The 144,179-nt window shown below is 34.6% G+C and overlaps 10 protein-coding genes across 26 annotated transcripts in view; 6 read left to right on the top strand and 4 right to left on the bottom strand.

Annotated features, from left to right (window-relative positions):
* Window positions 1-4,946, top strand: part of LOC110649606 (non-specific phospholipase C4) — a 5,269-nt gene extending 323 nt beyond the window's left edge. Inside the window, exons 1-4 of the mRNA XM_058144371.1 lie at window positions 1-384; window positions 3,247-3,656; window positions 4,155-4,325; window positions 4,408-4,946. The exon at window positions 1-384 is cut by the window's left edge and continues 323 nt beyond it. Of these exons, the coding sequence (XP_058000354.1) occupies window positions 59-384; window positions 3,247-3,656; window positions 4,155-4,325; window positions 4,408-4,742 (1,242 nt within the window). The 5' untranslated portion in view covers window positions 1-58 and the 3' untranslated portion in view covers window positions 4,743-4,946. The remainder of the gene's footprint in view (window positions 385-3,246; window positions 3,657-4,154; window positions 4,326-4,407) is intronic.
* A 238-nt stretch (window positions 4,947-5,184) lies between these two features.
* LOC110649607 (putative acyl-activating enzyme 19) lies at window positions 5,185-21,201 on the top strand. Of its 11 annotated transcripts, XM_058144366.1 has the most exons (21): window positions 5,186-5,574; window positions 6,220-6,720; window positions 7,279-7,475; window positions 8,124-8,330; window positions 8,777-9,499; window positions 9,649-10,316; window positions 10,982-11,057; window positions 11,141-11,227; window positions 12,393-12,436; window positions 13,557-13,665; window positions 14,813-14,872; window positions 16,599-16,640; window positions 16,772-16,856; window positions 16,945-17,009; window positions 17,276-17,335; window positions 17,669-17,713; window positions 18,692-18,801; window positions 20,053-20,135; window positions 20,233-20,575; window positions 20,651-20,774; window positions 20,861-21,201. In XM_058144366.1, exons 1-19 carry the CDS (start codon window positions 5,226-5,228, stop codon window positions 20,316-20,318), a joined length of 3,597 nt encoding a protein of 1,198 aa, XP_058000349.1. In that variant the 5' UTR covers window positions 5,186-5,225; the 3' UTR covers window positions 20,319-20,575; window positions 20,651-20,774; window positions 20,861-21,201. The 11 variants fall into 11 exon arrangements, with proteins under 11 accessions (XP_058000351.1, XP_058000350.1, XP_058000352.1 ...); XM_058144368.1 differs by lacking the exons at window positions 20,651-20,774; window positions 20,861-21,201 and adding an exon at window positions 19,783-19,937 and having other exon boundaries at window positions 5,185-5,574; window positions 20,233-20,251; XM_058144361.1 differs by having other exon boundaries at window positions 20,053-20,575; window positions 20,664-20,774.
* A 16,956-nt stretch (window positions 21,202-38,157) lies between these two features.
* Window positions 38,158-38,757, top strand: LOC110649608 (uncharacterized). The gene has a single exon (XM_058143392.1). The coding sequence runs from the start codon at window positions 38,158-38,160 to the stop codon at window positions 38,755-38,757; it is 600 nt and encodes a 199-aa protein (XP_057999375.1).
* Window positions 38,758-54,768: 16,011 nt separating this feature from the next.
* LOC110651561 (protein BOLA4, chloroplastic/mitochondrial) lies at window positions 54,769-58,370 on the bottom strand. The gene is made up of 3 exons (XM_058144359.1): window positions 57,972-58,370; window positions 57,804-57,871; window positions 54,769-55,127 (listed from the first exon to the last, which is right to left on the bottom strand). The coding sequence occupies exons 1-3, from the start codon at window positions 58,317-58,319 to the stop codon at window positions 54,974-54,976; spliced, it is 570 nt and encodes a 189-aa protein (XP_058000342.1). The 5' UTR covers window positions 58,320-58,370; the 3' UTR covers window positions 54,769-54,973.
* A 1,643-nt stretch (window positions 58,371-60,013) lies between these two features.
* LOC110651562 (benzyl alcohol O-benzoyltransferase) lies at window positions 60,014-62,803 on the bottom strand. The gene is made up of 2 exons (XM_021806929.2): window positions 62,260-62,803; window positions 60,014-61,016 (listed from the first exon to the last, which is right to left on the bottom strand). The coding sequence occupies exons 1-2, from the start codon at window positions 62,707-62,709 to the stop codon at window positions 60,084-60,086; spliced, it is 1,383 nt and encodes a 460-aa protein (XP_021662621.2). The 5' UTR covers window positions 62,710-62,803; the 3' UTR covers window positions 60,014-60,083.
* Window positions 62,804-83,238: 20,435 nt separating this feature from the next.
* Window positions 83,239-86,786, bottom strand: LOC110651563 (benzyl alcohol O-benzoyltransferase). Its single transcript, XM_021806930.2, has 2 exons — window positions 86,249-86,786; window positions 83,239-84,273 (listed from the first exon to the last, which is right to left on the bottom strand). The coding sequence occupies exons 1-2, from the start codon at window positions 86,684-86,686 to the stop codon at window positions 83,383-83,385; spliced, it is 1,329 nt and encodes a 442-aa protein (XP_021662622.2). The 5' UTR covers window positions 86,687-86,786; the 3' UTR covers window positions 83,239-83,382.
* Window positions 86,787-90,464: 3,678 nt separating this feature from the next.
* On the top strand, window positions 90,465-91,148 carry LOC131178435 (uncharacterized). The gene has a single exon (XM_058143391.1). The coding sequence runs from the start codon at window positions 90,465-90,467 to the stop codon at window positions 91,146-91,148; it is 684 nt and encodes a 227-aa protein (XP_057999374.1).
* Window positions 91,149-100,844: 9,696 nt separating this feature from the next.
* LOC110647446 (dual specificity protein kinase YAK1 homolog) lies at window positions 100,845-114,139 on the top strand. 4 transcript variants are annotated; one of them, XR_009147703.1, is made up of 19 exons: window positions 100,863-101,622; window positions 104,725-104,924; window positions 106,039-106,192; window positions 106,269-106,378; window positions 106,526-106,595; window positions 106,696-106,778; window positions 106,871-106,949; window positions 107,046-107,086; window positions 107,681-107,803; window positions 108,252-108,402; window positions 108,586-108,700; window positions 108,808-108,890; window positions 109,009-109,083; window positions 109,760-109,834; window positions 110,027-110,835; window positions 112,331-112,483; window positions 112,946-113,244; window positions 113,405-113,636; window positions 113,813-114,139. XR_009147703.1 is itself a non-coding variant. In XM_058144355.1 (18 exons), exons 1-18 carry the CDS (start codon window positions 101,476-101,478, stop codon window positions 113,479-113,481), a joined length of 2,844 nt encoding a protein of 947 aa, XP_058000338.1. In that variant the 5' UTR covers window positions 100,845-101,475; the 3' UTR covers window positions 113,482-114,031. The 4 variants fall into 4 exon arrangements, 3 of the variants coding, with proteins under 3 accessions (XP_058000338.1, XP_058000339.1, XP_058000340.1); XM_058144355.1 differs by having other exon boundaries at window positions 100,845-101,622; window positions 113,405-114,031; XM_058144356.1 differs by lacking the exon at window positions 113,405-113,636 and having other exon boundaries at window positions 100,861-101,622.
* Window positions 114,140-114,664: 525 nt separating this feature from the next.
* Window positions 114,665-119,685, top strand: LOC110647448 (RNA polymerase sigma factor sigA). Of its 2 annotated transcripts, none has more exons than XM_058144358.1 (10): window positions 114,665-114,782; window positions 115,947-116,798; window positions 117,114-117,312; window positions 117,435-117,527; window positions 117,982-118,110; window positions 118,247-118,300; window positions 118,387-118,464; window positions 118,600-118,662; window positions 118,752-118,864; window positions 119,313-119,685. In XM_058144358.1, exons 2-10 carry the CDS (start codon window positions 116,107-116,109, stop codon window positions 119,419-119,421), a joined length of 1,530 nt encoding a protein of 509 aa, XP_058000341.1. In that variant the 5' UTR covers window positions 114,665-114,782; window positions 115,947-116,106; the 3' UTR covers window positions 119,422-119,685. The 2 variants fall into 2 exon arrangements, with proteins under 2 accessions (XP_058000341.1, XP_021656961.2); XM_021801269.2 differs by lacking the exon at window positions 114,665-114,782 and adding an exon at window positions 114,802-115,017.
* Window positions 119,686-120,158: 473 nt separating this feature from the next.
* On the bottom strand, window positions 120,159-127,302 carry LOC110647445 (septin and tuftelin-interacting protein 1 homolog 1). 3 transcript variants are annotated; one of them, XM_058144353.1, is made up of 2 exons: window positions 124,210-127,302; window positions 120,159-120,409 (listed from the first exon to the last, which is right to left on the bottom strand). In XM_058144353.1, the coding sequence occupies exon 1, from the start codon at window positions 126,923-126,925 to the stop codon at window positions 124,325-124,327; it is 2,601 nt and encodes an 866-aa protein (XP_058000336.1). In that variant the 5' UTR covers window positions 126,926-127,302; the 3' UTR covers window positions 120,159-120,409; window positions 124,210-124,324. The 3 variants fall into 3 exon arrangements, with proteins under 3 accessions (XP_058000336.1, XP_058000335.1, XP_058000337.1); XM_058144352.1 differs by lacking the exon at window positions 120,159-120,409 and adding an exon at window positions 120,947-121,384; XM_058144354.1 differs by lacking the exon at window positions 120,159-120,409 and adding an exon at window positions 122,351-123,810.
* Between the last annotated feature and the right edge of the window lie 16,877 nt (window positions 127,303-144,179).

Genomic DNA, 144,179 nt, shown 5'->3' with positions numbered 1-144,179 from the left:
GGTTTTTGGCGTTGAATGGACAGAAGCCGCACTTAGCGAGAACGCTCTGACACCGAAAATGAATGGCTTTGCTCAGAATGCAGAGCGCATCCAGACGGGCATGGGGGAGACAGTAATGAACGGGTTTAAACCGGAGGCCGTGCCGGTTTATAAGGAGCTGGCGATGAATTTCGCGATATGTGATAGGTGGTTTGCTTCAGTTCCGGCGTCGACGCAGCCGAATAGGCTGTATGTGCATTCAGCGACATCCCATGGTGCAACGAGTAATGACACAAAGTTGCTGGTAGAAGGGTACGCGCAGAAGACCATATTTGAGTCGATGGATGAAGCTGGTTTTACCTTTGGGATTTATTATCAATACCCTCCGCCTACTCTTTTCTACAGGTATCACTTTCATTTTCACTCCCTCCAAATGACCTCGGCCTTTTTTTTTTTTCTAAGATCTTTTTAATTATTTTTCCAATCACATATGAAAATAGCAATAATGGTTAGATTGAATATTTGTCCACTTTTTAAATATATTTTAATTAATTTTATGCATATTTTAATATAATTAATGTAATTAAAATAATAAAATTTATTTAATCTTTTTTTAATATACTCTTTATTTATATTATTTTATTAAAAATTAAATAAATCATATTAATAAATTATTTTTAAAATTAATCAATTTTAATTTTTCAATGCATATTAATTATTGTGGCTATTAGTTTGAGTGGTAATCACATTTAATTATTCAAGACACAAAAGGGATCCACGTGTAAAGTCACATGCTCATATTTTCATGTATTTTATAGAGTAAAATTATAAAATTAAATAAATAAAATAAAAAGGGCTTTGATCTTCCATAAATCTCAATCTCATCCATTCCTAATCATAGCATTTTTCACCTTAATTAAACATCCACATGCATCAACCCCTTTCAACTTTCTGTGTTAATTAACTGAATAGTAGTTTACATGATTTGCGAACCCCACATGGATCTATGATTGGATATCATACATACATCTCTTGTTTGCATAGGATACTTTCATTCTTGAGAAATGGTATTTTGATAAATTTACAGATTTGAATTTTCGTTTTAAATAATTAAATCTTTTAAAACGGTGAAAATTTAAACTCACTCTTTATTTATATATTATATTATAGTAATATAAATATTTGATTATTTCAATGATTAGTTTTTCTAATCCGCTGGCTAATTTGTTTAATTATAATATATATTTTGATTAACTCATGGATTTACTGAGCAAGGAAAAATTAATGAATCAAAACAATTTAAAAAAAAATCAATTATAAAGACAAAATAATAATGAAAAAAAATTCTAAATAAGCCCTTATATTTCCAATAGAGATTTAAATAAAATTAAAATTAAATTTTAAATTAAATAAACTCTTATATTTTTTAATAAAATAAAAAAGTTTATGCTTAATAAAATATTAATTTTTAATAATAAAATATCATTTTTTTTTCTTAATTTATTAGACGTGAACTTATTCAATTCTAATTAAAAAATATAAAAATTTATTTAACTCAAAATTTAATTTTATAATTATTTAATTCTTAACTGAAAATACAGAGGCTAATCTGATCAATTTTCAAATAATAATATCTGTCCTTATAAGAAGGTCATTGCATGTGGTAAGTCATATAAAATAATAATGCAGTTGTTGACCAGATGGTGTCCTTCCCAATCAACTGCTGCAGTTGAACTGGGGCCTATAAATGACAGGCACTCTGAGGCATTATTATATACAACTTGTTATTTTCCTTTTTTTTTTTTTTTTAAATAATTTTCTTAGATCTAGTTGAAAACTAACTCCATTTTTAAATCCACTTTTAATATTGTCTTATTGTGTATAGTTGACATACCATTCATCAAAATAATAAAAATCTACAATAGTATTATGTTTTTCTTTTCTTTTATTTTTTATTAAAAAAAAAATCTTGTAAGATGCACTTGATTTTAATGTGCATTTAGAATGTGTTTGATATTATTATTGAAATTATTGTTAAAATAAATATATTTTTTAAATATATTAATTAAAAATTAAAAATAATTAAAAATTAAATTTATTAAATTTTAACTATAAAAATATTAAAATAATATTTTATTCCAAAATATTTTTTTTTCCTTAAAAAATTCTTAAAGTTCGTTCCGTTGAACTTTCAGTTATATATATATATATATATTAGTTTTCTTTTTTTGGTTTTTAAAACACATCAATCAAAATGAAAAATTAGGAAAAGTGGCTTTCTGTTTCAGTTTTGTCCATCAAACCATTCCTCAATTATTATCGAATAATTTTCTTTTGAATAATTTTTATTAAATTTCTCCAAATGCGTTCATATTACTTAATAATTATTGTAATATTTTTTTTTAAATTCACTAATTTCACTAATGATTTTTAATGGAACTCTTTTATATATTAAATTTTTTCTCATTATTCTTTATTTTTAATAATATTTTTAAAAATATATAATAAAATGAATAATTTATTATAACTAGAAATATTTTTAAATAAAAAATTTATTTATTTATTTTCAATGTGTAAAAAATATTAGCTTTTATTTATTTTCTAATTGCACAAGAAATTTAAAAAGAAATTCTTAGAAAAACCTTTTTTAGAAAATATAAAATAAAAAACTATAGGCAGTTTTTAGTATTTTAAAAAATAAAAAACAAAAAATATACGATAATACTAAACACACCCTAAAATAATTAAAAAAAAAAACATTTTTTATCCTCAAATCACAATGCCAACAGGCTTTTAATGTATTTATTTATTTTGATAGAGTTGGCTCAATTTTGAACCATTTAAATTTAAAAAAAAATAATAATATTAAATTTTAGTTCACCAGTTTTTTTCAAGACTATATGTTGAATTCGACTATTAATTGAAGTCTTTTGTTAAATAGAAAAATCTTTTGTTAAATAGAAAAGTATTTGATAAAAAATGATTGACTAATTATATTTAATTTTTAATTAATCTAATAAATTAGATAAAATTAAATTGAAAATCTCTTATACTTGATGATTAAATCATGTAAAAAGCATATAATTTTTTTAACCTTAAACACGATTATATATATAGTACTATTAGAACCTGAATTAACATATTTAATAAAATACATAGTTTTAATAATATTAAAATTTATGCAGTATGTCACAGTTCTTAATTAACTTTAATTAAGTAGCTTTTCTCACTTAACGGAATAAATAATCTGAACCTCCTTGTTTGCAGGAACCTTAGAAAGTTGAAGTACTTAAAGCATTTCCACCAGTTTGATCTGCACTTTAAGGAGCACTGTGAGGAAGGGAAGCTACCAAACTATGTGGTGGTTGAACAAAGGTTTTTCGACCTTTTAAGCATACCGGCAAACGATGACCACCCATCACATGATGTCTCCGAAGGCCAAAAATTTGTGAAAGAAGTCTATGAAGCACTGAGAGCTAGCCCCCAGTGGAACGAAATGCTCTTCATAATCATATATGATGAACATGGTGGTTTCTATGATCATGTTCCAACTCCTGTAACTGGTGTCCCTAGTCCTGATGATATTGTTGGTCCCGCCCCTTATTTCTTCAAGTTTGATCGACTTGGCGTCAGGATTCCAGCTCTTTTAATCTCTCCCTGGATTGAGCCTGGAACAGGTGCATTTCTATTATACTTTCACTTTGTTAATTTTATGGATAGTAATACAACCATAGTTAGCTTAGGTTGTTTAGCTGAAGCCAATTCCAAGTGTCAGGTTCACTGATAGGTATAATCGAGTTGAATTGAGTCAACACACTGGCAATCTCAAGCTTGACTCAATTTTAGAACTCGATATTCAAAACTCTATTTGACTTGGTCGACCTTGATTTCTTCGAGCTAAAACTCGTTTTAAATATTCGAACTCGATTAAAATCGAGTTGATTTAGAGTATTTTTCGAGCCTAGCTCGAGTAATTTATAGGTTGCTTCCTCATTTACACCCCTGTAATTTACCTGGAGATTGTCAGCAGTGCAGAAGTATTGTCTCCGGCGCGCTGTGGGACGTCCAGGTCCTAAAATTAATGGTTATAACAGCACACAGAGCAAGTTTTATGAGAGTAATGTCCTGATTTTGAAGTAATTTGAGATAGGTTTTGTGATTAAATTGAATTGCAGTACTGCACGGACCTTCAGGACCAGAACCTACATCACAATATGAGCATTCCTCAATCGCAGCAACAGTTAAAAAGCTATTCAACTTAAAAGAGTTTCTGACCAAGAGAGATGCTTGGGCTGGCACTTTTGAGGGTGTTTTGACTCGAAGTAGCCCAAGAACAGATTGTCCAGGTAACATTTCTCTCACAACTTTTACAATAAGACGGCTTGTATTTTATCTAATCCTGTATGCATATATATATATATTCTGCAGTTACATTGACAGAACCTGTGAAACTGCGAGAAGCTGATGCAAAAGAAGAGGCAAAACTTAGTGAATTCCAAGAAGAACTAGTGCAAATGGCAGCAGCATTGAATGGAGATCATAAAAAGGACATTTATCCTCAGAAACTTGTGGAGGGCATGACAGTTCTACAAGCTGTAAAGTATGTTGAGGATGGCTTCAAGAAATTCTGTGAAGAATGTGAGAAAGCCAGGGAAAGTGGAGCAGATGAATCAGAGATCATTGTTTTAGCCAAGTCATCTACAAGCACAACACCCAAATCTTTCATTCACAAGTTGTTTTCTTGCTTGGTCTGTGATAATTGACACTTCAAATTCTTTTATTGAATATTTTCCAACATCTGTCCAGTCATTTGAGAACTCATGTTCAGTTTGCATTAGTTCATGAAGTTTGTTTGTTCATATTTGTAATTGTTTTGTGTTGATATTGGGAATAGTGATTAATTCCATCCGCAATGTATTGTCAATAACGCGTTAATTTTGTATTTGTGAATCTACATTTGTTGTCTCCCTCAAAGGCAAATTAATTAATGTTAGTACAATCTATATAGATTTGTGCACTGTGAAATCTTCCTCTTTGAGTTGGGGCCAAAAATTACTTAAATATGTGAGTCTCGAATTAAATCATTAATATATATATTTTTAAACGCACAGCTAAACCCAGCCTTAATCATCACGCAAAGCAGGGCCTAGCCCAAAAACCAAAGGCCACAATAACTGAATAACTTCACTATATATAATTTTTTTTTCTAAAAAAAAAAACAGAGCCCAGAGGAAGAGCAAAGGGAAATGAGTTCTGGCAGTAGCGGCAGTGTGGAGCAGCTGAATCAGCAGGAACAACATTGCTGCATATCTCACGAGTTTCTCAGAGCAGCAACCAGAAACCCTACAAAAATCGCGGCGATACACGCCGCACCATCAGTTGATGGTCAGCGCCAGATTGCCGGAGAATTGATCAACCCTGGAAGCTCAGTCTCCTCCGTCTCCTCTTCTTCTTTTAGTTCGCTGGTGTATGAAGGAGACAAATGTTTCACTTATGGTGACTTGTTGAAGTCCGTTGATTTCCTTAGCTCTCGCCTCCGCGTTGTTCTCGATGGTGCTGATGCATCCCGCCTTTACAAAACACAATCCTCATCAGGTTTTTTATTATTATTTTATTTTTCTGAAGTATTATAATGTGATCAACCAATCAATCAATAATGGGAAGATGTTCTATTATGGACAAATGAGGGATTAATTTTCAGTTAAATGAGAAATTGATTCAGTTGTGAATTATTGCGTTATAATCTTGAAACCAAATTGGTGTCTGATATTTCAACGTCGGAATTTTGGTGTCAATTATAGCTGTTCTCTGTGTTTGGCTTTGTTTGTACTTTTTAAAATGTTCTATGAACTGAACAGATATGCTACATTAGCATTTTGAATAATATTGTATGTCAATATCAGCATTTATCATTTTTGTTAGTATTTGATTTTTTTTTCCCCAATTTTCAGATAACTGTTCACTACACGTGTATGTTAAAGGGTTATTGGATGTGTTAATATGCCATATGTTTGACAGAAAGAATGATTAAGGACATAAACCCAAAACACAATTGGAAGCTGAGGCCAAACTTGATACTTTTGCTAAATTTTTGTATTCTTTTTGGAAAATTGAGCCCAATATTAATGCTGCTTGGAAAAAGTAAATATACTTAAAATAATGCATCCTTTTCTACAACCATCATCTGGTTCCTGTTTCAAGAGTTGCTTTTATTGGTATTGCTATTTCTTAAATGTGCAGGTAAGGGTAATTACGGCGGGCAGAGCACATGTGATGTATCCAAGTCCTCCACATCATTTATAACAAGAGTGGAGCAAGTGGATGAGTGTAAGAATGTGTATAGGCCAAAAATATTGGGAATATATATGCCACCTTCTGTGGAGTACATAATCTCTGTTTTTTCAGTTCTGAGGTGTGGAGAGGCTTTCTTGCCTCTTGATCCTTCATGGCCAAAAGATAGAATATTATCTATTGTTTCTTCTTCAGATTGTGATCTTATTATTACTTCTGAATCATCATGTGATAAAGGCATTTTTAATGAGCTTAATAACTTGAATTGGCTTGTCAAATGTAGTAGTTGTCCTGTCTTATGTTTTTCCGTGGAAGAAGCCCTTGAAGAGTGTGTTGGTCCACTACAGATAACTTGGCCTTGTGAAAAAAGGGAAAAAAGGTTGTTCTGTTATTTACTGTATACGTCTGGATCAACTGGAAAGCCTAAGGGCGTGTGTGGCACAGAACAAGGTAAGCATTTAGTTTAGCTTGCATTTTTCCATGTCTAACACCACAATTTGTTGTGTACATTTTGGTTGCTACTGTGCACTGTTTTATGCCATGAACAAGAATAAGCTGAAAGTTTTTTCATGCAATGTTGAAATTTATTTTTTGTTATTTTATGACGTAACTTTGTGTTTTGAGGACTCTTCATTGTAATAATCTGTTCAAAATGATTTGAGAGAAATAAGCAAGGAATGAATAAATATTCAAAGGTATTCCTGCTGTTGAATATGATGGACAACTTCTGTTTCTCTCTTAATCTACTGGCTCCATCCTTTCTTGGCTCGTTTCCTCTTTCTGTTGCACACAAAAAGGCTTTGTTTGGTAACCTTTCCAAAGTTGATTTTCTCTTCTTCTTCTTTTTGTTGTTTTCTTTAACCAAATGCAGCCTATATTTATATATGTCTGGTATCATAAAATGAACAAACTGACAACACGATGCAATTCTTGAATTTGATCAATTCTCAATTTTCTTTGCATGTGCAACATGATTTGTTAATGTAATCTTCTTGTTTTTCTTTTCAGGGCTATTAAATCGCTTTCTGTGGATGCAAGAGTTGTATCCACTGCATGAACAGGAAGTCTTATTGTTCAAAACTTCAATAAGTTTTATTGATCACCTGCAAGAATTTCTTGGTGCTATGCTTGGTGCATGTACACTGGTTATACCTCCTTTCACTCAGCTGAAAAAAGATCCATTTTCTGTTGTCAATTTTCTACAGGTACATGTGCTTATGGCAGTTTTCATCTCTGTATAGCATGCTTGTCCTTCATGCATGTTTAAGCATGAGTATAAATTGCAGTTAGCCTTGCTCTATTCAGATTAAATTGCAACCCGTTAAATTTTGTTCTTATTGGTAGTGTTGGTCTTTTAGAGCTCATTGCTGATTGAGTCTTGTAAATTGTAGGTAGCTTTTCAAGAATTAACTGAACAAATAGTGTTCTTGATTGGCATCTATAGACAATGATTAAGTGATTATGCCAAATAGTGGCTTGCATGCATCTTTACAATTTATATTAAGTTCATTGTTCAAGGAATTTGCTGTCACTGGTTGTAGCTTCTTTCCGGATACTTGCATTTGAAGGTTGAAATATTTTATTATGTAAGAGTTTCAAATTATAAAGTTTATTCAAGCATTTTGTTGTGGTTATGATCAGAACGTGGATCTTACATTGGTTCGTATGATTAGAGTTTCTACTTTGAATATTTTGCAGATGTTGAACGTTCGTTTTAAATGTGTCTATGACTTCTATTGTTTTCATTCTTGGCAATGATAAATGATTTATCTTTTAGTATTGATACTGATAATTCTGGCATGCTGTTAGTGATGTTTCTATTTAGTAATAAGTGTTTTAAACTGTTCCTGTAGGCGTACTGTATAAATAGGCTTATCGCTGTTCCTTCACTGATGCGAGCAATCCTTCCTGCTTTGCAAAGTCATCAATATAAAATGCAGATCCAGGATTCGTTGAAGTTGCTAGTGCTAAGTGGTGAAGTATTTCCTTTATCCTTGTGGGATGTGCTTTCCAATTTACTACCTGGGACCTCCATTTTGAATTTATATGGGAGTACAGAGGTTAGACATTTGGAATCTCTCCTTATTCTTTTTTTTTTTTTGGGGCTGATGGAAATTGTAAAAATTCATATTCTTGCTTCACCCTTATTCTCATATATGTAGTCGTCTCATTTTAAAATATCAATGTTCTTCACTATTATTGCATCAACCATGGATGAAGTTTTTCTATGGTACTTAGAGTAGTACAGTTCACAAATACTTCATTGTGTTAGCTTATTTGTTTAATTTCTTATTATTTAATCTTCATTCCCATCTTCTCTATAATTTCTTTGTGCCTTTGATGAAAGGTTGTCGATCATCTTTTTATATGGTTTTGTGTATAGTGAAGTACTTGCTGAGAGCCTGATACAATATCACTTGCTTTCATCCTTTAATTTGCATTTCTCTTCTTTCTTTATTAAGAAGATCTCCTTCCATCTAAAACATGCTTCAACTTTTGAATCAAGGTATCTGGTGATTGTACATATTTTGATTGCAAGAGGTTGCCTCAGATTTTGGAGACAGAGGCACTAACAAGTGTTCCGATTGGTGTGCCTATTTCTAACTGTGATGTAGTACTGGTTGGTGAAACTGATCCAGCCAATCAGGGAGAGGTATGTGTTGGTGGTCTCTGTGTTTGTACCGGTTACTTTTCTGATTCTGCTATGTTGTCTTTTGACTCTGTAAAAGTGCATAAAACCCTCATTTGCAACTGTTTGGTGGATGACTGTGGGAGTCAAGTTTATTACAGAACTGGTGATTTTGCACAACGGCTTCAATGTGGTGACTTGGTATTCTTGGGGCGAACTGATCGCAGTATAAAAGTTCATGGGCAACGTATAGCCTTAGAAGAGATTGAAATTACACTCAGGGAACATCCTGATGTTGTTGATGCTGCTGTGATTTCTTCTGAAGGTCCAGGGGGGCTTTTGCTCCTTGAGGCTTTTTTGTTGTTAAAAGATGAGGAGAAATCTGGTGATTCAGTACGATCTTCAATTAGAAGTTGGATGGTTGGAAAAGTTCCTTTAGTTATGATTCCTAACCGCTTTGTATTTACAGAATCATTGCCTATCTCTTCCAGTGGAAAAGTTGATTATGCCTTGTTGGCAACTTCAGCATTTTTCAATGTGAATGTTAAAGATAAGATTTGCAACACTGAGATCAGTGACCACCTGCATATCATAAAAAAGGTTTGCCTGCAAAAATTTTTACCCTTCTCACATCTCTATACTTCCTTCAAATGGGCACTATTTCATTTGAACTAAGAATCCTTGCTATTCTTATTATCTAAAGATTTGCTTCATTGAGAAAGTGAAAAAATATGACCTTTTTTTTACAGGCATTTTGTGATGCTTTAATGGTGGAAGATGTTTCTGATGATGATGATTTCTTTATGTTGGGTGGTAGTTCCATTACTGCAGCACAGGTTTCTTATAATCTAGGAATTGATATGAGATTACTTTATAACTTTCCTACTCCGTCTAAGCTTCGCAATGCTCTGCTACATAAGAGGGCATCTTACAAAGATGTCAGAACTGAAATTAGTTGGAAATCGAATCTGAAAGCACATAGCTGGAATATGTCTTATTCTGTTAATTCCTCTGTTCCTAATACTGGCCTTAAAAAACAGAAGAACTTTCATCAAAATAATGATCACATTGTTGCAGTATCCAAGCCCTTTAAGGTTAATTTGGACAATCACATTTCTTCAAAACGTGTTAGTCTCAGAGGCGGATATCCTTGGTCTTCTGTGATACCAATCTCATGTTCATTCAGCCGATGCAACAAGGTTATGTATGAAGAGGAGTGCAGTTTGAGAAATACCCATCAATTAACTTGGTCTGCAGAAGTTCCGAGAAACAGAAAAGGTTCTTCAATGCAGGACTTGTGGAAGGTTCAGATGGAGTCTTGTGTAGACGCATCACCACTAATTGTATTTAAAGACCAAGATGTCTATTTGTTTATTGGATCTCATTCGCATAAGTTTACTTGTGTTAACGCCAAAAGGTATAGTTCATGAAGAAGGTGTTTTGATAGGGATTATCAACAATTTTCATTATTGTCACATCTGATTATCACTTTCAGCGCCATGTTTAGAGATCAGGTTGTAATGCTTGAATAAGTAATGACATAAGAGAGCAGCAGGAAGAATTAGGGGTTTTATTAGCTGGCTTAGAATCAGTTGTAGGTAGGATATTTGAGGGTAAGGGAAAAAAAGGAAAGAACGAAGGGTTCTGGGTTCTTCCAGATGCCTGGTGCAATCCCACTCTTACCCATGAACACTACGTGGGAAATTGAACATGCTTTTGATGTAGGTCATTTGGTTTGGGATTTTAAAAATAAAGGTTTTATAGAATCAAATTTATTTTTGGATATTTGCACTGGTTTTCTGTGCAGGACTGGAGTGAAATGCTAAATCTTAGAGGGGTTTTCCTTTTTCTGTTTCAGTTCCAATTTATCATTTTATTCCTTTTTGTCTGAATACAAAAATGTTTCCTATATTAACTATCTTTTGTTTTACGTTTTTCCTAACAATAATTACAAACTTTATGTTATTTATACGCTATAAACACCCAATATCATTTTTTTCACATTTATGATGCATGAAAAATTTAGTGCTAGTGTGAATTGTTCATCTTTTAACTGTATTACTGGAACATAATTTGCTGTAGCGGTGCTATCCAGTGGGAGGTCAAACTAGAGGGACGAGTTGAATGTTCAGCAGCAATTGTTGCTGACTTTTCTCAGGTTATTATTTCACATAATTCACCATGTTATTCCATTTTTTATTGTGCATTGTAAGAGCTTTAATCTTTTATATACATTATCAGGTTGTAGTCGGATGCTACAAAGGGAAAATATATTTTCTTGATTTTTTCAATGGCAATATTTGTTGGACTTTCCAAACATGTGCTGAGGTATGATGGTAAAATGGCCATCTTTCTGCATTTTTCCTTTTCAAGATGCAGCAAGCATCAATCCTGTATCATCTTATTTTACCAAGTGTTAGTTTGTTGGCTTTATGTTCTCTTTGCTGTGCCTGATGTATGTAGAACCAATTTAAGAATATTAATTGAATGAAATTTCATTTTTATTATCAAATCAATAACTACCAAAGCCGAGGAGTCCCATAAGAAAATTTATCTGAGCGTCATGAAATCAGCTCCCAATGCTTATATTGGTGTAAAATGCCTGAAATAACTATTTTCTAATTTTCTTTGTAATATAAGTAGTCCTAAACTCTCTAAGTGTCAGTCCCACTCCCATATCAGTTTGTGTTGGGCTTTTTGAAAATATTACAATACCAGAACCTTTAGATATGGTTATTGTCATTTTTAAGAAAGAAGATATAATAGGGAAATGCTGGTCTTGGAATCTTTTTAGCTTTTCCTTTCTCATGCTCCAATTCCAATGACATTTGTAGAAACATTTTACAGCTTCTTCATAACTTGAATTTTATTAAAATGTATATATCGAGTGTCAGAAATTCTTACCTGAATGATAATGTTTCTTTTTTTTTAACCTAAATTTTCTTCTTTTCTTTGCACACACACATATGAATGCACATTGCCATATCTGGTTTCACGCATTTGTGAACCATGTAAGTTTCCCATGCCCACACTGACACACTCTTAGAGATGTTCTCATATCATTTTATTCTAGGGCTTTAATGTTATGTTAGTTGATAATAGTCATCTGTTCTGTCACAATCTTGTAGCAAACAGATTGGTGTCAAAACGTGCAATAAAGTTGTTGCATCTTTGTTTACTGTTGTGTTGAGCTGGAAATACTGGCAGTAGAATCAGGGTCTATCGTCCATGACTGACCTCTTTGGTTAGAAGTAGCACATGGCCTGCATGCATCGAGGCCACATTGCTGAATATCATGTCATCATGTGGCAATGAGTGAAAATTGGTTTCATTCACTTCTTTAATACAAATAAAAAATTTGGAAGAAAAAGGAAGATTTCATCTGGTTCATTCATCTGTTTCCAGTTGTGCTTTTTTAATTTATGCTCAGCGCATATTTTAGAACATAATCTCTGATTCCTGTTGATTTTTTTTTATTCAATATTCAATGAAGGTGAAGTGCCAACCAGTTGTGGATATACACAGAAAATTAATCTGGTAATAAATTTTCTACTGTGTCATGCTTGCATCAGCTCTGCTTATTGTTGTTTCTTTCTGTTGCTTTAGTTGAAGATAGAAACTGAATTTTCTTTTTCTGTAGTGGTGGAACAAGTGGACTCGGTATGGTTTAGGGTTGATCAAATTTGGAATAAACTCAACTCAACTAAACCTTTATCCAAAAAATTTGGGGTCGGCTATGTGGATTCGCTTTCTCTACTTTAAACGATTTTGGGTTAAATTCTCAGAAATGTGTAATGCTTCTAGGTCATGTTGTACTACTCTCCTCCAAGTCAATTTAGGTCTTACCCTTTTTTTTCTTTCTATCCTCTAACCTAATGTGCTCTACTTGTCTAACTGGAGCCTCCGTATGTCTACGCTTCACATGACCAAATCACTTCAATCTCCTTTCTCTCAACTTATCTTCAATTGGCACCACTCCTACCTTTTCTCTTATACTTTTGTTATGGACTTCATCTAGTCTAGTATGGCCACTCATCCACCTTAATATTCTCTTATCTTAGACCCATACGACTCTTTCAGTACCCAACACTCACTACTATATAACATAGCCGGTCGTATGGCTGTACGGTAAAATTTCCTTTCAACTTATTGGGAATTTTACGGTCACATAAAACTCCTGTGGCAAGTCTCCACTTCAACCATCCTGCTTTACCTAAAAAAGAATTTAAAAAATAAGGTATAATATCCTTAAATTGATCAAGAAAATAAAATAAAATGCTGAAAAATCTTCTACTTCCATTTAGTGTTGTTCTCTTCTTGAAGTTGCATAAACTCATAAACTAGCTGAATTAGCTCCTTTTTTTTTTTTTATTTATTGCTTTGCATATTGAACAAGGTCGGAAATATCTTTGGTAGAGCCTTTTTGATTAAAAGCCTTTGAGCTCCTAATCTTTTATGTGCAACTATCGGGTATGGAATATGGTTAACAGAAATAGTGTGAACTATAATACTGCTATGTATATATTGTTGGGCTTTGTCAGCTTACATCGTTGCAATATATTTGTTGTCCTATTAAAAGACTTCTCATGGAAAATGTTCTGCAAAACATATGTTTCGTTTTTATCAAGTAATTGATCTTCAGACAAAATGTTTACAGGTGTGGCTCTCATGACCAGTATCTATACGCACTTGACTACAGAAATTGTTGCTGTATCTATAAACTCTCATGTGGTGGAAGTGTATTTGGGTCACCTGCAATTGATGAGGTGAATATTTGCATTCATTTTTTAAAAGGAGCTTCCATTTTGATTTTTTTTTGTGGAACAGTATATATGATTCATCTGCATTTGATGTGATTTTGGTTGATTTTAACTTTGTATTGTTCTTATTTCACAATGATTTGGCTTATATTCTCGTATTTTGTTTAATCTGTCAAATTTTAATTATACTGTCATTTCTTATGTTTCTTGTTGCTTGACATTCTTACTTGTTCATATGTTATGCACGCATATCGCAGAATATATATTACGTATATCTTTAATTTTCTTTTTTGTTGGTTTTTCACCTTGTGTGATGTTTTATATTTCTGCACGTATCTCTTATTATTTATAATTTTTATTATTTGGATTCAATAGTATCAAAAAGAGAGAGCCAATTGAATTCATCATGTTGGATGTAGGAATTGTCTCTATCCCATATATTTCTTTTGTTCTTTTGGGGAAGAGCCTGAGCATGGAACCCATGATGGACCTGTAATTATCTGCAGGTGTACTAATTGAGCTAATCCCTGTTGATTAGGAGAGAGCAGATTTTGGTTTAAACTGAAAAACCGAACCGAATCAAGTCAATTCGGTTCAATCAGTTCGGTTTTAAAATTCAATCGGTTCGGTTCGATTTATAAATTTTGATAATTTCGGTTAATTGGTTCGGTTCGGTTATTTCATAAAAAATTTAAAAAAAAAACGAACTGAACCGAACCAAAATTACTAATATATATATATATATATATAAGATTTTTGAGTTTTGATTTCTAAGTTTTTTTTTATGTTTTTGTTATTGAGATTTAATGTTGAAAATATGAAATTTTACAAAATTTGGTTTGATTGGTTTAAAATCGAACTGAACTGATATTTATCGGTTTTGGTTCGGTTCGGTTTTCTCTTAATAATCAGTTTGGTTTGATTTTTAAAATTTTTGATTTTCGATTTTCAATTTTATTAGTTCGGTTCGGTTCGGAACCGAACCGACTATTTGCACACCCCTACTATTGATTGATTCAATCCATTTGTTAGAATTAGATTATGTTGTGTTGTCATTATGAGTATTATTAGAATATTGTAAAACCATCGTGTAGGAATTACTGAATTATCTTTACTTTATCACCTGATTTGAAATTTAATTATTTTTCATTAGATGCATGAAACACTTTATGTGGCTTCTACCAGTGGTCGTGTGACAGCCGTATCAATAAAGGTATGACACAATGCAAGTTGCAATTTTATCCTTCTCTTTTCTTTCTCTCTCCTATATGTGGGTAAGATTTCACCAAGATTGCTGCAACTATATCCAGTTGTCTTTATCTTTGAGCTGATGCCTAAACCTAAACAGCCAGATTGCTTTGTTTGTCAATTTCCTATAGTAAAGCACGTGTTTCTAGAACAAGTGCTTCAGGTTTGGGTTATTTTAATTTAGATTTGCTTATAAACGGGATTGTAATTGTGGCTTTTGACTATAGTTGAATGCAGAAACTTGAAAGGTTCTGGAAGCCACGTCAATCATTATGTTTAATTTTGGTATGACAGGGAGACCTATTGAAAAGGCATTATTTAAAAATCTTTACCAGAAAGGAAAAAGAAAGGGAAAAAAACGCTACAAAACTTGGGCTTTAGGCTAAAATCTTGCAAATCAAAGAAAATATAGTGCAGGCAGAAGAAATATTTGCAAATCACTATTTTAATGTGTTCTTTACTGCTGCCATTGCTAACCATCATTGTGTCTAGCATTCCATCACTACCACTTGTTACAACAATGCATTTGCTGTTTGTTGGGCTAAAGTTGAGTGGAGTTGAGATCATTATGTTGCTTGAAGACTTAGTACAGTTGACAATAACCTGAGTTGGGCTCTTTTATAAAAGGTCAATCATATCTTGAAGACATCATTATAATTGAGCTCAAGCATAATACCAAGCTTGAGTTGTTGAATGTAACTTGACTTGAAGTACCTTATTAACTTTTGTATGAATTTTACTTGTTTATCAATAGCATTATGTATTTTTCTTTTTGAAATTAGCAACACATAGTTTATATTTACTTATTTCCTGTATATCTTTTAAATTTATCCTATCTTTATTAAGTTTATTGAACCTATCGCCAGGCTTATTAACTTTAAGTTGCTCTCATATTAATCTTTTCATTTTTTAACCCAGAAGCTGAAGTTGAGCTCATTTGCAGCCCTGTTGTCTGACAATAATTTGGGGAAAGTACAAAAAATTGCCCTGAGGTTTGGCGCTTTAGGACTTAAGGGCTAGTGGTTTAATTTTTGATAAAATGGTACATTGAGCTTTACTATGTTAGCACTTTAAGGATGTTGGAATATATGGCTTGTGAGAACAAGTCCCACTCGGCAGTATACAGGAAAATTAAAGGGCATATAAGTGTTAGCAAACCAAATCAAAATCACCAAGGCCATTTTGGTGATGGAGAGCCTAGTTTCAAGCCTAGTTTAGCATGGAGGCCTGCTTGTTTATTAGTCCGCACTTCTTGACCCTGTGATTTCAATAAAAGGACAAAAGTTCAAAATTTGTTAGTCATGCTGATGTGGCAGTCTGCAATAAATAAAAAATATTTTATTATTTTTAAATTTTAATTTTTTTTTGGGGCCTAAGATATTTTTAAAAAAAAAATTATTTTATTAGAATTGCACCTCCACGTCAGCATAACTAACAACATTATAACATTGTCCTTAAAGTTCTAACTGGGTAAAGCTTAGGCCTCAAGGTACCATGTTGTCGAAAACTGAACCACAGACAGACAGACCCCTAATTGTTAAAAGTGCGAAACCCACTTTTTTATACTTTTTCCTAATAGTTAGTAAACAAAAGTTTATAATGATAAATTACTGGGTTAGTTTAAGTTAAAATTTGGAGCACTGAGGATGAGCCTCAATGCAACACTAAGGTTGCTCCATTTTGACTTGAAGGTCATTGGTTCAAACCAAGGAATCCTCCTTATACTTGCAAGGGTAAGGCAACATACCTCTGATTCTCCCCAGAGCCAATAGTGTGGGTGGCTTCATGCTATTGTGCAGTGGGGCACCTTTTTTACCTTACACTAAAATGTGGTTTGTTCATTTGTCTTTGTTGTCAATTGCAGGCTTTACCATTTTATACCTTATGGCAGCATGAGCTACAGGTGCCTGTATTTGGGTCACTTTCAGTTGATTCTTCACATGGAAATGGTGCGCATGCAGATCATTTAACTACTTTTCTAGCAGGTGGATTAATCTTGTCACAACCCATCATTTTGTCCTTTCCCTTTTGGTGCAGTTATTTGTTGTTTAGTGGATGGGAACATTGTTGCATTGGATTTGCGTGGATCTATCATTTGGCAGGTATGAATTTATCCTATTCCATTATATCCAAGTTTACTTTTTAGCACCCTTCTCTAATCTTTTGGGGCAGTCACTTGTGAATGAGTGAAGTGCTTGTAATGTGATAAACCATACTTGCTGGCTGCTGCAATTGCCTTTTCCTGGAAAAACTAGTACAGTAGGATCTATTTTCACATGTCCTTTTCCTTCTCCGTAACTCTATAATGTTAGTGGTATTTCTGGCAAAACTTTTGATCTATTTTTCTACAATTCAATTTCTCCTTCAGCGTAAAACTGGTGGTCCTGTATTTGCTGGAGCCTGCACATCTTGTGTGCTTCCTTCTCAGGTAAATTTTTTCTGACATAATCCTTCTTGAATTGCCTATATAGGATAATGCCTTTCCACGTCTAGATATTTTAAGTGTTGACTATGATATTGACATAGCTTGCAGATCTCAGAATATAACAGTTCAACAGAATTATTCAACAGAATGATCACATAATTCTTATGGTTGTCCCCAATGCACAATGACGTTAGCATGATCTTATTTTTTCAGCCTGTTTTCTATAGCCTGTAATATTAATTTTGTGACCGACTTCGCTTCCCTTCAGTTGTGAATTTGAAACAAGCATCGGCTGTAAAATAAAATGCAGTTACCTGTTCTTTTATTTTGGCACAGGTGCTGGTATGTTCAAGAAATGGAAGTGTGTATTCATTCGAAATGGTAAGTTTCAGTGTAAACTTCGTAGCAGTATGCATGCCAGGTTTTATGCTTTTGTTGCTGGTATTTTTCAAATTAATATAGATGCTAGTCCTTTTCTTCAATGAATTTGATGCCCGTGTTTAGAATGAAGCTCATAGTGGAATCCTGGGCCACAGGGAACGGTTTGTTCTCTGTTGACTAACAATTTCCTGAAGTCATCGCACTTAATTATTATTATTTTTTATTTCTTTACATTGGTATGCTGAAATCTCCTGAATCAAGTCATCTTCATGGTGTGTTTTTTCCATGGAATTGATGGGTTTCTAGCTATATGACTTAGGACCATGGCATTTTTATAATAGAATACATGGATCAACTTGGGCATGTAAGTTGATGCGTATCAACACACAACTCAGAGCTAAGCAAATCCGGGTCCTTACTGGAATCAGAAAGATAAAAGAGAAGTACAGTTTCGAGGAGCAAAAAATAAAAGAAAAAATTGGGTGTCTTGTCCTTTCTTTATTGTTTAGGGCCTTGCCTTAACTCCATATTTCTGTATTGTTTGCTTTAAATGGCATGTGGGTAACTGGTAATAGCGGTTCTTCCCTGCTTGTGGGTGTTGAATTTCCTATTAATTGGTCTTATATCTTATCAGAAGAGGAACTTACATCTTACCAGAAGAGGAAACTATCTCTTAAAAAGAGTAGCTTCATGATCAATTATAAAATGGAATTGAAATATTTCAATTTGTTTATGGTATTTGTGTTGAATAATCATGTGATCACTGAAGTTCTCATTTTCTCAATCTTTTCCTTGTATCCTTGTTAATTTTTTATATATTCATGAAATTAATTGTATGATCTGACATCATTAATTCTGCATATATTCAAAGGAATTATTTCCATTTGGAAAATGGAATACTGTATAGAAACTTCCAGAATGTTTTTACCTATTTGCTCTACTTTCATTGCCCTTTCTTGATTCTGAGGTGTGTGTCAGGAAAAGGGAGATCTACTCTGGGAGTATAATGTTGGAGATCCCATAACTGCATCTGCTTATGTTGATGAGCACTTACAGCTGGTGTCTGACTCCTTCCTTGTGTCAGACAGGTAAAGAAATCACAGTAACACTCTGTTTGGATGGGGTGATGGGAAGGTTAGGGGAGGTTCATTAAAGTAAAGGTGATGTAGAACAAGAAGAATACAAGAATCAAGAGAAACAAATTCTCAACTTTATTAATTCTCAATTGTTAATCATATCATGATAAAAATCTACTAAATATGTAGAGAACCTAGGCCTATATATAGAATTTTTGTAATCCTACTAACATTAGGATTAAGTACCCTAAATCCTATACTAATTAGGAATCACAAATCACTTAATGTCCTAAATCAAATAAAATTCTACTTCCTAAATAATAATAATAGTAATAATAGAATTCTTAAATAATAGAAATAATATTAGTATTTCCTTAATAATATAAATATAATCTTCCTAATTTTACAACAAAATATTAAATAAAAAAAATCTGTAAATCTGGTCTTCTTATACTCCTTCAAAAAGCAGGGGAGGGAAAGGGAAGTAAAATATTAAAGTTATCAACATTTCCTTAGTTACAAAATAATATATAAATCGCTCTTGCTAAATTTTTGCTAACATAATGCATTCCTTTAGTTTAATACAATATTATATCAAAACTATCTTAACCTACAATAAGAAAAATTAAATAAACTTTGACTTATTTTCCATTGAAAAAAAATCATTTAATAATAATTATTGTCAAATTTTTACATAATTGAAAAAACCTTTCAATTTTTATGATTTTATTTAATACATAGTGTTCAAACAAGTAAAATAATAAAGAATATTAATTTTTATGTAGTGTAAATAAAAAATAATGAAACACAAGTAATCAAGGAAAAGGGAAAAAAAAAGAAAAGAAATTCTATTCAAGATTTGAAAAGAACTGAGGAGGCCGCAGGTGCCGTGAAGAGGGAAAGAAAAAAAGAAAACACACTGAAGGTAAGACAGAAGCTGCCACTGATGGGCTTATATGACAAGGGTGAAATTGGGCTTCTGTTTTTCCTTAGGGATAAGAAAAAAAGTCAACTTTCGAGACAAATGCTCAACTCCCTTCCCCTTGCTTACACTACAATTTGGGGTGCAAGAAAAATGGGAGTTTGAGGGGGAAGGCCCCTTCCATACCCTTCCTAATAAAAAGCCACTGCCAAACATGATGAGCTAGGTACTTTATCTTCCCTTCCCCTGTCCCCCTCCTTACCCCCAATCCAAACAAAGTGTAAATTGTAAGAAATTCTGAGTATACATTATCTAATGTATCTGTCCATGACATCTTCCAGGTTGGTTTGTGTATGTACGAGTTCTGGAAGCATTCATTTGCTTCTTATCAACAGGGATGTTGCAGGAAAGGCTAATCAACCAAGTAAAAATGCAGTTCATGAACTTGCAAGGTTTGAGCTCCCAGGAGACATATTCTCTTCACCAGTGATGATTGGAGGCAGGATTTTTGTTGGTTGCAGGGATGATTATGTGCACTGTATTGCCCTTGAAAATCAAAGTTCAGTGGAAGAATGAAAGTTCTGGTTCCCATTATGCATTCTTATAAAACTAAAAGCATGAACAGCTGTATCCACTTAAATCTTTTGGAGATCAGTCGTTACATATGGTTTTGAAGCCAGCACATTTGATGTGTTTCCCTCTGGACTGCATGGCTGCTTAATATGATGTCATAATCGGCTAGCGATCCCCTTGGTGTGTCTTCTCATGTCAGCCATGACATCAGTCAATTGAATTTCAGTTGTGCCTCGTTTGCATTAAAGCGTACATAGGTGGCTCTGTCAAAAATCATAAGCTGATAGAGAGGTATAATTTTATTAGTGTTCCATATGATATTTTGATGTGAGAAATGGGGTTCAGGCTTCTGGATTTCTTATGTAGTTCAATTGAAAAGCTTGCTTGAGGACAGGAATGAAAGCAACCTCTAAATTCTCAAGAAATTCAGAGAAGGGCATCCAATTGGTTCGCTGGGCAAATCTTCCAAGTATAGAAACACATGCAACAAGTAATTAATTTTAGTCTTTTCTGTAATTCATTGTTGATATAAACAGGAAAACTTATATGACATTTAGCAGTGTTGAATTTTGGCAGTCATCAGATCTTACCTGAGAACTATTTTCCTGGAAGTCAAATAATGCTGGAAATGTCTTGGCTGCAAGTGAATTTAGTAGAGATTTGAAAGGAATACAATTCAAGTGACGACTCAACTCAAACCAACCCAACTAATCCATGGTGCAAGCAGCAAAAAAGATCGATTCTGCCGTTGGTTACAAGGTTTGTGGAGCTTTCGGTTTCAACCTGGGTTTATCTTGTATATTACCTCTGTTTTTCATTTTTGTTGTAGATGTATAATATTACTAGGACTATTTATTGTATATATAATAGATTATCAGTAATATATACAAAAATAAAAAAAAGGTTTTCTTGATCTATTCTAAACTGAGCGATCCGTCTGAGTTTTAAAAAAATTGAATTTTAGGTTTCGTTTCTGTTTTTTAATTTTGATCGAGATCAAATCTTGACCTTGGGTATAGGTTTTCTAAGTTGCTTAGAGTGATAGTCTGATGATCATATCTGGCAGGTTAAATATCTAGTTACTATTAGAAAAAAAATTTTAAAAAAAAAATCTCACTTCGACATAATAATTGCCTCTCTCTCTCTCTCTCTCTCTCTCTCTCTCTCTCTATATATATATATATATATATATATATATATATATATACATATTCATTTTTATTTGTCAATTATTTAAACATGAAATCTTGTAAAAATTGTTCAATACTTTGGGGTTAGAGATTATAAGTATAAAGAAGCCTGAATTAAGAAAACCATTATAAAAAAATTTAAGGGCTGCCATTTGGCCGTTGCTTATTGCTTATCAAATCTTTTTTTTTTAATCATTTGTTTAATTTAATTAATTAATTTTAATTTATCATTTTTGTTTTGTCAAAAATTTAATGTTGAGTTATTTAAGGTGGTAATTTAAGCCTTATTATGGTTCTTAGGGCAGTTCTTGACATAGTGACCTCGATTGCCACAGATGTAGTACCTGTCAGACTTCTTTGTACCCGTTCTTTTCTTTCGAAAGTATCTGACTGGTCTTCTATCTTTCTTTTGCTTGAAAGAGAGTTGAAACCCAGAGAAATGCTTCTTGTAATGTCCTTTCTTCTTTGTCTTGCATTCACAATTCTTTTCTTTGCATTCAATGGCAATGTGAGACTTTTGACAGATATTCTTCAGGGTCTTGCTATTGTCAACATATCTTTGAATAATTTCTGCTGCTCACACATTTTATCTAGGCAAGCCAAGGTCATCTGATGGATTTCTACTTCATTGGTGAGTAGGGGAGAAACTTTCAACATCTGGTATTTCTTTTAACTATTATTCCTTTGTTTTTTGCCATCTTCTCTTATATTGGTATATCGGCTGGAAACTAGTAACTGCTTGATTCATTCCTAGAAGGTAGAGCGATCTCTAGCCACAACGCCACGTACCAAACATGGCTTGTCAAACACCAAACCCTGTTGCTGAAACTCATCTTCAAACCCCTTCTCCTTCTGAAATTGTTAATCTCACTTCTTCTCTTTCTTTCTCTTCACCACTTCGAAGAACACTATCTTCTAGAATTGATATTCTCGTGGAAATATCTACTCTACCTGAAGATGCTCAGGTTGGAGAATCTCTCTTATCTCTTCTCAGTCCCTAAAACATCTACAGACGATCTGGATCTCTCACCAGATCTATCAGATCTCTCATTTCTTCCAAAAGGTCCTTATCAAAGGAATATGTTTAGGCCTCCAGAATGGATCAATACTCTCTTCAGAGTTCATCTGCTGAACAGTATGTGACCTTAGAAATCCCTCCTCAACTCATTCCTACATGGAGACAAGAAGGTTTTTCTCACCTCCACTTTGGAGCTGTTAGACTTATCCTCAGTCTACATGGAAGACGAGGGCTTCCAGTGACAGCAAGAGTATCACTCCTGGATACGAGATTCTTGCAATATGAACATGCAGTGATAGGAACCTGCCTTACTACTTTGCATGTTGGAAGTATGGTACTGACATTCTTCCCGAACTACAATCTCTCACTCAGAGACCCTCATCTCAGCACCGCTTTAAAGGTCCAAATCCAACTCAATGGTGCAGCACAGGTCACATCCTCCATGATGGCTACGTTACATCATCAGATTATCTATAGGCTGCAAGATCATGCAGTAGATTTATCTCAGCCATCCGTATTAAATGATGCTCTGTTTGTATTAGCAGACACTGAGACCACCCCAACAATTGTTCAGATCCCTAGGTAACTGCCTAGAAATGAGCTTGAGCAGCTCATTCCAAAGGATTGGTTAACCAATTATGAAAGGCTCCATTCAAGCTCTCAACCAATCCAGATCACAAAATCCTCTTTCAGGAGAAATCCTGATGGTACGGTACAGACCACTTTTCAGCCACCACGGCATTCTACGGGATCCTTGCTTGTATTCCAGACCATGATGGTCCAGCCATTAGAAAAGGAGCAAGAAGACTATCACATTGGAGCAGTAACACCTGACAACCATTACATCTATCCTCAGAAGATAGATGGTCACTGTCCCTGGGATCTCCCAGGATCTGGAGCGTGCAATGAAGATTGTGACTGCTGTGATAACTACTGAGAAAATGAATATGACCATCCTTTGTCTAATAAAAACTGGAGAAAGCTCACCAAATAAACAAGGAGAGCCTCTTGCAAGCCTCAACAAGTTCTTAGAAGAGACTACTCAGATAATAGCCCATGGATTGGTATCCATGAAGAAACCAAGCAGAAGAAGCTCTTCCCATCTATGAGCTTGCCCTTGAGATCATCAGAAAAGAAAGAAAGAAACAGCCCCCTCTTAAACCGGTTTCTTCCCCTCTTGCACTTCCTTTGGTGCAGCCTTGCATGATGTTCTCACCCACTTCTTATGAAGCAGATTTTCCCCCATTAACACAACAGACAGACCAGCAGACCAAAATTTCAACCAGACCTTTCGTTCACTCAACTAAGGTTGATAGTGAAGGTCAGATGACTCCGATCACTCAAGCTGAAGAAGTTCTGAATTGGCAGACAAAGAATGCAGCTGTCTAGAATAGGATATTACAACGAATTGACTCTAAGATTGATCAGGTCCTCACCAGGACTCAGCATATTGATCAGAAGGTCGATTCTTTCACTGCATTTGCCCAGAACATGTATAAAGACTTGCAAGGAAGAATTGCCCAGCTTGACAAGGATTTAAGATCCTCAATCCAGCAAAGGAGGTTCGGCGTGGAGTTTAACCAAAAGGAACAGGAAATCAGAAGGTTAAAGAAACAGTTAGCCCAAGTTGAAGCAGACCTGCGTAAGCCAACAGAGGCTCCTGTTACTTACAGCCCATTTTCCACTCAAATGGCCCATAATCCTTTCCTTCCTATTCCTGAGCCTGCATATTCTCTTTTTGGTCCTTTTAACTACTCATATGAACCACCTCCAACCACATACCACCCATCTCCTTTGTTCAAACCTAATCCTACACCTACCAGATATGAGCCAAAGAGTCCATCCTCTTTAGAAGAATCCCATCCTCCGAAAAGGAAGATTGATAAGGGAAAGGACAAAATGTACCCTGATCCTCCTCCTCAGCATATGATGTCTATACCCTCTGAACCAGAAGATGACTCTTCTGATAACTCGTCTGATGATAGTGAGGACGGACGAATGGATATTACGACATTGCTCATGGCTGATCCGCAACCAACTGCCTCTCAAACAGGCCCTTCCCCAACTACAGATTCCACCAGTGGCACTACAGGCCCTCCCACTGGGCCTCCTCAAGCCCAAGACCCACATGTAGAAATGCCAGAAGATGATCCAATCCTGGATTTTAATCTCCCAGGAGCCCCACACCAATCCAGGCCCAGCTCAGGCCCATGGTTTACATTGGACGACATTCCCCCTTCAAAATGGAGAAATCGTCTTGCAGAATTTAAAGCTTGGCTCGATGTTCAGATGCTTCGAGAGGATGCTGATTCTCATACTATTCTCAGAGAATTTATCTCTCGAACTTTACAAGATTGGTTTGTCTCCATCAGAGAATATAATAAAGTCCAGTTTTACCACTTGAATATTATACAGGCTGTCAATGTTATTTTTGCTGAGTTCCTTGGCGATGCATCTTTATATAGTAAACAGCTAAGGCAGGAGTTCTTTGACATGAGATGTTGCTCTTTAAAGAGAACAGATATCGAAATGCATTACCAGCGCATGGCTCAATGCTATTATTTATTAAATGGATACAATGATGTCAACCTCAGGCATACATACATTGCTTCTCTCCCAGAAGTAATACAGCCTGAACTCCACAGAAGTATTGCTGCTACCAGAAGAGCAATGAATGCCATCACCATTGGAGAAATCCATCAGATGACCTTGGCTTGCCTAGATAAAATGTGTGAGCAGCAGAAATTGTTCAAAGATATCATTGACAATAGCAAGGCCCTGAAGAATGTCTGTCAAAAGTCCCACCTTGCCATTAAATGCAAAGAAAAGAATTGTGAATGCAAGACAAAGAAGAAAGGACATTACAAGAAGCATTTCTCTGGGTTCCAACCCCCTTTCAAGTAAAAGAAAGAAAGAAGACCAGTCAGATACTTTCGAAAGAAAAGAACGGGTACAAAAAAGTCTGACAAGTGCTACATCTGTGGCAATCGAGGTCACTATGCCAAGAACTGCCCTAAGAACCCTAATAAGGCAGTGAAACTTCTACAACATATACAACAGGCTTCTCACATCTCCCTGGAGCATGATGATGTTGAATTTCTGTTCTCTGAACAAGATGAACCAGATGAAGATACAGTCTTTGCCCTCGGAGCAGATACTGGCCCAGACCAAGACTACTCTTTCTCTTCAGAAGAATCAGGATCAGATACTGAAGCCCATTACCCGTCTTACCTGGCCCAACATATCCAATCCTCCCAATCAACTTACGGCCCTGACACTATTCCCATTCCTTTAGTTCCGCTTCATATTCTTCTCAGCAAGTATGAACGGCCCATTAGTGTCATTGGTTTCCTAGATACCGGGGCTCATAAAAGTATGATGAACCTAGCCATCTTACCTTCAAAATACTGGGTCCCTCATGAAGAATACTTCAAAGCAGCAGATGGGAATATTTTTAAAACAAGCCTCATCACCAAGCATCCCATTGGAATTCAATTCTTCCCCACTTGTATTCTTTGGACCAGGGTTATTGGGTCAGATCTTCCTGACAAGGATCTGCTAATAGGTTTTGACCTATAACAATAAGCGAAGCACTTGAAGATCCTCCCCACAAGATTAAAATATAAGAGGAATTTTCAACCATTCACCTCTGTCCCAAGGCTATATTCTTTGGCTGATGCTGCAGCAGAGTTTCAAGAACACAAGGAGCTCCTTTTAAGATCCTGTGCTGATTCCCATGCACATTTTTACCATCACCATCCCCTATGGAAAAACTTAGATTTCTTTGTCAATCTCCCATTCAAACTCAATGAAGATATTAACCCGACAAAGGCATCACACCCGGGGATGAATCCTACAGACTTGGCTCTAGCCCAAGAATAGTGCAAACAGCTTCTCCAATAAGGCCTCATAGAACTCACTTCCTCTCAATGGGCCTGCCAGGCCTTTTATATTGAAAAAAGATCTGAGCGATTAAGAGGAAAAAAAAGACTTGTCATTGATTACATGCCTCTCAATCATTTCCTTCAAGATGACAAGTTCCCTCTACCAAAGCCTGAAGCCTTGTTCACCCAACTCCATGAGGCTCATATTTTCTCCAAGTTTGATCTCAAAGTTGGATTTTGGCAATTGGGTATTAACCCCTCTGATAGGCCCAAAACAGCTTTCTGCATTCCCACGGCCCAATACCAATGGACAGTCATCCCATTCGGCCTTAAGACGGCCCCATCAGTCTTTCAAAAGGCCATGACAAGGATATTCGAGCCCATACTTCACAGTGCTCTTATTTACATAGACGATATCCTTCTCTTCTCCAAAGATGTAACAGCTCATAGGACACTTCTCTCTACATTTCAACAACAGGTGGACTCCTATGGGATCATGCTATCAGAAAAGAAGAGCTCACTGGCTCAAACTGACATCGACTTCCTTGGAATGAAGTTTAAGGATGGAAAATACCAACCGGGACCTCATATTGCAGAAGAATTACTGAAGTTCCCTGATAAGCAGTAAAGCAGATACAGCAGTTCCTTGGTATAATTAATTACATCAGGAAGTTTATTCCGCATGTTGCCACCCACACTTGCCAGCTGTCCAAAATGCTTAGGAAGAATGCTCCGCTTTGGGGAGAAGAACAGACATGTGCAGTCAAAGCATTAAAAGAAGTGGCTCTGAATCCGCCACCTCTGAAGATTCCCAGCATTGGACATCGAATCCTTCAGACTGATGCTAGTGACACCCACTGGGGTGCAGTCCTCATCGAAGAAATACAAGGAGAAAAGCATATCTGCGGACATGCTAGTGGAGAATTTCCAGAGCCTCAGAAACATTATCATTCGGTCTATAAAGAAATACTAGCTGTCAAAAATGGGATAAAAAGATTCGAATTTCATCTCATTGGCCACCATTTCACTGTGGTCATGGACAGCTCATCTTTCCTAAAGGTTCTAGACTTCAAAAACAAGTCCCTTCCTGAACCACAATTACTGAGGCTTAAGGACTGGTTCGCTAAGTATAAATTCACAGTCTAGCATATCAAAGGGAAACACAACTTGGTTCCTGACCTTCTATCCAGGCCCAATAATCTCCATCTCATCCAGTCTTTCTCCACACTCCCTTTAATCCTTATGGCATCGTCATCATTTTCTCCACATACTCCTTCCCCAATGCACAACTTTTTGGTACCTACTCCAGACAGTTTTCCCCCAGGATGCTCACTCAACCAACCCATCACAAAAATAGCTCAGTTTGCAAGGGACCATCTGTTCCACTATCTAAGTGCCAGGAACACTCTGAGAGGATTGCTCCCATCCTCGTCTATCTTTATCCCCGATAACCCTTTCCTCACATGTTTCAGTATCCACCTTGACAGAGAACTCATCCTGGAAGAACTATGGCTCCTCTGGTGCATGGTTACCCTCTATTCCAGAGGGATAGAGTTTCAGCTCATGGCCCTATACCAGTATGTTATGTGTAATACCAACAGGACTCTCCTGTCTAGATTCCTGTAATGGTTCAAGTCCATTTCAGTATGGCGCTACAGTCTGAAGCGCATCATAGACACACATGGAATTAAAGACAGGCTTATCAGGGCTCAGCCCAATATCAGGACCATGTTCATAATGCACAGGCCTTTCTCTAGAAGGCCCGATGGACTCCTTTGGACCCAAAATACTGAATACGAATGGAGAACTTATGAGGGATCAATCACTAAAAAAGACGCCATGGGACCCTAAGAAAACAACTAGCTGAATATCTTTGTGAAATCAACAGCTATTATTGTCTGGTGCCTCCCCATGTGAATTATACATCACTTGGTCCCATCCGGTCTCTCACTGACTAGCCCATTGACTGGACCCATCCCATGTGGTAAGATTCTCAGGATCCATTGGACACAGAGTCACGGGATACCATTCAAAATGCTGACCCACCGTTTCCTGTACACCGACAATGGCCAAAGGACTTTTTTAGCATTGACTCTGACGACTCCGACTTTAACACCCTCAACCTGTCCACCACTCCATGAGAAAAGTTAAAGTTTGTCAGTCAATAATGTAATAACGTGTCCTTCTTTATTTTGCTTTTACTTTATCTACTTTAAGAGTGTCGGTAGCCAGTTTCTAACCAGTTGCCTGTAATGCTAAGAGCCTCCAAGTCTATATAAGGAATTGCTCTCTTCAGTTGTAAGCAGACTCAATTTCCCCTTCAATAAAATTCTCTGAAGTTTTCTTCTATGGCTTTCTAAATCTTTTCTCTTTCTCGCCGAAACCCTTTGAACGTGTATAATACCTTTATAATCAGAGATACGTATGCTCTACACTTGCCTCTCTAAGAGGATCCTGTGTATCAGAAATATCTTTGTTTTGATAATAAGGTGCGACGGTCCCGTTATCATATACATAATGTACAAAAGGGCACAGCCAGATAGTACCTATGGAGAGAGAATGGGCATAGCATGAGTACATTATGTATATGGTAAGGGCTTCTTGCTCCTTTTCTAATGGCTGGACCATCATGGTCTGGAATACAGGCGGATCCCGTAGAATGCCGTGGTGGCTGAAAAGTGGTCTGTACCGTTAAAAGGACCAAAAGGAGAATATGCAGGTTCAGGAATAGGAAGGAAAGCATTATGGGCCATTTGAGTGAAAAATGGGCTGTAAGTAACAGGAGCCTTTGTTGGCTTACGCAGGTCTGCTTCAACTTGGGCTAACTGTTTCTTTAACCTTCTGATTTCTTGTTCCTTTTCGTTAAACTCTACGCCGAACGTCCTTTGCTGGATTGAGGATCTTAAATCCTTGTCAAGCTGGGCAATTCTTCCTTGCACGTCTTTATACATGTTCTTGGCAAATGCAGTGAAAGAATCGACCTTCTGATCAATATGCTGAGTCCTGGTGAGGACCTGATCAATCTTAGAGTCAATTCGTTGTAATGTCCTGTTCTGGACAGCTGCATTCTTTGTCTGCCAATTCAGAACTTCTTCAGCTTGAGTGATTGGAGTCATCTGACCTTCACTGTAACACCCTAGGCAAATCCCACATCGGCAAAACACGGGAGAAATGCTGGGTTTATAAGTTGGCGGTTCGTAACTCCTAGTGACGCATTTTAAAACCGTGAGGGCTTTGGCCCAGAGCGAACAATATCACTAGTGGGCCGGGCCGTTACATTTGTGGTATCAGAGCCGCTCCGCGTGCAACCTTGAACGATGGTGGGGCAAACCTCAGCGAGGACGCTGAGTCCCATAAGGGGGGTGGATTGTAACACCCTAGGCAAATCCCACATCGGCAAAACACGGGAGAGATGCTGAGTTTATAAGTTGGTGGTTCGTAACCCCTATTAACGCATTTTAAAACCGTGAGGGCTTCGGCCCAGAGCGGACAATAACACTAGTGGGCGGGGCCATTGCATTTGTGGTATCAAAGCTGCTCCGCGTGCAACCTTGAGCGATGGTGGGGCAAACCTCAGCGAGGACGCTGAGTCCTATAAGGGGGGTGAATTGTAACACCCTAGGCAAATCCTACATCGGCAAAACACGGGAGAGATGCTGGGTTTATAAGTTGGCGGTTCGTAACTCCGCCGTTACATTTGTGGTATCAGAGCCGCTCCACGTGCAACCTTGAACGATGGTGGGGCAAACCTCAGCGAGGACGCTGAGTCCCATAAGGGGGGTGGATTGTAACACCCTAGGCAAATCCCACATCGGTAAAATACGGGAGAGATGCTGAGTTTATAAGTTAGTGGTTCGTAATCCCTATTAACGCGTTTTAAAACCGTGAGGGCTTCGGCCCAGAGCGGACAATATCACTAGTGGGCCGGGCCATTACATTCACTATCAACCTTAGTTGAGTGAACGAAAGGTCTGGTTGAAATTTTGATACTAAGATAAGGCGGGAGCCCTTACCATATACATAATGTACTCATGCTATGCCCATTCCCTCTCCATAGGTACTCTCTGGCTGTGCCCTTTTGTACATTATATATATGATAACGGGACCGTCGCACCTTATAATCAAAATAAAGATATTTCTGATACACAGGATCCTCTTAGAGAGGCAAGTGTAGAGTATACGTATCTCTGATTATAAAGGTATTATACACGTTCAAAGGGTTTCGGCGAGAAAGAGAAAAGATTTAGAAAGCCATAGAAGAAAACTTCTGAGAATTTTATTAAGGGGAAATTGAGTCTACTTACAACTGAAGAGAGCAACTCCTTATATAGACTTGGAGGCTCTTAGCATTACAGGCAACCGGTTAGAAACTGGCTACCAACACTCTTAAAGTAGATAAAGTAAAAGCAAAATAAAGAAGGACGCGTTATTACATTATTGACTGACAAACTTTAACTTTTCTCATGGAGTGGTGGACAGGTTGAGGGTGTCAAAGTCGGAGTCGTCAGAGTCGATGCCAAAAAAGTCCTTTGGCCATTGTCGGTGTACAGGAGACGATGGGTCAGCATTTTGAATGGCATCCCGTGACTCTGTGTCCATTGGATCCTGAGAATCTTGCCACATGGGATGGGTCCAGTCAATGGGCTCGTCAGTGAGAGACCGGATGGGACCAAGTGATGTACAATTCACATGGGGAGGCACCAGACAATAATAGCTGCTGATTTCACAAAGATATTCAACTAGTTATTTTCTTAGGGGTCCCATGACGTCTTTTTCAGTGATTGATCCCTCATAAGTTCTCCATTCGTATTCAGTATTTTGGGTCCAAAGGAGTCCGTCGGGCCTTCTAGAGAAAGGCCTGTGTATTACGAACATGGTCCTGATATTGGGCTGAGCCCTGATGGGCCTGTCTTCAATTCCATGTGTGTCTATGATGCGTTTCAGACTGTAGCGATATGCTGAAATGGGCTTGAACCATTCCAGGAATCTGGACAGGAGAGTCCTGTTGGTATTACACATAACATACTGGTATAGGGCCATGAGCGGGAACTCTATCCCTGTGGAATAGAGGGTAACCATGTACCAGAGGAGCCATAGTTCTTTCAGGATGAGTTCTCTGTCAGGGTGGATACTGAAACAAGTGAGGAAAGGGTTATCAGGGATAAAGATAGACGAGGATGGGAGCAACCCTCTCAGAGTGTTCTTGGCACTTAGATAGTGGAACAGATGGTCCCTTGCGAATTGAGCTACTTTTGTGATGGGTTGGTTGAGTGAGCATCCTGGGGGAAAACTGTCTGGACTAGGTACCAAAAAGTTGTGCATTGGGGAAGGAGTATGTGGAGAAGATGATGATGATGCCATAAGGATTAAAGGGAGTGTGGAGAAAGACTGGATGAGATGGAGATTATTGGGCCTGGATAGAAGGTCAGGAACCAAGTTGTGTTTCCCTTTGATATGCTGGACTGTGAATTTATACTTAGCGAACCAGTCCTTAAGCCTCAGTAATTGTGGTTCAGGAAGAGACTTGTTTTTGAAGTCTAGAACCTTTGGGAAGGATGAGCTGCCCATGACCACAGTGAAATGGTGGCCAATGAGATGAAATTCGAATCTTTTTATCCCATTTTTGACAGGTAATATTTCTTTATAGATCGAATGATAATGTTTCTGAGGCTCTGGAAATTCTCTACTAGCATGTCCGCAGATATGCTTTTCTCCTTGTATTTCTTCGATGAGGACTGCACCCCAGTGGGTGTCACTAGCATCAGTCTGAAGGATTAGATGTCCAATGCTGGGAATCTTCAGAGGTGGCGGATGTAGAGCCACTTCTTTTAATGCTTTGACTGCACATGTCTGTTCTTCTCCCCAAAGCAGAGCATTCTTCCTAAGCATTTTGGACAGCTGGCAAGTGTGGGTGGCCACATGCAGAATAAACTTCCTGATGTAATTGATTATACCAAGGAACTGCTGTATCTGCTTTACTGTCAAGTTCTTATCAGGGAACTTCAGTGATTCTTCTGCAATATGAGGTCCCGGTTGGTATTTTTCATCCTTAAACTTCATTCCAAGGAAGTCGATGTCAGTTTGGGCTAGTGAGCTCTTCTTTTCTGATAGCATGATCCCATAGGAATCCACCAGTTGTTGAAATGTAGAGAGAAGTGTCCTATGAGCTGTTGCATCTTTGGAGAAGAGAAGGATATCGTCTACATAAATAAGAGCATTGTGAAGTATGGGCTCGGATATCCTTGTCATGGCCTTTTGAAAGACTGATGGGGCCGTCTTAAGGCCGAATGGGAGGACTGTCCATTGGTATTGGGCCGTGGGAATGCAGAAAGCGGTTTTGGGCCTATCAGAGGGGTTAATACCCAATTGCCAAAATCCAGCTTTGAGATCAAACTTGGAGAAAATATGGGCCTCATGGAGTTGGGTGAACAAGGCTTCAGGCTTTGGTAGAGGGAACTTGTCATCTTGAAGGAAATGATTGAGAGGCTTGTAATCAATGACAAGTCTTTTCTTTCCTCTTAATTGCTCAGATCTTTTTTCAACATAAAAGGCTTGACAGTCCCACTGAGAGGAAGTGGGTTCTATGAGGCCTTGTTGGAGAAGCTGTTTGCACTCTTCTTGGGCTAGAGCCAAGTCTGCAGGATTCATCCCCGGGTGTGATGCATTTATCGGGTTAATATCTTCATTGAGTTTGAATGGGAGATTGACAAAGAAATCTGAGTTTTTGCATAGGGGATGGTGATAGTAAAAATGTGCATGGGAATCAGCACAGGATCTTAAGAGGAGCTCCTTGTGTTCTTGAAATTCTGCTGCAGCATCAGCCAAAGAATATAGCCTTCGGACAGAGGTGAATGGTTGAAAATTCTTCTTATATTTTAATCCTGTGGGGAGGATCTTCAAGTTCTTGCTTGTTAGTACAGGTCAAAACCTATTAGTAGATCCGTGTCAGGAAGATCTGACCCGATGACCCTGGTCCAAAGAATACAAGTGAGGAAGAATTGAATTCCAATGGGATGCTTGGTGATGAGGCTTGTTTTGAGAATATTCTCATCTGCTGCTTTGAAGTATTCTTCATGAGGGACCCAGTATTCTAAAGGTAAGATGGCTGGATTCATCATACTTTTGTGAGCCCCAGTATCTAGGAAACCAATGACACTAATGGGCCATTCATACTTGCTGGGAAGAATATGAAGCGGAACTAAAGGAATGGGAATAGTGTCTGGGCCGTAAGTTGATTGGAAGGATTGGATATGCTGGGCCAGGTAAGATGGGTAATGGGCTTCAGTATCTGATCCTGATTCTTCTGAAGAGAAAGAGTAGTCTTGGTCTGGGCCAGTATCTGCTCCGAGGGCAAAGACTGTATCTTCATCTGGTTCATCTTGTTCAGAGAAACAGGGATTCAACATCATCATGCTCCAGGGAGATGTGAGAAGCCTGTTGTATATGTTGTAAAAGTTTCACTGCCTTATTAGGGTTCTTAGGACAGTGCTTGGCATAGTGACCTCGATTGCCATAGATGTAGCACCTGTCAGACTTCTTTGTACCCGTTCTTTTCTTTCGAAAGTATCTGACTGGTCTTCTTTCTTTCTTTTGCTTGAAAGGGGGTTGGAACCCAGAGAAATGCTTCTTGTAATGTCTTTTCTTCTTTGTCTTGCATTCACAATTCTTTTCTTTGCATTTAATGGCAAGGTGGGACTTTTGACAGACATTCTTCAGGGCCTTGCTATTGTCAATGATATCTTTGAACAATTTCTGCTGCTCACATATTTTATCTAGGCAAGCCAAGGTCATCTGATGGATTTCTCCAATGGTGATGGCATTCATTGCTCTTCTGGTAGCAGCAATACTTCTGTGGAGTTCATGCTGTATTACTTCTGGGAGAGAAGCAATGTATGTATACCTGAGGTTGACATCATTGTATCCATTTAATAAATAATAGCGTTGAGCCATGCGCTGGTAATGCCTTTCGATATCTGTTCTCTTTAAAGAGCAACATCTCATGTCAAAGAACTCTTGCCTTAGCTGTTTGCTATATAAAGATGCATCGCCAAGGAACTCAGCAAAAATAGCATTGACAGCCTGTTTAATATTCAAGTGGCAAAACTGGGCTTTATTATATTCTCCGATGGAGGCAAACCAATCTTGTAAAGTTTCAGTAGTTCGAGAGATAAATTCTCTAAGAATAGTATGAGAATCAGCATTCTCTCGAAGCATCTGAACATCGAGCCAAGCTTTAAATTCTGCAAGACGATTTCCCCATTTTGAAGGGGGAATGTCGTCCAATGTAAATCATGGGCCTGAGTTGGGCCTGGATTGGTGTGGGGCTCCTGGGAGATTAAAATCCAGGATTGGATCATCTTCTGGCATTTCCACATGTGGGTCTTGGGCTTGAAGAGGGCCTGTAGTGCCACTGGTGGAATCTGTAATTGGGGAAGGGCCTGTTTGAGAGGCAGTTGGTTGCGGATCAGCCATGAGCAATGTCGTAATATCCATTCGTCCGTCTTCACTATCATCAGAAGAGTCATCTTTTGGTTCAGAGGGTACAGACATCATATGCTGAGGAGGAGGATCAGGGTACATTTTGTCATTTCCCTTATCAATCTTCCTTTTCGGAGGATGGGATTCTTCTGAAGAGGATGGACTCTTTGGCTCATATCTGGTAGGTGTAGGATTAGGTCTGAACAAAGGAGATGGGTGGTATGTGGTTGGCGGTGGTTCATATGAGTAGTTAAAAGGACCAAAAGGAGAATATGCCAATTCAAGAATAGGAAGGAAAGGATTATGGGTCATTTGAGTGGAAAATGGGCTGTAAGTAACAGGAGCCTCTGTAGGCTTATGCAGGTCTGCTTCAACTTGGGCTAACTGTTTCTTTAACCTTCTGATTTTCTGTTCCTTTTGGTTAAACTCCACGCTGAACCTCCTTTGCTGGATTGAGGATCTTAAATCCTTGTCAAGCTGGGCAATTCTTCCTTGCAAGTCTTTATACATGTTCTGGGCAAATGCAGTGAAAGAATCAACCTTCTGATCAATATGCTGAGTCCTGGTGAGGACCTGATCAATCTTAGAGTCAATTCATTGTAATGTCCTGTTCTGGACAGCTGCATTCTTTGTCTGCCAATTCAGAACTTCTTCAGCTTGAGTGATCGGAGTCATCTGACCTTCACTATCAACCTTAGTTGAGTGAACAAAAGGTCTGGTTGAAATTTTGGTCTGCTGGTCTGTCTGTTGTGTTAATGGGGGAAATCTGCTTCATAAGAAGTGGGTGAGAACATCATGCAAGGCTGCACCAAAGGAAGTGCAGAAGGGGAAGAAACCGGTTTAAGAGGGGGCTGTTTCTTTCCTTCTTTTCTGATGATCTCAAGGGCAAGCTCATAGATGGAAAGAGGTTTCTTCTGCTTGGTTTCCTCATGGATACCAATCCATGGGCTATTATCTTAGTATCAGAGCCTGATTATCTTTGTATTATACATACTTCATTGGTGAGTAGGGGAGAAACTTTCAACCTCTGGTATTTCTTTTAACTATTATTCCTCTGTTTTCTGCCATCTTCTCTTATCTTGGTATATCGGCTGGAAACTAGTAACTGCTTGATTCCTTCCTAGAAGGTAGAGCGATCTCTAGCCACAACGCCACGTACCAAACATGGCTTGTCAAACACCCAACCCTGTTGCGGAAACTCATCTTCAAACCCCTTCTCCTTCTGAAATTGTTAATCTCATTTCTTCTCTTTCTTTCTCTTCACCCCTTCGAAGAACACTATCTTATATAATTGATAATCTCGTGGAAATATCTACTCTACCTGAAGATGCTCAAGTTGGAGAATCTCTCTTACCTCTTCTCAGTCCCTACAACATCTACAGACGATCTGGATCTCTCACCAGATCTATCAGATCTCTCATTTCTTCCAGAATGTCCTTATCAAAGGAATATGTTCAGGCCTCCAGAATGGATCAATGCTCTCTTCAGAGTTCATCTGCTGAACAGTATGTGACCTTAGAAATCCCTCCTCAACTCATTCCTAGATGGAGACAAGAAGGTTTTTCTCACCTCCACTTTGGAGCTGTTAGACTTATCCTCAGTCTACATGGAAGACGAGGACTTCCAGTGAGAGCAAGAGTATCACTCATGGATACGAGATTCTTACAATATGAACATGCAGTGATAGGAACCTGCCTTACTACTTTGCATGCTGAAAGTGTGGTACTGACGTTCTTCCCGAACTACAATCTCTCACTCAGAGACCCTCATCTCAGCATCGCTTTAAAAGTCCAAATCCAACTCACTGGTGCAGCACAGGTCACATCCTCCATGATGGCTATGTTACATCATCAGATTATCTACAGGCTGCAAGATCATGCAGTAGATTTATCTCAGCCATCCGTATCAAATGATGCTCTGCTTGTGTTAGCAGACACAGAGACCAGTCCAACAATTGTTCAGATCCCTAGGCAACTGCCTAGAAATGAGCTTGAGCAGCTCATTTCAAAGGATTGGTTAACCAATTATGAAAGGCTCCATTCAACCTCTCAACCAATCCAGATCACAGAATCCTCTTTCAGGAGAAATCCTGATGGTACGGTACAGACCACTTTTCAGCCACTACGGCATTCTACGGGATCCTTGCCTGTATTCCAGACCATGATGGTCCAACCATTAGAAAAGGAGCAAGAAGACTATCCCATTGGAGCAGTAACACCTGACAACCATTACATCTATCCTCAGAAGATAGATGGATAAGTCTAACAGCTCCAAAGTAGAGGTGAGTACACTTCGGTTTGTTTTTAGTTTATAATTTTTATTGCGTGTTATTGTTAGCATTTCATAATATATGCTGATTTCTATGTTCACATAGATTAAAAAATTATAACTTTTTAATTATTGAATTAAATTAAACTAATTAAAAGAATATAATCAGCATAAATAAAATAATAACTGCACTCATTATTTAATTAAAAATTAAATAACTCATCCCATGGAATGTCTCCAAAGGGACAAATTGGTAAGTAAACAACAAACTTTGTTTAAAAAGGAAATTAGCCTGTGATTTGAGATCAATAAAAAAGAAAAGTAGGCCCACTTTTCCGACCGAGGGAACTTTCATTAAAGAACAAGTGAAAGAATCTACGAGAACGATATAAATGGATGGCTAGATGAATATAAAAATGATTTTGTCAAAGAAGCGGTTCACATTTAGTGGTTCATCAAATCATTTAATAAAATTCTATTCATTACGATTAATAAATTTTAGTTTAATAATATTAAAATCATTTTTAAAATTATAAAGTTCAAATCTAATAAAAAAAATTTATTAATTAAATTTTAGTTTAACGATGATATTAGAATTATATTTAAAATTGTGAAATCTTAGTGTGCGTCTAACTAATAAATTAAAAAAAAAAAACTATAATTTTAACAAGTAATTTTTGTAACAAAAATCATTCTTCTGTTAATAAATCACATTTAACCCATAAAAATGTAACGAAAAAACTGCTTTCGCTTGTATACAGTATTTTTATTTTTGTGCTGAAGCATCTGTTTATTGATTTTGTAGATGCCTCACGTAGACATAAAACTTGTTTTAACTGTTATGCCAAAAACACTACATACTAACAAACACCTTTTCTTGCAGTAACTAACCCCTCCGTTTTCAATGCTTTTTATTGTTCCTGTTTTACCTTCTTCCTTTGATGGGCTGCATGATCAGAATTCCCATCCCGCTCCGCCGCCCACCACCTCCATCCAAGAAACTAAGGAGGCCAGCACCACTACAACACCGCCCCCATGCATCAACCTTCACCTTCTCCTTCTCCACTGGAGGAAAGGAAAGGAGATCCTAGAATTTATTTTCTTTCTGCCTTCTTCTTTTCTTGTATTGTCTCTGGTGGAGTTTTTCTTGGTCTTTACATTTTCCTTCCACCAGATGAAACCCAACCCTGGTATCCCATTTCAGGGTTTATTCTTGTGGCCATTCCATGGATATTTTGGTTCTTGACCTATATATACAGATGTATCAGACCAATACATACCCATTCTGAACCCTGCAAATCCTTCCCAAGATCCACATCTACAGTTGCAGCAACAAACCCTTCATCTAATAAATCTCATTTAAATTTCCTGATGCCTTCCCCTAATGACGTTGAACATTCTGTTAATGAGCATTCTAATGGCGTTGGACGCCATGTACGTTTTGGACGTGTTATTGTAATTAGTGAATATGATGATTATAATCATGAGAATAATAGCAATAATGATGACCATGATATACATGATGGTTCAGAAGCCGAGCACACAAGTAGCACCTCACCATCTCAGGAAGAAGAGAAGATGGTTGATTCTAGGGAAAGTGAAATACTATTAACTTGCTCTGCTGGCTTATCTTGATACAAAATATGTGAAGGTGATGATGGTATATATGAAGTTGATATTCAATTTTCAGTTTCTCATACAGTGCGTTTGCTTAGGCCATTAATTGTAATTGGATGAAGTGAAGGACACATTGAGAGAAAGAAACGGCCCATAATCAGAAGGGGCGGCCTAGAAAGTCATGTTCTCTTGGACCAGCAAGTAGGGAAAAAGATTTGGGTTAGCAAAATAGTGGCACAGATTTTCTTGGATGTAGGTTGTCATGTGATTTCATGACAATAGAAAAGGGAAAATGAGAAACATGTGTAATTTGCATGCCTTTATTTGTCCGTCTTGTTTGCAAAATATTCGCATGAATTACTTGTCTGTGATCATGATTGATATTTCCACCTAACGCATGCCTGAATCACTCTTCAATAAACCTGGAAATGAAAGAGACCCAAATTACCATTCACCAGAAGCATCAAACGAGAAAACAAAAACACAATCAATCAGAAAACCAAACACTCAAATTCAAATGTGACCTAACACTAAAATTAAAAAACAGAAAAACGAAAGAATGGAAGGGGTTACACTCACCAAGGATGGAGACCAAAGCAAGGAATCGGTATCACAGAAGGATAATGCTTACCCATCTCTCAGTCTTTCTGCCAGGATTCTAAAAGGATAAAAATTTTCAAATGATCATTATGGGAGAGGGACCAGAGAAGATGGGTAATGAGTACTTTAGACACCATATTTTGGCCGACCTTCAAAGGCAAGGGTCTTTTAAAATCGAAACTTTATTATTCGTTCTCGACCGATGTCCCAATCATAGGTAGCTTTTCCGAACTTACCGATCGCTCGTCCTTGGAACAAATCGATCTCTCGCTTAAGTTAGATTGTTTTCCGATCTTTTGATTTTTATCAGATGAGTTCGAGTCAATATGAGGTTTCCGGACCATCCAACCTTGCCAGCTGTTGTTCTCTAATTTCTCTATGTACAAATATCGCAGAACTTCACTTGACTAATGTTGTAATCGGGCTTCTCGCTTGAATGCCTCAGATATTCCTCAAAATGAAGTTAAGGTATTTATCCGGTCTAATAATGGTTCCGACCTTAAAAGTTCTAGCCTGTGTTAAATCTTTGCAATTCTAAAGTTACGTTCGGTATTTGGTCATGCCTCCGTCCGATCTCATGTTCACGTGTAATATTTTTCCGATCTCTTATCTTTTGATTAATAGTCGCTCTCAGGTTTAATGTTCAACTACATTCAATCAATTAAGTACTTAGACAATTTGGTTTGGATGCTTTCCGATCTCATCAAGAAATTGAACATTAAAAAAAAAAAAAACTTCAATTCATTTCAAAATAAAAATGTACAAGTCAATTAGCGAGGGGGGTCTTCTCCGCCCTAGGCCTAGATACATCTCTCTCTCTCTCCTCACCTTTGGGCTCCTCATCACTGTCCTCTTCGATCTCTGGGATGAGCTTATCCATCCAGGAGAAGTCCTCCTCAGGATAACGCTTCTTTAGCTCGGCCAGGAGGTCGTTATGGGCGTTCACATATGCTCCGACCTCTTTTGTAGTGCTCTCCTCTTCCTTTGCTTGGAGCTCCTCCTCCTTCGCCCGAAGTTCCTCAGAAAAATGAGCAAGATCGGCAGATCAATTAGCCCTAGAGACTTCAAGTTCCTGCTCCACTTCGGTTACCCTCTCTTCGCAATATTTCACCCAATCTTCCAGTTTGGCGATGTAATCATTGGCAAAGGAGAGCTGAGCCTTTGCAGCTGAGGCATCCTAGACTGCCTTAAGAATCTCCTTCCTTAAGGCATGGGCTTTTTCTCTGATCACATGTTGATTTGCAATAGCCTCCAAGCCCAAACTCATTGTTTGAGTTAAAATATCGTCGATACTCTCCTCTACCAATCTGTTCCGATCTTCTTGGAAGTAGATGGAGGTGCCCATGACCTTGGCTAGGCCAGGGTTCCCTCGGGTGGACCGGATCCTTTCCAGCGATTAGATGAGGAGTTGAGCTCCTTGGGAGAGCGTTCTAACAATAGGGCCAGAGGACTCCCCTTCTACATTAGAAGAGATCGGAGGAGGAGGACATTCGATCTGCTGAGGAGGAGGGACAGCGACCTCTACTTCTGAGACTGGCTGCTCCTGAGGTCGAGGAGGGGAGCTCGGCACTTCTACCAATTCTTGGTGAGGTGTCTGAGTAGCGGTGGAGGTGGCCTCCTTCATCGCTCGTACCTTTCGGGAGACCTCCCTCTTTCACTTGCGGCTCTCTTTAGAAGCGTCACCACCCGCCATGCCTGCACAAAGAAGAAGTCAGTGAGTTCGCTAAGAGTGAAAGACTAGAGATCGGGAATATACCAGTAGGATCGAGGTCAGAAAGCTGAAGCTCGTAATCTTTAACGGAGATCAGCCGCATCATCCACCATTTCAGTTCGGCCATCACCGCATCTAAGCACGAATATTTATGGGTGGCCGCCTGAGTTTTTAATTCCTTCACCATGGCGTCTTCGTCTTTATTTAAAGCAAGCTTCTTAGGGAGTTAGGGGACCAAATAGTTCCAATTACGTGGGATCCCTCAAAACCATCTCGATCCTTGCTGGCAGGTTTTCCTTTCTCAAAGACGTTCCTCGCTTTGGTCTGGTAGCCAAACCGGGAACCGAAATAATGGTTGTGCTTGCTCCGATTGGTCTAATCGTGTCGCCTTCTTCCGAGGTTCATGAAATATGAACAGAGAGAGGACTAGCAGCTCTCTGACCGTCGGTACAGCTCATTTTTAGAAAATAAAAGGGAAATTAACTGAGAAAAGATCAAAACCCTTACCAGAGTGTGAATCGGTGTCTGGAAACTTTAAAAAGCGAGAGGCAGTGCTGAAATTGCTAGGGGAAGCTTTGAAAATGACATAAGGAAACAAATGAGTCACCTCTCCCCTATTTATATCCGTCTGAATATTAAATGCTCACGAAGTCTCAAGCGACGCATCGATTAGCGAAACCGGGCCGCCTCCTTGACATATCGTAAGAAGGTTCCAGAAATATAATAAAAAATCAAATAAATGAGATCGATCAATTAAGGTCACTGAATATCGACGAATGACGATTCGTCTAGGGATCAGATCGAGTACACTTATCAAAGATCGGAAAAATAATCAATGCAAGTTAGAGAGGAAAGATCAAGAATGAGAGAGATCGAGAAATAAGAGGGGACCCAATGCAAGAGATAGAGATTGGAATAATGATCCCAAAAGGGGATGGTCATAATGGGAAGATCGGAAGAAACAGGAGACGACCTATAGAGATCGGAGAACGCAAAGGGGTTAAATAACTTTCAATTAACTCTCTTCATCGTCAGATCCGAGTTAGTTAAAGCATTTGCAGGCATGATCAGATCCTCACCATGAATCTCATTTGCAAGGATGCCCTCCTAGCTGCCAGACGCCAAAGCAATTAAAGCAGCCCTGTACATCTCGATCTCCACCATTGATTATAATTGTAAGGATGGATATGGAGCCCTTAGATCAAAAGCAGATGACAGATTCGGCACCTTTTATTCCTAGCCTTTGGATCTATTTCGTAAGGCAGGACCCTGGACCGTTGGATTAAAAAGAGAAAGGATGGATATTCTAAACGGAATCCCTACCCTCCATTTTGATTCTCTTTAATTCTCATACATCAGATTATGTCCTTTTGAATCTGAGCCCTCTGTCTCCCCCTGGTGAGATCCTGACCCTTCACACGTTCCCTATAAATACCTGCATGCAGCACTGTAGAAGGAACGGAAGGAAAAAAAAAAAAAAAAAAAAAAAAAGGAGGTGGTGATTATCGTAGAAAGACTCTGGATTTTGATTCAGTCTTGCCATTTTGAGCTTTTGAAGTATTGAGAAACTTTAGAAACCAGTTTTCTGAAGTATTTCACTAAAAGGGGCTCTAAATCTTGAGATTTTCATTTTCAGTGCCAGTGCACTACTCTCTGAAACCATTTTCATTCTGCTTCATTACCACCACCCTAGTATCAGTGCATTACCCTCCGAGCTCAATTTCGTTCTGACCCATTCTCATTATCTTGGGTAAGCTGAAGTCCTTCAGCCGTCAGTTTTCACCTCTCTAAGATTTGTGGATACCGGAGTCAGCTCGCTTGTCTCCTTAACTTTCTATAGGTAAGCGCCTAAGCTGTTATTTTGTTGAATATCCTTGGCTTGTTTCATCCAATTTTCTTTTAAAAGTTTCTTTTATATCCAGTCACATTAAGTTTCAGAATAGATTATCTAGGCCTGAAGTTATTTCTTATGCCTTCTTTTTCTATTTATTCGTAAACTCCAGTTATCATCTCTTAGTTTTCACTCCTTTCAAAAATAGATGTTCGAGTCATCGGCGACTCGTAAATACTCTAAAAAAATATATATATAGGCAGGGGTACTTTAACATGAGAGTTTTGGTCTGAATAAATGAAAAATGATAAAGGAAGATAGGTGTAGCAAAGGTCAGATAGGTTGGAAACAAGAATAGGTCAAATAAACAAGTTATGAGATCGGGCCTCAAAATGATCCCAGGCGATAAGACAATAGATCGGGGATTAAAAGAAGTTTGGATCCCGGGCGAGCAACTAAAAAGAGATTGGATATCGCAAACCAAAGAGTTCCAATAAAACGATCATGCGGGAGATCGGCAAGAAGTTTGATCTTGAATCCACTATCTAGGCATAAGGTCCCATCAGTTAGGAAAAGCTTTACACGGGTTTTCTTGCGCCTTCAGTACTTCATTCCCATATAAAAGGGGTCAAGAAGGACCCTTTACCAGAATCCTTAGTTCAAAGTTCTTGCAAAACGCCATTCTAATAAATATATTAAGAGTTCGAGGGAGAGTTCTTACCCGAACTTAGTCTAATTTTTAACATAAACACATTAAGAGTTCGGGGGAGAATTCTTACCCAAGCTCAGTCTAATCTTTAACGGGATTTTAACGTAACACATTAAAAGTTCGGGGGAGAGTTCTTATCCGAACTCAGTCTAATTTTTAATGCAACACATTAAGAGATCGGGAGAGAGTTTTTACCCGAACTTAGTCTAATCTTTAACGGGATACATTAAGAGATCGGGGGAGAGTTCTTACCCGAGTTCTCAACTTAAACCCTTAACACTAAGAGATCGAGGGAGAGTTTTTATCCAAGTTCTCAACTTAAACCCTTAACACTAAGAGATCGGGGGAGAGTTCTTACCTGAGTTCTCAACTTAAGTTCCTGATACACTAAGAGATCGGGAGAGAGTTCTTAACCGAATTCTCGACCAAAATCTTAATAAATATGTGGAGATCGATGGAGAGTTTTTACCCAAAATCCTCTGCTTAAATGTTAACAGAATTCACTAAGAGGTCGGGGGAGAGTTCTTACCCAAATTCTCAGTCAAAATCTTAATAAAATATGTAGAAATTAGGAGAGTCCTTACCCGAAATCTTCTGCTTAAATTTTGATAAAATACATTAAGAGATCGGGAAAGAGTTCTTACCCGAATTCTCTTAGCTTAAATCCGAACTAAAAAAAATCACAACTTCAATAGTCAAATAACCCCCAACAAAAATCCATTATATAGCACCTTTTCATTGAAGGATCAGCTCATGTACCCGTGTTCTTGGGCAACCTTAAATAGTGAAATATCAAATATTCCTTTTATCCGCATAAAGGATTAACATCATTAGTCTAACCCCCAAATTATCAATTTATAAAGAGCATAACTTTAATTCTGCTTACCCTCGTTGAGGGACGAGGTGGGGTGCCTAACACCTTTCCCACCCGTATACAGACCCCGAACCTAGAATCTATGTTTTTAAAGTAGTTTTTAATCTTTACAAATGGTTTTCTTTAATTTCCCTCAAAATTAAAGTGGTGACTCTTCACATTTCCCACTTCGGTGAGTATTCGTTCTGCGACCGCAAAAACCCTTGCGACAAGTACCTCGCAGATTCCATTAACAGCGAAACAAACTATGCCAGTATCAATGGCAATGACGATGAGTTGCGGAACCTCGTTGAGGTTTCTGGGATCTTGGAGGTGACAGTATGCACCATCGTTCTTGACTGAGCTCTGGACTGCATGGCTTTGAGCGCTAATTTGTTTTGTTGAGGGGTGAGCATTATTCGGTTCAAACTGAATAAATCGAACTGAATCACCTTAATTCGATAATTTATTCAATTTTTAAGATAATTAGGTTCGGTTTGGTTTTATATTATAAAAATTTCGATTATTGTAGTTCAGTTTTGTTTTAAAGAGAAAAAAAATCGATTAAACCAAACATAACTGAATAGTTTTATTGATTTTTAAATTGATTTATTTTTATGGGGAATTTATAAATTGTATGTAATTATATATATATAAATTGTTTAATTTTATTAATTAATGGTTATTAGGCTCAAACCAAGGTCAAAATCAGACCAAATAACTTAAAAATCAAGTCTAAATTAAAAAATCAATTAAAAATCAAAATTGATTGGTTTAAATCGAATCAAAATAGAGCGGTTCAATTCGATTTGATTTTTTATCCATTTTAATTTAATTTAATTTCTAAAATATATAATTTAATTTTCATAATTTGATTCGATTCAATTCGATTTAAACCAGCCGATGACCAAATAACTTTCTCATTCTTATGGGGGTGAGGGAGCCCATTTGTGATTGGGCTTTGGTCATGGCCCTACAATGAATTTCATTTTTTTTTTTTGGAGAAGACGTAGGTAGGATAGAATAGCAACTGCACAAACCTTTTAACAAAATAATGACAATTTGTATAATATATAAATATTATATACATGTATTCTCCATAAACAATATCAAATTTCAAAAGGATTAGCGACACAGACAATATGAAATCTCGAAAAATCAGCCTTCATAAACATTCAGTATCACACCCCCCAAAAACACAGATTTCAACCCTACAAATAATCTTAAATTTGTTTAAATTTTACTTTGGCATAAAGATTTAAATTAAAAATAAAATAATCATAAAAAACACTAACTAAAATTATAAGAAAAGTATGATTTTAAATTTGCTTAAAATTACTTTGTTTTGTCCGGGCTTATATTATATATGGTTCTCTCTCTAATGTGTGTGTATATATATATATATATATAAAAAATGTGTGCTATGTCACATTGGAACTCTAAATTTTTTGCACTTCTCCATAATAGGTAAACCTGAGATCAATTGAAAAGAAAATTCTATGCAAGTAATTAGGCAAAGTTAAGGGTAATTTATAAATTTTCTTTGCATCTGTGTGATTAGTTTAAGTTAGGAATTTAGATAAATTAGATAAATAAATAAAAAAAAAAAAAACTCACGATGTTAGCTTATATCATTCAATCAGAAAATCCTCAAACTCTCATGTTAAATGCTAACTTAATTTTTTTTTTATGTAAAATAAAGAGAGTCGAACTTGAATCATTTAAATTATATATATATATATATATATATTTATTTATTTATTTATTTATATATATATGAAACTGCCTCTTGGCTTGACTATGATCAATGTTGAGAATGCTAACTTAAGTTTGGCTTAAAGTAATTCATTGCAAAATTAAATATCATAAATACTAATCTTTCTGCACTTGCCAGCCTACTTGTTTATAGTCATTCTATAAAAATTCCTGAGTCTTGAATTTCAATCCTATATTTACTGGAAATATTTAATTTAATTTAGTTTTACTTTTTTATCTAAATTAATTTAAAAGGTTTAATTTAAGTTCAATTTAATTTAAAAATTAAATTTTTTAAGTTAAATTTTTTTAATTTAAAAAAAAATCAAAAATTTAATTTCTTAAGTTTAAGTTCAATTTCTTGATTTAACTCAAAAATAAAAAATTAACTTTCTTAATATTTTTAATTTTTAAACTAAATTAAATTAAAATTAAAATTCTTAAACTTATTTAAATAAAAATTAAAAATTACTTAATTAAATATCTCAATAAGTACAGTACAGGGTTGAAATTGAACGTTAAGCTGAAATTCCTTTCCCCTCTTGTTTAATTTGTGGGTTGTCCATTTAGTGTCATTTTGTTCAATGATCCTTTATAACAATTGGCATTTTAATAGTTTTAGTTAATGTTGGATGAGGCTTATTCTTACCTCTTTTAAGTTAAAATAATATGTAGGAGGTGAAACCATATTAAGACCTTTGAAGTCTATTATTTATAATCTTTCTATTATTCTCAATCAATCAAATCTTTACTTTTTTTTTTGTTAACATCTTTATTTTTGGTAAAGGAAAAGCTACATTATGCAAACTTTTGAAAAATTTGAATGTTATATGATCATGCGCAAAAAGATTTTTTTTTTATGAATAATTAAATCTTTTTTATGGATATACAATGAAAACTGGAACAATTATTGATAATGCGCTATACAGTTTCTCACTTTTAAATAAAATTAAAATTATTTACATTTTAAATAAAATAATAAAATTTTAAAATTACATATTAAAATATAAATATGCATGTTGTCACATATTAATTTAAGATACTATGTTTGAGTTATATATAAGATTTAAACAAACTTCTTCATTTTAAACTAACTTTTAGAATGGAGTTTGACTCGATTTATTTATCAGAGCTTATTCTATTTCAATATTAGATCATCTGTGAAGGAGTATGTTATTCTATATTGATTTGAAACGAGGTGTTTGAGTTATATATAAGATTTGAGAATATGAGTATCAATAAAAATTAATATAATTATCAAAAGACTAATTTATATTTCTATATTTATTTAATTAATTTACTTTTTATATATTTTATTTTAATTTATTTCCACAGTATCCCCTTTCCCAATCTTTTTAATATTAAAAAAATTATTCTTAATTACTAGTCACATGTTATGTGTAATGATCAAATTTTGGAATTTTAAGAAGAGAGAGAGAAGGGAGAAGGAGAGAAGCAAGAACAAAAAATTAAATAATTATAGTAATAATAATTTCTAAAATAATCAAAGTACCTAAAAAGTAAAAATGCTTAGTATTAATTTAAATTCTCACTTAATTGAAATCATAATCATACAAAAAAAATTTAAATAAAACTATATATGAAAATCAATTAATTCTATTTATATATGAAATATATAAAGTTAAAATCATAACTTTCCTCTGGTTGAAAATATATGCCATTGTTACATAATAAAAAAATTAATTAAAAATTTGCATATCAAAAATAAATTCGAATAGGGTTTCTGATTTTTTTTTTGATATTTTTAAAATATTAAAAAAATGAAATCAAAATTTAATAAATAATTAAATATAATAAAACTGAAATTCGATTTAACCAAATTAATAAAAAATATATATTTTATATATTACTTAATATTATTTTATAAATTATTAATAAAATAAAATTATAATTATAATTAATAATATTAATAAATTACAAATAGTATATTTTCAATAAAATTATAATTAATATTTATTAATTAAAAATTCAGTTAATTCTATTGGTCAAACTGATAAAAATTAAAATTTTTTAGAATTGTGAATAAAAATTAATCAATAATCGAATTACTCTTTATAAAAATAATAAAATTTATTAATTTAATATAATTCCTAATCATAATTAAATAATTCACACAAAAATAATATCAAATTATGTCTTATTAGCAACTCTGAAGTCCCTATTAATTCAACTCAAAGCCTTCTTTTTCTTCATCCAATATTTTGGTTTGGCTCTAAATTTTTCTTACTTAAATTTAATTCATTATGAGCTAAAGATATATGATTGAATTCATTTATTAAATACATATATCTCATATATCTATATTTTAGATGTATAATAAGCTGGGTCTAAACTAAAATTTCTTTTGCTCTACTACCCACAATTCGTACTAAAATTAATCAAACCCAAATAATTCTCCATGATTATTTGACTTTGCATACATTCACCACCTCAATATATATCACAAGAAAACCAAAATTTTCATTATTTTTTCTTGTCTGCCATGGCTACCAAGCACAACATTGTGACCATTTTTTTCTTGTTTCTCTTCCTAATAATTGTCCTCTCCTCCACAAGCAATGGAGCAATATATAGAGTTCATAGCTTAAGGCTCCATCAAGACAACATGCATGTTTATCCACCTACTCCTTTTGGTCTCCTCCCCAGAGGCTCTCCCTTTCCACCTTCAGGGCCATCAAAGAGACACAATGAGCACAAAGAAAATGATGAAGGTCCGGCGGAGGATGGTGATGATGTCTATCCATGACTCCAGGAGCTTGCAATACCTTAATTACAGAATGATTTTCATCGTGTATTAGCTTGGTTGGCTAGTGAGTTTTCTTTCTGTATTGAATATTATAATCATGCAATGATGATAATATTAGTGTGTCTCTGGAAAAGGAGAGGAAACTTAATTAGGTTTTGTGATTGTAGAATTCAAGCTTTTTTTCTTTCTTGATTTTTCATTATTAATTAGCTGTATTTTTATTCTCTATCTTATTCAACAAAAGGATATTATTTCATTGCCTTTCTCTTTGCTTATTCCATGACAATTATAGACAGCTAGCGATAACCATATATATCATGACAATGAAGATGTGAGATGTGCATATCCAAACCAGCAATAATGCCAAAATTCTTGCACAATCAAGAAGAATATGAAGCAGAAGATTGCGATGATTATTATGAATTGAAAGCTGACATCATACATTCTTTATAATCCAACAAACTGCTCTAATACTATTGAGTTAAAACTCAATGATTTGTATATACTTAACATTTCTATGTCGATACATATGCTGGTCTATGCCGAATAAGGTGAAATATTAATTAATATAATAAATCTTCTGTTATTCAATTTATATTGGGTGAAAGTTCTTCCACATTCTTTTTATGTACTTGTTCATTCATGTTTACATATATATTATGTAAATTTGCCAAAGGAAAGATGCATGGGATGAAAGGAAAAGCTAGATAGGTTCCCCTTGTGGAAATTTGTCCAATATGTATATAAATAATATTATTGGTTAGTTCAGAAGGCAAATGGTGAATGCATATGCAATGCCAAAGGTTAAATTAAGAAAGACAACTTTTGTAAAAGGAAGTTTCAAGGAAGTGAGGAGAGCACTAAAAGCTAAGTTACGTTTTGAACAAGCGATAGATTTAATATATATATATATATATATATATATGGTATGCTTTCCAGCTGGGATACTGTTGCGGCAGAATTGGTTGTCATTTTGTGGATCTTCAACATCAACTTCTACAAAAAGATCGACTCTTAGTTCACTTTGCCCAACTAATAACATTATGTTTCTAGTAACTTGATAGAGTTCTAGGGAGACAAGGCAAATATCACCTTCATTCTTCAATCATTATCTTTCTTTCTTCTTGTTGTCTTCTTCTTTTTATTATTATAATATTATCAATTTTCTTCATATATAATCCTATCATTGAACCCTTTTCATTGTTTTGGAGTTTTAATTGGTAGAGTTGGTTTGTTAATTTCTTCATATTTATATTCTTTGAAGACGCGAGTGCTACTTGTGTTGTTGTGTAGGATTGGAAATGTAAAACTATAAAACCATAAATCTTCCATATAATTAAATAGAGGGATTATTAAAAGTCAATTTGCTCCCTTATTTGAGACAATTAAATCTAAAATTATAAAGTTGAGATAAAATAGGTCAATTTAGCCTAAATTTTTATTACATATTTAACTTGCATTTCACATAATTAATTAAAAATTGATCATTACTAAAATTTTATAAAATATAAAATATTAAATATTAAATTATATCATTAAAATAAAATAATAAATAATCCACATAGCGATATTTTAATATATTAACAAATAGATTTTTATTCCAATTGGGGAGATTTATTGTCTTAAAAAAATAAATGATAAATAAATTAATTAAAAAAAAAGGCGCTAGGGTATTCATTCATTGAATTCCAAGAAATTAAAGACCCTTGGACATGGTGATACTATATTTTGAGAATGTAAGGACTGAGAATGGGAGATGAATTAAGCTTATGAATTTGAAAATATCCTACTTAAATTGATAGATGCAGTTACTGCTAAATTTGATTTTCCAGTGCTAAATCTTTCTTCATCTTCTTACAATTTGGATGAACTTAGTATCTGTTTATTTTATGAAAATAATTTTTATATAAAAATATTTTTAATAAAAATTATATTTTTATAATTTTTATTTTTAAGATCACGTTTGATAGAGCATAATTTACTGTAATATAATTAAAATTGTAATATAATATAATTGTCATTTTATTCTTATGTTGTTACAAAATAAAAATATAAGTGATCTAATGTAATGATAATTTTGATTTTAATATTTAAATTATTTATAGTATTAATAATAAGTAGTAGATGAATGATAGTGGTGGTTAAGCGATGGTGATAGTGGCAATAGCAGTGGTCAAGTGATGATAGTAGCAATGTGAGTGGTGGTGGAGGTAATGGCCAGGTAATGTTGGAGGTGACAGTAAACTGAGTGGTAATAGCGATGGTCAAGTGATGGTGGTAGTGATAATAGTAACGGTGGTAACAGAATAGTTATGGTGGTGGCGGTGGCGATGGCTACGACAGCAATGGCGACGACAGCAACGGCAGTGATAATGGTTATAAGATGAGGGTAGTGGTGGTAGTGATAATAGTAATAGTAACAATTATAATTGGATAGTGGTGATGGTAGTGTTGACAATAATGATAATGGTTATAAGATGAGGGTAGTGGTGGTAGTGATAATAGTAATAGTAACAATTATAATTGGACAGTGGTGATGGTAGTATTGACAATAAATGAAAAATAATTAAAATAAGTAATTATAATTATATCCATTTTTATATGTAATGATTATTATCTTACTTTAAGTATAATTAATTATATTACATAATTATCATTTCATTATATCAATTTGTTAGTGTTATTAATAAACATAATAAAATATACAATATAATCACAATTATATCATAACTTTAATTATATCATGCCAAATATAACCTAAATATAATATTAAATTAATAATATATATTTATATCATTTACATATAAATTTTTTTATATTTTAATAAAGTTATTATAATTCAGAAAATAACTTTCCTCTTTGAAAAGATAAAATTATTTTCTTTAAAAGTGAGTTAACTTTTTTCTTTCAACAAGAACATATTTCCTTTAAATATTAGAAACTGTAAAAAAATATTTTACAGAGAAATATTGTTCTTAAAACAAACGAGCCTTAGTTGTTTATACTTAGCATTTTGTCATTTTGTGATCTGCAACATCAACTTCAACAAAGATTGACTCTTCACTTCACCTGCCTAATAATATTGTGTTTCTAGTAACTTGATAAGAGTTTTAAGGAGACAAGGCAAATATCCCTTCATTCTTCAATCATTATCTTTCTTTCTTCTTGTTGGCTTCTTCTTTTTATTATTAATTATCAATTTTCCTCATATGTAATGCTGATTTTGGAGTTTTAATTGGTAGAGTTGGTTTGTTAATTTCTTCATATGTATATTCTTTGAAGACAAAAGTTCTACTTTTATGAGTGTCTACTGCCTACCCTACGCTATAGGTGTTTTTGTGTAGGATTGGGAATGTAAAACTATAAAACCATAAATCTTCCATGTAAATAAAGGTCATTAAGTCAACCTGCTTCCTCAATTTGAGAGGATGATTACTATACGTAGTTATTTAATTTTATAAATATTTTTATAAAAATTATTAAATTTTATTTTTTTATAAAATTTATTAAATTTTAATTTAATTTCATAAAAGTTATTGTGATTGAAAATTAAAAATTTTAAAATTAATCTATTAACTTATCAATTATTTTATAAATAAAATTATTTAATCGGTAATTATTGGTAGAGAGAAATTAGATAAAAAAAGAGTCTGACAGCGAGGAGAGTAACTGAATGTGTTTTATTCATCTTTTTTTTTTTAATTAATAAAATAAAATAATTATATTTAAAAATTAATTGGCAGATCAGTAGGTTAATATAGAAATTTTTAATTTTTAATTACAGTGACTTTTTATCAAATTAAATTAAAATTTAATAAATTTTATAAAAAAATTAAAATTCAATAACTTTAACTAGTCTTCCTCTCTTGTTCCCCTCCCTCTTCTCTTTCTACTTTCCCTTCCAAAAAAATTATACAACAATGGAAAAAAATAAATTCAGTTTAAAATTAAAGTAAATAAATAAATCACTAACTAATTCACTTTTTATTTCCCTCAATCTCACTCTAAAATCGAAAATAAAAATAAATTATTTTAAAAAATATTAATAATTTAAAAAAAACATTTTTGAAAAAATTCTTTGAGAAATATTCTTTTCAAAAAATTTAATATATATATATATATATATATAAAGACTTCTTTATTATTTTTATAAATTTTTAATAATTAAATAGTAATTTAAACTTTACGCCCTAATTGTGTATAACTGTCAATTTTGAAAACAAATAAATTTTTATTCCCATTAAATAGGAGAGATTTCATGGTTAGCCTTAACTAGATATAAAATTTAAGAAGGTAAAACGCTCTCAATAAAGATCTTCACTCGATTTTATTTAAGAGATACATAATTTTTTTACCATTTATATTAATCCAGTTTGTTAAGTATTTTTACATTTTAATAAAATTATCAAAATATAAAAATAATTTAAAAAATAATTTAATTTTTTTAATTAAAATAATATTTTATATAAATCTATTTTTTAATATTTCAAAATATAAAAACATATTTTTCACAAAACAAATGAAATGTTAATTATATATATTCAACATTTTGTCATTTTGTGGATCTTCAACATTAACTGTTACAAAGATCGACTCCTTCACTTTGCCCAACTGATAATATTATGTTTCTGGTAACCTGATGGAGTTTTAGGGAGACAAGGCAAATATCCCTTTCATTCTTCAATGCATTATCTTTCTTTCTTTCTTTCTCTTTGTTGCCTTCTTCTTATTATTATAATAATATTATCAAATTTTCCTCGTGTATAATCATACCATTGAACCTTTTTCATGATTTTAGAGTTCTAATTGGTAGAGTTGGTCTGTTAATTTCTTCAAATTTATGTTCTTTGAAGACACAAGTGCTACTTTTGTGAGTGTCTACTGCCTACCCTACACCGAAAGTGTTGTTGTGTAGGATTAGAAATGTAAGACTATAAAATCATAAATCTTCCTTGAATTATTAGAAGTCAATTTATTCCTCAATTTAAGATAATTAAATTTAAAAATTATAAAATTTAGCTTATTAAACTAAATATTTGATAAAATAGGTCAATTTAGCCTAAATATTTAGTTTCATGTAAAACACGCGCTCCAAAAGTATTAAAAAAATATATTTAGTATTTTATAATTTCTCTCAAAATTTGTCAAAAACTATAAATTGATCCCTCTTTTTTCTTTCTCTGCTTTTTCTCTCTCATCCCTTCCCTCTCTCTTTCTACTTTCCCTTCCAAAAAATCACAGCAATGGAAAAACATGAAATTCTGTTGAAAATGAAAATAAAAATACCATTAATTCATTTTTATTTCTCTTAATTTCACTCTAAAATTGAAAATAAAAATAAAATAATTTTAAATATTAACAATACCAAAAGATATATTTAAAAAAAAAAACACTTTATAAAATATTATTTTCAAAAAATAATATTTATATGTAAACATTTATTATTTTTATAGATTTGTAAGGAGTAAATAATAATTTAACTGAAGATAATAATGCAATTTACATTTAATAATTTAGTTCCCTCGCATATTTTTTAGCCGCTTCTATGGATTTGGGCTAAATTAGCATATTTTGCTCTGTATTGAGTTTAATTGGCTAAATTTTACGGCTAAATTGCCTATACCTATCAATTTCGGAAACAAATTGAGTTTTATCCCAAATAAGGGAGATTTAATATTAAGAAGAGTAATTACTACCTTTATAACTCGATTTTAAAGGCTACCTTTTCGGTGACCACACAGACACAAGACTTCACTGTCTTCAAATGGTAAAGTTTACAAGAATATGAAAATTTAAACAGCAGTTCAAAAAATAAAATTCTTTTAAAGTAGTAGCAGCTAGTGATTGACAATGTATTATTTCTGTACTTTGGGTCTTAGCATTGATTGTTTTCCACCAAGAGCAATCCTTGAGGAAAATGGAATACAAATCTGTTTCTTCCTGTCATGCTGTAAGAAAACTCAACAGAAAATATTTTTCTATAAATTGACATTTCGGTAAATGTTCAATCACTTCTGCGCTGCTGCTTCAGCAGGGGTCTTGGTAGTCATTTGATCAACTGCGTGCACTGTGCTCTGAAGCTCCTCCCATATGGCTTTGTAAACCATTCTCTGCCTATTCACGCTTGATTGACCTTCAAAGGCTGAAGAGATGACATCAATACTGCAGACACATGATAAATGAGGTCAATTTTGGAAATGAAGGTCTTTTTTACTTTTTAAATTTTTGGGTAGAACTTTGAAGGACCCTTCAAGCCAAACCCACTTGAAAAATGCATATGTATTATACCATGAACATGCAACATGATAGTGTCGCGTACATTCCAAACAAAATTATGATTTATATATCAACTTAGAAATGTCAGCGCACTATGAATCATGTAAAGAAAGGGGACTGTCATACAACCAGAAAGTGTAAAAGGACTTTTCATATCCAGCCTAAACACTGCAGACAAGAACTGAAGTTAAAAAAAAAAAAGCTAAATGTTTGACTCAGAAGAATTGTAGCATAAGGCTTTTGCTTTTCCATCGTATGAAGCACTTAAAGTAAAATCTGCAGCATGTTATGTCCTTTAATTGAAGACAAAAGATGCACCTAATATACTCAACTCAACTAAGCCTTTATCCCAAATATTTGGGGTCAGACTATATGGATTCTTTTTCTCCACTCTAAACAATTTTGGGTTAAATCCTCGAAAATGTGTAATGCTTCTAGGTCATGTTGTACTATTCTCCTCCAAGTCAATTTAGGTCTACCCCTTCTTTTCTTTCTATCATCTACCCTAATGTACTCTACTTGTCTAACTGGAGCCTCCGTATATCTACGCTTCACATGACCAAACCACCCCAATTTCACTTCTCTCAACTTATCCTCAATTCGCACCACTCCTATCTTTTCTCTAATACTCTCATTACGGACTTTATCTAGTCTAGTATAGCCACTCATCCACCTTAACATTCTCATATTCGCAACTCTTATCTTAGACACATACGACTCCTTCAGTGCCCAACACTCACTACCATATAACATGGCCGGTCGTATGGCTGTATGGTAAAATTTTCCTTTCAACTTATTGGGAATCTTGCGATCACATAAAACTCTCGTGGCACGTCTCCACTTCAATCATCCGGCTTTAATCCTATGACTAACATCCTCCTCACATCCTCCATCTACTTGAAGGACTGAGCTGAGGTATTTAAAGTGATTACTTTGGGACAGTATCACTCCATCCAAACTAACTCCTTCCCTATCACCAATTCGGCTTTCACTGAACTTGCAATACATGTATTCTGTCTTCGTTCTACTTAACTTAAAACCCTTTGACTCTAGAGTACTTCTCCAAAACTCTAACTTTCTATTAACTCCTTCTTGCGTCTCATCTATTAGAACTATATCATCCGCAAATATCATGCACCAAGAGATACTCTCTTGTATATGTTTCGTTAATTCATCTAAAACTAATATAAAAAGGTAAGAGCTTACAGCTGAACCTTGGTGTAATCCAATTGAGATAAGAAAATCTCTCGTATCTCCTCTCACTGTACACACAATAGTAATTGCTCTTTAATACATGTCTTTCGATACTTATATGTACCAAAGTAATCTACTATGTATGCTAATCTCTGGATATCTAACTTTGTCAAGTGCCTGTCATACCTTTGTCAGTGATGGCCATCTCCAAGTTATTCCAACTAAAACCATTTTCGTAAATTTCACATCAGATTGTGAAAGCATAAGCAAACAAATAAACAGTAAGCACACATCACTATTTTCCCCTAATTTTCTTTATATCTTTGGCTCAAGTTCAACAGAGATATGGGATTGCAGGAAATTGCAATCCTTACCTCATGCTAGACCATTACTCTTTTTTTACCAGCTTATACCTGAAAAACTGGGAAATATCACCATTTAACTACTATGCACACTGATCTCATCAAAGAAATTTTCCATTAGCTCATATGCAGGAAAAGATTACCAATTACCACAAATTGTCTACTGCTTATGTAATCTCAGAAGTTGTACTTTAATATGGTTAGTTGGCAATAGACCCTACAGGTTGAAATATAATTATAGTTAATTAGTAACTACTTCACCAATATGAGTTGTGTATAAATAACAAGAATATCCAATAACAGACAAGCAGTCTAGCATTGAAAAACACTACTGTGTAGCAATTTCATTCCTTCTAATTTCTTCAAGGTTCAATAAAGCTTCACAGATACAATAATCAACCATTAACATTCTATTCTACATACAATAATTAACCATTAGCATTCTATTCTACATACAATAATTAACCATTAACATTCTATTCTACATTCTCCATGTCCTCTCTCTCTCTCTCTCTCTCTCTCTCACCCTCTATATCTACACAGACAACACAATTATTGACAGTGTGAGTTCTAGATCCTCATAGAACTTAAGAGTAGCCAAATTCATCAATGACAGCATTGTAAACTGAATTTTATGAATTAATGCACATAAGTCAAATGTGGGAGCATCTGAATGCATTAGCCCAGTAAAAAAAGAAGCCATGCCAGAATCTCAGCCCCAAAATTGTTATTGGCAATGTACAGCACTGAAACACTAATAACATTGTGCATCCCATAGGCAAAAGCAATCAGCATAAAATGTATATAAGATAGAATCAAATGAAACTCCACTGCTGTGTGCATAAATTAAACAGATGAATGTCCTCAACAAGGTTATTCAGTAGGAAAATGATCAAGTCATCATTTGAATAAATGTGGCAATAAATTAAGTCTAGACAGATTATTGAATTTCTGCTACACTAAAAAAAAAGGTTTTACAAAATGATAGTGAAAATTCTAAGCTTACCTGACATGCCTACCATCCCCATATGCATCTTTCACAATGACTGATTCTGCATTTAGTTCCTCCTTAATCTGTTGCAAAAAAACTCAAATTTAGTTAAAATTAAGACCAAGTTTCCCTCCAATAATAAAGAAGGAAGAAAAATCCCTATTCCAAAGATTTTGAAGTTACCTTTTTCTCCATGGACTGCATAAGAGGAGAGTCAATAGACCCGGCATCATTGACATTGGTGGCTCTAACAGTGAATCTACGGTTACCCACGAGACCAAACCCTAATTTTGATAACTTATAGCCATCGCTCTCGACTTGGAGCTTCGTTTTTCTGTCATGGGTGCAAGCCCAAAACAAGAAGTTCGCTTCGTTTTTGTTTGGGAAGATTGCGTTATGTGAAATGAAGAGTTGTGTCGGGGGTTGGAGAAGAGACGACGAAGGGAGAGCCTGGCGATGGAGAAGGGAGTGGTGGGTATGGGGGCGCGTGGAGGACAGAAGGTACGGTCGCCACATTAGAGTCTTTGCCATTTGCACTTCTTTCTCGGGAGAAAATGGGGATTTTGGTGTGCGAGCTGAGGAGATGAAAGCTGCTCACCAGGCCTTCAATTGGGTTTGGATCAAATTGTAACTTTTTGGGCTTACGAGCTTTGCAGATTTTTTATTTGTTTAATTACTTTCGATCTCTAGGTTTCCATTATCGCTAATTAATTTTTAAATTTTAATAAATATATAAGTTTTTATTTAGTTTAAATAATTTCAATTTAATTGAATTTGATATTTTATATATTTAGTTTTAAAAACTTTTAACTTTTAATTTTAAAAATTTTAATTATATAAAATTAATTATAATTATAATTAAATTTTCATCAAAATAAAATTTATAAATCGCCAACTAAAAAAAATAATTGATAAAACTCAAAGAACACTAATCTCATTGGCAATTTCAAATGAATTTTATAAAATTAAAATAATAATTTTTACCGTTTTTATTGCAAATTTACCCTTATCTCTCATAACACTATTTTTAATTTCTACCTAGTAACCAAGCATATTGAATTCCAATCAAGAGAGAAGGGAAAGACAAGCTTAACGAAATTAGGGTTTGAAAACTAGAGAGAGAGGGGGGTTGTTTTCAGATTGGGAAGGAGATAAAAGAGAAAATGTAGCTGGAAAGGAAATAGAGAGAGAGGGATTATCTCTCCGCTCTTGATATCAAGATTTACTTCCAGTTTAAGTTAGAAAAGGCATACAAAATGTTGCTTGCACAAATTCCTCGTTAATCCATTTTTACTTACCAATTAAATTTTAAATTAATCCAATTTTTATTTAAGGAGGAACATCCTCTTGGATTGTTGACTAAGAGAACGAATAACCGCATTACACTATTAAAAAATATAAATTCGTCAAGGATAATTTTAAATTTGAATAATTTTTATTTAATTTTTTATATATAAAAGTTTATATGCATCATTATTTTTTCTCGTTTAATAATTTATTTTTTATATAATATTTTTATTTAAATTAAATAAAATAATATCTTAAATTTTCTGATTCCACCCCACACTTGCTTAATGATATTGTTCGCAAGTTAAAACAGATCAAAGAATTGGATTCTTCGATTGAATGCTTCTAAAAGGAAAAATCCGATTTCGAAATACTGACAGAGACAGTCCTGTGCAATTTGCTGAAGTTTCAGCAATGCTGACTTCGGAAAGACCAATTTTCTTAATACGCGCAGAAAATGTTCAACTCTCTTTCTATCGTTCCGCAGAAGGGCTCTCAATCCAATACACTTCATATTGCAGAGAGGGCTGCACCAACATTCAGTTTTTACAAAGGAAAAACTGTTGTGGTCCACACTCGTGGACAAAAGCATCTGATCAACAAAAGAAAAAAAGGAAGCTCATAATTGAAGTAAATTATTGAGAATATCTAGTGCATTGAAAAATATTATATCGTACATTAAAAAAAATAATTACATAATAAAAATAAAAAGGTAAAATTTATTATTTTATTAATGTATATGATGCAGCTAATAATTTGCCCATAATTGACTGATGCTATACCTACCAGACTCAGGGAAGAGCCATTGACCCCGACAACACATGGTACATGCCCTCGGCTCATTATTTTGATTTTGGTTGTTGGAGCCAAAAATCAGCATATATTTGCAATAAAAAAAAAAAAAGGAAAATTCCTAAACATACTAACTTGATAGCTGATTTCATAAAACACAATTCACCATAATTAATATACTACTTTTCCACAAAACAAAGTTACAAAATAACAGAATTACAAGGCAGATACTATAAATTTGGATTTTTTGGCATCATTAATTGGCTGCTCCTCTAACATACCCTTTAGCTCCTTTACAAATCTTTCCATTGCCTGTGCTGGCAAGCAAATTGGCAACACAATCCCATTTTCTCCTTTCTTGTTTCTGAACGGTATATAAAAGCTTGCCACTCCAGGGATGGCCCCTACCCCACCTTTCGCTGGCCCACCATATGCAGCCTTACCCCATCCAAAATCCACCTCTCCAAATCCTGCACGCGTCACATCCGACACTAGGTAACTCCTCACCACTGTAAAATGAGGCCTACCTTTAATCACCATCAGATCCGCCACGGATCGCATGTACTCTTCCGTCACACTATCTTTAACCTCTTTTACCAATTCTAATGCGAAGCCTAGCGGTTTCTCAATTAGTTCTTTTGCTCTTGCCACCGCCACCGGAAACACAAATCCGTTGCCGTAATATCCAGTCGGTAACGGAGGATTGAATTTGTTGCGTCCATTGACAATACAAATAATACGCATCTCTTCAGTGGGATCTGGTTGAAGTGCAATGGTACGGCACTTCCACAGACATGCCGTCAATAATTCAAAGTTAGAGCATTGGCGGAGGTGCTTCGGCACAAATCTTCGGAGAGCAGCGACTTCATTGGGTCCAAAGAAGAATGATTGGTGAGCCATGTCATCGAGCGGGATTATTGTGCCTTTGGTGTCGGCAACCTCATCGTATTCACGATGGGTGCGTGTCACACGTGGTGGATCCCGAGCGTTAAGGAAATGCCTTTCCCATACCGGAAGAACAGACGGCGCTTGTGCGCCACGTGCCATCTCTCCTACGGTGGACATGAATTGGACTAGGCCAGGAGCATCGCTCATGGTGTGGTTGAGACGGAGAGCAAATATAAAACCACCGCATTTTAGGCGCGTCACCTGCCAATTCAATTTTGATTTAGTTAAGAAAAAAAAAAAAGAAATTACACGTAACAGTAAAACTGATTAAGTAACAAAACAAGGACAGATTTCAATTGACCATTCGTGAGTCACGTTGGATGGCCCACCACATGCTGGTCATTGTTTTTTTTTTTTTTTTGTTTTTTTGTCAAAGTCTTCATAGAAAAAGACCATTAGGATCAGATACAGCGTACCCAATGGTCATAATGAAATGAAATAAATTAATAAAAAAAATTCAAGTTTAGAAAAATATTATTAATTTAGAAATATTTTTATATAATTTTAAAAGAAATTATTTTTTATGATACCTTTAAAAATATATAATTATTGTGATGGGAGATATTCAGACAGCAGTGGTGGTGTCTGTTTGGTATGGATAGCGTCTGTTTGGTATGGATAGCGTCCCACTCATGAATTAGGGCACACCACCTCTTTAATCATCACAAATTTAGCACGCATAGAGACATACAGCAATCATCCAATTATTGAACTTAATCGACAAGGAGAAAATTATTGAATGTAAATTCTTAGTCACCTAACTAAAAATTAATTTACTTGCATTTTTTAAATAATATTAAAATAATTATTTAATTTTAATTTAAAAAATTATAGTATAATTTTAATTATAAAAGTTATTATAAATTTTTTATTATAAAGGATATAAATGAAAAATAATTTTAAATTAATTTTAAATTTTTATTAAATTTTAGAAAGCTGAAAACTAAATATGCTAAAAATTTCTCTGCTTTTTTTTTATCCTTAAAATCAAGAAATTAATTATATTTTTTATTTTATGTTTTGTAGAAATAATTTTCTACACTCTTTCTTACTTTTGCTTCATCAGTAAAATATATTATGAGTTTAACATGGCGATTGATGTCACCATAAAAATTTTTTTAAAAAATAAATTTAATGAGTGATGAGTTTCTGATATTTTTAAAACTTTATACCGAAACTTTGAAAATAATGATTTACGGTTTCTTTGTTGTTGACAATTATAAAAACGTTTCAAACGTCGTTAAAAAAAAAAAAAATCCATAACGCTTTGACCAGAATATGTTGCGTTTTTTTAAAAAAGAAAATCCTGAATTCACCCAAATTTTTCAGTTTTCCAAACGAAATGCTAGAACAATTTAAATACGCTTTCTAAGAAAACGTTTCAAAAACTATCCTTGTTTCCCACGACTGGACATTAAGCTTAGCTAGTGAGGAAGAAGTATACCTGAATAAGCAGCAAAGGGCAGTTAAGCACCCCACTGGAGCCAGGGACATCAAAAAGAAGCTCTTCCAAGCAAGGGAATGGAGGTTGAAGTGCATCACCGAATTGCTCAAGAGCAACATCAGCTTCAGCCTCAATAAACAACACACCTTCACCGGTACATTCCACTATAAGCTTGCGTTTAGGCCCTTCCCTGAGCCTACCAGCAAATGGATAGTAAAACACTAGTGTTCTAGCGAGTGCCTCTCTTATCACCATAACAGGATCTCTCCCTTGCATGGAGGGATCATACCGATAAAACTGTATCACCGGAATGTGAAATCGAAGACCCTCTTGGTCATCAATGTCCGATAATGGTTTGAACTCATGAGGGGTAGGCTTAGCAGGGGCGATTAGTTCAGGTTCACGCCTATGAACCTTAAACTCTAGGGAGGTGGGTGGTGTTGGTGCCATGGTTCAGAAACCAGTAACTAATAGTGAGGCTTAGAAAGGTTAAAGACAAGGGAAAGTTCGGTTGTTTCGTGTGAAGGATTCTTGTAAAGGGTATCCATTTATAGTGGGAACTTGGACCTACTCTTCCTAATCTATGAGAAATTAATGGCAAATAATTCTAGTCAATTTTGTTTTTTTAAGGACCACGTTGCGTTTGTTGTGAACTTACATGCTAATTTCAAGCAAACATGAAAAAATATCTCCTTGATTCCTAGTCCAAAAACAAACTAATAAAATATTAATATTTGGGGAGATTAATAAGATATATTGAGTCATGGTTGGTTATAAATAATTTTAAATGAAAAGATAATTTCTGTATAAAGAGAGAAAAAAATATTAAATTCATGTTTTGTTAGTAAAATTAATTTCAAGTGGAATTTGAAGTTTAGATTTTATAAGTTTGAAGACAATTCTAACTAAAATTCATTAATTTAAATACATTTTAATGATTAATTTATCATTTTAACTATGCTCCTAACCGAAATAACAGTTGTGAAATTTTCTTGTTTATATTTAATATATTATAAAAATTAGATATAAAAATTTAATATATAAAATATATAATATATTTATATTTTAAATTATAATAAATTAAATTTTGGCATGAATTTCTTAACAATTGTGGCGTACAATTTCAATCATTTCAATGCTTTTTCGGCTGCTCCAGGTCCGTGATCCACGTCAATGAATATTGACTCGACTTGGGGCTTGGGATGTATGCTTCAGCTCGACCGTAGCTCCATTACTTTGGCTGCACCTTTTTTTTTTAAATGTTTAATTTAACTTAAAATCAAGAAATTTAATTTTTTTAATTTTTAGGTTTAAATAAAAAAAAATAAAAATTTTTGTCATCAAATTAAAAAATTAAATTTCTTGATTTTTTTTATTTAAATTAAAAAATTAAGGTTATAAATTTTAATTTTTTGATAAATTAAATATAAATTAAAAATTTTATATTAATTTAGATAAAAAATTAAAAATAATTAAATTAAATTTCTCTAATAAATATAATAGTTAAATTAACTAACCCGTGCTTGTATTAATCTAGAAAAATAAAATATAATTTTATATTATATATAATTTATTATTATTAATGTATTTTAATATTAGATATATTCCTCCCTCCCCATTATGTAATAAAAAAATTAATTATAAATATAATTAATTATATTAAAATTATATAACATTTTTAAAAAAATATGTTTTTTTTTCTTTTCACGTAATGCTACTCTTTTTAGCTTCCTAATTGAGTTAGATCTACTATAATATTAAGAAAAGAAAAAATAATTTATTTTTTCTTTAAAAAAATCACATTAAAATGTATTTTTATTAAAAAAAATTATTTTATAAAGAATTTTTTTTTGGTTTTATCTTTCTAATTTAATTATTATGATCTAAAAAAACTTGTTAATTAAAGCTTTCATGTCGGTTATTATTAAAAAAAAAAACTTTACATAACTTTAATTTAATGGAAATATATAAAAAAAGAAAATAATACAATTAATTATTTAATGTAAAATTGAATTCAATTAAATTAATATTTAATTAAATAAATCTTATTTTAATTTAAATTTAATTATTAAAACTAATACAACTATTTAAATTTGGATATCATTAATAACAGAAGCATGAATTATAACTTTTCAAAATATCTCAATATTTTCTAGTTTATCGGCTTCTAAAATCACGTAGTATTCTCTCTATCTTATTTCATTACGAGAATTAAGAAAATAATAATTAGATTACATTATTTTTATAAAAAAAAAATAATAATAATCAATTAAGATACATTTATAGTGTTATTGGAATGTATAAAGATATTTAAAAGTGATAAATACATCAAAAATAATAATAAACAATAATAAAATTGAAAAAAATATTTTTTAAAAAAATTATTTATTACAATAATCAGAGAAACAGAACATCATGAGAGACGAGAGGAGGGGTCTTAATGAAATGCCAATTTGGTGTAAAAACTTCATTGCAATTAATGTATGACAACACCAAGAAACTGAAATTACGTACTCTCAATGGTAACTTATTTAAATAAAAGAAATTAATGGCAAAGTTATAACTGCCACTCAAAACATGCGATGGCTTAAATGGCTAAAGTGAATAGCTCATTAACTGCATCTTGATCTTCTTTCCTTCTTTCGAATTGATCTTCTTTCTTTTAATTCCAAAAAGCGATTTCCACTGAATTTCTTTTAACAACCCCACAAATATATTGAAAAAAAAAAAAAGAGATATTGTATTTTCCAAGAAGCAGCCAGTTGATTGCTATAGTACTTTGAATCCTTGAACCAGGGTTGTTTGATGGGTATGTATGTGGATTTTATATATATTTGTGGGACTCACAAATTGTGTATGCACCCTTTCACTAGCAATAGAATATTCAAATATTAGAAAATATTCCACCTTTTTTGTTTCCTGGCTTTTTCTTTGTTTCAAACTTTCCATGATGTGAACTTGACTGCAATTTCCACCAAGAAAACTGCCCACCTTAGTGTGTGTTTCCTCACTTCAACTACCATTGAATAGTTAATGACTACTACATCCATTTAATTTCTTCAAATGTTCTTATCAAGTCATTAAAAAAAAATCACCAATGGGGCCTTATTATAATCTTGTTGGTAGGTATTGACTGATGTGTTTCCATTTGTAAGTTGACTAATTCATATATTATCAAATTACTCTATTATTAGATTTAATTATTAAAAAAACTTAGCCCCATAATAATTATATTTAAACTCTATTTGTTTTTTGAAAAATAATTTATGTATAAAATATATTTTTTTATAAATTTATTTTTTAGTATAAGAATTTTTATGTTGTAATAAAATTTTTAAAATTCAGAAAATAACTTACTTTTTTAAAAGATCATAATTTATTTTTTTTTAACATTATTTAATTTTATTTTTCAAATGCTAAAAAATGTAAAAAGTCTTTTTTATAAAATATACGAAACTTTAAGATGTATTTTTTAAAAAATTTATATTTAAAATCGTATAAGAAAACACACATAAAGGTAGAAGCAAGTTTCGAGTAAACATCTCGTGCAGCTCGTTAGAAGTTGCTGGCGACGACCGAAGACCCGCAAGGGTGACGCTCGCTGCTGGGTCAATCCTTTCTTTTATTTTCCCCACATTGCCCGCAACTTTTGTTAATGCTCCAAATTAAATAATGTTGGAAAGGAAGTGGACCACAATATAATCGATTGCATCTCGTTTTTCGACTGTTTCATTTACTGGCCAGGATGGTTTCCCATCAAATCAAACCGAATCCAGATAAATTGAAATCGAACCATTAGGCCAAAATCAAATTAAATCAAATAATTTGATTTGGTTGAGAATTTAATAACTTTCAAAATAAACTAAGCAAAAAATTCAATCAATTTTGATATTAGATGTTATCACAATTTAAATTTAAATCAACATTAAATTAATTAATTTAATGTAAAAATTCAAATAAAAATCAAAATTAAAAAATTTTTCAATCCAATTTTAATTCTCCTTGTCTATCAAATCGAAACCACATCAAACCGTGGCTGGCCTATTTTTGGCATTCAGGTTTGCACCTTTATGGGGCCTTTCAAATCATAATTTTTCTTGCAAGGAATTGTGGCTAACATTCAATGCTTTTAATCAAATATTTTTTATTTAAGAAACTATGAAGTGTATTCGGGTGTGTATGTATTATTTATTATAATTATATTAAATTTATTTTTTATATTATAAAAAAAACTCGCTTTCTTATAAAAAATATTATTTTTTAATATTTTTAATATATTTAATAATTAATTATTTTATTTTTGTCAAAAGAGACAGGAATCAAACAACACACTGTTTGGCTTCGAAAGCTCTTCATGACGACTCCTTTCATTTTAATCCACTCGTTCAGGATGGTTTTGTGTATTCCCTTACGGCTTTCAATGAAGCCTGATCTTTGAAAATTTTAAAAATAAAAAAAATTACGAATGATAATAAAGATTCTTGTTTCTTATTAGGGACATATTCCGACCTAATAAAAAAATAAGGTATAAAATATATAAAGGATAACATCCAAAAAAAAAAATCAACTTTTTTTCTTTAAAGTAAAAAAAAAAAACTCAAAATTTATTTATTATGAATATTAACTTTATTGTAGTTATATATATATAGCCTATCTCATCTTTAATTCTCGCCGTCTTTTCCCACGTTAATATAAAAAAAAATTATAAAATTCTAAATTTTGCTAATAATTTAGGTATTTTAATTAAAAAGTTACAAATTTTTTTTTAACGTTTCCCCAACATAAAAATCTAAAATAAAACTATATTACATAATTTATATCATTAAACAATTAATGAGTTATTAGCTTTGTTTAGTAATACTTTTTAAGATAATATTTAGTGTTTTAATTATAGTACTAAAAAAATAACTACTATAATCAAAATATAATTTCTTTATTTATATTATTTGATAGTATATTTTTTCTACTGATTTTTTAGAAATTAAGTGGATGGTTTATAAAAAAATTATTCCTCCCAGAGACTAAGAGAAAATATTTTAATCAGAATCAATAAAATAATATCACTATTTTTATATTAACAATTAATAAAATAATTATTTTTATCGAATACTTTTGGTTTAGATCACTATATAAATAATTAATGTCTAACGGTTAACATAAAAAATAATTTTTAAATTAAAATATTAAGAAATTATTCATATTTTTTTTTATAATTAAAAATAAAAAATTATAAAATATATTTAAAATTTTATTTTACTTTTTAATATGTATTATTTACTTATTTTATAATAATATTATGATTAATTTTATATTATTGTAAATATATATTTTTTAAAATAATTATTTAATCTTAATTATAAAGAATTGTAATAATAATTTTTATTATCAAGGAAAATAATAAAAAATAACTTAAAACTGTTTTTCAAATTTAGTTAAATTTTGAAAATTTGAGAATTAATTTTTCAATTTTCTATTTAGAAAATTAACACATAAATTGTCACACCTCACCCCTCTGTAAGGCATGACATGATCCCGTAGAATACTTAATGAACTACCGAACTTCACCTACCGATAATTCATTAAGTACCCTACAAGAGATTTTAAAACAATTTTCTTACATTTTAGAAGTGGTGAGCATTTTAGTGAGAATTAAAAACCATTTATTCAAAGTTTAAATATTAGTAAAAATTTTTGTCCATTTTAATTTTGCCGCAAATTTTATAAAAATTTTGACAGAGTTCCGTTTGTAATTGGAGAAAACAGTTCTTCAAATACCTGAGAAAAACACTTCCAAAAATTTCCTCAACTCCCATCCTCCAATAAATCTCAAATCAGCTCAATTCAAATCACTTCAAAGTAATTCCACAATCCAAATCAAAATTCATCATCTCAAAATATTTAATACTTCATTCACAAGACATAAAACATGAAATTTACATGTACAAATATTAAATTTACAGATGAAAATCCAAAATAATATTATTACGATTTATTTACAACTGTTCAACTTACATTGATACATACAACATTTCTATATTTACATCAAAATTATCTACAAGGGTATAAAATAATACCCGTATAAAATGATCGATGTGGTCCACAATTCGATAGCAGCTCACTCTACTGCTTTCTCCTTGCTCTTATCTGCAACAGCAAAATAAGCTATCGCTGAGTATAAAAATACTCAGTGGTGCACAATAAAAATTTAAAATGCAATACATAAATCATTCATTGATGAAACACAATTTGAATACTTCTCAATCACATTTCACAAATATCAAAGCTTATAACAACTCCATTTAGTAAAATAATTTATTAAACACAGTGTTGCCAAAATCATACACAACTTAAGCCATGACACAAAATTTCCGATCAATGCCGTGTTGTACACCACGACAAAGCAATCTACAACCCCATTAATTGAAATCAATGAGGGAGGTGGCTAGCTAGCTAATGAGTACTCATCTGATCTCAACCTCAATTGGTAAACCAAATAGGGAGGAAAATAAACGATCTCAACCCCATAATGGAGGAGGAATAGTGTGATACTGTCATGCTAAGTGTGAACATAAAATCAATTCAAAACAATTTATTTAAATAATTTATTGAAAATCTGGTAAATTTTCAAAGTCATATTCACAATCATAAATGGCAACACAATTCCTGCTTAACTCAAGAAAAATCAAATTTTCAAGAATCATATATTTAAACAACAATTACTGTGCACAGACCTGACGTGAGTCACCTCTAGGCCTTGACTCAGTCTCTCAGAGCTTCCAAGTCTTTTTCAGCTGAAACACACAATTTCAGAGTGTTTCAGTACCATAACTTAGCATAAATTTAAAAATAAATTTCACTTCATTTTTACCTAGCTTTAATGTGCTAATTTCGACGTTCTCGAAGTTTTTGTGTTTCGGATTACTATTCACTACACTATTCAAGTCAAATTGTTGACTTTTTAAGGCTTAATAGGTATGGGAACTCCAACTTCACCCACATACCACATTTTGGTCATTAAATTTGTTGGTTTTGGTCATTTTCTCAAAGCTTAAGTCCTTTTGGCAAAATTGTCAAATTTTCAGTTTTGGTGTCCCTAATTGCACTGTTCCATTGGTCCATCTACTGTTGGAATTTGAAAAAACTTCCTTCATAGAAAATGTTCCTTATTGTCTTAAGTTTATTCTCATTTTTGGATCACCCCAATTGGAGTTTTGTAGCTCAAGTTATGGCCATTTGAACCAGGGCTGCCGAATTGGAAACAACCCAGATTTTCTGGGAAATTTTGGTGCTGGCAGATTTGGGTCACCAACTTGGGGTGGCCAAATGGCTTGGTTGCTGGCAGAATTTGGACTTGTGTTCTTCATGAAAGTTTTAGGTCTATATCTCATCTAACCACTGATAAAATTTCAGGTCATTTGGACCTGCCTAGCTCGAGTTATGACCAAATGAATAAACACTGTTCATTTGGTCAGTTTGTATAGTGGCAGACTGCTTGGTTCACTAAGTTTTGGTCACTTTTTGGGCATAGTTCCTAAGTGAAAATTGTGTCATTTTATGTCTATTTTCATCCCCAATTGGTACCATATCAATTGGACTTGTAAAATTTTAGTTTTAATCCTTCAAAGTTAACTTGGTCATGCTACTTGGTCATGCTGCCAGCAGCATGACCATACAACCTCCGAATTTAACTTAATTTCCTACCATTCCCACACAAACTCATTTGGTCATAATTGACTATTATTTTACTTCACAATAGGTCAAAGATATCATTTGCTCATTTCTCACATTTTTTGTTCACAAACCCTAATATTCAAAACCCTAACTCATCCATCTCATGTATTTAATCACAATTAGTGCTCTTAATCCTAACCATTCAACTAAATAAGGTTTTTAAACTCATTCAAATCCATCAAACCATACAAAATCATACTCCCCTTCAATAGGCCGAAATTTCAGTTTGGTCCTCTCCCCATATTTTTATTTCATTTTATTAGTTTTTAAGCTCATTTCAACAACTAATTATGCATTTAAAATGGAAAATAACAAGTTAACATACTAACCTCTCTTAAAACTTCAAATCACTATCTTTAACTCTTCTTTCTTCTTATAATCTTCTTCTCAAGTTGCAATAACAAGCTCTAGTAAGGTTTTTAGGGGAGTTATGAAGGTTAAGTGAAGAAAATTAAGCTTAAGTGTAAGCTTAAATGAAGGACCATTCATGGAGGACCATTCATGGAGGAACAAGGGAGAAAGTGAGGCGGCAATTGGGAGAAAGAAGAAGAGATTTTTATTTTTTTTTCTTTTCTTTTCTTTATTTATTTTAGTTTATAGAAGACCACAAAATCTAAATTAATAATTAAATTAATTTATTTATTTATGGCATCATGCATGATGCCATCACCTTTTTACTTTTTCATTTTCCTCTTTTTTTTATTATTTTTTCTATTAGTTTTTTAATTTAATTCTCGATTCCGAAATTTTCTTTTCTCTGATTTTATTTGACAGTTAGGTCAGGAGTCAACTCTCGGGGTCAATTGACCAAATTGCCCCTCGCCGGTTCATCCCGGTTTGCAAATAATTTCATATTTCTTCCGGCTCCCTAACCTAATTATTTGACTGGCTTAACAGTTCTTTTTCGTGATTTTCTCTTTTCCACTGTGTTTATAATGGTCCTAAGGACCGCAGCGTCATATTTTACGGTTTGAAATTTGAGTTTAAAACGACTTCGCAGTCATTTCCGAGAAGGTCACCCATCGCTGTGACTCTCAGCTCGTTTAACTTCTTATATTCTGTTTTTCTTATTTATACTTAACTAATTGAACATTACTAATTATTTGTGTTTATGGTTTCTCTAGTTGTCTTAAGTATGGTTCTAATCCCCTTAATTGTCCGGACCGACACCGATCACCGAAACAGTGAAATATACCAGGCTATACAAATAGGGGTGTTACAATTCTCCCCCCCTTAAATAAATTTCGTCTCGAAATTTTACCTAGTATCAATCCCTGAATAGCTGTGGGTGTTGTCTCCTCGTGTCCTCCTCTCGTTCCCAAGTAGCTTCTTGGCCCGAATGATGGTTCCACAGCACTTTTACCAATAGTATCTGCTTGTTCCGTAGCTGCTTCACCTCATAAGCCAGAATCTTTATGGGTTCTTCTTCATATGTGAGGTTTGGATTCACTTCAATTTCTTCTATTGGTAGTACATGAGATGGGTCTGATCGATACCTCCTCAACATAGACACATGGAAGACATTATGTATCTTCTCCAACTCTGGAGGTAGTGCCAAACGATAAGCCAAAGGACCCACTCTTTCCAATACCTCATATGGCCCGATAAAACGAACTTAGTTTCCCCTTCTGCCGAATCTCATAATCCTCTTCCAAGGAGAAACCTTGAGGAAAACTTTCTCACCACTGCATACTCAATATCCCTTCTTTTCAAATCAATATAAGACTTACGATGCGATGCGGTTTAAGTCGATCTCTGATCACCTTGATTTTCTCTTCAGTCTGTTGAACAATTTCGGGTCCAATCATTTTTCTTTCACCCACGTCATCCCAACACAATGGGGTTCTACATTTTCTATCATACAAAGCTTCATATGGAGGCATCCCAATGCTTGATTGGTAGCTGTTGTTGTAAGCAAACTCAATCAAAGGCAAGTGTGTATCCCAACTACCCTCAAACTCAATCACACAAGCCCGTAGCATGTCCTCCAAGATCTGAATTACCCTCTCGGTGGCCATGCATGCGTGGGTGGAATGCGATCTTGAAGTTCAATCTAGTTCCTACGGCTCTCTGAAGACTACCCCAGAATCTAGAAGTGAACCTAGGATCTCTGTCTGATACAATGGATACTGGCACTGCATGAAGTCTCACAATATCATCAATGTACAACCTGGCCAATCTGTCTAAACTGTAGTCCATTCGGACTGGCAGAAAATGAGCAGACTTAGTCAGTCTGTGGACAATGACCCACACTGCATCATGACTCTTCTGTGTCTTGGAAGTCCCATCACAAAATCCATTGTTATTCTCTCCCATTTCCATTATGGCACTGACAGTGGATGTAACAACCCAGTTGGTACTTGATGCTCTGCCTTTACTTGCTGACAAGTCAGGCATTTGGATACAAACTCTGCCACATCTCTCTTCATACCCATCCACCAGTAATGCTCCTTTAGCCCTTTATACATTTTTGTTCCACCAGGGTGCATAGCAAAAGGAAACTCATGTACTTCCTTCAAAATGATTTGCCTCAAATTAACATCATTAGGAACACACATTCTGCCCTGGTGTAACAGTAAACCATCATCTCTGATTGAGAACTCTGGTTTCTTGCCCTGCCAGACTTCTTCCACGATACCTTTCATCATTACGAGCGACCATTACGATCGATCAATTAACACTGGCTGTACATGCCATGCAACTGCTGTCTGCCCATCATCATTAATCTCTAAACTGGCATGTAATGATCTCAACTCATGTACCAAAGACAAAGGAGTAACCTGTAGACTTGCCATAGTATTGCGACTTAGGGCGTCAGCCACAACATTAGCTTTCCTTGGCTGATAGTCTATTAGACAATCATAGTCTTTTATCAACTCTAACCATCTCCTCTGTCTCAAATTAAGCTCTTTTTGGGTGCCCAAATACTTCAAACTCTTATGATCTGTGTAGATGTAACATTTCTCCCCATACAAATAGTGCCTCCAGATCTTAAGAGCAAACACAATAGCTGCAAGCTCCAAATCATGTGTTGGATAATTCCTATCATGCGGTTTTAACTGGCGTGATGCATAGGCAATAACATTTCGATCTTGCATCAACACACAACCTAATCCATTGTGAGAAGCATCGCTGTAAACTGTATATTTTTTACCCACTGTAGGTAAAGTCAGGACTGGAGCCTCTGTCAAACATCTTTTCAATTCATCAAAACTTTGCTGGCATTTGTCCGTCCACTGAAATTTCACATCTTTTCTAAGCAGCTTGGTCAATGGAGATGCCAACATAGAGAATCCCTTCACAAATCGACGGTAGTATCCAGCTAACCCCAGAAAACTACGAATCTCCGTGATATTTCTGGGTGGCTTCTAATTAAGGACAGCTTCAATCTTGCTAGGATCTACCTTAATACCCTCTGCTGATACTATGTGCCCCAAAAAGGATATCTCCTTCAGCCAAAATTCACATTTCGATAATTTGGCGTATAGTTGTTTCTCCCTCAAGGTCTGTAGTACAATCCGCAGATGTCTATCATGCTCTTCTGCATTCCTCGAATAGACCAATATATCATCGATAAATACCACAATAAACTGGTCGAGGTATGGTCTGAAGATAGTGTTCATCAGATCCATAAAAGCAGCCGGAGCATTAGTTAACCCGAATGGCATGACCAAGAACTCATAATGGCCATAGCAGGTTCTGAAGGCAGTTTTAGGAATACTCTGCTCTTGTACTTTCAGCTGATAATAACCTGATCTCAGGTCAATTTTGGAGAATACAGCTGCACCCCTCAACTGATCAAACAAGTCATCAACACGGGGCGATGGATATCTGTTCTTTATTGTCACCTTATTCAACTGCCGATAGTCAATGCATAACCGGAGAGTGCCATCCTTCTTCTTAACAAACAATACTGGCGCTTTCCAAGGTGACACACTAGGGCGAATAAAGCCCTTATCAAGCAGCTCTTGCAACTAAACTTTTAATTCTTTTAGTTCTGCTGGTGCCATTCTGTATGGTGTTATGGAGATTGGGTCCACACCAGGCATGACATCAATTTCAAACTGCACTTCTCTTTCTGGAGGTAATCCTGGCAATTCATCAGAAAATACATCCGAAAAGTCACATACAGTAGGAATGTCCTCCAATGCTGGACTCCCCACTTGGGCGTCTATCACATGTGCCAAGTATGCCTTACACCCTTTCCTAATCATTTTTCTGGCCAGTGCAGCTGAAATGATGTTTGAAGGTAATAACTGTCTCTCCCCATGTATTACTACATCACCATACTGAGGAAGACCAAAAGTGATCTTGATCTACGATCCAATCATCGCATGATGCCTGGCTAATCAATCCATGCCCAAGATAATGTCATAATTTCTGAAGGGCATTTCAATTAAATCAGACAAAAAAGTGTGTCCTTGGATCACCAAAGGACAGTCCCTATATAGCCTATTTACCCTGACCTCCTGGCCTAATGGACTAGTTACTAGCACATCATAGTCCATTGGTACACACTGAATAGCAGTAGAACACATCACACTAGCACTAACATACGAATGTGTGGAGCCAGGATCAAATAACACATGCACATCTTGGTCAAGGATGGAGAAATTACCAGCTACAACATCTGATGTTTCAGCTTCTTCCCTCTGACGCATGGTATACACTTTGACTGGTGCGCCACTTGGTACTAGCTGGTTAACAGTGCTTTGACTTCCAGGAGTGCTACCAGGACCCCTACCTCTGCCTCTACCTTTAGCAGCTGACTGTGACTCTCTAGGTGTAGAGACTTGGGTTGATCCTTCAGATGTAGCAAAAGATCCAGACCGGCGCGGACTAGTGCAATCCTTAGCGAAATGTCTGTTCCCTCCACAGTTAAAACATGCACCAGTAGCTTTGAAACAAACCCCACCATGAGTTCTCCCACAAGTTTCACACTGCCGGACAGATAGAGCTCCTCGGGGTGTCTGTTGGGTCTGCTGACCAGATCGGGGTGGTCTTTGGCCAGAAAATCTGCCTCTGCCAAATCTACGAGAGCTGGATCCCCCAAACTGTTTCCTCTTTTCAGAACCACTCTCAGATGCTTGTCCCGTAGTCTTTTCAGTCTTTTCTTTTTCTTGTGTACCCTTCTTCACTGCCCCCTCTGATTCTATCCTTTCCAGTTCCAGGGCCTGTGAGATCAATTCAGCAAAATTCTGATGTCTGAAACCCACGACTTGCATTCTCAAATTCGGCCTTAATCCGGACTCAAACCTTTTACATCTATCTCTGGGGGTGGAGACTAAGCTTCCAGCATAGTGGCTTAGCCTTGAGAAGTCTCTCTCATACTCTGCTATTGTTCGGACCCCTTGTTTCAAACTCAAGAATTCTTGTAACTTCATATCCACATACGCATCAGGAAGTCTGTCCATGTCAGCACAGGTGGCTCAACCAGGCTGTGGGGGATGGTCTTCCACCATTCATATGCATCCCCTTATAACAAGGAAACAGAATACTCAAATTTCATCTCTTCCGTACACTGTAATTTTCTGAAAACTCTTTCCATTCTTTCCAGCCACTGTTCTGCCTCCAGTGGATCCACAGTGCCTTTAAACTTGGTGGCCTCAAATTTCATCAACTTTTCATATTGCCGAGCTGAGGGCTGTGGTTGTGCTACAGGTACTGGCATTTGAGCTTGGGGTGGCACATTACCCGCCATTTGCTGGAAGAACGCAGCCATCTGCTGTACAAATTGAGCAAGGAACTGCGGTGCTGGAGCAGGAGCTGGAGTGGCTGACCCAAGCACGTTCTGGAGTGCTGGGGCTTCCCCTTGAACCTCAGCCTCAACAGATTGTTCTTCGGAATGATCTCCTCCTATTCCGTTTTCCTAAATTTTCTACTTCCTGAGATCAAACACAAGGAGGTTGACCTCCGTTAGTGCATATTCATGATGTAAATATGTCATATGTATCAATTAAAGACACTTGAGCAGTTGTACTTATCAATAAAATGTTCATACACATAGTCAAAATTTATTGAAAAACCATGCTCTGATAACACTAGAACATGTCACACCTCACCCCTCTGTAAGGCATGACATGATCCCGTAGAATACTTAATGAACTATCGAACTTCACCTACCGATAATTCATTAAGTACCTTACAAGGGATTTTAAAACAATTTTCTTACATTTTAGAAGTGGTGAGCATTTTAGTGAGAATTAAAAACCATTTATTCAAAGTTTAAATACTAGTAAAAATTTTTGTCCATTTTAATTTTGCCGCAAATTTTATAAAAATTTTGATAGAGTTCCGTTGTAATTGGAGAAAACAGTTCTTCAAATACCTGAGAAAAACACTTCCAAAAATTTCCTCAACTCCCATCCTCCAATAAATCTCAAATCAGCTCAATTCAAATCACTTCAAAGTAATTCCACAATCCAAATCAAAATTCATCATCTCAAAATATTTAATACTTCATTCACAAGGCATAAAACATGAAATTCACATATACAAATATTAAATTTACAGATGAAAATCCAAAATAATATTATTACGATTTATTTACAACTGCTCAACTTACATTGATACATACAACATTTCTATATTTACATCAAAATTATCTACAAGGGTATAAAATAATACCCGTATAAAATGATCAATGTGGTCCACAATTCGATAGCAGCTCACTCTGCTGCTTTCTCCTTGCTCTTATCTGCAACAGCAAAATAAGCTATCGCTGAGTATAAAAATACTCAGTGGTGCACAATAAAAATTTAAAATGCAATACATAAATCATTCATTGATGAAACACAATTTGAATACTTCTCAATCACATTTCACAAATATCAAAGCTTATAACAACTCCATTTAGTAAAATAATTTATTAAACACAGTGTTGCCAAAATCATACACAACTTAAGCCATGACACAAAATTTCCGATCAATGCCGTGTTGTACACCACGATAAAGCAATCTACAATCCCATTAATCGAAATCAATGAGGGAGGTGGCTAGTTAGCTAATGAGTACTCATCCGATCTCAACCTCAACTGCTAAACCAGGTAGGGAGGAAAATAAACGATCTCAACCCCATAATGGAGGAGGAATAGTGTGATACTGTCATGCTAAGTGTGAACATAAAATCAATTCAAAAAAATTTATTCAAATAATTTATTGGAAATCTGGTAAATTTTCAAAGTCATATTCACAATCATAAATAGCAACACAATTCGTTATTAACTCAAGAAAAATCAAATTTTCAAGAATCATATATTTAAACAACAATTACTGTGCACAGACCTGACGTGAGTCGCCTCTAGGCCTTGACTCAGTCTCTCAGAGTTTCTAAGTCTTTTTCAGCTGAAACACATAATTTCAGAGTGTTTCAGTACCATAACTTAGCATAAATTCAAAAATAAATTTCACTTCATTTTTACCTAGCTTTAATGTGCTAATTTCGACGTTCTCGAAATTTTTGTGTTTCGGATTACTATTCACTACACTATTCAAGTCAAATTATTGACTTTTTAAGGCTTAATAGGTATGGGAACTCCAACTTCACCCACATACCATATTTTGGTCATTAAATTTGTTGGTTTTGGTCATTTTCTCAAAGCTTAAGTCCTTTTGGCAAAATTGTCAAATTTTTAGTTTTGGTGTCCCTAGTTGCACTGTTCCATTGGTCCATCTACTGTTGGAATTTGACAAAACTTCCTCCATAGAAAATGTTCCTTATTGTCTTAAGTTTATTCTCATTTTTGGATCACCCCAATTGAGTTTTGTAGCTCAAGTTATGGCCATTTGAACCAAGGCTGCCGGATTAGAAACAACCCAGATTTTCTGGGAAATTTTGGTGCTGGCAGATTTGGGTCACCAACTTAGGGTGGCCAAATGGCTTGGTTGCTGGTAGAATTTGGACTTGTGTTCTTCATGAAAGTTTTAGGTCTATATCTCATCTAACCACTGGTAAAATTTCAGGTCATTTGGACCTGCCTAGCTCGAGTTATGACCAAATGAACAAATTGTTCATTTGATCAGTTTGTACAGTGGCAGACTGCTCTTATCCAACTTTGGTCAATTGGTTCACTAAGTTTTGGTCACTTTTTTGGCATGGTTCCTAAATGAAAATTGTGTCATTTTATGTCTATTTTCATCCTCAATTGGTACCATATCAATTGGACTTGTAAAATTTCAGTTTTAGTCCTTCAAAGTTGACCATACAACCTCCGAATTTAACTTAATTTCCTACCATTCCCACACAACTCATTTGGTCATAATTGACCATTATTTCACTTCACAATAGGTCAAAGATATCATTTGCTCATTTCTCACATTTTTGGTTCACAAATCCTAATATTCAAAATCCTAACTCATCCATCTCATGCATTTAATCACAATTAGTGCTCTTAATTCTAACCATTCAACTAAATAAGGTTTTTAAACTCATTCAAATCCATCAAACCATACAAAATCATACTCCTCTTCAATAGGCTGAAATTTCAGTTTGGTCCTCCCCCCCCATATTTTTATTTCATTTTATTAGTTTTTAAGCTCATTTCAACAACTAATTATGCATTTAAAATGGAAAATAACAAGTTAACATACTAACCTCTCTTAAAACTTCAAATCACTATCTTTAACTCTTCTTTCTTCTTGTAATCTTCTTCTCAAGTTGCAATAACAAGCTCTAGTAAGGTTTTTAGGGGAGTTATGAAGGTTAAGTGAAGAAAATTAAACTTAAGTGTAAGCTTAAATGAAGGACCATTCATGGAAGAACAAGGGAGAAAGTGAAGCGGCAATTGGAAGAAAGAAGAAGAGATTTTTGTTTTTTTTTTTCTTTTTTTTTCTTTATTTATTTTAGCTATGGAAGACCATAAAATCTAAATTAATAATTAAATTAATTAATTTATTTATGGCATCATGCATGAGGTCATGCATGATGTCATCACCTTTTTACTTTTTCATTTTTCTCTTTTTTTTTTTTATTTTTTTTCTATTAGTTCTTTAATTTAATTTTCGATTCTGAAATTTTTTTTTCTTCGATTTTATTTGACAGTTAGGTCAGAAGTCAGCTCTCGGGGTCAATTGACCAAATTGCCCCTCGCCGGTTCATCCCGGTTTGCAAATAATTTCATATTTCTTAGGCTCACGACCTAATTATTTGGTAGCTTATGATTCTTTTTCGTGATTTTCTCTTTTCCACTGTGTTTATAATGGTCCTAAGGACCGCAGCGTCACATTTTACGGTTCGAAATTTGAGTTTAAAACGACTTCGCAGTCGTTCCCGAGAAGGTCACCCATCGCTGTGACTCTCGACTCGTTTAACTTCTTATGTTCTGTTTTTCTTATTTATATTTAACTAATTGAACATTACTAATTATTTGTATTTATGGTTTCTCTAGTTGTTTTAAGTATGGTTCTAATCCCCTTAATTGTCCGGACCGACACCGGTCACCGGAACAGTGAAATATACCAGGCTATACAAATAGGGGTGTTACATAAATAAACAAAAAAAGACTCTATTTTTTAAAATTTTTATTAATTTTTTTCAAAAATTACTCTAATTTTTCACAAATGAATATGCTCCTGGAACTTCTGATTTTCTTTTCCTTTTTTTTAGGTCCCGATTCCTCACCACCACTCTAAAATCTGTTTTTTTTTTTTTTTTTTTTTTTTTAATTTCAATAGTCTCACTGATTTATTAAATAGTACTTATTTAAGAAATATGATTTACACTATTAATAATAAGATAATTTTAATTTTCTAATATTTGATTTTTTTTTTCTCCAAATCCAATAATCTTTCAAATCCACTTTTTTTTTTTTTTTAATTTTCATTTGATGAAGACTCAATTGTTAGGGTAGTAATTTATGGGCTGTACAATATAAAATAGCTCTTTCTCTTTTTTATCACAATTTTAGAAAAAATAAATAGACATTAAAAAAAATGAATTAGCAATTAAATTCATTATCAATTCATTAAAATTGTTTACTAATTGATTTAACAACTGAGTTAATCAGTTATAATGAGACTGATTGTTAAATCATATTACAACCAATTGATAAATCAATTGTTATAAATAGCTGAAAATTGAATTGATTATTAAAATAATTAAATTTAAAATAATAAAAATTTTGTTTAAAAAAAATCCATTTCAAAAAATTTAGTGCATTTAAATTGACAATTTTATAGCCATTTTCTAAATTGATTGATTGCTACTTGTAATGGATTTTTCATTGCTAATTTAAAAAAAATAAAAAAATAAATTTTATAAATAACAAATAAAAATTCTCATAAATAAATGATTTTAAAATTACTAAAACAATAATTTATTAATGAAAATTAGTACTAAAAAATTAATATAAAAACATTATGAAAAAAAATTACTAATATAATTATTAATCAAAATAATAACAAAAAATTAAATATAAAATATATTTATAAGACAAATTAGTAAAAAAAATGACATATATATTATAACAAAAAAATTAATAAAAATTAATTAGTACTAATTTACTAACCAAAAAATATTTGTAAAAAAATTATAATAAAAAATAAATTAAATAAAAAAGATAAGAAAGAAAAAGAAAATAAAGAAGAAAAATGATTAAAAAAATGATGTAGAAGAAATTAAATAAGAAAAAAAAATAATGAAAAGAATTAAAGAAAAAAAAGTAATAGAGAAAGAATATGAATAGCAGTTTATATAAGCGAATTAGCAATCGATTCAATTTATTATAAATTTTTTTAAAAAAATTGAAAGAAATATACTTGTAAGATAAATTAATTAAAAAAAATTTTACATTCGATTCGATTTTTAATTACAAAATCAGTTGCTAATAGGCTTGTTCGACGATTAAGGAATGCCTTGGAGGGACTTTTTTCTGCTGTGGTCGATTTTGTTTCCTCTGCTCTTCTATTGCTTGGATCTTTCTTGGTTGAGATCTCCATGTAGATGGTTTGGATTGTGGCGTTCTTCTTTGCGCTGGATCTTATTCTGTGGTTCGGTTACAGAGCAAGGATTCGCTTTAGCTCGTAGGTCTTACCTAAGCCTCTGTTTGGAGTAGTTTGTAAGGCCCATTTTATCTCAAGTTGTGGCCTTTGCTTTGGGCTTATGAGAATGAGATCATTAATTTTAAGCTAGGTTTTCTAGAATGTAATATTATATTCTTTTTTATGTAATTAATAACTTTTTATATTAAAAAATAGGTATTTTTTATATAAAAAAGATAATATTTCATTTTAAAATGACCTTAACACTCTGTTTGGAAAATCTTTTAGGGGGAAGGAAAAGAAAGAGTAAAAAATAAAGAATATTTTTCTTTTATTATTTTTTTTTCTCTTATTTGGATAGAAAGAGAGGAAAATAAAAAGAGGAATGAAAAGTATGATAAATTTATAATTTTATTTAATATATTTAAAAAATAAAAATTTTAAAAAAGAGTAATTTTATAATTTTAATTTATAATTTCACACTTTTATTATTTTCTCTTCAAATTAGAGAAAAAATAACAAGAGAAAAATAAGAGTTATTTTCCCTTCTCCTCTTATTTTCTCTTCATTTTCAAAGAAAAAAAAATATCGATCTCAATTTATTTTTTCTTGTTTATTTTCTTTCCTCTCTCTTTTTCCTTCCATCCAAACAGAGTGTAAGAGGCCTAGAGAAAGGTGTTAGGAGGCCATAACGCATTACATTAAAGGGGAGAAATTAGTTATTTAAATCAAACCCACATTAGAAGTTAAGCCTGCAATTATGCCCATCAAATAGAACCAAAAAAATAGCAACCCTGGTCGTAAAACGGGTAGGGCACCCAACAAGAAGACCCACTTCTGCTGTCATTCAGTGCTGCTAATCACCAGGACGACCGACCATGGGAATTCTCATACATCTTGCAGAAACTGGTGGCCAAGGTGAGAACACCAAGCCAAACACAGCTAGGAAAAGCCTAGTAGCTAAAGAACCCTTTTAGGACTATAATAGCAGACAAAGACCATGGAAGTAAGGACCGTTCAAGTGTAGATCGACGGTTCACGGAGGAAGAAGCAGTAAGGAGGAGGTAAGGCCTCATCGACATATAAATCTCGTGTAGCTAGAGGGTGGCGGCACTTATGTGGCCAACTCTTTGAAATCTCGAGGAAACTCCTACCTTTCCCTTGTGATAGAGAGAATCACCGTCGATTATGCATGTTACTCAAACCATTACCAACGATGCACCATAAGCACTTAACACACACATGCACCAACAGATTTTATAATTCATTGCTAAATTACCAATGAATTTCAATTTCATTGATAATTTAAATATCTAATTTTTTTTTTTATATCGCACAATTATTAACGAATTTTAAAATTCGTTGATAATTTAAATACAATTTTTTTCCTTCACAAATTATCAACAAATTTTGGTAATTTAAACATTATTTTTTCACAAATTATTAATGAGTTTTGAAATGTGTTTGTAAAATCTGTTGATGAATCAGTAAAATCTTACAGTGCAAATACACGAAATCAAAGGGTAATTTTTTTTTTTATTTTTTATAATATACTCAAGACAATGTATGCTACTTCCCCGTAAGAGAATATTAATTTTATTCTTTTGGAGCAGCCGGCCACACAGATAGAGTTTAAGCATTGGTGGAAAAATCCAATTAGAGAAATTCACATGAAGAAGATTGATGGTACTGACGCCTACAAAAGAACAAAGGGGCGTTATGTAATTGAACTAATTAACTCACCATTAATAATAGTTGTTGGTAGACTAATTAATTACCTTGTTGCTCAATTTTTTGGTTTATTATATGGTGTCTGGAAGTAATTAGCCAGGAAATTCTAATTAATGCAATGGTATTTGGGAATTTCTGAGACATGCTATTAATTATTTTATTAGTTTTTTACAAAGAAAAATACATAGTTTTCAACAATTGAAAGGTTTTTTTTTTATTTATACTTAATTTATTATAAATTTAAAATATAAAATATATAATAAAATTTATCCATTAAATATATAAATTTTATATATTAATATTTTAAATTCATAATTTATTAAATTTAAATAAAAATTTCCCATCATAAAATTTCTCAAACGTTGCGTAGGTATCCAACAATTTTCTAAATAAAATGGATTATCATGTTGTGAGTTTACAGACTCTATATGTCAGATAATATTTTATTAATTTATTTTATAAAAAACCACTAATTTATAATGGTCCTTACAAAACTAAAATTTAAAAAATTAAAAAGGGTGAGAAGATACAACAGTTAAGTACGTTGCAGTATGTAGATATGGTATTATTATTTCCTTCTCACATTTAAAAAAATATATATATATAATTGTAGTGTAAAGTGTGAACCCAGATCAATGGTTCACATTGTATAGTACATTTCAGACAGTAGTAGGGTCACTTTCCTCAAAGGGCACATAGGAGGGGATGGTCCCTCAACAAGTGATCCAATTCCTTCACAAATCTTTCCATGGCAAGGTTCGGCAAACATAAAGTAACAACAATCCCATCTTCACCTTTCTCATTTCTAGATGCTATGTGAAAGCTAGCCACATATCCCTTAGCAGGTCCACCATACACTGCTCTACCCCATCCGAAATCAACCTCATCAAACCTGACTCGTGCCACACCTGAAACTAGGAAGGAATTCACCATTGTATACCGAGGCCTACCCTTGAGGACCATTAGATCTGCCACTGATCTCATGTACTCTTCAGTAACATTTTCCTTGGCCTTCCTTACCAATTCCACTGCATACCCTATTGGATTCCTGGACAGATCTCCTGCTCTTGCTTTTGCCACTGAGTAAGCAATGCAGTTGCCATAGTAGCCCTTAGGCATGGGAGGGTTAAAGCTGTTACGAGCATTGACAATACATATTATACGCATCTCTTCATCAGGGTTTGGTTGAAGGGCAATGGTGCGGCACCTCCAGAGACATGCAGCTAATATTTCAAAGCTAGAGCAGTGACCGAGGTGAGGAGGTGCATATCTTCTTCGAAGGACAGATATTTGATTACGCAGAAAGAAGAAGGAACGATGGTCCTTGACTTCAGCAAGAGAGATTTTGTCCTCGGTGTTAACTGAATCATCATACTCATGGTGTATGCATGTTACACGAGGTGGTTTCCGAGCAGTAAGAAGGTGTCTCTCCCATATTGGTGAAATTGAGGGTGCCCTTGCTCCTTGTGCCATCTCTGCTACTGCTGACAAGAATTGTAAGAACCCAGTTGCATCGCTCATTGTGTGGTTGAAACGGATGGCTATGATGATTCCTCCGCACTTGAGGCGCGTTACCTATGTCATTGGCAAATCATATATAGCAGCCGAAGAAGTATAAATTTTATGCCAATCTTTAGACCAACCACTATTTGAGTTGGATCGTGGATTGAAAAAAGTAAGCTACAGATTCAAATTCAGTTCAGAGCAATATACACCTTCAATTCAAAAGTTCAGATCAAATGTATTCATAGTTATTAAAGCTGCAAAAGGGTTCTAAGCCTAGATGCAAAATACAGACATGTGCTTGAGTAACGCGAGACGCAAGGAGGAATAAAATAAAATAGCTAATCCTATATAATTCAACTCATATTAATAACATAAATCATTTAAGATTCTGTCACCAGCGTTTTCGAAATGCAAATAAAAATAAAACTAAGATATTTTAAAACTCTTAAATCATATTCTAAAATTCCTACTAAATAGTAATAATTCTAAAAAAAAAAAAAAAAAAAAAATACTCATCATCAAAGTAACTTGGTCTATTTCATTTTTGATAAGAGAAATATGTTGTCTATCATCAATCTAATTCTAACCTTTTTCTTTCCTTAATTGCAGATTGTTTATAATTGGTGAGAAAGGAATAATTTTATCTGATACATATCAAGATTTGCTAAACAATGAGATTCAAAACCATAATTTAATTTGACCCCTCTTTCCCCCTTAACTTTTTATTGTCTCTCCCTCTTTTTAAAGTCCATTCTTTCCATTCCCTACACACCAGGCAGATCTATAGATGTTCCCGCATGCTGGGAAAATCACGTTATTAATTACAACTTTCAAGACCTCTATTATACATTCCTAAAAGTATTTTACAGCTTGGCTTTGGCACTCCCAGAAGGCCAGAACCTGACTAGTCCAACAAATTGCAGGTCAATCCTGAGAATCAGTCCCATTCCTTCTCAAAATTATTTGTGTAAAATGCATATTCATATGGATCAATCATTAAAGAATCACTTGGAAATTCCTAGAAAACGAAGTGTAACTTCAAAAAATCGTTGACAGGGCAGAAAGACCATATTGCATATCCAAATTCCAAATAGGATTAATTACTTCCCACCCTACCCATAACCTTAGAATTTGGCCATCAAAAAAGGTAATTTATTTTTGCTAGTGTTGGCCAAGACTTGCCTAAGCCCAGTATGCATTGAAATACCAAAAATTCCACTCATCAAAGAGCATGCATGCCTTCTGCTTACAGAGTACAGATATCAAAATCGAAATAGTGGTATATAAGTCCTTTCATCTATATTCCTACGCAAGCCCTCTACAAATATCCCTTCTCTTTTACAAAAATCAAATGCTAAAAGCCGGAATCACTTAATTATTTTAAATTTCAGTTTTTTTTTTCTTTTCAAACAAATTAATAATCCCTTATTTCTATTTTCAATCTTTCCCTCATTTTTGTCTTCAGCTTCTCTGTTATGCAAACTTAGAAGAGTACCATGGGACATTTTTACTCTTCATCACAATTGATCTTCTGTTGGAAACACAACTTTAAGAAATCTAAGCAGTGCAGTAATGTTCCTTGTCTGTATCACATGACATTAATCCCTCTGACTCAGTTGTTAAAACAAATAGTTATCACTAGATTTGTTGACTAAATAGTACTATATGCTTTCTTTTTCACCTATTAATTACTTCTATCACCATTTCACATGAATATACAAACTCTAATTTTATGCAAGTTGATCAAAATTAAGATAGTTCACCATCAATTATAAATAAAAAAATTCATCTGTTAAAATTGCTTTTTGTTTCTAAAATTCAAGTTGAATTAAATCCAATCAAGAATTATTACAGATAACATGACCTCACAGCAATTAAAATACTAGAAGGCACAGAATCCATAAGGGGATTTGTTATCTAAGTATTACTATCTATGGATTAAATTTGAAGGTCACAAAACAAACAATTTTTGTACTAACAAATGTTAAAGCAACTCTTGAAAAATTGAACATATTTAGGAATAAAATAATTCTGAATAAAATACCTGAATAAGCAACAAAGGGCAGTTCACAATCCCAGTAGTGCCAGGCACATCAAAGAGTAGCTCCTCAAAGCAAGGAAATGGAGGCCGAAGCATATCCCCGAATTGATCCAGACTAACATCGGCATAAGCCTCAATGAACAAGATACCCTCGCCGGTACATTCCACGACGAGCTTACGGTCAGGCAACTCCCTTATCCTACCGGCGAACGGATAATAAAACACTAGAGCTTCTGCAAGTGCTTGTTTAAGGACCTGAAGGGGATCTAGTATTTGCATTGAAGGGTGGTAAGGATAGAAATAGATGAGTGGGAGTTGGACTCGGAGACCATCTTGATCGTCGATGTCCGATAAGGGTTTCAAGTCGTGAGGGGTGGGCTTGGCTGGGATGATCAGCTCTGGTTCGCACCTGTGCACGTTGAAAACTAGTGGCGGCGCCATGGTAGACCTCTGTGGGCTGCACCATGCACCTATTGCTTCTCGTTTTTGGACTGTTCATTTGCCGGCCAGGATGGGTTCCCATCAAATCAAACCGAATCCAAAGAAGTGAAAAGTTTAATTATCAATATATAAATTGAAATAGAACCATCTAGCCAAAATCAAATTATTCAATTTGATTAGGTTGAAAATTTAATTATTTTCAAAATAAACTAAGCAAAAAGTTCAATCAATTTTGATATTAGATCTGATCACAATTTAATTTAAAATCAAAAATTCAAATCAAAATCAAAATTAAAGAATTTTTCGGCCCAATTTCAATTCTCCTAAACCGTGAAATCAAAACCGCATCAGACCGTGGCCGCCTATTTTTTGGTATTCATGGTTGCACCTTTATGGGGCCTTTGGAATCGTAATTTTTCCGAAAACAAAAATAAAGATTCTGGTTTCTTATTAGGGACATGTTCCGACCTAACAAATAGGGTACAAAATATATAAAAGGGATAACGTGCAAACTTTTTTCTCCTATAAAAGTATTTTGAATTATTAACTTCATTACAATTATACCTTATTATTTATTTCATGGTCTTTTTTACCATATCAATGTTAAAAAGAAAAATATCAAAAAGAATCTTAATTTTTACCTTTTTCATAATCTAATTTTGGATTTTATTTTGTATCTTTCCTTTTTTTAAAATAAAAAGATGGAATATATTTATTTAAAAAATAATAATAATAAAATAATGTTGGTGCCAATGAGTTGCTTTGGAGTTGCCAACCTGCCTAATTTGCGGTCCTTGAGCGTTAGATTGGTGATGATTAAATGGATTGTGGGGACCAAAATTTGCAAATGTGATTGGTCTACCAAAAGAGAAGACTGAAGACCAACCCTTTCTTATCAGACCAAACGCCGCCCATTGGACCAAATATGAAACAATGGACCAAAATGGGAAGGAATACCATCACAATTTAGGAACCGTTCATTTTAATAATAAAAAATAGTTTTTAAATAAAAATAAACTATTATAAAACATATACTAGTTACTTATTTTATAATAATTTTAATTAGTTATAAAATTATTTTTACTTGAAAAAATAATTTTTACTATAAAGAAAATATTAAAAAATAACAGAAAACTATTTTTTAAATTTTAATTAAATTTTAAAAATTTAAAAATTAAATCTTTAATTATATATTTGCAAGACTGAGTCGTGTGAATACAAAACTCTACTTTTCACAAATATTCTAATTTTTTACAGGTGAATATGCCCTTAGAATTTCGCATCTTCTAATTTTTTTTGTCCTTATTTGATTCCTCCCAACAACGCTAAACTCTTTTTTTATTCCAGGAGTCTAACTAATTTATTAAATGATATTTATTTAAGAAATATGATTTACACTATGAATGATAAAATAATTTTAAAATTTTCTAATATTTGATTAAAAAAATTTTGTTTTTTAAATCCAGCAATCTTTTTTCCAATAAAATTTTTTGACGTATCAAAATTAAAATAAAATATGACACCGAAATTAAAATTTTTTATTTTCACATTAATAAAGCGTATATTTATTAAAAAAAAATTCATCTTGTTAAAATGTCAAACTAGAATATGAAGTTTTGTCCTATAATTTTTATCAGATAATTTAAATTTATAAGTATTTAAAATTTTAAATAATTACATGTTTAGTTAAAGTACTTATAATTAAATGATAATTAATTAAAATATTTGATAAAAAATAATTTATAAACATATTTATTATTAAAATTATTAAATAATATATATTAAATTTATGATAAAATTTAAAAAATTAAATAAAATAATATAATAAAATAATTGATTAAATTAACTTATAAGTATATGATTTGTAAGCATTAAAATAAAACGTTAGATCTTCTATGCTTATCATTTTTTTTTAATTTATAAGTCTAAAAATTATTATAAACATATAAATTAACATATTTTTAGAACTTATAAGTCCGTTTGATCAACTTATAAATTAAAATAAATAGCTTCATAAAAATGGCTCATTCTCCTCTTTATCACAAATTTCAGAATAAACAAATAGAAATTCGTTTTCTATTCAGTATTTATCTATAAATATTTAGTGAATTTTAAAATTTAAATTGAAATTTGATTAAAAATTTTTTTGAAGAACTAGATATATAATACTTCAACCTAATCATTGACTAATCTTTTAAATTTTCGTTTAAGTTTGGAATTTATTTTTTATGTATTAATTTTATTGGTTCAATTTAAAAATTAGTATCTCTCACTTATTTTATTTTGTTAATTAAAAAAATTCAAACTTTACACACATTTTCAATTTTAAACTATATCTTTAATTTTATCAATTAAATCTTCCACTTGTAATTTATTTGAAGTAATCAAATTAATTTATAGATAAAAGTATATAAAGTCACTGCCATGACATACTTTTTAGTATAAAAAATTATATTTCATTAATGAAATCAGTATTTTTTTTTTTAATCAATCATTTTCATTAACAAATATTTTAATGAATAGAAACAACCAAAGTTTTTTTTATTAATTTTCAAGAATTATTATATAGATAAACTTATTATATAAATAAAAGAAGCTGAAATTTAAAAGAATCTTAATATTGAAAATAAATTATTATAAAAATTAAAGTAAATTTATTAAACTTTGCCTATTCTTTTAATATTTTTCAAGTTCTTTTAATTAATATTTAAAGTCTTAATTATTATTCTTGAAATAGAATCTCATTATCTTTAATCATCACTTAATTTTTCTAATAGGCGGCCTTCCATGCCCTAGACTTTGAATAATAATTTTCAAGAAATTTTATGCAATGCCAAATATCACCTTTGATCCTCTCACCACAATATTGAAAATAACCCATTATTATTATTATTATTATTATTATTATTATTATTATTATAAAAACCCCACTGGGAGTACTTTTTTAAAATAATTTTCTTCAATAATTTCAATATCAATATGAAATCGAGCTTAATAACAATTAAATTAGCTTTTGTATTGAGATATATGCAAAACTGATTAAAATATATATATAAAGCGAGCAAATCTAAATGTAAAAATTTAATATAATAATTGATAAACTCATTTTCATATAAACTCGAATTCTCCCTTTAAAACTTTATCGCTTTATATATTTAATTGACAATAACTCTTGTATTGTCATTAAATAATATAAAAGAATTAATTTTTCAAATTTTTTTGTCATCATTAAATTTTAAGTAATCCAAAACTATAATAAAATAGCCTTATGAAGACTTTAGTTGGTGAGAATTAAGGAATTTAATTAATCTAAATAATTTTCTTAATCTACCTAACTTGCTTTATAATTTACTTAAAACCAACTTAACATTGATGGCTTTCATCATTTGATTTTTGAATTTTTCTTTTTATTTATCACATGAAAAATAAGTTTTTTTTTTATTTATTGTTGGATTTTTTTGTTAGGAGTTCTTGGTCCAGTCAATTTCTGTTAAAATAAAGTCCTATTCTTCAGGAAGTCCTATTCTTTTGGGACTGTTAGGATTTATCTGCTGTTATTTTTTCTTTTCAACAACTTTACATTATTTGTGTTTATCTATCTTTTGTAAGGCTATATATTGCCATGTCTAATTTCAATAAGATCATCACTTTGAAATCCAATTGTTTATGTTTCTGGTTTAGTTATTTTACTGTAAGACTCTACAATTGGTATCAGAGCCCCCACTGGGTTTTGAAAAAAAGGGAAGTAGCAATCTTCGAGTGATCAAACACAGAGAGTATGAGTGAAGATAAAACTCTAACAAAAATTCCTCACTTCGACGGTCACTATGATCATTGGAGTGAACTGATGGAAAATTTGCTTAGAGCAAAGGGTCTGTGGAGTTTAGTGGAAATTGGTTTTACAGAACCAATAGAAGGAACGATACTAACTGAGGCACAACGGGAGCAGTTCGATGATGCTAGACTCAAAGATCACCAAGTCAAGCATTACCTCTTTCAAGCGATTGATCGAACTGTCTTTAAGCAAATCTTGGACCGTCGCACAGCCAAGAGTGTTTGGGACTCACTGAAACGGAAGTTTGGTGGGAATCTAAAGGTGAAGAAATCTCTTCTTAATGCACTAAGGAGAGAGTTTGAGGTTCTAGAGATGAAGAATGATGAAACCATCACTGATTACTTTGCAAGAGTAATGATGGTCTCCAATAAGATGAGGAGCAATGGAGAAGAAATGCCAGACAAGAAAATTGTAGAGAAAATCCTACGCACTCTAACTGACAAATTTACATATGTTGTAGTGTCCATCGAAGAATCAAAGGATAGTGATACTATGTCCATTGATGAGTTACAGAGTTCGTTAGTGGTGCATGAACAGAAATTTCGACGTCCTAGCAACAATGATGAGGATCAAGTGCTGAATGTTATAGGTCGATCAAGTACAAATAACAGAGGAAGAGGAACTTAGAGAGGAAGAGGGCGTGGAAGAGGGAGAACAAATTTCAACAAAGCAACTGTTGAATGTTATAAGTGTCACGACTTAGGACATTTTCAGTATGAATGTCCAAAGTGGAAAAATGAAGCAAATTATGCCGAGCTCGACGAAGAAGATGAGTTGCTGCTAATGGCCTATGTAGAACTCCATGAAGCAAAAAGAAGTGACGCATGGTTCTTAGACTCGGGTTGCTCAAATCACATGTGTGGTAATAAAAGTATGTTTTCAAGCTTAGACACAACTTTCACTCATAGTGTCAAGCTTGGAAATAATACAAGAATGAAAGTGTCTAGAAAAGGTACTGTGAAATTGATTTTACAGGGAAATTGTTACACCATTGCAGAAGTATATTGGGCACCTGAACTCAAAAATAATCTTTTGAGTGTTGGACAACTTCAAGAAAAGGGAGTATTGATCTTTGTTCAAAAATGGAGTATGCAGTATTTATCATCCACAAAAAGGGAAAATGGCAGAATCAATTATGAGTGCAAATCGGATGTTCATTTTGCTTGCAGAGTCATCAATCACAACACATGAAGGGAGATGCCTCCAAGTTTCAAATTCGGATCAGTCAATACTCTGGCACTATCGTTATGGCCATCTCAGCTACAAAGGCCTTCGTATCTTGCAACATAAAAACATGGTGGAAGGTTTGCCGCAAATTGTTGATCCAAGAATCACTTGCGAAGCATGTATGAAGGGCAAACAACATCGGACTCCCATTCCAAAAAGAAGTCAGTGGAGAGCAACTGAAAAATTGGGTCTTGTTCATGCGGATCTATGTGGTCCTATTACGCTGCCTTCAAGCAGCGAAAAAAGGTACTTGCTATGTTTTATAGATGATTTTTCTAGAAAGGCATGGATGTACTTTCTCCCAGAAAAATCAGAAACATTTTACCATTTTAAATGTTTCAAAATTTTGGTGGAAAAAGAAATTGGAATGCCCATAAAATGCCTAAGAACAGATAGAGGAGGAGAATTCAATTCTGCAGAATTTAATGACTTTTGCAAGCAACATGGAGTGAAGAGACAACTGACCACAGCTTATACTCCACAACAAAATGGAGTAGCTGAATGCAAAAATCGTACAGTGATGAACTTGGTAAGAGCTATGTTGACAGAAAAGAAAGTACCTAAGAAATTCTGGCCTGAAGCTGTCATGTGGGCGAATCATGTCTTGAATCGATCACCGACACTTGCAGTAAAGGATATGACACCAGAAGAGGCTTGGAGTGGAGAAAAACCATCAGTTGACTATTTTCGAGTTTTCGGATGTGTGGGATATGTTCATATTCCAGATGCTAAGAGAAAAAAACTAGAAGACAAAAGTGTAAGTTGTGTTTTATTTGGAATCAGTGGTGAATCCAGAGGGTACAGAATGTTTGATCCTATTACAAAAAAAATCATAGTGAGCCGTGATGTAATTTTTGATGAGGATCGTGAATGGGATTGGGAAAATTTTGAAGATGAAGCTGATTTAGATTGGGGAGAAAGTATTGAAATTTCAACCGCAAAAGAAGAAGACACTGAACAACACACAGTTTCAGCTTCATCGATTAATCCAGATGGTGAAATTGAAGCTGCTGCTGAACCTGCTGCTGAAATCGAACCAAATTTGGCTATAAGAGAGGGCAGAAGTCGACGTCCACCTATATGGTCAACTGATTATGTTTCCGATGAAGGTTTTTCTGAAGAAGATGATATTAACATGGCGTATTTGACGATTTCAGATCCTGTAAACTTTGAGGAAGCAGTCAAAAGCTCAAAGTGGAGATTGGCTATGGATGAGGAGATTAAATCCATTGAAAAAAATCAGACTTGGCACTTAGTAGTTCTACCCTCTGGTGCAAAGAAAATAGGAGTAAAATGGATTTATAAAACTAAGCTAAATGAGCTTGGAGAGGTTGATAAATACAAGGCGAGGTTGGTGGTGAAAGGCTACACACAAGAGCATGGAATTGATTACACTGAAGTTTTCGCGGCTGTGGCCAGAATGGATACTGTAAGGATGATCATAGCTTTTGCGGCTCAGAAAGGCTGGAAACTTTATCAGTTAGATGTAAAATCAGCTTTTCTACATGAAGAATTGAAATAAGATGTCTTTGTAGAACAACCGAAAGGCTATGAAAAAAAGGGGAGTGAACAAATGGTGTACAAGCTCAACAAAGCACTCTATGGGTTAAAACAGGCACCTAGAGCCTGGTTTAGCCGAATTGAATCCTACTTCATCAAAGAAGTATTTGAAAACAGTTCTAGTGAGCATACACTCTTTGTTTAAAGGAAGAAAGGTAACATTCTTATTGTAAGCATTTATGTTGATGATCTTTTGTTTACTAGCAATGATGAAATATTGTTGGGAGAATTTAGATGTTCTATGAAAAAGGAGTTTGATATGACTGATCTGGGTCAGAAGAGGTTCTTTCTCGGAATTGAAATAATACAGCGATCAGATGGCATTTTTATATGTCAAAAAAAGTATACAGCTGAGGTTTTGAAGCGATTTGAGATAGAAAATTACAACTCTGTTTGTAATCCCATTGTTCCAGGACAAAAAATTGGCAAAGACGAAAATGGCATTAAAGTGGATGCAACTTTTTTCAAACAGATAGTGGGAAGCTTGATGTATCTCACTGCCACTTGTCCTGATCTTATGTTTGTTGTAAGTCTAATAAGTCGTTTTATGGCTTGTCCGACACAACAACATTTTGCAGCAGCAAAAAGGGTCTTGAGGTACTTGAAAGGTACTGTTAACTATGGTGTATTCTACAAAAGGGGAGGAATTAGTGAGTTGATTGGTTTTACTGATAGTGACTATGCCGGCGATATGGAAGACAGCAAAAGTACTTCAGGCTATGTGTTTATGATGAGTGAAGGAGCAGTGGCATGGTCATCTAGAAAGCAAACTATAGTCACCTTATCAACTACAGAAGCGGAGTTTGTTGCCGCTGCTGCATGTGCATGTCAAGCTGTTTGAATGAGAATAATACTCAAAGAGGTCGGTCATTTACAGGTAGAAGGAACCAAGCTTATGTGTGATAATGCTTCAACTATTAAGTTGTCAAAAAACCCAGTTCTGCATGGTCGTTCTAAGCACATAAGGGTAAGATTTCATTTTCTTAGAGATCTTACTAAGGAAGGAATTGTCAACTTATTGTTTTGTGGCACTCGAGATCAACTTGCTGGTTTGTTGACAAAGCCTCTCAAGTTGGAGGCATTTCAAAAACTGCGTAAAGAGCTTGGTGTATGTGATGTTTCAGACTTAAACTAATTCTTGTTATAAAATCCAAAAAAAAAGGGAATAAGTTTAAGGGAGGGAATATTAGGAGTTCTTGGTCCAGTCAATTTCTGTTAAAATAAAGTCCTATTCTTCAGGAAGTCCTATTCTTTTGGGACTGTTAGGATTTATCTGCTGTTATTTTTTCTTTTCAACAACTTTACGTTATTTGTGTTTATCTACCTTTTGTAAGGCTATATATTGCCATGTCTAATTTCAATAAGATCATCACTTTGAAATCCAATTGTTTATGTTTCTGATTTAGTTATTTTAATGTAAGACTCTACATTTTTTAATTAGTTTTGCATCATTTATTTCTAGGTAAATTATAAGGTAGTTATTAAAATTTTTTTTATCTATTTATAAATTAAAATAATTTAATTCTTCAAATTTTGTTACGTTAATAAATTAGTCTTTTCATTCACAATTAACAAATTTACGGTTAATTATAATAATTAAAAATAAATAAGTTTCTCAAATTTTATTTTTATTAATAAAATAGCCTGTACATCTAAATTTTCATATTCAAATTATTTTATATGTTTAACTTAAAATGTAATATATGCGTACAAAGTATAAATTTTTTACTAAGATATCTTTCATTTATAGTATTTAAATTATTAAGAATAAATGTGTTAAAATATTTATATCATACTATAAAAATATTTCATGTCTATATTTATAAATTATAAATTCTTTTTTAAAAAATAAATTCATTAAATATAATTAGTTTGTTAAGTAACATTCAAATTTTAAACGAATAAAATAATTTTATTATAAATTTTATCATTTATAACAAAATTTATTCATAAATATTATATTAATTAAATTAATAAATTACATCATAATTTCTTATTTACATTTGTATTATATTTGCTTAATTTAGTAAATATCATAAAAATTGAAATCATTGAATTAAATTAAAGGTAGTGTTTTGTACAAATGAATTTTATAAAATTTTATGAAATTTATTTATAAATCTAAATCTAAAATTTTAGTGTTAAGTTTAAATGAAAATTCATTTAGAATTCTCAATAATTAATTTCATGGAATCTATTATAATTAAATCAAATTCCATCAAAATTGATAGAATTTGTAAATAAATTATAAACCTAAAATCATATATATTTTAAGTAATAAAATTATTCTCTTATTATATATTTTTTTTATTTTATTCTAAATATAAAATTCATTTCATTTGTAATGAATTTTATATTTAGTATAAAATATACTAAATAAAAAAAATTTATTTATTAACAAATTCTATCGTGAAATTCATTTGCAAATGAATGAATTTTATCATAAAATTAAATCAAACTAATCAAAATTTTAAAAATAAATTTAAATATTCTTTTATGATAAGCTATCATTTACATATTTCCAACATATAATATATCCTAAATTTTATGGACGGTAAATAAAGTTTATAATTAAAAAATAATAGTTATTTTGTTTCAAATAAAATAATCATTATTTTGTTTTAACAAATTAATTTTATGAAATTTTTACACTTTATTTCGCAAAAATTACGTAAAAGTGATATTTAATTTGTAAAATAATAACTTTAAAAAGACATATTAGATCAATAAAAAAAATATATACGCTTCAAAGAATAATATAATATTCTGTATAGATTAATATAGTAAGATATTACATTAAATTAATAATAATAATAATATATTAAATTATTTACTTTTAATAATAAAAATTCTATAATAACGTTATCATTAATTTAAAATAATATTTATTATATATATATATATATATATATATATATATATATTAAAGTATTACTTCTAATATATTTTGAGTTTCATATTATATAAAAATAAAAATTAAAAAATAATAAAAATACAATGCAGTCCCTAAAATTAAGGGCAACTAGATCTTAATTCCTGTGAATCCCTTGCTTTTTTTTTCATTAATAAATGAGTTAATTTTTAATGATATTATTTAATACTGATATAAAACAACATAATATATTTATTTATTTATTTATAAACTAAAAATTGAAAATATTATGTAAAATGAGATATGTGATCTTTATAAATTTATGACAAAAGGGATTATTAAGTCACATGGTACTAACTATCGAATTAATTTCTTCTAATAATATAATATTTGATTAAATGGAAACAACGGTGAAAACAGGATTAATATAAATACCCAGTATAAAATAAAGTTGACTAAGTGTTTAAAATGAAATAATAATAAAAAGGAAAATTTATTAATTAATTAATCTATTTTAATGAATTTCATTTAAAAAAAAAACATAATTATGCAGAAAATTTAATTTAAACCGCATAAGCTGACTAAAATATAAATAGAATAAAATTATATGAATTAATTAATATATTTTTTAAAATAAAAAGATTAAATAATTTTGTTAAAATATAAAATTAAATAATAAATTATTATTTTTTTATATTTCATCAGATTAATTTTATTCATGACGGATTGAATCTTTAAAGGGTAAAGCGTTTTCAATGAATATTTTTTCCATTCACAATAATTAAACACTCAATCTTAAAAAATAAAAATACTAAACTAGCAAACCTAATACTCATCGATTCATAATAATATGAATTGAATATTTGAAAATTTCATAATTTTAATATGAATGATTTAACTTTCTTAACAATAAACATGCATCAAATATAAATTTGATTTCATATAATAGTGACATTAAATTAAATATTTATATCAAAATTTATGTATATTTAATTAATTAAAGTGTGTATATATAATTTTAAATATAAATATTTAATATAGAAATTATTAAATTTATCATAGTCTAAGATTAAATTTATAAATAAAGACATCAAATAATGAAATTCATTGTTTTCATAAAGAAAATTATTATTTATGTTTACATTATAAAATAATTCTCATTCTAACGTGGCCAAATTAAATCACCTATATTATAATAAAATTATTTTTAATTTAATTAAATTATCTTTTTATCTTATTTTATAAGAGAGGGGAAAGATAATAAGATGAATTATAAAAAATCATATAAATAATTATTATGCTTAGTAGAAATAAGGATAAAATTGAATAAATTTAATTAATGTACGTTAATCTTCTCAAAATGAGAGATGATATTGGATAATATAACTTTAGAAAATCAATTAGAGATGACAATAAATTGGATATTTGCAGGTATCAGACCCAAACAAATCACAATAAAACAAATATGAGTAGTGTACTATCGAATTTGGGATGTGTTCGAGTTTAAGTAATAATACATTCGAATTTTATGTATTGAATGCTCATCACATGAAGTCATTTATATAAGTAATAAATTACATGTAAAATATTTATTTTTTATTGTAACACCCCAAAAATTTTAAATTTTAGTATTTTATGAGTAATATTGATAGTTAATTTTATTTAATTTTAAAAAATTATTTGAGATTTTTCGGATTTTAAAAATCGGGTTCGATTTTCCGAAAATATAAACTTTGATGATTTTAAAAAAATTAATTTAAAGACTACGTGGTAAAACTAAAAATATATTTGGAGTCTACGAATTTTTCTGAGTTTTCTGGAATTTTTTCAGAATTTTTGAACCTCGTTTTCGGTCCCAAGACAGAGTAAAAATTCAAAATTTTGTATTTTGAATCGAACTGGCCGAATCAAACCGAACCGGACCGGCTTTCTTCTTCCTTTTTCTTTCTCTCCCGCGCACGTTTCTCCTCCTCTCTTCCTCTCCCATTTTTTTTCTCTCCTCCCTCCTCCCCTTACCGCGCCGCCGCATCCCCAGCCACCCTAGCTCGTCGGCGCGCCGCCCCAGGCGGTAGGAAAACGCTCACGAACGCCCCCTTACGCGCGCGCGACTTTTCGTCTTCCCGGCCGATCTAGCCACCAATCAGATCAGATCTTGTGTCTAAATCCATCTACTCGTCGAGAGCTTTCCATAGACACTAAGAACACCGAAATCCATCGAGCGGTTTGTCTAATTTTTGCCCAGAAAGTTTTAGCCCATTTTGATTTTTGGGCTAAATTTTTCGCAAACCGTGAACCCCACGAGAAAACCGAGAGTACCAGAGCGCTCCACTCGTCGAGAGCTTCGCGGCGATATAAATTTCAAAATTTTCTGACACTGTTTTTCGGTGGGTCCCACGGAATTTTACAGTGTTTTTCCGAGCGTTTAATGAGCTTATAAAATTCTGTAAAATTTATGTACTAACCCCCGTGTTGTGGGCTTCGTGTAGGTATCTTCAATTCGCGGAAATTCGACAGTTGTCCGGGTCTGTAAATTTCCGGCCAGACAGACCGACTACCGGAAAAAGTCTCCGAATTCAATCAAGGTTTTGGCTACCCCACCATTGTCAGATGTCCCAAGCGCGTCACCGGAGTCGGAATCGGCAAAGGTAAACTCGAACCTTGCTTTTTCGTAATTTTTTAGTGCTTAAATAGGATTAAAAATCCATAAAATATTCGTGGTAGTTCAGAAAATTATGATTCTTTTTGCAATAGCCTAGTAATATTGCTAAGGACAGCGCGGCAAAGTTTTAGAATTTTTAGACCTTGTTTGGGCAGTTTTTGCAAAAATGATCAATTATAAGGACTAAATTGAAATTTTACATGTTGTGATGGATGATTGATTTGATAGGCCCAGGAGGGGCTGTGTGATGTGATTAAGTTGTGGATATATGGATTGTGAATATAGAAGTGTGTTTTGAGCCCTTTTGCAGGTTGGGTAGGTCCTCGGTATAGAGGAGACTCTGTCGGATTTTCGACCCGACTTAGGACGTATTTGGTCTTTTCTTGATTTGTATTGAGTCAATTGTATTAAATAATTGTAATGTAATTGTCAGGTGAGCCGGGACAGTCTTCTTCCTCCGCCCAGCCGCCACAGTGATTGCTGTCAAGTTTGTGAGTAAAATATTAATTTTAATTGTAATTTCACTATTATTATATGTTCAAGCATGTCCATGCATCACTTATATGTATGTATCTATGTAGTTAAACTCTAGGCACGTTTTATGTTGCATTCATAACTGTTAAAGTGCCATGGATGTTGTTGTGATAATTTGGAGCAGTGTGCGTGCGTTGGCGTGCGTGTGATGTGGTGTGGACTATGGATAGGACGGGTAAACACGGCTTGAGATCTTCGCTGGGACCCCGATTTGGTTTATTAAGCGAAAGTCCGGCTTGAGTTCTTCGCTGGCACCAGGTTAGATTTAAGAGAGCTGTATAGGGGATCAGCTCCCATATATTATGATTGATATTACTGGGTGTGTGAGTGCTCCAAATTACCTTTTTGCTGTTATGATGTGAATTTGTTGCTGATGTTGGCATTAGTTTTAGATAGTTATAGAGATTATGGTTAAAATTAATATTTTACTCTCTGAGTCGAACACTCACTTCTGTTCAATATTTTTCTAGGCCACAGGAGGATATTTTGGAGGTTAACCTGCTTTTCTCCCTCGCAGGTCATCTATTTATGTTTGTGTAATTTTGTAAACTTTTAGAATTTCCGCATGTGTTAGAAATATTTAATTAAATTGGATCTGTAATGTGAATTCCTATTTTGGACCTATAAAATTATGTTTGTGTAAAATTATTATTATATGCTGGTTTGATGGGCTGGATGAGGGAGCTGAGCTCCCATTTATTTTTATGATGATATGAGTATGTGGAGAGTGAGCTGAGCTCCCTAATTGATTATTATTGTGTTTACAGGTCGGGTGAGTCAAAAACTCCTCGTTGAAAGGTTCATTTTATGGCCGGACTCTGTCCGGTTGAATTCTTGAATTGGGCCCAAATGGGTTTTAGAGTTAGGTTAATGAATAGTTAGGCTTACTACGGGCCTTGGGGGCTTTAGGCTGGCCCAGGTCCTAGTGCCGGTTCGGCCCATAGGTTGGGTCGTGACATTTATAATAATATTTATAAAATTTTTTATATACTATATTTCAAACAAATAGAATTTTAATAATTTAAAGAATTATTAAAGTTTTAAAATATAAATGATTAATATTTTTTATATGTAAATTAATAATTAAAAAAATATAAAATTATATAAATTTAAATATTTTTTAGATAATAATAATTAAATTTAAAATAAATTTAAATAATTAATATTAAATTTTAATTGATATAAGATTGATTAAGTATTTCTCTAATATCCAACTAATTATCATCCCTAAGAGCGACTAATAGAGTAAATTTAATTAATTAATAACTAATGGCTAAAATCCATAATTTTTCTTGTATGAAATCTAATTGAATGGTGAAATATAGGAATTATAAATTAAGTGAATTTAAATTAAAGAAACAATAGAAAATACCTAAAAATTATTATAATATAATTAAAAAGAAAAAAAAAACGCAGTGCCTGCGGCTGTGTTATCATAAACAAACAAATCTTGAGAAACAAAGAACAATCCCCTTTTGGAGCAAAGTTATATATATACGTATAAAAGAATTTCACTCTCTCGCTAGCTCTCTCTCTCTAAGCCTCCCCTCTCTGTCTCTCTCTCTTTCTATACCGTCTCCAATCCTGTCTCTATTCATCCATTAATCTATTTTGTTCTTATTATATGTTACTTTTGTTTTTTTTATTTATATAAATTATTATCCTTAATTTTCATCCTTTTTATCCTCTCTTGTGATTAAAATCTTTTAGTAATTTTGATCTCTTTTTGTTTTCTTTTTTTTTTTTTCAATCTTTTTTGCTGGGTGTTTTAATCTATCAAGAGTCTATAGTGATCGCTTCATATCCAAATCCAATCCAACGCTGAATCTTGTTCATTTTCATGGATCGAGTAATGCGATTTTGTGCTTTTGACTTCATGTAAGTGAATGACAGAGATATGGGATTAGAATCTGTTGGTGGGTTCTTCCACTTCTTTGCTCCACCGCAATTGGGTATTCCAACTGGACTGTCCAATACCTGATCAATCCAATTTTCTGTTGGTGCTTCGTTTGTTGATTCATATACCAATGGAGCAATTCCAGATAGGAGTTTGATTATTGGGTTTTCTTTGCCCTTTTCGTTCTTTTCGATTTTGGGGGTTAATGGATGCGCTAAGCGCTAATGAAACGCAAGAATTGGAAGCGTCTTCACTACGGTGGCGGCCCAGGCAGCTAGCATTTGAGCCGTACACGCCGGGGACTGATCCTGCGCACAAGGCAGAAGCTTTGCGCGTCGTTGTGAGAAGGCCTGTGAGTGTTTTTTTCTGGTTATCTTTTGCTTTTTGATTTGTTTTATTTTATCTACTTGATTGGTTTGTTTTATTGCGATTCTTATGCTGGTTTGTGAGGTGTTGGGTTTCAGTTTGCATATTAAAATTTGAGCGTTTTTGTGTTCAGTATAAGAATTGGAAACTTAAAGATTTTGAATATGAATGGCATTAGATTGAGAGGCTTAGTAATAGAGTTTGGACTCGTTTTAGTTGAAGAATCCCATTCTATGTGGAATTGATGCCAACCCAATGGCAACAGCTTAGATGTCTATTGCATGATGTCTAAAACACAGATGTTGAGGAGGCAACTGTACATTTGATAACGATAGAAGAAAAAAAAAAAGAATAAATCCTATATGCAACTGATGGATTGCCTTCCTTGATGTGATTATGGTGCAAAGGCATTAAAGATTCAGCATTTGAAATTATAAAGCATGGTTATTAGCTTCAAGGAAGCCCTAGTGAAAAATGCCAACATATAGAGGCTATTTCATACAATTTTTGAATACGAGGGAAGGTGACTTAATGAACAAGATTGAATATCAGACCACATATTTCTATAGGTTCTTGATACAAGCTGTTACAACAAACCCTAATTTAGTAAGTTGTTTAAGTTAAAAAACATGAAAACAATAAATCTAGAGAAGCTAAGCATATACTGACTTATTTGGTTCATGTTTAGCATATGCTTATAGATGGAGGAGAGGAGAAAATCCACTATTAATAATAAAAGGTATAGTATAGGAAAGAGAATCTTGCAAACCCTAAATTTCTTTGAATCTGATTTACAAACATTCAAATGGAGAATTATGCAAAACCCTAATGTAAAAAGGGTTAGTGTGTGTGTGCCTATTTTAGAGGATGCTAAAACCTGAATCAGGGAGGATTTCCTTTGCGTACAAGGGAACAGGTTGGTTGGTTACAAGATCAGGTATTAATACAAACTGTTTACCAGCACCATAAATCTCATTGAAAATTCCATTGGTGTTATTTCTCTGAATTTATTGGATTAAGTTTTATGGCAAGCATGATCCTTAGAATTCAAGGCTCATATAACATAAACTATTTTAGAAAACAGAGGAAAAACTGTGCAAGTGAGTGTCGGGTACAATGCAGAGATTAGGCTAATTGAGGACCACAGCATATATGAGGATATGTATAGCCAAGCGCAGCGCAGTTTGTTTGAACTTGAGATTCAGTTCAGTTGAGGGAAAGTGAACTTGAGGCATAATGGAGGAGAGCAGAAAATTCATTAATAGTAATAGAAGGTATATCATTGGAAGAGGATCTTGCAAATCCAAAATAAGGAGATAATACTTTTAAAATCTGTAATATCATCTCTGGATCATGTTAGAATTTCAATAATGAGGAGGTAGAGAATAGATTGGGGCATTTTGAAAATGACTTTGAAGATTTTCAATAGGAAGTTCAAATTGATTGATTCAAATATTAAGGATATTTTTTTCCCGTGTGTATGAGGACAGGATAACGAGGTTGGAGGGCATTGGAGCACGGTGTTTTCTTGTAGGAATCATGGAGTGAAATGTGAGGAAGGAGAGGGAAAGAGAGACATGAGTGTGCAATTTTTTTTGCGTTACTTGTGTCTTTGGTTAGAGCGGAATGCAAAAATTTTTTTAAGATCATTAATTGGTTTGCCATTGACAGGATTTTTATGGTTCCACAGTGTTGCTTTGGGATTATCCATCTCTTAAAAAAAAAAAATCCTCCTGAAAAAATAAAGAGTAAAACGAATTGAATGGTCAGTGGATTATGATATACCTTGTTATAATTTCATGTTAGTAAAGAAATCATAGAAGTTCCAAGGGGAAATTGACTTCCATAGGATTACATTGAATCTTAGTTTTTGTTTACTATCTTGGGCTGCAGAGCTCCCTGCATATGTCTCAACATTTTTTTCTTGGTAGTTAGGCCTGGATTTTTTTTGGTTAACATTCTTGTAGTATTATATTGTTAGTTTTTGCTTTTTGGTTGTGAAGAAAATAAAGAAAGAAAAAGTGAATGAAAAGTTCTCCGAATTACAATTTTGACCTTTACCTTCTTGATACAAATATTATTAATAAAGGATATAGATGTATCTTTCTAACTCCTACACCAATTTTCTCCCCAATCTGGAGAGAATAAAAGTGATGGGCCCAAATGGAAAATATTTTGTTGTCTTCCCTCCATTTTTCTTCCTCCCCCCTCCCTCCCTCCACTTCTCAAACAGAGGAAAATAATGTTCCTTTATGATTTTCTAGGCTTTGTTGTCCCTTATTTCCAAACACAGCATAAGGTATTCTTTTATGTCTTTTTTATCCTTCTAGAGGCAAATAATAAGAGTGGTGGGAGAAATATTATGATGACTGGAGAAGCAGGGTTTTTCTGATCACCCATCCTCACTGTGCTAAACCTTGGGGTTTTAGTCCTTTTTGTCTTCAATTGAACATGTAGATGGATTAAATTAGGATCTGACCTGGGTTTGATAAAATCTGTAGGTTACTGATCTTTAATTTCCATTAAGTTCAATTTAAAAACTTGATGTTATTAAATATTCATTGTGATTGATACGTGATGATAAGGAAATTATAGCGAAATCCTTGTGGCAGCATACATATATTTTTTGAGACTTTACATGATGTCTAAATTTGCTTGGTCCATGATGTGTAACCTTATATATTGACTAGTACATACATGTTTGACATTATCCACAAATCATGTGGGTGGCTAGTATCAGATTCTGAACTAGGTACATGCCATCCAAAGTTCTTTAGTTATTGGGTCTGAAGAAACCAACATTGTCTACGGGAACAGAGATGTTGGGTTGGTGCTGCCAATTAGGGTGCATATAGTGATCCCATAATTTGACCACCTCTGTCACAGTTTGTGTGTACATCTGCCTTCTGGTTTGTGGCCTTTTATCGTTATGCCACAGTCCATTGAACATCTGTTTTATCTTTGAACTTGTCTACCTTCGTCATTCGCATTTATGACGACCTGTCTTACTTAATAAGTTGAAGCACTCCTGAGTTAAAATTGTTTGAAACAGATCTTTCTGCTAACTTATAGCTTTTAATTTGTGCAGTTGGTGGCAAGACTAACTAAAGACATAGTTGAGACATATCAAATATGCAATCCACAGTTCAAGTATTCTGAAGAATTAAATCCAAAAAGATATTTGACCAGCCCATCAATTGGAGTCCTGAATGATGGCCATGACAATGTGAATTCTGATCTGATTCTGACTGTAAATTTTGGATTGGTCAATCTAGAGTCACAGAGAAGGTTTGCTCATGATTGCCATTTTTATTTCCTCATGATTTTTCTCCTTTTCTCAAAATCATATTTTGTTGTGCTTGGTGTTGTACAATCTTGGTAGTTGAAAAGTTTAGGCTTGAAAAGTCGCTAGTTATTGGAGAAAATTAAGATTTGAGATTAACAAATGGGGTTTTAGGGACAGACTTGAAGGCGTGGTGCTTAGGTCAATCTAGACTAGCAAAATGATGGATAGTAGTTTAAATAATAGAAAATAGAACAAGAGTACATGAAGTTGAAGAAGAGCATGGAGAACCAGAAAAGAAAGAGAGAACAAAGTCAACCATGGTCTGTGAACAAGCTATCAAATATTCTTCCACACTGCAAATTGAGCCCCATATAAGCTTGATGAGTGTACTTGAAACCTGATTTATGTCTATGGTTTGTTTCTAAAGGCCAAAGCTTGAATATCACTGTAGATCTTTTACTTTATTAATAAATCTTTTTTTGAAGTTTGATGTAAGAAAGATTGTACAGTGCAATTAAATTGTAGTTAAATTTTGGGGATAATTATATTCAGCAGCTTGAACTTTTGGGATCATTACAATTGAGTTCAGCTTTAATATATTATAATATCAATCCTGAACTTTAGTAAACAGTTACAGTTAAACCCTTTTCAATCTTCTATTCTCAAAGTTCTGTTCATTTTTCCATAAAATCTTGAAAATTTGGGGGGGGGGGGGGGTGGGGGGGTGTGGTTTTGTTCTGTAGAAAACTAATGGCAATTCAAAATAAGTTTTTGAGTGCAGTTTTTTACAAATTTTATTTGCGAACTACAATTGAAAAGATTTGATCTTATATCTAAGACTTATCTCTTTCATAATGCTTAATTATTTCTTACAAACCATGTCTTAAATTGAAACTCAATTTATGGTGCTTAAACCATTAAAACAATTTTATCAATGAAAAAATTGGATTGAGAGGAATTTTGAAAAGAAATTCAGAAATGTTGAGTATTGAAAATCCAAACTAAAGGTTAGGTGATATTGTAATGTTTTAAAGAATGAGGTTAACTTTTAAGTAACTCTTTCTAAAATGTAATTTCAAGTTTTTTGATGACCTGCTGATTACATCACATTTGCAGATACATTGTCAAAGATGTTCTTGGCCATGGAACTTTTGGGCAGGTTGCTAAATGCTGGCTTGCAGAAACCAATAGTTTTGTTGCTGTGAAGATTATTAAAAATCAACCAGCTTACTATCAGCAAGCTTTAGTTGAAGTATCTATTTTGTCAACGGTAACTAAAAAATGACCTTCAATTGTATATCTCCCAATAATTATAATATTTGTACTGATGGTTTTACTCAATACAGTTAAACAAGAGGTATGATCCTGAAGATAAGCACCACATTGTTCGTATCTATGATTATTTTGTATTTCAGCGGCATTTGTGCATTTGCTTTGAATTGCTTGACACAAATCTGTAAGTTACAGTGACTACCTATATTTAGTCTCCTAGTATCTGTGCATTCAAGGGCCTGCATTGAAAATGCCATTGTTACCTTCATACATGCATTTGTTGTTTTTATTCCTTTGTGCAGCTTGTTCTTGACATTGTGAAGTTATTCAGGTATGAGCTTATCAAGATAAATCAATTCAGGGGCTTATCACTGAGCATTGTCCAATTGTTCTCTAAACAGGTAAGGGTATTTCTGTTTAGAAGTTGAAAGTTTCTATAATGCTGCATCATATTTGGAGTTACTCATATTCTTATTCCCTTTTCCAATGTGTCTCTGAAAGATTCTACGTGGCTTGGCTCTACTAAAGGATGCTGGGATAATTCATTGTGATTTGAAGCCTGAAAACATTCTTCTTTGCACAGGGTAAATTACTTTTCTTGATTTGTTTTGATCACAAACTCTATAATGAGTCTTTGTTTCTGTTCAATTCGAATTTTTGTACTTTGAAAAAACAGTGTGAAGGCAGCAGAAATTAAAATAATTGACTTTGGATCAGCATGCACGGAGGATCGAACTGTTTACTCCTACATCCAGGTGCACATTTATGTTTATTCCCAGGATTTTTTTTTATTTATTTTTTTATCATCACATGGAAGGCCTTGTAATTGCATACTTCTGTGTATTCTGCAGAGTCGTTACTACAGGTCACCTGAAGTCCTTCTTGGGTATCAGTATCCTTTTAAATCAAAGTATTGTTTTATTGTTTCCACTAATTGTTTCTCTGGTCGCATCTGTGTGGGTGGATGAGGACATATTTTTACTTTTAATTAATTTGGAAATAGTTTAAAGTTGCTAGCTCAAAAACTTTAGTGTGGGCACACATGCAGATATTTCTTCTGGGAATGTTCCACTGATACATCGATACAAGTTTGGTTTTTTGCTAGAAAGAAAGCAGATTTTGAACCTGAATTTGGATAGCAGCATCTGATCAATCCTTAACTCTAAGTTTAAGCATGAATTATGATTAAATTGCAGCTGCAGTTTCCAATTGTACTTCTATTACAATTCTTTTTCCCTTTTCATTTACTGGTAGGCAGATTTTTGTTAACATTTAAATGACTTGTAGTAATTATTATGTAATTTTTTAATTTTGGTGTGCAAAATTAGTTCAGTAAGTCAACATCAGATATTTTCCAGATTAATGGGTGTTTTGGATAATGACTCATGGTCTAATGTTCACGGGGTTTTAATTAAAAGCTGAATTTTCATTTCACTGTGACTACAATTTACTTTTTACAATGAAAAGCCGACCTTAGCCTTTCCAGATACACTACTGCTATTGACATGTGGTCCTTTGGGTGCATAGTTGCAGAACTGTTTCTAGGATTGCCGCTCTTCCCTGGAGCTTCAGAATTTGATCTTTTGAGGAGAATGATTGAAATACTTGGGTAAGTCTTTTTCTTTTCTGCTGGTAACTAAGAGCTAAAGTTTATTTGACATTTTCTTAAAGCTTCTTTTTTACTTAGTGAAATTCAGTAATGGGTTTTCCTTGTCTCTCCTGAATTACCTCATATCCCTTTTAATATCACTGAGTTTTTATGTTCGGAATTTGATATTTTGTTTCTTTTTTAATTATATTTGTATTGTCTACTTCATATCCTCTTTTCTCATTCCAATGTGAATTATGAAAGGTATTGATATGCTGTTTCTTGATTCGACAAACCATTTCCTTGTGTATCATTTTTTTAGTATTGCTATTGTGTATGTAGCTTTCTTCATTTTTTCTTTTATGTTGATGCTTTAAAGAATTTAGTTATTAAAATATGCGAGCAGCCAAAGGGGTATTCCTTAGCAATTGTTTTGAACAGTCTTTTATTTGTGGTTGTGTATTTGTAGTGGACAACCACCCGATTATCTGCTAAAGCAGGCTAAAAATACAAGCAAGTTCTTTAAGTGCGTTGGAAGTGTCCACAATGTAGACAATGGTGAAGTTTCCTTTGGTAGCAAAAATGCTTACCAAGCATTAACTGTGGAAGAATATGAAGCTGTAAGTATCCAAATTCTAGTTCCGGAAGTAAGAGGAAAATCAGCAGATAAATGAAAAATAAATAACTTCATATGATCTTCCTCTTCAGAGTTTAAAGACACGGCGTGTTTTTCTCATTTTACTCCTGTTCTTTGTTATGTATTACTTTATGCGTGTATCTGATGGATGCTTGTTTCTGCTCAGAGAGAGTTGAAAAAACCATCTATTGGAAAGGAGTATTTCCATCATATGAACCTTGAGGCAATTGTTACAAACTATCCTTACAGAAAGAATCTTCCACAGGAAGATATAATGAAAGGTTATTCTCATCTCTGTAGCATCTGATTCTATTCAACGAATTTCCTTAATATTTTTACGATCTTCTTGGAAGTGTCTAATTTCTGTTGTATAATTAACAAATAACAGAGAGTCAAATACGATTAGCTTTGATTGATTTCTTAAGAGGGCTTGTTGAGTTTGATCCTGCAAAGAGGTGGTCCCCTTTCCAGGTAATTGAACTTGCTCTAGTTATCAGCAATTTCATCACGTTGTAGACTTGATTTCTCCTGCAATACAATATAAATTTACAGCTGTGAATAATTGGAGCTAAAACTTAATTATCTGCAGGCTTCAAAACACCCTTTTGTAACAGGGGAGCCTTTCACCTGCCCCTACAAGCCTCCTCCAGAGACCCCTCGCATGGTAAGTAGATGATGAGTGTTGTATTCATCAACCCGTTGCTCCTGATGCTTGGAGTGACATTTGAAAAGGAGTTTTCCTGGACCAGCATAAGATTTCACTATTATTTGGGCTTGTTATTCTCCTGAATTAATACTTACTACTGATTAAGCACTTTCATTTGGTTTAATTTTGATACATTTTGCCCCCATTTTTTTATGTGTTATTTACTTCTTCCTATGGTTGACATTTTTCTTTCCCAAATAATTAAGAAATGTGAAAAAACCTTGTTGCAAATTGCAACATAGGTTGCATTTGATGCTTGACAACCTTGTTACATTTAATTGAAGATTGTCCCAACCTTGTTTCATTTAATTTTCAGGTCCCTTGTAAGATTGACATTTTTGTTTATATTTCTGGTTATCACTTCATCTTTGATTTTCAATCCAAGAAGTTAATTGTCAAGATTTAAAAAAAGAGGAAAAAAAAGACTAATTTGGCCTGAAAATTGTTTATGTTCACTTTCCTCCCTTTTCCTGCGCCCTTCTCCTATTCTTTATTGGATTAGGCTTTGTTACTGTATTATTGAGATACACGGTTATTCATGGGTTACTTGCATTGTGGGGGTTTAGGCTCTTGTTTTGCATTATTGTTATTCATTTGAAATGATACTGATCTCTTTGTCTTTCTATTTTCTTAGCCTGTTGCACAAAATTTTAAGGTGGACCATCACCCAGGCGGCGGGCATTGGTTTGCTGCTGGTCTCTCTCCTAATGTGAGCTTATTGCCCGTTTGAAATATTTAATGCTTTTAATTTTTTTAAGTAAAAGAGGAATTGAAAATTTCTGCAAATTTGTGATCATTGAGACGCTTACTATCTGAGTCTATTCAAATTTTTTATGCACAGAGATGCAGAATGAGAATAATGGGGAAAAAAAAACTTACAGCAATTTTATTTTGAATGCAGATTCCTGGTAGGACCAGAGTATCTCTTCATAACAGCCCACATTTTCAAGTGGTTCCCTATGGGCATGGTAATAGTTATGGCAGTATAGGAAGCCATGGTAGTTACAATGATGGCATTGGCCTTGGAAGTAGTTATGGGGATGGCAGTAATATGTTTGCATATTATTCACCAGTTGGTCCTTCTGGGATGAACATGCATGCACAGACTGGTCTGTCAATGCTTGGAAGCAGTCCAGATGCAAGACGTAGGTTTATTCAGTATTCACATCCAAATGGAATTGGTATGAGTCCATCAACAGGAAATTTTGCACCACTTCCCCTTGGCACCAGTCCCTCACAATTCACTCCACCAAGTTCCTATGGTCAAGTTTCCACTGGTTCTCCAGGACACTATGGTCCAACTTCACCTGCAAGAAGCAATAGTCATGGATCACCTTTAGGAAAAGTGGCTGCAGTTACCCAATTCAATAGAAGAAAATGTTGGGGGTATTCTGGAAGTTCTCAAGAGAGTATGCCATCTTTGCATTGGCAAGGACAATATGCTGATGGCACCAGTTCTACCCAACCTGAGGGAAATCCTTCAGTGCTTGGAAGTTCACCCTCACTTCGGCAGTCAAATTCTAGCACTGCAAATTGGATGCAGCAACATGGAGGTAGTGGAATTTCTGCGGGTCATTCTGCCATTCAGAACATGCCAGGCTCGTTCAAGCACTCTAGTATGCAATTCTCTCATAATGTAGGACCACCTCATGATAAGCCTGATACTAGCCTGTCATTGCCAGATCCAGGGGATTGGGATCCCAATTACAGGTATCCTATACAATTTTCATGTTGCAATGCAAACTTCAACCACATCAAATTTTCAGATTCATATTTGCCCGCAGACTTTTTTTATGCATCATAAATTAAAAATATGATTACAAATGGGGCAGAGAATTCGGTCAGTTTGGTTCTGAACTGAATCGAATTGGACAAACCAAATTACTGAATTCCCTAAAGAGAGGCACTGAACTTAACCATGAAGACGAGTACAACCTGTCCAAAACAAAATATTTTGAGTTCGTGCACAAAGGCAAAATGAAGCAAAACAGCAAGTTACACAGGCAAAACTGGGAGAGTCTGAAGCAAAACAAAGCAAAATGGCAAGGGGATAAGCAAAACAAAGTGAGAGAGACTAAAGCAAAAGAGTGTGAGAAGTGAGAGAGAGAGGGCGTCGGAGGGGTTGAGACTTGAGAGGCAGGTTGGGGGAGGTACAGCTGCACAACCAGGGAGGGAAAAGGGAGCTAGTGAGTGAGTAGTGACTTAGGGTTAGGTCTGCCTCCATTTTTCATTTTTTAGTGAAGTAAACGTGGGCTTGACCTGGGGTTTTTTAGAGTTTTTAGTAAATAACACGAGTCTAAACTGAAGTAAAATAACCAGGCCTTTTAAGCATAACAAGCCTAAACCCCTTGTAAATGCTGCCCACTAAATTCAGTTGGTTCGGTTTATTCGTTTTTTTGGGCGAAATAACTAAACTAAATTGAAAATCGAACTTCTTATAAAATCAGAACCAAACCAAACTGAAAAAACTGAATGCAAATGGTTCGGTTTGGTTTTTCAATTTTAATCGAATTCTTCTCAACCCTAGTCACAAATGAAAATGATGGATTCAACATGCATTTAGCTTAGTTTTTGGGGTTTCACACTGAATGGTTCTGGTTCTGGAGGTACTATTTGAGTTTACCATAGTAGCCATTTCTGACCCATTTATCAAATTTGATTTATTTATTTATTTTTGAAGACAAACGAGAGTTAATTGAAGATTGAATTTTTTGAAGTTTATTAGTACGGCATTGGTCAGGCGATGAAAGAAGAAAATGGTTAGGTTATCCTCAATTAATCTACACAAAATTGAGTGATTTAATGCCACAAGCTGGTAGAGAACCAATTTGATACTTGAATGATTTCGTCCTATACAATTCTGTTAGATTTAAGTCTTTTATGTCTGTTTCTTCTGCTTATGGATTTGTAATTTTCATCATCCACTTTTCAAAATTCATTAGTTATTCAGGAGAAACATGGTGCATTTATTTTTCCAATATAATAAAATTATTGCGCGATTGTACATCTAAGAGATTAGATGGTATATCTGCTGAGAGCATGTTCAATATGTGTTTTTGTAATTATTATTAACCATTGAAGTTCCAAAAGTTCCTGAGTGGTAATTTTGTGATGCTAATAGCCGTCTTACTTGGAATAACCAAGTAATTTAAAAGCCTTGTGCTTATTTAACTTGTTAGTATGGCATCCATTATTCATTTCTCAGTGATGAACTTCTTCTACAAGAGGATGGTTCAGATGTCAATTCCATAGGCATTGAGTTCAGCAAAGGCATGCGTCTTGGTTCAGGTGATTCATCGGTTGGTTTTGGAAGATCCTACTGGGCATCAAACCAAAGTTCGAATTCATTGATTCAGAGGTATACTCTGTATTCCCTTGAGTATATTTATACAGTTCATTTTCAATTGCACATAGCTGTGTTCATTTTATTGATTTAAAAAGTACAGGCTTATTCTCTCTCTCTCTCTCTCTCTCTCTCTCTCATATGTAATTGATGCAACATCATATTAATCACTTAATGTGTGAATGGATATGCACTGTGAATTTCAAGTATTTTAGATGAACCGAAGTCTTGGTTTATTTTTTTAAATGAACTTAGTGACAAAAGATGGAAGCTGTTGGTTGGATGATAGTTCCATAGGTAATGTTAAAATTTTAGTGTTGGTCATCTCTTATCTATTGGTTTGTTCAAAGTAGTGTTTGGGTGCCTTTTTACCTCCTCAAGTCATGTGTGGAAAGGTTGTGTATTCTTTTTTGGAGGAGGAAATGAGTGATGTTATATATACTGTTTTCTTACCATTTTGGATTTCACTTGTGTCAGACAAAATGGACCTATTCAAGCATTTACACACACTGAAGTGGGCAGCCCTCCTTCAGCTCATGATATGCATGCTGGATATGGCCGTCCAATGTCAAAGCCTTCTCACTTCATGCCTCATATCTCGCAAAATTCACCAAGTCGTTTGGGACAGCAATCTCTTCCACGCTTCAGTCATGGGAGATCTGCTGTTCGGGGTAGTGAATGGAATCATATCAAGGTCCAGCCCCCAGAACCCAATTTTAATTCTGGGGGGCCACTTTCTCCAGGAAATGGTTCACTCAATAATGGCATGCCATGGGGTACTTCTTTTAACATTGACATGTTACTTCTTCCTTTAGTTTCTCTTTTCCATTGTGTTTAATATTAATCTTGTAGGAGCAACATTAGCTGTACTACATAGTTTCTATGGGCAATAGGATAGGTTGATATGATTTTAACTCATATTACATTCTATTGTAGGGCGTAGGGCTAATTATCCTTTCACAAGCATTCCACCGGCATCCCGAGGGAGAAAAGACTACGGAAGGATTGCCTAGTTTTGGAATCAGCTTATTTTTTTTCCATGAAGGGTTTTGTTTTGAGTGTTGGAATGAAAGTTGTACTCGATAGTTCACCAGCCTAGTGGGCTGATGCTAAGAAAATCCTCACCCAGACATGTTCATTCATTGTGCTTGCATAAATATAATTCATGGTTGTGGTTTCTCCTGTCTTCTGATCATTGCACTTGCAAATGTTTCCATAAATCCCCCCGTCCTTCCCCTGTTTCTGAAATCACAATTCTGTGGTCCTTGCACTCTTTTTCCAGATTTTCAATTTAGTAATTTACATATATTACTAACCTATAGATTGCTTTTCATGTGTTTGAAGGAATCTGACCTGGTTATTGAAGCGTAATTTGCAGCTGCTGTGAAGAATTTCAGTCTCGAATCAAGGTCAAAGGTGAAAGCTCGAGTATACAGTAGGTCATATATTTTCTAGTTTACTTCTTGTGTTGACAAGTTGTATAGGTTGAACCTCATTCACTTGAGATATTCTTGTAAAACTTAATTACATGGTGGAATGGGGAGTGGTTATGTTTCGTTGACAGTTCCTTTGAAAATTTGTGAGCCCCAATGGTTTTTGGATCGTTTGAAATGTAAGGTAATAACTGACCATCCTCAAATACAGATGCATGCTATTTGCTTGACCTTCTAACATCAATTGCATCTGATGAAATTTCTGTTAAAAAAAATTATTGCAGAATGAAAGAGCTCGGCTCATTTTATATTTTAATGTTGAGTAATTTATTATGTATGTGATTTATGAGAAATTTTAGTAATCATGGGAGGCCTGACATGTATGTGAGGAATATTTTTTGAGAGGCAATCAATGGTATCTCATGATTTATAAATAAAATGAATAATTTAGATCAATATAAAAATAAAAATAAAAATAAAAATATTATTATTATTGGGTGAGAACAGACAATGGTAAAGAAAAAAAGAAAGAAAGGGTGCGTGTGTGAAGCACAGAGCTTGTTGAAGGGGTGATGTGTGGGTGGGATCCACCGTTCATCGATTTTCCCTCAGACTCAGGAGATGGAGTTGTATTGTATGCTTTGCTGCTGTGTGGCTATCAAACTATCAATTTCTAATTATATAAAAAAATCGTTATATATATAAAAATCTTTTTTTTTTTTTTTTTAAAGCCATAATAAGAACAAGAGAAGAGAGAGATGAGAAGGCGAAGAAATATGGAAGTGGCAAAATGGCAATCTCTGCACCACTCAAGGATGGACCCAATATCTCCTCCAGCCAATAGCATCTCTCCCTCCCATATCTCTACCCTTTTTGGACTTGTAAGCTTCCATTTCTCCTTGAATGAAAAATTTTTATTAAGACTATCATAAAAACTAAAAGATAAAGAATTTTTCTTTTTTTTCTTGAATGAGAAAAAAAATCATTCTAACACGCAAGACCGCAACAGAAAGGTTCCCACAGTTTTGCATTCTTCCTTTCTCCTCAACTGCTTACTCCTTACTTTGTAGTCTCCACCTCTTCTTCTACTACTAATAATAATACAGTTTGTTCCAGGTATGGCTTTCATAATTCGCGTTACTTCTTTGCCATTTTTTTTTTGGTCTTTTTTCTTGCAAGAATTAAGGTTGAATTGTTTGCTTCTCTTATGGGAATGTTTCACCAGTTCTGCTCTTTGTTTTTTCACTTTTTCTGTTCTTGTTCTTTTGGATACTTTTCTTGGGATCTTCTCCTTCTGTTGATAAACTCAAATTTGCGGGACAGTTTCGGACAGAGAAGAACTTGTATAACCCACAACCTTTCCAATACTGTTAACAATGAGAATAAGCGCCATTTTGTTATTATCATTTACTCTTATCTAATAAAGAAAACAAATTGGGTTTTTGCTGAAATTGGAATTAAAATCTAAAAAAGGTTGGAAATTGCCTGTTGAAGATATTAACATATGCTTTTCTTGCGACCCTTTAGTTCATGGTTTAACAACCTTGTCTCAGTCTATAGAATTTCACTTGATTTCGGGGACTATGCACAATTTTAAGCTGGTGAACTTTTTTTTTTCTGAGAAGTCAAGCTTGTTAACCTATTTGAGCTATGGTTCTATGAAAATTTCAAATATAGTTCTAATGATGCTAAACTCAGATCAAGGATTTAGATATATCATTTTAGTGTTGTACTGGTACTGATGGGATTTTGTGTGTGTAATTTTTCTTCTCATTCCTTGTTCTATAAAACATTTATTGTTCAAGAAACACAAAATTGACTTCAGGAGAGTTTTCTGGATATAAATCTCTTGCATCTGCATATGTGTTCCATGTGCTCTGACACTTTTGTCCATTATATGTGTATTGTATGAAATGTTCTTATGGCCAAACAACCTTATGCATCCATTTTCTTTTATTTCATGGTCTACTTGACTGGGTACTTTTCATTGTTTATTTGATTTAGATAAACAAGTCTAAGAATTCTCTCTTCTTTTTTATTACCAGAAGGCTAACAACGCGATCTTTGGGAGATTTAGTATACAACACATCCTTTTACGCTGACCTTAGTGAATTGAGAACAGTTGAAGAGCTGTAAACGAATTTTGCTTCATTAAGTAGGTTGAGATCTTGTAATGCTCATTGCACATACTTGAAAGGAAGACATATGATGGTCACTGCAGCAGTTGTCGGACTTAGTGCAGGAAAGAAATTCTTGAGTTCTACCTTTTATTATTCTGACCTTACAGAAAAGCTTTTCAATGTCAATGATAATGGATTAACCCACTACCAAATTGCTTCAACAAAGAATGTGATAGTTGCAAAAAAGTCATCAAATTATGGCCCCAGTTACCCATCATCCAATAGAAATACACAGTCTATTAAGGCTCTTAAAGAACATGTGGATACTGCCTCTGCTCCCTCAACTGCAGCAACACGGTTCAAGACATTCCATGACATAGAAGAGGATATTTCTGATCTCGACTATTCAGTGGAGGCACTTCTCTTGTTGCAGAAGTCAATGCTTGAGAAACAGTGGAATCTTTCGTTTGAGAGGACAGCCTCAAGTGATTCAACCAATAAAAAAAGTCAAAAGAAGATACCTGTCACTTGCTCTGGATTATCTGCTCGACAACGGAGAATAAATACTAGGAGGAAGAATCTGAGCCAAAGTAAATCCATAGTGCAAGCTAGTACATTTAAGCAGCTAAAATCAGCTGTCAGTCCTGAGCTGCTGCAGAATCGTTTGAAGGGTTATGTTAAGGGTGTAGTAAGTGAAGAGCTTCTCACGCATGCAGAAGTTGTATGCCTGTCAAGGATAATTAAAGCTGGTCTTTCCATGGAAGAACATAGATCCAGGTGAGACACACTGATTCTTCTTCGTATGCCTTGTTAAATTTCAAAGAGAAGTAGCTTTGCCATGCCAAAGACATTTTTTCTGTATGTGGAGAGACCTCAAAAGTGATCATAAAATGTAGAATTGAAGCAACGATACCCTGATTCAATAATAAATGGATCACAGGAGGTTTTGTTTCCTTCTTATTTTCATCTCAATGTTTTTTCTTTTTGAAATACTCCATTCTTCTCAAAAATCAAAGCTGCTTATTTTGGAAAGAAATTAAAGACATATGATCTTATTAATTATAAGTCGTCCATTTACATTGCAAATTCCAGGCTGAAGGAGAGATTAGGATGTGAGCCCTCTGATGCAGAACTCGCAACTTCCTTGAGGATCTCTCGTGCAGAGTTACAATCCAAATTGATAGCTTGTTCTTTGGCAAGAGAGAAACTAGCAATGAGCAATGTTCGTCTAGTTATGTCTATTGCTCAAAGATATGATAACATGGGCGCTGAAATGGCTGACCTTGTTCAGGTAACATTTTTTTTTTCTTATTTCTATCACGAAATATTTTTATCCTTGAATGCAAGTAACATTCCTTAGTCAGATCTGTTGGTACCCTCTTACATGTAAATTTTGTAATAATTCTCATGCAGGGAGGTTTGATTGGACTATTGCGTGGCATTGAGAAGTTTGATTCTTCAAAGGGGTTCAAAATTTCAACTTATGTTTATTGGTGGATACGTCAGGTGAGGCTGATATTTGCTTTTAGATTGGAATTTGTAAACAACTTAGCATTTGGCAACTGATAAATTACTTTTGCATACACATTCCCCAACAGATAATTGGAGAGAAACCATGTCTATTACAAGATCTTAATAACTTACACTCCAACTTATTACCTTCCCAGTCTTTTCTGTTTCTGCTAAATTGTTCACTTATTCTGCCCCTTCTGTTTATTAATGGCATATTAAAGGATGTGATAATGCAACATGTAAATTATTATATTTCCTCTCTTATTTTTCCTCCCAAATCTGGATTTTATGTCCCATGCATATCTAAACTGAGAAATGAGTCCAGGTGATATCTCTTACCTGAACACATTACTACAAATTTGTTTGTAATGTGTATTATTCTGTCTGTCTTGGTTTCAACAGGGATTGTGCAAAGCTAATGCATCTTTGTAGTTTCCTTCTGTTACAGGGTGTTTCAAGAGCATTAGTTGAGAATTCGAGAACCTTAAGACTGCCTAATCATTTACATGAAAGGTTAGGCTTAATACGAAATGCAAAAATCAGACTGGCAGAGAAAGGAGTAACTCCTTCAATTGATGTAAGTTTTTTTAGCAAATCAAAGCAAATTTATTCTCTCTTTTTTTGCTTGTGTACTAGAATATCAGTGTAATTTGCAATTCAACCAGTCTCAACGTATGGATTATCAATGTGTCTTATTTTGCTGTTATTTTCAGAGGATTGCAGAGTCCCTGAATATGTCCCAGAAAAAAGTTAGGAATGCGACAGAGGTATGAAATATTTTAAGATACTTCTTGCACATTATGCTTTTATTCTCTGTATGCTATTCCTTACCACAAAATGTCATTACATGCAGGCAATTAGCAAGGTCTTTTCACTTGATAGGGAAGCATTCCCCTCTTTGAATGGTCTCCCAGGAGAGACTCACCATAGTGTAAGTGAAGATCAACTTGGATTCTGCAAATTCATCTCAGAATATTATTTTTCACCCTTTTAGTTATTTGTGTCTATTTTGCTCGGGATTGAGTTCTCTTTCTTTCTTTCTTTCTTTCTTTTTTTTCTTTTAAAGTACGTTGCAGATAATTGCCTTGAGAACAACCCATGGCATGGAGTAGATGAATGGGCACTCAAGGTAAAAATAAAGCTCCTAATAGTGACAACTCCTTGTTTACGTTGAAGGCTATAGAAAGAAAATATTCATCTTTAATAATATATTTGCAGGAAGAAGTAAACAAGCTTATCAATGTGACTCTTCAAGAACGAGAAAGGGAGATTATAAGACTTTACTATGGTTTGGATAATGAATCCCTTACATGGGAGGACATTAGTAAGCGGTGAGTAGAAATAAAGAATTCCCTACTTCTCAGAAAATTGGCTGCACTGACTCTTTAGAAGCACCTTGATAGGTAGAGAATGGCACATTCTTCAGTTACACGAATCAGAAGCACCCTTTCGCTTTTATGCATATGAGAGTCTAAGACGTTGTATCCATTGGCAAACTCTTAGCTCTTTACTTAGAAAGCTATTTGGTTTTTTTGTGCATGATTTCAGTTTCTTTTGGAACAGTGTATGAACTGACTGACAGGGTCTGTTTATATCCTAAAAATTGAATCATGGTTATCTGTAGTGATAGCATCTGTGCTTTAGGGAATTACATAACGGGAAGGAACTTATTATTCCTTTAATGTATGAGGAATTACATGTTGTTCCTTCCTTTTTTTTTGAAAAAAAAATATATATGTACCATGTGAATTTAACAGTGGCACTGCAACATCTCTTCAGGATAGGTTTGTCCAGAGAGAGAATTCGACAAGTCGGGCTTGTTGCACTAGAGAAATTAAAACATGCTGCAAGGAAGAAGAAGCTGGAGGCCATGCTAGTGAAACATTGAATTGGTGCGTGCATGTTTCATTGAAACTCCAGAATATGACTGTATATGTACAGAAAGGAAAGATGTATCTTCCATTTCTTTTTTCAGAACAGAAACAACTATCGGAGATCATGTTTGTAAGGGCCTATAACCCCAAAACTTTCTGTAGAGTTGAGCATGCTGATTTAAGAGCTAGATGGAGCAAAAAATTTTCATGTATTTATCATATAATTTGATGGACAATCCGTGGATCTGAAATCAAAATTATTTAATTCTATTATGTACTATGATGATGGCAATGATCAACTGAGGGCTTCATCTTTAATCATTATTATTATCTCACATTAGATCTTATTCTAATGGTTCTTTAGCTTTAGTCATCTGGGATGGAAATATTTTGAGCATTTTTACATCCTATCTAAATTGAAATCACTGTTCATATCAGAGACAAGATAGAAGAAAGAAATCAGACTGTTGCATTCGTGTTTTCTTTTATTATATTAAATGGTTTTATTTTTATGGAATAATTTTTTATTCATTGGAAATAACATGTGATTTCTTTTAAAGAAGCTTATTCCAAATATGTGGAAATGAAACACAGTAATTTCACATATTTAACTATCATATCTCTCTTACTGTTGAGTCTGCAGCACTGGATTTTGCAGTACTAGTGCTATGTAACAGCCATGGAAGCTTTAAATGTGCGTCACAAGTTAATTCTCACATTCAACTTGCATATCTAATTTTCTAGCAAATCATATATATCAGTGCTTGATTTTATTTAATTCTCAGATTTACAACCTAAGCTATACTGAATACTGATAAATCAGATTAATCTCCTGAAATCGAGAAAACGAGACTCAAAAATCAGATTTTATTTAACACAGATTTCCTACGGTTCCTGTCTGTCCTACAGCAATTCACACTCTCTGCTGATGAGTCTCTCTTGTTATTCTCAAACATTCACAAGCCTTGAATAATAAACTAGTAGATCAAGATCCCATTGTCCCTAGTGACAAAGCAAAAATGTAGTGTTGGTTAGTAATTAGCAGACCACAACGGAGCCTACGAGAATGTATTTTTTGGTTCATTATCAAATTGATCTTTTATTTATTACATTCTATTACATTCACTTATCTCATATTTAAGCTGAAGATAGTAGTTAAGAAGTTCTTGTGCCTAAAATTGATTGGAGGACTTGAGTTGGTTTAACTTTTGGATATGGCGGATAGCAGATACACATCTAAGCAAGTAAACCTATCAAAATTGCACCTAATAGCTGATAAAATCATCTGTTAGCAGCAATTTATATTAATTCTATTTTAAGAATTATTTTTCATTAATAATTAGCTAATTTAATTTCATTTTTTTATTTAAACTATATTACTCTTTTAAAATTTATTAATTACCAAATTTTTTATCTTAAATTAATTTTTTTAATAATAAAATTATTTAAAATCACATGAAATAATAGATAAATATAAAACTAAAATAAATAATGATTAAATTAATTATAATGCTCATTCTTATATGATAAAAATATGTATATATATAAAAATAATATTTTTATTAAAAAATTATAATATATTTTTATTTATATTGTATAATAAATTAATAATTATATAATATTTATTCTTAGACAAAGTTTTAATAAATGTTTAAGAGGAGTCTCTTTCCGTTCCCGATCCGCCTGCGCTATAAATATTTACTAGCTCAGATAACCAAACTTCAGCTATAAATATTTCCTAGCTCAGATAACCAAACTTCAGGGTTAGTTAAGCCTGAATAAAAGCCAGATGCAGGTATTTCTTTAGCTATATACACAGTAAATGGTTGAATATCTGCCATAACCCGTTTTTCCCCCTCAATCTCTGGGACGCAATGCGAGTCACGATGGAGAGTGGATTGAGGAAGCAGCACCAAAAATGTGTTCACCGGCCGGTCCTTTCCCCTCTACAGGAAAAAGAGGTTTTTACCGCCATCTCTATACACGAGGAGGAATCAAAGTCACAACAATAGTTAGTTTCAATCTAAACTCTTTAAAAAAAAAAAAAATCTAAGAATACAAAGCTAGATTAAGCAACAAAGCCCTAACTTCTCATCAACAGCATCTAAATTAGCAGCACTCATAAACCACTGGAAGTTAGATATTGGAGGAAACTAAATCATATGATTTGGGCTCTTAGTTAGTGAGCAAATGCAAATGGTTTAGCTTCCTCCAACTCTCCCTTTCAGGATCCATGGCATCTTTCTCGCAATAATGTTATAGTGATTTCACAAACCATCGAAGGTAAAATATTGGAGGAAACGAAAGCAAATATGATAAATGGTTTGGGTTCCTCCAACTCTTACTTTCAAGATATGTGCACGGCCATTGGCCAAAGCTTGAACTGCTTCTTGCAATGAAGATTCTATTTATAGAGATAAATATGCTGCTAACGGGCACATATTTGTTTAGGAAGAATACCATGTGCAATTCCTGAAGCCATCTCATGCATATTTTCCACTAGTCATGAGAGGCGTGTGTGAGAGATTCCATTTGGAGGCTATTGCTACGAGATGCAAGTATCAATAGATGTGAAATTTGAGTGTGGGGACAATAAGTGAAAAGTGTAAAAAGGTAATTAGATTCATAAATCTGAGAGATAGAATTGAATGTATATAAATTCTAATGGTGAAAAACACACACACATATATCGTAGAACAACCCCTATTTGGAGCTCGTGTGAAGGGCAGTTCTATGATTGAACCGACAAGTGTCCTGCCCTGGCCCGAGGACGAGTCAAAATGAGTGGTTTTGAAGAACAATGTTGTCACAATGGGATAATGTTAAAGAATGGTAAATGTCTGTCTCAACAGCAATATTTTTGAATGTTAAAAGAAGAATGCGGGTTTGATCCATATGTGTTTGCAAGGGAAGGAACCTTTCTCACAGATTATTGCTACCAACTTTTTCGAAGGCTATGGTTTTTCTTTTCTTTTTTCTCTAAAATAGAGAGATGATGTGTTCAATCAAGTGAAAAGCAAAGGTACAAAACCGAAGGAGGCCTATCACCTAGCCTGAACAATTAGCAGATACAAAGTAAAAATAAAGAGACTACCGAGTCAGGGCAATTCTTGCCACATGATGGGCAGCCCAGTTTACCTCTCGCCTAATGAATTTAAAAGGAACAAACCAGAAAACAGCTATAGATACAACTATCATCATCAATGATGATTTCAATGGATTGCAAAGGAGGAACTCTCCTAGCCGCAGCTTCAAATGATAGAGCATCACCTTCGAAGATTACTCTCTGCAGACCATGGTCCTTAGCAGTCAACACAGCTTCCATCAAGCCCAATGCTTCCAAGACTAGAGGATCAACTTGATCAGGCACCCTCTTACATCCTTCAAACGATACAGCACCTGTTGTCCTTGGCCACGAATCCAGTTTCACCACATCTCTCCGCTAGATTGGTCGCTGCATCAAAACTAATTTTAACAACACTCAACTCAGGGTGGACCAGGAGGTCATGTTCCCAGTACGAACCAGTGTTTTCCCCTCGACAGCAATCATTCTGGGTCCTAGGAGCCTGGAGATAATCCTCATACAGCCTTTGAGCTTAGATTAAGAATCTCCACATCTGACCAATCTTTACCTGAAAGAAAAATTCGTTCCAGGCTATCCAGAGGAACCACAAAATGTAAAGTGCCCAGTTATTCATCCCCCAACTATCTTGATGGTTCTATAACCAGTTCGAGATGCTAATCCAAACCTCCATCGGGTAGTTACCTTCTAACCTATCAATTCTGAAGTTGAGAGGGAGAGAAACCACACTTGGCACTCCAAGTCACAGTGACACAGAGCATGCAAGAGAGGAGAGGACATACATTTTCCAAATAATTTATATTGGCCGAGAAGGTCACCGGATTCATAAAGAAATTACTTCTGATCAGGAGGTCTGTAGTCTGTACAGTTTAAGATTATGTTGAATAGTGTCTTTGTTTTCAAGTTGTTGAAATATCAATTAGTCCAAGATTAGTCCAATAGCATAGGTATTCAATAGTACATGGTCCACAGAGTAATTAATAATTACAGCATATATACTCCATCTTGTTCTTCCATAAGACAGAGTAGTAGTACCAAGCATGAAGCCTTCATGCATATTTCCCAATTTGTATCTATTCAAGACTTAAAATAATAAATAGGCCACCAATTTATACCTTTCGAAGGCAACAGATTTGTGCACCAAATTTCTACCTATCCTATTTCCACCTCATCCTTTTATCACCAGAGACAAAATCAATTATGAAAGAGGCAGCTTTCGTACTGTTTGTTAAACCATAACATATTTTAGAAATTGGCAGCTATACACCTCCGCCAAGTGAACAAATTTCTCTCCCTGGCCCAGTTCAGGACTTCAGGGTCACTAAAACAAATTGGTAGCACAAAGAAAGTGAGGATGAAGGAAAAAGAAATAGGAGCAACAATTGATAACCAAAAATTTAAGCCAAAAAGAAGGGGAAATTATGATAAAAGAAAGGAGGGGGGAAAAGAAAGTTTGAAAATATACCAAGTACTCAAAGCATAAAGCAAAACAATATTCAATGCAAGGTAGATGAAGAGGAAAAAAAATAAGATCATTAATAGAATCATGGCAAAACATTTTTACAAGAATAGCTAACAAGGAAATACAAGTGTAAATAAGTGAGCAGCAGCAATGCATAATAACTAAGGTAATGACTACAAAATGATTTCAAATTATCATTTCTTAAAACAAATAGTCCTGTCCATCACAGACAAGATGAAGGAATATGGAAAAACTGACCTTTTAACTACGATTATTTGTTTGCATGATGCATCAGACCCTATTTTATCCGAAGGACTGCTTTTTCCGCCTGTAGTTGCTCCACATCCCAGCAGCTCCACAGAGGCTCTAAAAATCAGCGTCTCTTCATAAGAGAACTGTTATGCATCTCTAGCAACTTATCAAGGTTCGTCAGGAACCAATCTTCCTCCTTCTGGGCATACAACCTTTGATGCACAGAGTCCACATATATGCTTATGCTACCATAGCCATAAATCTGGTGACCATTGTATGTCCTGCCAGGTTTAGGCTTAAATAGCAAGCCATGATGTTGTGCATGAGCCTCAACAACTTCTTTCAAAGTCATCTCAAGACCACCACCCACACCATCTGACTGGACTGTGCTTCCCACACCCATTGCAGGTTGCTGTTGAGCATGTGCTGCAGCTCTCTGCTGAGCCTCAAACTGCTTTTGCTCTAGTGCCCTAAAATAACTAAGATTCTCCCTCAAGCCAGGTTGGACGACTTCCATACCTTCAATAGCCCGATCAATCATGTTGAGGCCAAGAGTAAATTGATACCGAATATTTTCATGGGCCTGAAGCTCCGGTGGGAGGAGTCCCTTCCAACCAGTATACCATTTATGAACCTCCTGTAAGTTTGGATTTGAACACAACCAATGATATAGAATCTGCAGCCACTTGACAAAGAAAAATCTTTCCATCAAATCAACCATGAGATGAATTGGAATTGCAGAAGCCCATGACATGACCCAATAGAATTGATCAAGCTTCTGATCAGCTGGATTTATTTGGAACTCTTGCAGTGCAACCTCCAACTTAGGAACTATAAATTTGCGCATAAGATTTTCCCAACTGGCTGAATCAAACACAGTTTTCCAAGGCGACAATATAGCATAAGCAGATGCATCACTAGGATGCCAAGCACCAAGAACCATAGATAACTTCATACGTATCTTCTCGTACAAATACTCCAATCTCTGTCCCAACTGCGGCAGCCATGGATGCACCCAAACATGTATTGGAACAGTTTCCCGACGAGGGTCCCATAAGTCCACAGCACTAGACAATTTCGGCAAGATTACGTTATCTAATATGCTCTGGATAACTGATGCAGGTAACAACTTTTCCCATGACTCAAAAAATCTGAGCATCGGTTCAGGATCCCTAGGTTCCCAAGTATTAATACCAGCTATTCTTACAGCAGGTAAAACTACTTCAGATACTAATTGCGTATATGGTGTGGCTACATCCCAAATATCATTACTTTCCTCACCTTGCAGAACATTCTTCCACAATTCCACAAGTTCCAGTCCATGCAATTGATTCCTGAGAGGATCCCATCCCTGAAATACTCTAATAAACAAAGGAAAAGCAAATGAACAAGCAATGCTAGACAAGTTGCAAAGCTTGTAATCATCTGCAAATTTCCTTCGCAGGTCAGCAAAACAATTTGCTAAAAAATCCAAGGTCAAGGTTCCAGAGGAATTCTGTTCCTCAATATGGCTCAACATACTCATGATTTCCTCCATGTTATCCAATTGTTTCTTCTGACGTGCAGCGTCCGTTTCCAACCTCTCCTTGTCCTCCTGCAAGCTAATAGCTGTCTCCCTCTCGTTTCTCAAATCTCTATCAATCTTCTGAATGTCCAACTCTGCCAAGTCCACGATCAACCTCACATTATGCTGAAGTTCTGGCATTGGAATATCATTTTCTATTGCCTTCTCTTCTGCATTCAGATTCTCCAAATTTGTCAGCACTCTCACTTGAGGCCCTCGCATATCAAGCACCTTCTGTACAACCTCAAAACCTTGTTCTTCCTTCTTTGCCAACAACTCCTCTGCTGTTGTATACTCCTCTTGCTTCTTCTTCCTCCCCTTCATCCAGAGCCTCTCCTTTGCTCTCCCCACAGTCTGACTCTGGCTCTGGCTTTGGGCCACACTCTTAATCTCCTCCAGCTGAGGCACCTTAGCTGAAGTTTCTTTAAAATCGTTGAAACCCATTCCCATATTCTTAGGCCTCATCTTCGCTTCAATTGGGGCCACAATCCCTTGCTGATTCTTCCCTAATCCACCTCCCTTATACCCCATTTTCTCTAACAGTCTCATCCCAATCCCTTTAGTATGCCTCTCAAACTCCCCAACACTCCCAGTTCCGACTTCCCTCTTTTTGCCTCCTTGCTTTTCGTTCCTTTCCAGTCTCTGCCGCTCCCTCCTTTGTGCCCCCTCTTTGATCCTCCTACCAAACTCGGTAGGCAAAAAATTATCCTCATCCTGATCATCATCATCCTCAAACCCCTGACTTTTTTTAACCACATTATTGCTATTATTAAATCCCAGACCCGACCCTGAACCTGACCCTAACCCAGGCCTGTCATTATCTTCGGCAAACATATCATCAACATTCTCTTCTTTCGAATTCTTGTCAATTTCTTGGTTAGGCATCACGGTACCTGTAGAGACGAAATTGACGGGCTTAGTAAGGTCAGGCTTCCGGCCAAAATCACGGTCTTTTCTCCGCTTTCGCGAGGAAGATAAGCCGTTGCCGTCTTCGTCATCGGAATCGGAATAGTCGGCGAAGACCCCATACAGAACATCATCCTTGGTTTGCTTGCGCTTCTCTTTGCGACTCCGGTAGAAGAACTCGCCGTTTATCCATTGGCCGTCTTCGAAGTCGTTCTCCATGCCAAATCTCTCCATCTCCTGATAATCGTCCATCTTGAATTTGATCTCTAGCTCTCTCTTGCTCAGTCTTTACTCCTCAAATCTGGAAAATTAATAAAAGAAAGCAGTAAAACCCTAGAATGTAGTGCATAGTACAGAAGGAAAATTTTGGTGGTATCTTCAGAGAGGACTCTCGACGAGAATTCAGCGCTCCGAATGATGCCGGACTTGGGTAGGAAGTTTTAATCCGGTACGGCCCGAATGGAGCCTGATTTGATAAATGTTCAGATTTTTAAGAACTAAAATTAATCTAATTTTTAAATCCCAGGTAGAGTCCGATTTGATCGGAATAATTAATTTATACAATTATTATAATTTTGATAAATGCGAATTTTAGTTTGATGCAAATATTTTTATAGTTTGGTTTGGTGTAGCAGATCTCGTGAAGGGTTTTTTTTTTTCTTGTGATGGATTTTCTTTTTTATGTGATTTGTGTGTTCTTGGCATGATGTGTTCGAATGCAGGTTCTCGGCGTTGGAGAAGACTATAATATAAATTCTTCATTTTTCATTATTCTAAAACTTGAAAATTTTTTTATTATTCTTGATATATAAAATACCTTAATAATTAATTTATTGTTTATAATAAAATTGATCAATTATATAATAAAAACTTAAAATACTTGATAAAAATATGAATTAAATTTTAATTTCTTCAACATAATAGCTCAACAGTTATCTAAAATCTAAAATTATAAATTTATAATATCCTGAAATTAAAGAAAAAAAATCATTTATTATAATTCAATATTTCAAATAGTAAGAGTAGCAATAGAAGTATTTACTAATAGTTTTTTCATTATATAAACATTAAAAAATAAATTGGACGATCCTATAAATAATTGACAATTTATTTTTTAACAAATTTATATTGTTAATTTATTTTAATTTATTAAATTATTTAATGAAATGTATCTATCTATATAAAGCAAATAGGTGTTTTCTTGATGCTACACATAAAATTTTAAAGTTATCACATTTATGTCAATTGATAATTTTTAATTGAATTTATTGAATTTTTTTTATTTGTTCAACAATTCTAACATATAATTATTATGAAATTTAATTTTTTAAATATAATTCTTAGTTAATTTAATCTTTTAAATTTAAATAATATATATATATATATATATATATATATATAAATATATAATAAGTAGGTTTTCTCTAGTGTTGTCACATAAGATTTTGAGACTATCACATTTATGCTAAAGTGACAATTCTAAATTGAATTAAAGTAGGTAAGTATTATTACATAGGATTTCAAAACTATCACATGTATAATGAGTAGTAATTTTTAATTCATTTTAATAATTTTTTTTTTATATTTCTTAAACAGTTGTACCATATGATTATTGATTATTATAGAATTTAATTTTTTAAATATAATCTTTAATTAATTTAATCTTTCAAATTCAAATAATGAAAAAATATTAATTATTAAATATAATTATTAATTATTAAATTTATTTTGTATTTTCTAAACATTTATAATATATAATTATTATGAAATTTAATTTTTAAACACAATCATTAATTAATTTAATCTTTCAAATTTAAATAATAAAAAATATTAATTACTAAATATAATTATCATTCATTATTATGTTTCTTAATTTTTAATTTAAAAATGTCATTACAGTAAAATCAAGACTGTTGTTTACTTCAGTGAAATATTTTTAAACACATTTATTATTATTATTATTATAAACAAAGAATAATTCATGGTAATTTAAAAAAAATTATGGTCATTAAAGCTATTGAGGCTATTGATTTGAGAGTGACTGTCAACTTATTTATCCAAAATTTATGGCTAACGTTTCAGAGTTTTAATGTTTTAAATAGTAATATTAAAAATTATTTCAATTAAAGAATAATATTTTTTAATTAATAATAATTTAATAGCTTAATTAATTTTTATATAAATTTTTTTTACCTCTACTATAAATAGTCAATACATTTTGTCATTTGACACATGCCAAATTTTCTTTTTTTTATAAAGTATTATCTCTTGATCTAATTATTCTTAATTATTTTAATTTGTTTAATTATTTTTATTGCTTATTTCAAGAATTATTAGTTTTGATTTATGTTGACACCATATTTTGGCCGATCACCGAAGTCAATGAACTTTGAAAATCGACCCTCAACTGGCATTCCTCGGTTACAAGTAACCTGATTAGGAAATAAGCCGATCCCACATCTAGTCAAACGTTTTCCGATCTCCCAAGGAGATCACATTAATATCAAGTTTCCACGCCATCCAATCTCATTTTCGATCTCTCGCCAAAGAAGGTCGAACCAACTCCAAGTCATACGATTCATTACCGATCTCTCACCAGAGAAATCAGACCAATGTCAGGTCTCCATGTCGTTCAACCTCAGTCCCAATCTCTCAAGCCAATATCAGGCCTCCATGCCATTCGGTCTCGTCTCCGATCTCCCGTCAAAGGAAATCAAATTAATGTCGGGTCTCTGTGCCATCCAGTCTTATTTTCGATCTCCCCTTTTATAAAAATTGTAGAAAATTGTTTAATAAAGTTAATGTTGCAGTCCAACTTAATGGTGTTTCCGAGCTTAGGAAGTTAAATCAAGTTTCCAATTTTGATGATCTAAAGATCTACCCGGTGTTTGTTTTCGCCTTAAGCCGATCTTATGCTTACAATGTTTCTCCGATCCCCTATACTTAGATTAATAATCGTTTTAAGTTAGATGCTCTAATATGTTCAAACAATCAAGCATTCATGCAATTAGGATACTTTCCGTGCTCATCAAGAAATTGAACAAAAGAGATTTCATTTCATGTTAAAATAAAATACAAGTCATTCGGCTAGAGGATCACCCCCAACCTGTTCTACATTTCGCTCACCCTCTCTATCTCCCTCGGGCTCCTCCTCGCTCTCCTCCTCGTCTCGAGGAGCCAGGTCCACCATCCAAGAGAAGTCTTCCTCAGGATAACGCCTCCTGAGCTCGGCCAAAAGGTCGCTGTGGGCCTTCACGTAAGCACCGACCTCCCTCGTCACTGCCTCTTTTTCTTTCACTCTAAGTTCTTCAGTGAGGCGAGCGACGTCAGCAGTTTGGAGCGCCCGAGCCTCTTCGAGCTCATGAGCCTGCTGGGCCAATTTCTCCTCATAGGATTTCATTCGACCCTCGATTTCAGCTATTCAGTCCTAGGCGGATGAAAGTTGAGCTCGGCGAAGCGCATCTGGATCGCCAGATCTCCTGCCTCAGAAGATGAGCCTTCTCCCTGATTATATGCTGGTTTACCAAGCTCTCCACACTCAAGCTCATCGTCTGGGCCAGGAAATCATTGATACTGCCCGGGGTCAGCCTATGTCGATCCTCCTGAAGGCAGATGGAAGCCCCCATAACCTTAGCCAAACCCGGGTTCTCCCGAACAGAGCGGTTCTTCTCCAAAGTATGAATGAGGACCTGGGCACAGCGGGAAAGGGTCCTCACAGCAGGTTGGGAAGGTCCCCCTTCCGCACTCAAAGCAACTGATGGAGGTGGTGGCTCTTCTTGTCGAGGAGGAGACCGAGCTATCTCTATGTCAGGGACCGGCTGTCCCAAGGGTCGGGACGAGCCTCCCGGCACCTATCCTGAATCATGCCTCGGCGTTTGCGATGCCTCGGCGCGCTTCATTTCCCCCACTTTCCTAGAGACCTCCCTCTTCTGCTTTCGGCTCTTTGGAAGCCTCGTCGCCCACCATACCTGCACAAAGAGAAGTCAGTGAGTTCGCTAAGGTTCAGAGATCAGAGATGGGGAAGGTACCAGGGTCAAGGTCAGAGAGCTGGAGCTCGTATTCTTCATTGGTAATCAGCCACCTCATCCAATGTTCCAGTTCGGCCACCACTGCATATAAACAAGAGAACTTCTGGGTGGCCACCTGATCCTTAAGTTCCATTACCATGGCACCCTCATCCCTACTCAGGGCGACATGCTTCAGAAGTGTTGGGACCAGGTATTGCCAGCTACGGGGGATGTCACACCTTACCCCTCTATAAGGCATAACATGATCCCGTAGTATACCTAATGAATTACCAACTTCGTCTACTGATAACCCATTAAATACACTACAAGGGATTTTAAAACTTTTCTTACTTCTTTTTACAGTGGTGAGCACAATTTACAAGTGTTAAAAATTTTTTTGAACTTAAGTGAAAGAGCTGACACATTTGAATTATTAGTAATTTCTGAAAAAATTTTGGCGGAGTGCCCTCTGTACTTTGAATAAAACAGTTCTTCAGAAAACCTGTAAAAAGCACTTCAAATATATTTCTCAATCTCAACTCCAACAGTTAATCAACACAATATATTTCTCAACTCAAATCCACAATAAATTTTTTTAATATTTCCAAAGGATGAGATAAAGGAAATATAGTATAAATTTTACGAGTCAAAATAATTCATAATTTATTTTACAACTTCAAGGTACAATTTTAATTTACAACTGCTCAAAACCAAGAATACTATATACATACAGTGAACATATATTACAATACAAAATGCAAAATACGGTATACTCAATATACCCGATGGTTTCTAGCTGAATGCACTAGCAGCCTAGTCTGCTGCCCTGTCCGTCTGTCTACCTGCGACAGCAATGAAAAGTTATCTGTCACGACCCAATCTATGGGTCGGACCGGCACTAGGACCTGGGCCAGCCTAAAGCCCCCGAGGCCCGTAGTAAGCCTAACTATTCACTTAACCCAACTCTAAGGCCCATTTGGGCCTAATTTCAAGAAATCAACTGGACAAAGTCCTGCCATAAAATGGACCTTACAACGGGGAGTTTATGACTCACCCGACCTGTAAACACAGTAAATACTCAATTGGAGAGCTCAGCTCACCCTCCACATACTCATCAACATAAAAATAAATGGGAGCTCAGCTCCCTCATCCAATCCATCAAACATGCATAGAATATTAAGTTTACAGGTCCAAAATAATAATTTAGTTTACAGACCCAAATCAAATAAACATTTCTAACACATGCGGAAATTCTAAGATTTAACAAGTTTATACAAACATTAATAATCGACCTGCGAGGGAGAAAGCAGGTTAACCTCAAAAATATCCTCCTGTGGCCTGGAAAAATATTGAACAGGAGTGAGCATTCGACTCAGAGAGTAAAATATCAATTTTAACCATAATCTCTATAACTATCTAAAACTAATGCACCCTGTAGAGTGAAATGCAACATCAACAACATTTTCACATCATAACATCAAAAAGGTAATTTGGAGCACTCACACACCCAGTAACATCAATCATAATATATATGGGAGCTGATCCCCTATACAGCTCTCTTAATTCCAACTGTGCCAGCGAAGAACTCAGCTCGGACTTCTACTTAATAACCAAATCGGGGTCCCAGCGAAGAACTCAAGTCGTGTCTACCTTGAAGGACCGGGTCCCAGCGAAGATCTCAAGCCGTGTCTACTCGTCCTATCCATAGTCCACACCACATCACACGCACGCCAACGCACACACACTGCTCCAAATTACCACAACAACATACATGGCACTTTCACAGTTATGAATGCAACATAAATCGTGCCTAAAGTTTATCTACATAGATATATGCATATAAGTGATGCATGGGCATGCTTGAACATATAATAATAGTGAAATTACAATTAAAATTAATATTTTACTCACAGACTTGACAACGGTCACTGTGGCGGCTGGGCGGAGGAAGAAGGCTGTCCCGGCTCACCTGATAATCATATTGCAATTATTTAATACAAATGACTCAATACAAATCATGAAAAGACCAAATACGTCCTAAGTTGTGCCGAAAATCCGACAGAGTCTCCCTTATACCTAGGACCTACCCAACCTGCAAAAAGGCTCAAATCACACTTCTATATTCGCAACTCATATATCCATAGTTCAATCACATCACACAGCCCCTCCTGGGCCCATCAAATCAGTCATTCATCACAGTATGTAAAATTTCAATTTAGTCATTATAATTGATCATTTTTACAAAAACTGCCCAAATAAGCTCTAAAAATTCTAAAACTTTGCCCCGCTGTCCTTAGCAATATTACTAGGCTATTGCAAAAAGAATCATAATTTTTTAAGCTACCACGAATATTTTATGAATTTTTAATCCTATTTAAGCACTAGAAAATTACGAAAAAGCAAGGTTCGGGTTTACCTTTGCCGATTCTGACTTCGGGGACGCGCTCGGGACGTCTGACAATGGGGGTAGCCAAAACCTCGGTCCAATTCGGAGACTTTTCCGATAACAGTGCAATCGTAGGAAATTCACGCATCTTGGTCAACTATCGAATTTCCTTGAATTGAGGATACCTACACGAAGCCCACAACACGAGGGTTAGTACATAAAATTTTCAGAATTTTCTAAGCTCATTTAATGCTCGAAAAGACACTGCGAAGTTCCGTGGGACCCACCGAAAAACGGTGTCGAAAAAATTCGAAATTTATGTCGTCGCGAAGCTCTCGACGAGTGGAGCACTCTGGTACTCTCGGTTTTCTCGTGGGATTCACGGTTTGCAAGAAATCTAGCTCGAAAGTCAAAATAGGCTAAAACTTCCTGGGCAAAAATTGGACAAATCGCTAGATGGATTTCGGTGTTCTTGGTGTCTATGAAAAGCTCTCGACGAGTAGATGATTTTAGACACAAGACCCGGTCCAATTGGTGGCCGGATCGGCCGGATTTTGGCCGGGAAGCCAAGGAGTCGCGCGCGCGCTGCACGTTGTTTCTGGGGCCGTTTTCCTGCGTTCCAGGCGGCGGCCGGCTGTGGGGGAGGGCTGAGGCAGTGCGCCGGCGAGGTGGGAAGGCAGGGGAGGTGGCGGTGCGGCAAGGGGAGGAGGGAGGAGAGAGAAAAGAGAGAGAGAAGGGGAGGAGGTCGGGACGCGCGGAAGAAAAGAGAAGAAGAAAAAGGAGCCGGTCCGATTCGGCCGGTCCGATCCGGTCCGGTTCGATTAGGCCGGTTCGATTCGAAATACAAAATTGAATTTTTACTCTGCCTCGGGACCGAAAACGAGGTCCAAAAATTCCAAAAAAATTCCAGAAAACTCAGAAAAATTCGTAGATTCCAAATATATTTTTAGTTTTGCCACGTGGTCTTTAAATTAATTTTTTAAAAATCATCAAAGTTTATATTTTTGGAAAAATCGAACCCGATTTTTAAAATCTGAAAAATTTCAAAAAAATTTCTAAAATTTAAATAAAATTAAAATACCAAAAATGCTCATAAAATAATAAAATTTAAAATTTTGGGGTGTTACACTATCGCTGAGACAATGTCTCAGTGGTGCACAATATTAACCAAATACAACTTTAAATCCCAATTCATAAGTCATATAAATAGTGGATACTTAAACCATAGTTAAATTCAAGATAATGAATGTCATAAAGAATTTAAACTCCATTTCACAATATCACAATGAATCTTAATAAATCAAAACATGATTAAATTCAAAAGATAATAAATGTCAATAAGAATTTAAACTCCATTTCATAATCTCACAATACATATCGATAAATCACACACAGCTTAATCATGTTTCAAAGTTTAATTCGTCCCAAAAGCCGATGGCTAATGAGGTATTCAATTCGTCCCAAAAGCCGATGGCTAATGAGGAATAACATAGCTAGCTAGCAAAAATATGAGTACTCATTCTATTCGTCCTCAACAGGCACACACCTCAACACTTCAGCCAGAGAGGGAATTCAATTCGTTCCACTAGACAAGCTAGCAAGGAATAAAATCAATATACATGATAACTGTGGTTTCAAACCATTTACAATGCTTTTCAATCAATAAGTATCCATCAAATATCATTCAAACAATTTTTCACAGTTTCAAACCATTTACAATGCTTTTCAAGCAATAAGTATCCATTCAAACTCATTTCCACAATTTAAAACAATAATATACAAATAGTCATAATTTATTTCAATTGAAAAATTCAAAAGAAATAACTGTTGTGCACAAACCTCTGATAACTGTCTCCTGGCCTTGACTCAGTGTTTCCTTTCATTTCCCTGAGTCTTTGCTAACTGATAAACACAATTTGAAGTGTTTCAGTACTCATTTAAACTGTTTCTAAGAATAAGGTTCAATAATTAATTTATTGAATTCTATTATTTCCTTAGTCAACCTAATATGTTGACCCTCAATGCAGTCTAGGTGAATTAGGTTTTAATGTTATCAATATGTCACATTTGTAGCCTTTTAGTATTGGTACATGTTACCAAATTCATTTCCATGTATATTGCGCTTTATTACAATTTGTCGGATCCCGGTATACTAATTTATCCTAGCCAGACGACCTAGTTCCCTCGGTTTTCGGGTTTCAGTCGAAATTACAAACTTGTAGATCTATGTCTTATTGCACGTGGGACAAAATTTCAGGTCATTCTGAGTTTACTAGACCAAGTTATGGTCATTTTACTATTGCTGGTCAAAATGCATTAAAATTGGTCACTTTAGGTCATTTTAGGTCATTTTAGGTTCGGCCAGTTTTTGGACCCGAACTTGTGCAAGCTTTTTGACTTGCTTATGATCATTTCTGGGCTCTGGTGTCTTCATAAGACTTGTAGATATAAGTCTTAACTATTCATGGTAAAAATTTCAGGTCAATTGGACCTATTTTGAGTGAGTTATGGCCAAAACACTAACTGCTGCCCAAATGGTCAATTTTCAGGCCTTAATTGCACTAATCCGGATTTGGTCACTTTTCAAGTTACCTTACAAGCAGAATTTTGGTAAGCTTCCTTCATGAAAGTTGGCACATTTTGTGCCTAGTTTTACCTCCAATTGGTCTCATACCAATTGGAGCCACACACTTAAGGTTCTAGGCCCAAAACATAAACTGCCCTATTGCATTTTGTTCATTACTCATCAAAGGACACTTTTAACACTTACCAAACTACACATTCATGCCAATTCTGGTTTGTACCATAACCTAAAGACAATTCACAACATATTTGTCGCAAGGGATTTTGCGATCGCCTGAACGAACCCTCACCGAAGTGGGAAAGAGTGAGGAGTCGCCACCTTAGTTTTGAGGGAAACTAAAGAAAACCTTTTGGGGAGATAAATTAAATATGAAACCACTTCGAGACAGAGATTCTAGGTTCGGGGTCCGTAAACGGGTGGGGAAGGGGTTAGGCACCCCACCTCGTCCCTTAATAAGGGTAAGTAGATTTAATTTTGCATTAGTTAGGAGGGCTTGAATGGACATGTTGATCCTTTTGACTAAAGGAGCATTTGATTTTTCACTAAATTTGGATCACCCAGATACATAAGTAAATGAGACAACCTTAGTGAGTTACTATTTGCATGTTAATTTTATTTAAAAGAACTATTTTATTCAAATTTAATTTAAGAATTGGATAAGACCTCTTCTCCGAACTCTTTAATATTTATTAAAATTTTGAGTTGAGATCGGATAAGAACTCTCCTCCGATCTCTATTTATTTATTAAAATTTTGAGTTGAAATCGGATAAGAACTCTCCTCCGATCTCTATTTAATATTTATTAAAATCTTGAGTTGAGACCGGATAAGAACTCTCTTCCGATCTCTGTTAAGTATTTATTTAAAATTTTGATTTGAGACCGGATAAGAACTCTCCTCCGATCTCTATTTAATTAAAGTTTAGAGTTGAGAATCGGATAAGAACTCTCTTCCGATCTCTTTTAAATTAACAGGAACCTGAATGGGATCTTTCCGATCTCTCGAATTTTAATTTTAGCTACATGTCATAAGGTCCTAAAGCTAAGGATTCTGGCGTTCTAAGGTGCTAGGGATAAGGCTTCTTTTAACTGATTGATATTTTGTGACTAAATAAGAAGCTGGACTAAATTTTGCCGACTTCCCCTAAGGTCACTTTACCAGCACCTATTGATGTCCGATCTATTCTGTTTCGTTTACTTTGGTATCTTGCCGAATTGCCGTTTACGTCAGCCTAATAGTTTGGCTATTTTCCTGACGTGTTATTCAGGCTCTCTCTCTTAAAAGAGACCCTTAATTTGCAGTTACCTACGTTTTACCCAACCACTTACACGTTACTAGGAGATAGAAAACTTGCATTCAGAAATGATGAAGGTTAATGAAATGATGGACTGATCGCTAAAGAAATAAACTCGAGAGTAACATTCTTTAAGGTTCTTTGGCACTAAATAAATTTGGAGAAGATCACATACATAAAAAAAACAAAGAAAATGCGGAAAGTAAACGTAAACACTTAATAAAACGGCGATATGAGCTCTTACCTGTAAGGAGCCAAATCTATTGAAATAACTATGGGGTGACAAATAGTAATAAGACAGCAGACTAATTAGCTTGAGGGCTGATGTTCGTTGTGAACTGAAGGATGCTTAGCTAAAATGCAATCAGATTAAGATGAAAATCGAGTGAAATGAAGTTGAGCTTGGATAATGGGAATGAAGACAGAGATGATAAGGGGCTGAAAGTGAGAGTATGACCAGATAATGAACAAACTGAAAATGTGGAGTTCCAGTATTCAGAATCCTTTTCAAGAAAACACTTCAGAAAACTAGTTTCAAAAGTCTTTCTAAAAACTTCAAAGTAGCAGAGTAACAAACTGAATCAAGTTTCAGAGTTCTTCCGCTATAATAACTACCTCTCTTTTTTTGCCCGTCCCTTGAACAGTTTTTCATGCAGGTATTTATAGGAATCGGGTGCTCCCCATGAAGGGTCAGGATTTATTTTGAGGGAGATGGAGGGTCAAGATTTCGAAGGACATGATCGGATGTTCAGGAATTAAAGAGAATCAAAATGAATGGCTGAGATCACTCTTTAGAATATTTGTCCTTTTCTTCTTTCAATCTGACGGTCCCAAATCTTCTTGTCCGGAACGATCTGAGGGCTAAGAGTGAAAGACGCTGGTATTGTCGTCTTCTCTCTTGATCCAAGGGTTCCGGGTTTGTCCTTACCAGTGAGATCAATGGTGGGGATTGGGATGTACAGGACTGTCATGACATACCCTGGCACCTGTCAGCATTGCGGGCGATTCTTAGGCGTGCGGTGGAGATCTCGTCTGTAACGCTTTAACTACCTCGGCCCTGATTCTGACGACGGTTATTTGGGATTTGTCTTATTCTCTTTGTCTTCCGATCCCTCCCCCTTCCCGATCTTCTTTACACGCTCCTATTCCGGTCTCTCATGTTGATCTCCCATCCTCCGATCTCTATATTTCCGATCCCTTAATCAGCCTCGTTTGGTCAAAGCATTAATTTCCCCTCGATTCCCGAAGCGTCCGCTTCGTTTTCTGCTCAGTAATAAATGCCCGTTTTCCCCTATATATACCCCAGACGAAAGAGACTTCCCTTCATCCCATTTCCTCTCTTCCTTCTTACTTCCCAGTTCTAGCTGCTCCGGCGGAAGTTTCGGCTACAACTGTGGCTTTGATCCTTTTCCGATGCACTTCCTTACTCCTCGACTGAAAATTTACGACCCTGGTGATCGCATAACCTTGTCTGATGATGGTGAGGGAACTGGATCAATTGACCAATCTGGATTGCGGACCTCGACTCTGCCGATCTCGAGTCGCTCAACTGAGTTTATTCGGCTTCTCATCACATTGGGTATTCCGACAGCGATTTCCCTCCACATTGGGTGTTCCGACAGCGGGTTAAGCTCCGATCGGCGACACCCTGTGGATCAGTCACAATATTGGCTATTGACATAGGCTTCTTTAGATAGGATGTTCCGCTGATCTTTAGAGGTCGGCCTTTTGATGTAATAAGATGTAATCCGATCTTGAGATCGCCCAAATGATGTAATCTGATTTTTGGAAATGTACTCCGATCTCTTGAGATTGCCCAAATGATGTAATCCGATCTTTTGGAAATAAAGATTTTATTTTGCCAATTATTATCTTATTAATTATTTTTCGAGCTCTAATATGATTATCCGATCTGTAATTCGAAACACCTGGATCTACCGCTCTATAATTAACTGATCTCTTTATGGAATCTTGGGAATATTCGTGAGATGTGTCAGAACAGCTGGTGAGTCTCGCTAACCGATGCGTTTGCCTGGAACCTCGTGAGCATTAAATGCTCGGACGAGTATAAATAGGGGTGAGGGTTTAGCCATTTGCACCTGTATGTCATTTTCACTCTCTCGCTCGCAACCTCAAAGTTCTCTCGTTTACTCAAGTTCTTCCGACGCCGATCAGACTCCAGTAAGGGCTTTGATCTTCTTTTTAGTTTAAGTTCTTTGTTTTCTTTGAAAATGAGCGGTGCCGAGGGTCAAAGAGCGGCGAGTCCTCCTTCCATTCAGTTCTCGTGGTCGTCTGACGAAGAAGAGGTGGTCGGGCCAAGCGCGCAAACAGAACCTCCTAGGGTCTCCGTTCCAGCTCGGGGGCGGATCGGACCATCAAGGCACGTACCTTCTTCAGGGAGGGAGAATCTCCCTATGACGAGCTGCCATCGATCTTGCAAGAGTCCGATCTGCAATCGTTCAGCCAGGAGTACAATATTCGTCCTGATTCGTACGAACTTATCCGGTGTCACGGCGATCACCGAGCCGATCACTTCTTTGAAGAGAATGACCTGGTTATGGTATACGAGGAACAGTTAAAGGCCGGTCTTCGGTTCCCTCTGGATGACTTCTTCAAGGAGGTCTTAAAACTTCACCGAGTGTGCATTGCTCAAGTTCACCCTAACTCGTGGCGGATCTTAGTAGCCTTCCGAGGCCTATGCCGAGCTAAGGGAATCAGACCTACGGCTAAGGTGTTCGCCGAACTGCACAGGCTAACTCGCCGAAAGGATGACGAGCACTGGTTCTTTCAGGCGAAGCCTCATTGCGGGCTCTTCACCGATCTGCCCTCTTCCCTTAAGAATTGGAAAAACCGCTTCTTTATTCTGAGGAGCAAAAATCTGACCTTTGAGGACTTCCCCCGTAGCTAGTGGCACCAGGGGCCCTTGCTTCCGAAGCACATTACCCTGAACCAGGAGGAAAGCTTAATAGTGATGGATCTGAAGAATCAGGCTGCCACTCAAAAGTTTTCCTGTTTAGATGCTGGATCGCCGAGCTGCACCATTGGACCATCTGCTCACCGGCCAAGATCGCGAACTTCCGCTCTCTGACCTCGGCACTGGTATTTTCTACATCTCAGATCTCAGGACCTTAGCGATCTCACTGACCTCTTCTTTGTGCAGGTATGGCGGGTGATGAGGGTTCTAGGAAGCGGAAGAAAGAAAGAGAGATCTCCTGGAAAGTAAAGGAGATGAAGCGTTCGGAAATGCTTGAACTCCGGCCATGAACTGTGGGAGACGCAAGGAGGCCCGTCTCGACCTTCGGGGCCGCCGATCACTGAAGCTGTCCGATCTCCTCCTCAATAGGAAGAGCCGGCTCCACCTCCTCCAGCTGCTCCAAGCACAGAAAGGGGTCCTTCTCAATCACTCTTCTCGTGGTGCTCAAACATTGATCGAGTCCCTGAAGAATAACCGGACTGTTCGGGAGAACCCCGGTTTTGCCAAAGTCTTGGGGTCTTCCATCTGCCTTCGGGAGGATCGGGACAGGCTATCCCCAGACAGCCTTGATGATATCTTGACTCGATCCATGAGCCTGAACGTGGAGTGTCTGGTGAACCAAACCATAGTTCGGGAAAAGGCTCATCGCCTGGGCAAGGAAATCGAGAAGAAGAATCAGGAAGTGACTTCCCTCCGATCCCAACTCGCATCCACTCAGGATTACATATCTCAAGTTGAGGGGCGGGCGAAGTTCTATGAAGACAGGCTGGCCGAACAGAATCATGTTTTGGCTGAAAGGGATCGTGCTCTCGGGGAAGTCCAGGCACTCCGGGCCAACGAAGCTTCTCAGGTCACTCAACTTATCGAGGAGCTTAAGGCGAAAGACGAAGAAATGGTGACAGGGATAGCTGGTGCCTATGTGAATGCTCACAAGGACCTCTTGGCCGAACTCCAGAAGCGTTACCCAGAAGAGGACTTCTCTTGGATGGCCGACCTGGCTCCCGGGGGCGAGGGTGAGGATAGTGAAGAGGAGGGAGAGGATGAGCAAAATGTAGATCAGGTTGGGGGTGATCCCCCAGCCGAATAACTTGTACAAATTTTCCCATACATCGGCTGGCCCCTCTTCTTCTGTGACACCCCTTACCCGACTACAGTGTAGCCGAGCAAGTTATACCACTCAGTGTGCCGGAGCACTCTATTTTATCTGATTTCATTACAGTCCTTGATTTATTTATTCAAAAACTTTATTGAAGATTTAGGCTATTTTTACTTTTATCAAAATCTAACTAAATTGGAAATTTCAAAAATTTTAACGATAATCCGACAAAGTGTCGGCTGTAATTTGGACTAACAGTTCTTCTGAACCTGCCAAAGACAATTTCAATATATACTCAATTTCTCAAACTTAATAGTCTCAAAAATTTTCAAACATAATGTATCTCAATACAGTATCCAGATTTCTCAGAAATCTCATTAGATTTTCAATATCTCAATATTCACAAGTATAATCTCATTATAACTCAAATTCAATTCACATACTAAAATACTTACTTTGAATAGCTTCCATAATTCATAGGTTAATTACATGAGTTTATTTTGTACAAGATATACAAATAATTTACAATGTGCTAGGAATGAACAATATACATAACATGTATAAAATGAGCCCTATCTACATGCATTGCTGAGGAGGTGACAATCTTGAACTCTTCTAACACTTCTGCAGATCTGGACTCCAAAAATCTCAGTCCACAGTCCACTGGTTTTACCTTCAGTACCTGCGCGAGGAAGCAATTCCATCGCGCTAAGCATTTCTGCTTAGTGGTGCAATAATATAACCAGAAATAATATATACAAGTAAAGAAAGAAATAAATGATAATTCAGATACTCAAGAATCAATTTAATTTGGTATGGTATTTCTAGTATCAACGATCTTATATACTAGTTTGTTCCTCTTTGGAAGTGCTTAGTTTATAACTTTTCAGTAATACTAGCAGGTATATAATTTATTCTATCTGTATTGTATTTCAAGTCTGTACGATTCTGCAATTTATATTTTTGTTATATTTCTTTTGCTAATCTCTTTTGCTTATTCATTCAATACTTAATTTAATTGTACTGGATTTTCATTATACTTAACTTAACTTAGCTGCCTGAATTGAATAATACTTTAATTGACTGCCCAAGTAACCTATACTAGACGACTGGACTGGATAACGGGTCGTTGGCACTGGACACCGCGGTGCCTCGGGCCGTCATACCATGGGACGCAGAACGTCAACCATGTATGCAGTCAGTATGGCTAAAAAGCCATGATATCACATAATCGGGCATAAAAGCCATGCATACGGGCATAAAAGCCATGAATACGGGCATAAAGCCATGAATACAGGCATAAAGCCTTCGTGATCTTGCTAAAACAATACCCTATTGGCATGCCAAACTATCCAAACCAATCTTGTTAGGTATACTAGGGCATTTGATACTTTAAAATTCTTCAATCTTTGAATTTCAACTTTTGGTGTCACTATTCATTTCATTGGTCAACAAGAAAGTTGACTTTTGCATAGAAAGTAGGTACATTGACTTTGGCACTTCAAACATACCACATTTTTCATTTAAAACTTGTTGGCATTAAGCATTAATACCATTTCTAAGCTTAAACCAAGAGAAGCAAAATTTTCAATTTTTGTAACTCAACTTTACTATTCCATTGGGCACTGTTGCAGTAAGAATTTGAGGAAATGGTAAACATGAAAGTTGTTCCTTATTTTGTCTAGTTGAATTTCCTTTTTTGAATCACTCCATTTGGAGTTTTGTAGCTCAAGTTATGGCCAAAATAAGTTTACTGTTCACGTGCACTGTTCATGCTGAGATTTTGGGTCTGGTAGATTTTTGGTCCAACTTTGGTCAGTAATTTGATCAAGTTAAGTTCATAATTTGGTCTAACTTTCTTCTTATGAAATGTTCTACCATACCTTAGGTTTCCATCGGTTCAAGAATCGTCTAAATCCGAGTTTTCTAGAGAGAGTTATAGTCCTCCAAATATTACTGCTTAAATGAAAATCTGCAGAGTTGCAGGTTTGATAACTCAACTTTGCCCAATAATTTGAATGGGTTAATGGCATAATTTGGGGTGATGTTCTTCATGAAAGTTGTTTGTCTATATCATATCTTGTTGCTGTAAAAATTTCAGGTCAATTTGACCATTCTACAGTGAGTTATGGCCAAATGAACAGTTACTGTTCATTTGGTCATTTCTGCAGGTGCTGTTGCAGGGTATCCGGATTGGGGCCAAATTTTGGTCCTCTTGCTTTGGTCTTTTGGGCATGGTTTCTTCAGAAAAAATGTGCCATTATAAGCCTAGTTTCATGTCCAATTGACCAAACACCAATTGGACCAACACAGCCCAAGTTATGGCAGTCCAAGTGGACTGAATTTTCACCACTCATTGCACTAACAAGGCAGCCTACACATTCACTTGGCTATACTATTTTTCAGTCCAATTCATGGTCAACATACCTAAAATGGTCACTAATTGACCATTAAGATGTTCTCTAACAATTTCCTAAGCCAAGTCAATTTTTCACTTCTCAAAACCCTAGTTTTCCCTTATGATTCACACATACACCTAATTAAGCACTTCCATTCATTATTTATGTGTATATACACCTTAAACATAATCTCTAATTCATTCTAAGTCCATTAAAACCATCAAAAACACTCCACCTTTGTTCCTTCCTTAGGGCAGCCGAAATTCATAGGGTCCATATACATAGATTCCATTCATTTAATTTACAAAACCTTACTCACTTTAAGTCTTTAACATGAATTAAAAGAGATTTAAGTGTAAATAGGTACTAACCTTTAGGTGGCAGATTTTTCAAGCTACCCAAACTCCTTCTTTCTTCTTCTTTTGGCTGCCTAGAGGTTGCTTAGGATGTGGGGACAAGTTTTAGTGAAGATAACTTAGGGTTTTATAGTGCAAATTCATGGGAAAATGGAAGTAATTAAAGAAAACTTCCATGGAGGGTTATGGAGGAGAGGATCACGTTTTGAAGAAGAAGATGGCTGCTTGTTTTTGGTCTTCCTTGGTCTTTATTTATCTCTTTTATTAATTAGTCAAATGGTTACTTAATTGTGATTGGTTATGGCTTTTAAATGACATCATCAAGATGTCATAAATTGCTTTTTATTTCATTTTCCTTTTCTTTTATCCACTACTCATTTCCAATTTCATTTTTAGTAATGTTTATTCATA

This window comes from Hevea brasiliensis, chromosome 3 (assembly GCF_030052815.1).
Source record: "Hevea brasiliensis isolate MT/VB/25A 57/8 chromosome 3, ASM3005281v1, whole genome shotgun sequence".
Lineage (NCBI taxonomy): Eukaryota > Viridiplantae > Streptophyta > Magnoliopsida > Malpighiales > Euphorbiaceae > Hevea > Hevea brasiliensis.
This window is presented reverse-complemented; position numbering and strand designations above follow the sequence as displayed.

Excerpts from the sequence above, each read along its gene's own strand:
- LOC110649607 (XM_058144361.1), top strand. The coding sequence starts at position 5,226 with ATGAGTTCTGGCAGTAGCGGCAGTGTGGAGCAGCTGAATCAGCAGGAA. Across the intron at positions 10,317-10,981 it reads ACTTGTGTTAACGCCAAAAG|CGGTGCTATCCAGTGGGAGG; the intron begins GTATAGTTCATG and ends AATTTGCTGTAG. Across the intron at positions 18,802-20,052 it reads TCCTTCCTTGTGTCAGACAG|GTTGGTTTGTGTATGTACGA; the intron begins GTAAAGAAATCA and ends GACATCTTCCAG.
- LOC110649608 (XM_058143392.1), top strand. The coding sequence starts at position 38,158 with ATGCATCAACCTTCACCTTCTCCTTCTCCACTGGAGGAAAGGAAAGGA.
- LOC110651561 (XM_058144359.1), bottom strand. The coding sequence starts at position 58,319 with ATGGCAAAGACTCTAATGTGGCGACCGTACCTTCTGTCCTCCACGCGC. Across the intron at positions 57,872-57,971 it reads TGCAGTCCATGGAGAAAAAG|ATTAAGGAGGAACTAAATGC; the intron begins GTAACTTCAAAA and ends TTTTTGCAACAG. Across the intron at positions 55,128-57,803 it reads GGGGATGGTAGGCATGTCAG|TATTGATGTCATCTCTTCAG; the intron begins GTAAGCTTAGAA and ends ATGTGTCTGCAG.
- LOC110651562 (XM_021806929.2), bottom strand. The coding sequence starts at position 62,709 with ATGGCACCAACACCACCCACCTCCCTAGAGTTTAAGGTTCATAGGCGT. Across the intron at positions 61,017-62,259 it reads GCCCTTTGCTGCTTATTCAG|GTGACGCGCCTAAAATGCGG; the intron begins GTATACTTCTTC and ends TTGAATTGGCAG.
- LOC110651563 (XM_021806930.2), bottom strand. The coding sequence starts at position 86,686 with ATGGCGCCGCCACTAGTTTTCAACGTGCACAGGTGCGAACCAGAGCTG. Across the intron at positions 84,274-86,248 it reads GCCCTTTGTTGCTTATTCAG|GTAACGCGCCTCAAGTGCGG; the intron begins GTATTTTATTCA and ends CCAATGACATAG.
- LOC131178435 (XM_058143391.1), top strand. The coding sequence starts at position 90,465 with ATGAGTGAAGATAAAACTCTAACAAAAATTCCTCACTTCGACGGTCAC.
- LOC110647446 (XM_058144355.1), top strand. The coding sequence starts at position 101,476 with ATGGATGCGCTAAGCGCTAATGAAACGCAAGAATTGGAAGCGTCTTCA. Across the intron at positions 108,891-109,008 it reads AGAGGTGGTCCCCTTTCCAG|GCTTCAAAACACCCTTTTGT; the intron begins GTAATTGAACTT and ends AATTATCTGCAG. Across the intron at positions 109,084-109,759 it reads CTCCAGAGACCCCTCGCATG|CCTGTTGCACAAAATTTTAA; the intron begins GTAAGTAGATGA and ends CTATTTTCTTAG.
- LOC110647448 (XM_058144358.1), top strand. The coding sequence starts at position 116,107 with ATGATGGTCACTGCAGCAGTTGTCGGACTTAGTGCAGGAAAGAAATTC. Across the intron at positions 117,313-117,434 it reads AAATGGCTGACCTTGTTCAG|GGAGGTTTGATTGGACTATT; the intron begins GTAACATTTTTT and ends ATTCTCATGCAG. Across the intron at positions 118,663-118,751 it reads TAGATGAATGGGCACTCAAG|GAAGAAGTAAACAAGCTTAT; the intron begins GTAAAAATAAAG and ends ATATATTTGCAG.
- LOC110647445 (XM_058144353.1), bottom strand. The coding sequence starts at position 126,925 with ATGGACGATTATCAGGAGATGGAGAGATTTGGCATGGAGAACGACTTC.